At 42.7% G+C, this 117,132-nt stretch overlaps 3 protein-coding genes across 19 annotated transcripts; 1 reads left to right on the top strand and 2 right to left on the bottom strand.

Moving 5' to 3' along the window:
* Positions 1–15,911: 15,911 nt before the first annotated feature.
* Positions 15,912–35,350, bottom strand: MEIG1 (meiosis/spermiogenesis associated 1). Of its 4 annotated transcripts, none has more exons than XM_015146528.3 (3): positions 35,214–35,350; positions 22,498–22,664; positions 15,912–16,260 (listed from the first exon to the last, which is right to left on the bottom strand). In XM_015146528.3, the coding sequence occupies exons 2-3, from the start codon at positions 22,633–22,635 to the stop codon at positions 16,132–16,134; spliced, it is 267 nt and encodes an 88-aa protein (XP_015002014.1). In that variant the 5' UTR covers positions 22,636–22,664; positions 35,214–35,350; the 3' UTR covers positions 15,912–16,131. The 4 variants fall into 4 exon arrangements, with proteins under 4 accessions (XP_015002014.1, XP_015002012.1, XP_015002011.1 ...); XM_015146526.3 differs by lacking the exon at positions 35,214–35,350 and adding an exon at positions 29,847–30,191; XM_015146525.3 differs by lacking the exon at positions 35,214–35,350 and adding an exon at positions 29,980–30,149.
* A 79-nt stretch (positions 35,351–35,429) lies between these two features.
* On the top strand, positions 35,430–95,931 carry DCLRE1C (DNA cross-link repair 1C). Of its 10 annotated transcripts, none has more exons than XR_013397677.1 (16): positions 35,430–35,615; positions 40,438–40,489; positions 44,308–44,392; positions 49,992–50,051; positions 53,290–53,345; positions 54,356–54,457; positions 55,184–55,256; positions 55,439–55,579; positions 56,851–56,952; positions 61,517–61,653; positions 63,112–63,166; positions 66,576–66,664; positions 69,833–69,927; positions 81,004–81,876; positions 90,933–91,049; positions 95,780–95,931. XR_013397677.1 is itself a non-coding variant. In XM_077944996.1 (16 exons), coding segments are annotated over exons 6-16 (1,731 nt in total). In that variant the 5' UTR covers positions 35,430–35,615; positions 40,438–40,489; positions 41,921–42,000; positions 44,308–44,392; positions 49,992–50,051; positions 53,290–53,343; the 3' UTR covers positions 90,995–92,407.
* Positions 85,649–110,759, bottom strand: SUV39H2 (SUV39H2 histone lysine methyltransferase). 5 transcript variants are annotated; one of them, XM_077945816.1, is made up of 7 exons: positions 110,706–110,759; positions 107,986–108,131; positions 97,253–97,353; positions 92,739–93,410; positions 90,563–90,709; positions 88,990–89,119; positions 85,649–87,868 (listed from the first exon to the last, which is right to left on the bottom strand). In XM_077945816.1, the coding sequence occupies exons 3-7, from the start codon at positions 97,310–97,312 to the stop codon at positions 87,762–87,764; spliced, it is 1,116 nt and encodes a 371-aa protein (XP_077801942.1). In that variant the 5' UTR covers positions 97,313–97,353; positions 107,986–108,131; positions 110,706–110,759; the 3' UTR covers positions 85,649–87,761. The 5 variants fall into 5 exon arrangements, with proteins under 5 accessions (XP_077801942.1, XP_015002010.1, XP_002805605.1 ...); XM_015146524.3 differs by lacking the exon at positions 97,253–97,353 and having other exon boundaries at positions 110,125–110,759; XM_002805559.4 differs by lacking the exon at positions 97,253–97,353.
* Between the last annotated feature and the right edge of the window lie 6,373 nt (positions 110,760–117,132).

Raw genomic sequence — 117,132 nt, 5'->3', positions numbered from 1 at the left:
CAGGAGATTGAGACAAGCCTGGCCAACATGGTAAAACTCCATCTCTACTAAAAATACAAAAATTAGCCCAGCATAGTGGCATACACCTGTAATCCTCGCTACTCAGGAGGCTGAGGCAGGAGAATCACTTGACCCTGGGAGGCAGAGGTTGCAGTGGCCAAGACTGCACCACTGTATTCCAGCCTGGGCAACAGAGCAAGACTCTCAAAAAAAAAAAAATTCTTTTGAGAGAGTAGACTTGGGACATTTTTATATATTGCGTGTAATATGGATGTGACCTCAGAACGGGGGTGCCAACAGCCTACAAAGGTGAAACTGACTCTGAACTTTCCACTTTCCATGTACACAGGTGTTGTCTAGATTTGCAAGGCTGAGGAACTGACATTATGGACAAAAAACTATTCAGAACTTTCTTATAGGCAGTCCTTCTGCAATCAAGGACCCAACCAATTATTTGCGCTGGACTGGGTACCCTGGGACCAATGGGAAGCCACGTTGCACATGCTGGAAAAGACACCAGATTAAAAAAAACTGCACTAAGCCTTGATAGAGAAGAGCTTATTGGGGACTTTTTAGGAGCTGGCACAGCAGCAGCATTCCAAGGGGCTGAGTCTTTTTTTTTTTTTCCTTTTTTAAGACACAGGGTCTTTTTCTGCCACCCAGGCTGGAGTGTAGTAGTGCAATCATAGTTCACTGCAGCCTCCGACTCCTAGGCTGAAGGGATCCTCCTGCTTCAGCCTTCTTAGTAGCTAGGACTACAGGTGTACACCACTATGCCCAGTTAGTTTTTATATTTTTTGTAGAGACAGTCTCACTATGTTGCCCAGGCTGGCCTTGAGCTCCTGGCCTCAAGCAATCCTCCCGCCTTGGCCTCCCAAAATGCTGGAATTATAGGCATGAGACACCACACATGGTCCCCAAGGGATTGAGTCTTAAATTCACGTTTCCTGATTTTAAAAAATATACATCGTCAGGCATGTTGGCTCATGCCTGTAATCCCTGCACTTTGGGTGGCTGAAGCGGGTGGATCATTTGAGGTCAGGAGTTCATGACCAGCCTGGCCAACATGGAGCAACCCTGTCTCTACTAAAAATACAAAAATTGGCAGGGCATGCTGGTGCCTGCCTGTAGTTCCAGCTACTCAGGAGGTTGAGGCATGAAATCACTTGAATCCAGAAGGAAGAGTTTGCAGTGAGCCGAGATTGTGCCACTGCACTCCAGCCTGGGTGACAGAGTGAGACTCTGTCTCGAAAAAATAAATGAATAAAACTAAACATAAAAAATATACACCATCTTCCCCTTCCAGCATCCATCCATTTCCTGCAGGAGATCTGCAGAGAGTAGAGGAGAGTCCACCTGAGCCCCTTGCATTGAGCCAAGGCCTGCTAGTTGCAGATTGCTTCTGCCTGTGAGCCCTTAGCTGCCTTTGGCTTTCCTTTGCTCTGCTACTAATCTTGCTTATGATTGTACTTTGATGCACTCTAGTGACCAACTCATTATGCTCTGCACATCTGGGGTCCCCAAGATGAGCCCCGGATTTGATAGTTTAAGAGGAGGGCTCACTGGACTTGTGGCTATGGCTATGAAGTATTACAGTGAAAACACCCAAAGCGGATAAGCAAAAGGAGAAGGAACATAGCATGAACTCCAGAGGAAACAAGGTTCAAGGTTCCAAGAGTCCTGTCCCAGTGGATTCAGACAGGCCATGCTCAGTTCCTTCTGAAGCAAGTTGTGACAACATGTGAAATGTTGTCTACCAGGAAAGCTTGTTAGAGACTCAGTGGTCAGGGTTTTTATTTGGGGCTGGTTACATAGGTACCCTCTGCCTAGCATGTACCAAAATTTCAGGCTCTCAGGAGAGTGACACAAATCAGATTGTTTGTACACATATGTTAAGCGCTGTGAGCCACTCTTATCAGGAATGGTGGCAACACTCCTGAGATCTCAGGTGCCCCCTGCCAGCCCGCCTTTCTAAAGACAGCAATCTCGGCTTTACCCTGTTAATTCTTTCCTTTACCCTTGATATGCTTTGGCTGTGTCCTCACCCAAATCTCATCTTGAATTGTAGCTCCCATAATTCCGTTGTGTTGTGGGAGGGACCTGGTGGGAGATAATTGAATCATGGGGGCAGCTTCCGCCATACTGTTCTTGTGATAGTGAATAAGTCTCTCAAGATCTGATGGTTTGATTAGGGGCTTCCACTTTTGCTTGGGTTTCATTCGATCTTGTCTGCTGCCATGCAAGATGTGCCTTTTGCCTTTCACCATGATTGTGAGGCCTCCCTAGCCATGTGAAACTGAGTCCATTAAACTTTTACTTTATAAATTATCCCGTCTCAGGTAGCTCTTTATTAGCAGCATGAAAATGGACTAATGGAAAGCTCTTTTTGTTTTTGACAACCCATGTCTTCTGCCACTTGAGAAAGAACAAAATTACCTTCTGCTTGTTCTAAGACTCTATCTATTGCTAGTGCTCTAAATTTAACTAACTAGGCTGGGCATGGTGGCTCACACCTGTAATCCCAGCACTTTGGGAGGCCAAGGCGGGTGGATCAACTGAGGTTAGGAGTTTGAGACCAGCCTGGTCAACATGGTGAAACCCCATCTCTACTAAAAATACAAAATTAGCTAGGCGTGGTGGTGCACACCTGTAATCCCAGCTACCCTGGAGGCTGAGGCAGGAGAATTGCTTGAATCTAGGAGGCAGAGGTTGCAGTGAGCCAAGATTGTGCCATTAAACTCCAGCCTGGGTGACAAGAGTGAAACTCCATCTCAAAAATAAATAAATAAATTTAACTGATTAGTGGAGCTACTATTACTTACCTGGTGCAACCAGTAAAAATTTGATAGTTGTTTTAAATAGGTTAGAAAATAGATTTCCTTCTACAGGTCCCTTCTGGCCCTGACATTTCATGCATATCATTAATCTCAATATTTGATCTTGTAAAAACTGGACTTTGATCTCAGGTTTACAAAATTTTTCTACTGAGGATGTTATAATCCTATTATCAAAACCCAGCCTATCACGGGTGGACACTAAAATCAGGGTTGTCTTTACTGCAATAAAATAATCAGTTTGCCAGGCCGGGCGCGGTGGCTCAAGCCTGTAATCCCAGCACTTTGGGAGGCCGAGACGGGTGGATCACGAGGTCAGGAGATCGAGACCATCCTGGTGAACACAGTGAAACCCCGTCTCTACTAAAACTACAAAAAACTAGCCGGGCGAGGTGGCAGGCGCCTGTAGTCCCAGCTACTCGGGAGGCTGAGGCAGGAGAATGGCGGGAACCCGGGAGGCGGAGCTTGCAGTGAGCTGAGATCCGGCCACTGCACTCCAGCCTGGGCGGCAGAGCGAGACTCCGTCTCAAAAAAAAAAAAAAAAAAAAAAAAAAAATCAGTTTGCCAACAGTCCTATAAGGGAATTATCATTATTATTTCAGTTTTAAAAATAAAATGCTGAGGTTTAGATAAGTTAAGCAACTTGCCCAAGGCCAGTCAAGCTTAAGTGGTGGTGCTGGCTTCACATTCAAACTCTTTTTTTTTTTTTTTTTTTGAGACAGTCTCATTCTGCTACCTAGACTGGACTGCCTGGGTGGTATGATCATGGCTCATGCAGCCTTAACCTCCTAGGCTCAAGCAATCCTCCTGCCTCAGCCTCCTGAGTAGCTGGGACCACAGGCGTGCACCACCACACCCAGCTAATTTTTGTATCTTTCATAGAGACAGGGTTTTGCCATGTTGTTCAGGCTGGCCTCAAACTCCTGGGCTCAAGCAATCCACCTGCCTCAATCTGTCAAGGTGTTGGGATTACAGGCATGTGTTGGGATTACAGGCATGAGCAACCATGCCCATTTCTAAACTCTTCATCTCTCTCTGGCCTCTACCACTCTGGTAGGCTATGGGGTCTCCACGAATCCACAAAAAGGAAGGTCATTAAATACTGGAAAATGGGGCTTTGAAGCCATTTGACATAATATGCAAATGGTTCTATGACAGACTTCCTGGGGCACCTTCCTAGACAAGATGGTAGATGTCCTAGCGTGTCCAGAATTGGTGGGTTCTTCGTCTTGCCGACTTAAAGAATGAAGCCACAGACCCTCGCAGTGAGTGTTACAGTTCTTAAAGATGGTGTGTCCGGAGTTTGTTCCTTTAGATGTTCAAATGTGTCTGGAGTTTCTTCTTTCTGGTGGGTTCAAGGTCTCGCTGACTTCAAGAGTGAAGCTGCAGACCTTCGCAGTGAATGGTACAGCTCTTAAAGGTGGTGTATCTGGAGTTGTTCGTCCCTCCCAATGGGTTTGTGATTTTGCTGCCTTCAGGAGTGAAGCTGCAGACCTTTGTGGTGAGTGTTGAAGCTCAAAAAGGTGGCACGGACCCAAAGAGGGAACAATGGCAAGATTTATTACGAAGAGCCAAAAAACAAAGCTTCCACAGCTGGGAAGACGACTCAAGTTGGTTGCTGCTGTTGGCCCTTGCTGGGTTGGGCAGCCTGCTTTTATTCTCTTATCTGACCCCACCCACATCCTGCTGATTGGTCCATTTTACAAAGAGCTGATTGGTCCGTTTTGACAGAGTGCTGATTGGTGCATTTACAAACCTTTAACTAGACCCAGAGTGGTAGACAGAAAAGTTCTCCAAGTCCCCACTAGATTAGCTAGACACAGAGCACTGATTGGTGCATTTACAAACCTTGAGCTAGACACAGAGCACTGATTGGTGCGTTTACAAACCTTGCGCTAGACACAGAGTGCTGATTGGTGCATTTACCAAACTTGAACTAGACACAGAGTGCTGATTGGTGCATATATAATCCTCCAGCTAGACATAAAAGTTCTCCAAGTCCCCACCCGACTCAGGAGCCCAGCTGGCTTCGCATAATGGCTCCTGTGCCAGGGCCATGGGGCAGACCTGCTAGGCAGAGCTGCCTGCCAGTCCCGTGCCATGTGCCTGCACCGCTCAGCCCTTGGGCAGTCCATGGGATCGGGTGTCACGGAGCAGGTAGCTGTGCCCATCGGAGAGGCTCAGGCCGCGTGGGAGCCCGCCAGGGGTTGGTTGTGCTCGGGCATGGCAGGCTGCAGGTCCTGAGCCCTTCCCTACGGGAAGGCGGCTAAGGCCTGACGAGAATTCAAGTGTGGCGGTAGCGGGCGGCCGTGCTGGGGGACCTGGCTCACCTTGCGCAGCTACTGGTCCAGGTGCTAAGCCCGTCACTGCCCAGGGCCAGCGGCGCCGGCCCGCTGCAGCGAGTGCAGGGCCTGCCTAGGGCGCGCCCGCCTGGAACTTGCACTGGCCCACAAGGGCGGTGCGCAGCCCGGGTTCTCGCCAGCGCCTCTCCCTCCACACTTCCCTGCAAGCAGAGGGAGCCGGCTTCGGCATCAGCCAGCCCAGAGAGGGACTCCCACAGTGTAGCAGCGGGCTGAAGGGCTCCTCAAGCGCAGCCAGAGTGGACTCGGAGGCCAAGGAGGCACAGAGAGCCTGGGAGGGCTGCTAGCACATTGTCACCTCTCACTAGTTTCATAAAGTCTTGTGTCCTGAGGAGGCTGATCTAGTTCAGGCATTGCTGAAAGTAGTAGAGGTCTCAAATTTGTCAACACTTTGGTGATCTTCATAGAAGAAAAACTCAATCATTTTGCTTTATGGAAATGAGCCAGTGAACCTGATAAGTCCTACTGCAATTTATCCTTAATGTGCTGGCCAAGAGCCTCAACCACAGGCACTCATGATATATGCTTGGGGCAATAAGATGTTGCTGAAGATGAATTGCCCAGCCACTCTTTGAGAGAAGCTTCCCCACAGGCGTGCCTTAAAATATTACTGTGTGTGGGGCCGGGCGCGGTGGCTCATGCCTGTAATCCCAGCACTCTGGGAGGCCGAGGTGCGTGGATCACAAAGTCAGGAAATCGAGACCATCCTGGCTAACACGGTGAAACCCCGTCTCTACTAAAAATACAAAAAATTAGCTGGGCCCGGTGGCGAGCGCCTGTAGTCCCACCTACTCGGGAGGTAGAGGCAGGAGATTGGCGTGAACCCGGAAGGCGGAGCTTGCAGTGAGCGGATATCAGCCACTGCCCTCCAGCCTGGGCAACAGAGTGAGACTCCGTCTCAAAAAAAAAAAAAAAAAAAAAAAAAGTTTTTGTGTGTTCCATGTACTTATCTGGGATCTAGGCCCATGGGTGGCAGCCAGGGGATGGCTGGATTTGGGCTCACCACTCTATAGAAAGCAGGAATCTAGGGTAATAGTTTTCAATCTCGATTGTTGTTTTTTAACCATTTATATAACCTGGGGGAGATTTTGCTTTTGTTTTTTAAAAATAAAACCAATGCCTGTGTCCCACCCGCAGATATTGTGGTTTAACTGTAACGGGATGGAGCCTAGCGTTTGTATTTTTTAAAAAGTTCCTTGTTAGAGTCCAGTGTGCAACCAGGTTTGAGAACCACTGATCTTTGGGGAATGTGTGGTTAAAGAGCAATTGCTAGCTTCTTGACGTGTGTCACCATGTGCAGTTTAAGGGCAGAAAACCCACTGGTTTCTGATGCCGGAGCAAAAATTCTTCAGGAATGTTCATTCATTCCTAGTTTTGGACCAAAGCTTGACACTCTGGCCCTGTTGCTGCCTCGATCTGCAGTCTGAAACTGGCAACTGTGTGTGCCATTGGGAGTAAGAAAACCCATGACTGAAGCTGGGCACCAGCATCTGGTATGAAGCAGGATGGGGCTGTTTTCTTGGTAGGGAGGCTGTTGCCATTATGGACCACAGGCTGTGGGCCAAGTCCTACACCATAGCACAAACTGTCTACTAAGCCGAGCCCCACACCACAGCACAAATACAACTACTACAAGCAGCTGGCAGTGGGTGTAGCTGTTCCTCTCAGTAACATCATGAGCTGTAGTTATTAGAGAAAAGCACTTTTATAAAAGGTGGTCACAAAGGCGCCAAGAAGAAAGTTTTTCTTCTGAGAATGGTTGCCATGATGTGAAAATACCAGCTATGCCCATCATACCACACATTGGGAAAACCCTGGTCACAAGGACCCCATATGGCATACGATGGTGCTAAGGGTCATGTTTTTTTTTTTTTTTTTTTTTGAGATGGAGTCTTGCTCTGTCGCCCAGGCTGGGGTGCAGTGGCCGGATCTCAGCTCACTGCAAGCTCCACCTCCCGGGTTTACGCCATTCTTCTGCCTCAGCCTCCTGAGTAGCTGGGATTACAGGCGCCCGCCACCTCGCCCGGCTAGTTTTTTGTATTTTTTAGTAGAGATGGGGTTTCACCGTGTTAGCCAGGATGGTCTCGATCTCCTGACCTCGTGATCCACCCGTCTCGGCCTCCCAAAGTGCTGGGATTACAGGCTTGAGCCACCGCGCCCGGCCGGGTCATGTTTTTGAAGTAGGACTTGCTGCAGAAAGATGATGTGGCATTTAAAAACTTCAAGCTAATTACTGGGAACTGTTCCAGGAAAAAACTGCCTGACCAGCTTCCTTGGAATGGATCTTATCTGTAACCAAAATGTGGTTCATGGCCAAAAAATGGAAGCCTGTGATTGAAGCTGTGTTGAATTCAAGACTAAGAATAGTTATTTGCCCCATCTGATCTGTGTAGGTGTCCTTCTTACTGCTGCTTTAATAAATGAGCACAAACCAAGTAGTGGAAAATGACATTAGTTTATTCTGTTAGAGTTCCGGAGGCCAGAAGTCTGAAATGGGTCTTATTCGGTAAAAACAAGGTGTGGTTTCTTCTGGAGAGTCTAGGCAGAGAATCTGTTATCCTGTCCTTTCCAGATTCAAGAGGATTTCTGCTTTCTCCAGCATGGCTCCTTCCTCACATCACTCAGATATCGGCTTTCATGATCACATCACTTTCTCTAACTCTGTCTCACCCAGTGCCCTCTTAGGAGAACCCTTATGATTACAGTGAACCCACCCTGAAAATTCAGTATAATCTCTGCATCTCAAGATATTTAACCTAATTACATCTGTAAAGTTTCTTTTGTCACACAAGGTAACATATTCACAGGTTCCAGGGATGAGGACGTGGACATCTTTGGGGGGCAATTATTCTGTCTATCACAGTGGGTTTAGTATCATCAGATTTAGAAGACCTCTTATGATCAGCACCTACAGGTCTGCTGTCTTAGTCTGTTACTTAGTTTGTCGCTATGACAGAATACCTGAGACGGGATAATGTATAAACAATAGAATTTTATTTGGCTCATGCTTCTGGAGGCTGGGAAGTCCAAGAGCATGGCACTGGAATCTGGTGAGGGCTTTTGTGCTACATCTGATCCCATGAAGGAAGGCAGGGGTCAAGAGAGCACAATAGCATGAGCAAGAAGGGACTGAAGTCTTTTTTTTTTTTTTTTTTTTTTGAGATGGAGTCTTGCTCTGTCACCCAGGCTGGAGTGCAGTGGCATAATCTCAGCTCACCGCAACCTCCACCTTCTGGGTTCAATCAATTATCCTGCCTCAGGCTCCTGAGAAACTGGAATTATAGTCACTCACTACCATGTCTGGCTAATTTTTGTATTTTCAGTAGAAACAGGGTTTCACTATGTTTGCCAGGCTGGTCTCGTGATCCTCCCACCTCGGGCTCCCAAAGTGCTGGGATGACAGGCGTGAGCCACCATGCCTAGCCTGAACTCCCTTTTTTTTTTTTTTTGAGACGAAGTCTTGCTCTTGTCCCCCATGCTGGAGTGCAATGGTGCAATCTCGGCTCACTGCAACCTCCGCCTCCCGAGTTCAAGTGATTCTCCTGCCTCAGCCTCCCAAGTAGCTGGGATTACAGGTGTCTTCTACCATGCTGGGCTAATTTTTGTATTTTTAGTAGAGACGGGTTTCACCATATTGGCCAGGCTGATCTTGAACTCCTGACCTCAGGTGATCCGCCCACCTCGGCCTCCCAAAATGCTGGGATTATAGGTGTGAGCCACTGCTCCCCGGCCTCAACTCACTTTTATAACAAGCTCACTCCTATGATAACAAACCCACTCTCATAATAATGACATTTATTGCCTCCTATTAGTCTCTTCCTCTCAACACTGTTACCCTGGGGGTTAAGTTTCCAATATATGAACTTTGGGGGACACATTTAAAACATAACATCTGCCAAATCAGGAAGAAGATGATAAAAATCACGACCAGAGAGACTTGAGAGAAGTGGTAAATAAGGTAATTCCAGACTGTATTGGGAAGGGCATAAAAGCAGCTTGCCAATCTACATACCCTTTCTAAGATGTGTTCAGGCAGTTGAAGAGGCATGAGTTTGATTTGAGAGAACTAATGGAGTTTCAGGGTGAAGACAGTGGTTCTGGAAAATGGGAGCTAAAGTTGAATGAATTGACAGATATGAGGCCCTACCCAAAAATCTATTTAGGCCAGGTGCAGCGGCTCATGCTGTAATCGCAGCACTTTGGGAGGCCAGGGTGAGTAGATCGCTTGAGTTCATAGCAGAACCCCGTAGTTACAAAAAATACAAAAGAAATTAGCCGGGCATGATGGCATGTGCCTTTAGTCCCAGCTCCTTGGGAGGCTGAGGTGAGAGGGTAGTGGGACAATCAGAGACGGGAGAGACCGAGCAGAGTTCAGGAGAGCCCTTCATTATTAAGGTGATCACTGGCTCAGTAGGACTAGGGTCCAGAAAGTCTGAGCACCAAAGAAAGCAGCCACCTTTTAAGCAGTCGGTGGCCAGGAGCTACGTGATACAGGAAGCGTACTTACAGAAGCCAGAACAAAGGCAGTTGATCAGTCTTTTACATTTATTTATACTACATGTTCTACATCCCTGGGAAACCACGTTTCTGTATCAACTTTGTAACTTTGCAGCTATGCTAGGGACATAAAGCAGGAACTCAGCCTTAAGGAATGTGAAACTAGTGAGAACAGATAAGGCTCCCTGAGCACAGAAGGAAAAACAGGAAGTTAGTATTATTCTCTAATTTAGACTATGGGGCACTACATTATACTAAGCCCTGAGGGGAAAGTTAATTTTCTGGCTTTACATATTGTAAAAGTCATTAATTTCCTCTTCATTCACCCACTTTGGTGCGCGCCATAAATGTAGATTAATAAAGAGCATCACAATCGTTTATCTCGTCCGGTGTTGGCACATATTCTTCCTGGGGGACTGGTTGGTATTTTTGTAGCGCCATCATTTTGGTTGTTGTTCGGTCTATTATTGTTTTAATAGTAGACTGGAGGCTTCGGATGAGAAGAGGTAAAAGACAAGGCAGTATTCGACATTCTCCAATTATAGCTACAAAACCAATTATCAAGGTTTTAAAGCCTCCAAACCATGAGAACCATCCTCCAAAAAGTGAGTTTAGGTTCCACCTGTGCTAAGTTTGGACTGGTACATGGGCTAACTTCTGCATTCTGGCAGTAACTTCCATAACAGCTCTTTCATTATAATCGATCTGTAAGCAACAGTTGGTCAAATTAAGCTTGCACCAAACTCCTTCTTCTGAGGCTAGAAGATAGTTTAATGCTAGCCTGTTTTAGTATATAGCATCTCTCATTTGAGTGGCTTGTATGGCTAATAGATCCAAGGCTTGGGCTGTCTCATTGACTATGATTTCTAGTACTGGTTGCAATCTTATAGTTCGGTTTAACATGTAAATAGGGGTGTAGTAGGCTGGGCGCGGTGACTCACTACTGTAATCCCAGCACTTTGGGGGGCCGAGGCAGGCGGATCACAAGGTCAGGAGATCGAGACCCTTCTGGCTAACACGGTGAAACCCCGTCTGTACTAAAAATACAACAAATTAGCTGGGCGCGGCGGTGAGCGCCTGTAGTCCCAGCTACTTGGGAGGCTGAAGCAGGAGAATGATGTGAACCCGGGAGGCCGAGCTTGCAGTGAGCCAAGATGGCGCCACTGCACTCCAGCCTGGGCGACAGTGAGACTCAGTCTCAAAAAAAAAAAAAAAAAAAAAAAAAATTGGGGGTGTGGTATCCTTATGACCCATCTTGGGCTCATGCAGCAGGCCTATAGTATTTGATAATTCTTTTAGGAGGCCATTCATTATATTTCCAGTTATCTCTTTTAATGTCCTTCTTTATGTTTGTGTTTATCTGTTTTAAAGTACTTATCTGAGTAAAGATGTTTCTTCTGGTCCTTTTTCTTTTCTCATTATAGAACCGGTAACTTAAATCTTCCTCGTTTCAGTGGGAGCAAGAAGAAGGACCGTCTTATTGTTCCTAACACACAGGCTCCGGTCCACGTCTCCGGCAATAGTTGACAGGGTTTGTCCTACAGATTCAGTATAACCTTGCTGGTGCTCTCCAAACATTGGGAGCGTCTAGTTGATACCACCATTGATCTAGCGCTGGAAACTGAGAGAGAGGGTTAAAATCTGGCACAGAGGAATTGTCTATGAAGCTTCTCCACTGTGTCTTGTTCTTAGACTCTTGAAAATATTGTTGACCTAGACAGATTCTATCTCTTACTGGAGTCTGAAAGTCTTTTCCCTATAGTGCTTTGCAGTATCTTCCAATGACAGGGGTTTTTAATAGCCAGACACTAGGGTTTGCATTGAACTTTGCAACAAATTCTGGTATGATAAAATTATCTTGTGGTATTAGTTTTCTAGCCACCCAGGGCTATTGGTCACCTATACTGGTACCTCCACATACATAAAATGAAGTGACTTCAAAATTAGTAGCAATACTTTTAGCTAGTTGAGCGAATAGGGCTTCAGTGACATTGGTGGAATTTGAACTTTTGGCTCCTTGGGGTTCAAATGTTTATTGAGGGACTTGAAAAATCTGAACTGTGACATTGGACTGACTTGAATTTTAGCTTGTTAAGTCTTTTTAATAATGATCAATGAACACCTAGGTCTGCTCTTTCTCAATTAAAGCTTAGCCTTCCTTGATGTCCTTTAGTCCAAAAAGGCATGTTTGGCTTTAACATGGTCAGATTAAGGGGGGGTTGCATGTTTTAATCGCACAACCAAGTTTTGCTTCTTGACTGGCAAGCAGAGCCACTTTCCTTCTATATAGGTGTTGGTGGAACTCATGTGTGGTCTATGGAATGTTACAATCAGGACATTCTTTTTCTGGTTCTCCTATTATGATCTTAGCAGCCTTACTGCTGACTCTTTTGTGTCTTAAGTTCTGGCAGACTTCTCCTAGATTGTTCAGATTGCTGAGGTGTGCAGCCTGACAGGCATCAAAATATATAGAAACAGGTCCTTTATGTGAATAAGGGAATACCTGTGTTTTGCTTGTGAGTTTCCTAGTTCTAACGTCTTTAGGATTGGCATATGAGGGTTACAAAGGTTTCCTTTTTTGAATTTCATACCAGAAGTTATAGAGCAGGAGGCCTGGATCATAACAGGCTTGAGGTTGCCTATTTCCTGGGTCACAGACAGAGGAAGCTGGTTTGATTACAAACACATGTCCTCAGGGGAGCTTCTCTACACTCATAATAAGTTGATATAACAGAGTCTTAGTTATATTTTCCCTAGACTAAGCTTCTATCATGCAGTGATGGCAACTATCTTGGTTTCCTTGGATAGCTGTTAGCATTTTTACTGCTAGTACAATCAGGTTTAGACTATGCACAGGCATCCTCTTGGGCAGCAGGTTTGACAGCAATTGCAAAGGTAACATGACAGTAAGACAATTATTACAAGCAAAAGAATAACTACCCTGGCAAATTATATCCACATGTACTTATCTGGCACCAGCTTCCTCAGGCTTCGGCCATGCATAGACTAGTCGGCTTCTGGTTGTGTGACTAGGGCACGGCTTGGTGTTTCCTCAAACTTCAGCCATGCGTGGACCAAGCAGCCTCCCGCATGGTCGGAGCAGGGCAGTCATCCTTTTCTGATGCACTTTGGTCTTTCTGCAAGATCAGTCAAGTTGGATTTTCTGCATCTTGCTGACTTGTCCATCTGTTTTGGACTGAGGCTGCAGGTTTCAGGCAGCTGTGACGGATCCAAGGTGTAATAATACCTGCAACTTTAACAGCTGTAGGAAAAGAATTGATCAAAAATATGGGTGCCATTTCTTTTTTTTTTTTAAATTTATTTATTTTTTATTATTACTATACTTTAAGTTCTAGGGTACATGTGCATAACGTGCAGGTTTGTTACATATGTATACTTGTGCCATGTTGCTGTCCTGCTTCATAAGGGCCCCAGGGTGGTAGGATTCCAGCGTTTAACTTATACGGAGTCCCTAGGTTGAAAGGGATGTATTGTATCTGTAAGGCTAACAGGTATTTTTTCTTTTACCCACCTTTGTACTTCTTGCATTACCTCACCTAATGCTTGCATTTGTGTTTAGGATCAATTCTTCAATTTCTTTAAATTTCCTTTTACCTAAGATAAAAGTGGGGGTGGGTGGCCATATACTATTTCATAGGGTGAATACCTGGTTAATTTAGTAGGGGTACACCTGACTCGGAGAAGGACCATGGGCAATACCTGATGCTACCGCAAATGAGTCTCTTGGCAAAACTTCTTCAACAGTTGTTTCAGTGTCCGATATGTCTTTTCAACTTTTCCAGAACTTTGTGGGTGATAGACTGTATGCAGTTTCTATTTAATGTTTAACATATGTGTTAGTTGCTATATTACTTCTGCCACAAAAGCTAGTCCTTTGTCCGAGTCTAAAGTTAGAGGCAGTCCAAATCTAGGAATAATGTTTTTAAATAATATCCTGGTTACTTCTCGTGCCTTTTCTGTCCTGGTCGGGAATGCCTCCACCTATCCTGAAAAGATGCAGACAAACACTAACATGTACCCATAGCCTCCAGCCTGAGGCAATTCGGTCAAGTCTACAAATAGGTTTTCACGTGGCACTGCTCCTGTTTCCTGAATTCCTGGGGGCCCGAGTAGGCCCTTGCCTTAGGTTATTCTGGGTATAAGTAACACATGCTCGCAGCCGGCTCGAGGCACTTAGGTGTGGCAGACAGAAATACCGCCCTACGAGAATTTCTAACGTTGTCTTCCCCATGTGTGTTCCTTGGTGACACTGCTTTATAAATCGGGGGCAATGGCTTCTGGAATGGCAAGCCTCCTATCTGAAAACTTCCACCAGCCTCCTTTTTGATGACTCCCGTTTCCCTGCGTGAACCACGCTTTCTCATTGGATGAGTAGTTAGGAGTCTCTGCAAGGGGAGGTTCTAATATGGGCATAGCATAAATCTCTTCCTTCTTTGTTATTTGTGCCCTTGCAGCCCTTTTTGCTTCCTTGTCTGCTTTTCTGTTTCCTGTAGCCTCATCACTTTCTCCCGTTTGATGTCCCTTACAGTGGATGATTGCTGCTTCCTTTGGCACCTATACAGCCTCTAGGAGCGGCTCTATTTCCTTTTTGTTCTTTATTTCTTTTTCTTCAGTAGTTAACAGTCCTCTTTCTTTGCAAATAGCTTCATGAGCATGCAAGGTGGCAAAAGCATATCCTGAGTCAGTATAGATATCCACTGACTTTCCCTTTGCTAGAAGTAGCACTGTTGTGAGAGTTGTTAGTTCTGACTTCTGCGCTGAGGTTCCTACCGGCAGGGGGCGGGCCTTGGCCACTGAGCTGAATTTGACTGCTGCATATCCGGCCTTTCTGATACCTTAGGATATGAAACTACTTCCATCAGTGAAATACTCTATGTCCAGGTCCTTTAGGGGCTGCTCTTTTAGGTCTCGCCAGCTTGAAAGTACTTCATCTACTGTTTCTACATGACAATGATACCATGGGGCACTCAACAGGGGCTTCCCATGCTCTGCATATTCTATGGGCAGCAGTGTGGCCGGATTTAGGGTGTTGGCAGTCTCTAAGGTGATGTGTGGATTTTCACATAGGAGCCCTTGGTATCTCAGCATTCTAGGGTTAGAGAGCCAATGGTGTTCTCTCTGTTCCATCAAGGTGACAACTGTATGGGGCACCCGAATTATTAACTTCTGTCCAAAAGTGAGCTTGTTAGCATTCTCACCTAACAGAGCAGTGGCAGCCAACGCCTTGAAACAGGGCAGCCATCCTGCGGCCACCAAGTCCAGTTGTTGGGACAGATATGTTACAGGTCGCTACCATGACACTAGCATTTGCACCAAGACTCCTGTGGCCATCCTCTTTCTTTCATGAACATACAGGTCAAAGGGCTTTGTCATGTCTGGCAGCCCTAGTGCTGGCGCCTGGATTAAGGCCTTCTTGCTTTTCTTGAAAGCCATATCCTGTTCTTTTTCCCAGAGGAGGAGCTCCTTTTCCCCTGCTTTCGAGGCCGCATATAAAGGTTTTGCTAGGAGCCAGTACTTGGGGATCCAGATGCGGCAGAAACCAGCAGACCATAGGAATTCCTAGACTTGCCGCCCTGTGTCTGGCAGAGGAATGCTACAGACAGTCTCTTTTCACTCCTGCCTAAGCTCACCCGCCCTTGGGAGATGTAAAAGCCAAGATACCAGACTCCTTGGCTACAGATCTGTGCCTTTTCCTTAGATACTCTATAGCCAGCTTTCCACAGCCCTCAAAGGAGGCTCTTCATTCCTTGGATACATTCTTTTCTGATGGGTGTGGATAGCAATGAATTATCTATGAATTGCATTAAGACACATCGGTCACTAGGTGGCGTGAAAGCCTTTAAGTCTGAGGCTAGTGCTTCTTCAAAGATAGTTGGGGAGTTTTTAAATCCTTGGGGAAGTCTTAGTCCAGGTATACTGAGATGGGCCTCAGAGGCAAATGTCTCGGCTTACAGGGGCTAATCTGATGCAGAAGAATGCATCTTTAATGTCCAAGCATGTGAACCAAGCAGCACTAGCAGGTATTTGTCCCACCAGCAGCACTAGCAGGAATTTGTTTTATTGTTTGGTTTTTTTTTTTTCCTCATGCGCTTGAACCCGGGAGGCAAAGGTTGCAGTTAACCGAGATTGCACCCCTGCATTCCAGCCTGGGCAACAGAGCGAGACTCTGTCTCAAAACAAAACAAAATGGACAAAAAGAGCAGGACCAAGAAAGTACAACTTTAATGCATTTAAAGCCAGTTCTTAGAACAGGACAAGGTGATTAACACATGCTAATTCTCATGGCTTTTGTGTTTCACAAAATAATAAACTGAAGATTGCATTTTGAATTATTTCGTAAAATGACAAACATTTACACGATGTAGAAGGAAATGATGAATTCTTAAAGTATAATTGACAAGTAATACAAAGAAGACAGGCTAGTAAGCATAAATTTTCACTTTGTGCACTTCCTTGTCATCACATTCCCTCTGTTTGTTGTAGTAATAGAACGTATTGTCCCTTCTCTGAAGTTTCTTCACATATCCTGTCTCTGGCCAACGATCTACCTGCACACCAAGAACCAGAGTGCAAATGTTACAGTGCAGGGCTGATTTTTATCTCATATTTTACTGTCAAATAGTTAAAAAGTATGACTTACACCAACAAAGTATAAGATTAGATTTTAAAATGCTTCAGCTTTTAAAGTATTATACTCACAAGACACATCTTACATTGCAGCCTTATGCTGTAAGATAACTAATTCAGGCCCAGTGCAGTAGCTCATGCCTGTAATCCCAGCACTTTGGGAGGCTGAGGCAGGTAGATCAATTGAGGTCAGGAGTTCAAGACCAATCTGGCCAACATGGTGAAACCTGTCTCTACTAAAAATACAAAAATTAGCCAGGCATGTTGGTAGGTGCCTACAATCCCAGCTACTCAGGGGGCTGAGGCAGGAGAATCGTTTGGACTCTGGAGGCAGAGGTTGCAGTGACCCTAGATGGTGCCACTGCACTCCAGCCTGGGCGACCCTGTCTCAAAAAACAACAACAAAAAAAAGATGACTAATCCAGTGCTTTTCTCTAGAGCCCAATTTCTAGGTTTATTTCATTTTACTTTATTTTGGAGACAGAGTCTTCCTACATTGCCCAGGCTGGCCTTGAACTGCTGGAGTCAAGTGATCCTCCAAGCTCGGCCTCCCAAGTGCTGGAATTATAGGCCTGAGCCACTGCACCCAGCTTCAATTTATAGATTTAAATTTCAATACTGTGGCCAAGATAAGAGAAAACATTCAAAGTAATTGAAGGTTCATTTATCTTATGTTTACAGAAGATTTCAAACATTCTAACTTCTAAAATTAATACCACAGGAAGAAATTAGGGGTAAGCCCAGGCTCCATTTTGAAAGCAGTGCCTGCTGATTGTTGATGACTACACAGTGAATAAAGCAAGCAAGTCAAGAACTATCCAAAGTTGTATATGCATTTCCTTCTGCCCCAATTTCAAGTTCACCTTGAAATCCATTTTTTTTTTTTTTTGGAAACAGGGTCTCACTCTTGTCTCCCAGGCTGGAGTGCAGTGGTGCAATCATAGCTAACTACAGCCTCAACCTCCTGGGCTCAGGGGATCCTCCAGCCTCTGCCTCCTGAGTAGTTAGAACTACAGCTTTGCACTATTATGCCCAGATAAGTTTTCTATTTTTTTTTTTGTAGAGACAGGGTGTCACTATGTTGCCCAGGCTGGTCTCAAACTCCTAGCCTCAAGCAATCCTCCCACCTTGGCCTCCCAAAGTGTCAAAAATCTTTTTAAATTTCTCCTACCATTCTTTACTATTATTATTATTATTATTATTATATGTTGCCCAGGTTGGTCTCAAACTCCTGGGCTCAAGTGATCCTCCTGTCTCAGCTTTCCAAAGTGTTGGGATTACAGGTGTGAGCCACTGTCCCCAGCCATCTCCTACCATTCCTTCTTGTATACCATATTGGATTGCGTACTCTATCATTTGGCTTGGTCTAATTTGGAGATCTGTCTCCCCACTTCCTCTTCAATGTCATCCTTTCCTGGGGAGGTTAATGTATTTTGTTACTGTCAAATATGTTCCTTTCAGATTTCGTGAGATGCACTTGATCATGACCAAAACCTCATTATCTGGGTTGTAGAAAACCAAATCCCGCTCTTCAACACCGTCTATACAGGCAGCCCTGCACCTTCACTCCAAATCCCGCTCTTCAACACCGTCTATACAGGCAGCCCTGCACCTTCACTCCAAATCCCGCTCTTCAACACCGTCTATACAGGCAGCCCTGCACCTTCACTCCCAATCCCGCTCTTCAACACCGTCTGTGCAGGCAGCCCTGCACCTTCACTCCAAATCCCGCTCTTCAACACCGTCTGTGCAGGCAGCCCTGCACCTTCACTCCAAATCCCGCTCTTCAACACCGTCTGTGCAGGCAGCCCTGCACCTTCACTCCAAATCCCGCTCTTCAACACCGTCTGTGCAGGCAGCCCTGCACCTGCACTCCAAATCCCGCTCTTCAACACCGTCTGTGCAGGCAGCCCTGCACCTTCACTCCAAATCCCGCTCTTCAACACCGTCTATGCAGGCAGCCCTGCACCTTTTCTGTTCCCCATGAATAAATCTCAGCTTTCAGTAGGAAGAGGAGATGAATATACCATCTGTGTCCACAAGTCTTTTATTTTCTAATAACACATCTTCATGTTTTGTGTCATCTCATTTACTTATGAATTACCGAGAATAGGTAACAGCGTATCTGAGAAGCCTTGGCAGGCCCTCTGACATACATTACAGAACACCAGCAGTCCTTTTCACCACTGAGGCCAGGCCTGCCTGTGTGGCTTCCAATACCTTTGGCAGGGAAAGGAGGTGTTCTCAAGACTCCATTACAGCCCTCTTCCCCCCGGTGCCAGGAGCAGATTCTCTGAAAACCGTCTGATCCAGTGAGAAAACAATACAACCATTGCCTCTTCTGAACATCTGGAGCTAAGCTACTTTATATGAGATAATCCTTAGGACAGCTAGGTTGGTCCTATGCTTGTTGACTTCTAGACATTTTTCCTTTTGATGCCCCTTGGCATCTCTGAACTTTTTCTTCTTCTTGACTTTCAACTTGATCATTTTCATTTGATCTGGGAAACCTTCTTAACTGTGGTGAAATGGAATGAGATCCTCAAGTTCAAGGACTTTCTCCTCAGGAGGGAAGGTCAGCAAGCACTTTACCACCAGGCAACAAAAAACTTCTCTCAAACCCTCAAACCACTGCACACTAGGAGAAACATCCCACCCAAAGCAAGCCTTCAGCCACCATCCTATCAATCCCTAAAGACCCACTGCAAATATCTCTGGGGACATGAAGCCCTCTCTGAGGATTGTCCCTGGAAGGAAGTGATTTTGCTTTCCTCTAAACCCCTGTGCTTCTTTTTGTTAAGGCACATATACTTTGATTTGTGTAAGGTTTTATTGTTCTTGTTACTTATTTCAGACTCTAAGATGATGAGATTAGTAAAAGTTATAATTTACTAACACTTGTTCCTTCAGTCAACAATTTTTTTTGTGGGGGAGTCTCACTCTGTCGCCCAGGCTGGAGTGCGGTGGCATGATCTCAGCTTACTGCAACCTCTGCCTCCCAGGTTCAAGTGATTCTCCTGTCTCAGCCTCCCTAGTAGCTGGGATTACAGGTGTGCACCACTATGCCCGGCTAATTTTTTGTATTTTTTAGTAGAGACAGGGTTTCATCATGTTGGCCAGGCTGGTCTCTAACTCCTGACTGCAGGTGATCTGCCCGCCTCCGCCTCCCAAAGTGCTGGGATTACAGGCGTGAGCCACTGTGCCCGGCCCAACAAATTATGAGCACTATAACGTCAGGCACTTCAAACATGTGATTACATTTAATTCTTGTGACAATTTTCTTTTCTTTCTTTCTTTTTTTTTTTTTTTTTGAGACAGGGTCCTGCTCTCTCACCCAGACTGGTGGGCTGTTGTGCAGTGATGTGATCACAGCTCACTGCAGCCTCCATCTCCTGCACTCAAGCAGTCCTCCTGCCTGAGCCTCCCAGTAGCTGGGACTACAGAGACACTCCACCATGCCTGGCTAATTAAAAAATTTTTTTGTAGAGATGGGGTCTGTGTTGCCCAGGTTGGTCTCGAAATCCTGGCCTCAAGCAGTCCTTCAGCCTCAGCCTCCCAAAGCACTGGGCTTAGAGGCGTAAGCCACCAAACCTGGCCACCTATGAGTCTGAGGCCTGTATATCTTTAGGGGCATCCCAATCTTAAGGCAGGGTATGAAGCTTATTTATTTATTTATTTATTTATTTATTTATTTATTGAGACAGAGTTTCACTCTTGTTGCCCAGGCTGGAGTGCAATGGTGTGATCTCAGCTCACTACAACCTCCACCTCCTGGTTTCAAGCAATTCTCCTGCCTCAGCCTCCCGAGTAGCTAGGATTACAGGCATGCACCACCACGCCTCGCTAATTTTGTATTTTTAGTAGAGATAGGGTTTCTCCATGTTGGTCAGGTTGGTCTAAAACTCCCAACCCCAGATGATCCACCTGCCTCGGCCTCCCAAAGTGCTGGGATTACAGGTGTGAGCCACCATGCCCGGCCCAAAGCTTATTTTAAACAGCATAACAATGATGATGCTTCTGTTTTATCTATTTAAAGGTCTTAGATGATACAGTAATGAAAATTATCGTTGGCAATGGGGATAGAGTATAATGGTTGAGAAGACAGATATATGGAAGGCACAGTAATCAATCTTCACTTGATCAGTATTTTGAATTTTATTGTTAACCCCAATAATGTCTGCTAAATTAATGTCTATTAAAGAGGCAATAACATTTTAATTCTGTATTGCCTCCATTATTTTTCCTATGTACTTTTTAATTTTTAATTTAATTAATTAATTAATTTATTTGAGATGGAATCTCGCTTTGTTGCCCAGGCTGGAGTGCAATGGTGTGATCTTGGCTCACTGCAACCTCCACCTCCCAGGCTGAAGTGATTCTCCTGCCTCAGCCTCCTGAGTAGCTGGGACTACACGTGCCTGCCACCATGCCCAGCTAATTTTTGCATTTTTAGTAGAGATGGGGTTTTACCATGTTGACCAGGCTGGTCTCGAACTCCTGACCTCAAGTGATCTGCCTACCTCAGCCTCCCAAAGTGCTGGGATTTCAGGTGTGAGCCACCGTTCCCAGCTTCCTATGTACTTTTAAAGGAATTTTTAAGTACAGGTCAAAGAATAGAATAAAAGAAAAAGAAACAAGAGCTTATAGTGATTTGCAAAACCTACACACTAGTCTCTGAAAAATGATGAGTTAGTAAAAAATAATGAAAAATAAACTAAGTTAATAAACACTGTTATAATCCCAAATCTAAAAATTAAAATATATTTATTAATACTATGTCATATTTTACAATACAGTTGACCCTTGACCAACGCAAGTTTGAACTTGGGGAGTCCATTTATACATGGATTTTTTCAAAAAATGTTGAAATTTTTTTTGAGATTTGCAATGATTAGAAAAATTTTGCAAACCACACAGACTAGAAATATGAAAAAAAAATTAAGAAAAAGGTTTGTCATTAATGCATAAAATATATTAAGATATCAGCGCATTTCTGGGTTGATCAATTGTTTACCATATGGGCAAGTCCTTCTGTTAACACTAGGTTACTAGTAGTTGTTCTGGGGAGTCAAAACTTATACACACATTTTTGACAGCATGAAGCACTGAACCCCCTAGTCCCTGTGTTGTTCAGGGGTGAACTGAATTTGTAAACAACATGTCTCTTAAGAGTCACTTGAACCCGGGAGGCGGAGGTTGCCGTGAGCCGAGATTGCGCCAGTGCACTCCAGCCTGGGAGACAAAAAAAAAGTGTCTTAGTAGTCAACAGAATAAAGAAGAAGAACCAGACAGTAGAAACGGGAGCCAAATCTAGACTTTGGTCTAGCCTTCGCAAAGGAAAGCTAGATCTCTACTCTCTCAGAAAAGTCTGGGACATACTACCAAAGTCACCAGTTGTTTCAACACTTTTGTTTATAAGGTATAATCGCCACAAACAAACAAACAAACAAAACAATTTTAATCTCTTTCTAATTCATGGTTAAAATAAAAAGTAAAAGGAGGGAAATAATAGTTATCCCACAAACTGATTATCTGATAATAAAATCACCTGAGTGAGGAAAAAAGATTCTTTTTTTGTGGTCTACCATAAAAGATTCATTTAGCAGAGCACAGTTGCTCAATAAAACATAGAAAATTCTGAATGTGCCCAGCTGAATGACCACCTCTTCCCTCACTCTGCCTGCAAATCATTCTTCTGGGCCTCTCCCCCTCAATAAGATGAGAAAGTCTGGCTGGGTGTCATGGCTATTGCCTGTAATCCCAGCACTCTGGGAGGCTGAAGCGTGTGGATCACTTGAAGTCAGGAGTTCAAGACTAGCCTGGCCAACATGGCAAAATCCTGTCTCTACAAAAATACAAAAATTAGCCAGGCGTAATGGTGCACACCTGTGATCCCAGCTACTTGGCTGAGGCAGGAGAATCCCTTGAACCTCAGAGGTGGAGTGAGTGGAGATTGCGTCACTGCACTCCAGCCTGGGTGACAGAATGAGGCTCTGTCTCAAAAAATAGAATAAAAGAAAATAAAAGAAAATAAAAATAAATAAAACGAGAGAGTTGGAGTAGAATTCCCTTCAGTTATTCTCTGGTTGTTCATAAAATACTTTTCAGCATCTGAGAAACGCACTTCTAGTTGAGGTTTGTAGAGGCATAAATCTTACCACAGAAACTTGTTTCACTTGTTTATATTCGGTTTCATCCCGATATCCCGCTTGTTGAAATCTGTACAGATTTTCTATCTCTTCTGACCATTTTTTGGCACGACTTATTGATTTTGGTTTTACGTCAGAACTAGCCATGGTTACAGAGGCCTTATTACCAAGAATATCTGAAAGATGTTAAAACAACATTAATAGATAATGTAATAATGACAATTTTGAAATTCCCTTTAAGAATACACAAAACTACCACTTAAAAATTATACTTAGAGTTGAGAATCCCATTAAATATATTAGTTTTTAAACACACAATTCCAAGATTAAGAAGAATTCATGTTCTATTTTGTGGGGATAAATCTGTAACAAACAAACAAAAAACCCCAAGTACCTGAAAGATACATAAAAGTCTATTTATTTCTTTATCAATAAAATTACAGTCAGAGTTAGAGTTACGGAGTGATGTTTTAAAAGCTGTATACAAATATTGGAGTTCCAGGTAATAGTTTGCACATTTCTGAAAACATGCTCAATAGATTGTCAAAATATCCACCACCATTCCATTTACCTATGTTCAAAACTGCATCTCTCTCTCTCTCTCTCTCTCTTAATACGGGAATGTAAGATCCATCTTCTCACTCTCTTCCCTTTCTTGTTTCGGGGAGGGAATGGCTTATTCTTTTTATTTATTTATTTTTTTTTTGAGACGGAGTCTCGCGGCTCACTGCAAGCTCCGCCTCCCGGGTTCACACCATTCTCCTGCCTCAGCCTCCCAAGTAGCTAGGACTACAAGCATCCGCCACCGTGCCCGGGTAATTTTTTGTATTTTTAGTAAAGACAGGGTTTCACCGTGTTAGCCAGGTTGGTCTCGATCTCCTGACCTTGTGACCTGCTCCGCCTCAGCCTCCCAAAGTGCTCGGATTACAGGCGTGAGCCACCGAGCCCTGCCATACCTGATTTTTTGATGAACCAATGTGAGAAGATGGACTAACACAGATTCCATGCACACTGTGTGGCTGTCGTGGTACTGAGATCATGGATTTAAAAACAGTGTAGGAGGTCACTAATAGTCTTGGAAAGTCAGATATATGATTTTAGTTCATGTAATCATCTATTCACCAAATTTCCATAGCAAGTTTTTCAAAGGCATAATCTTGTACTTGTCTTCTCAGCTACTTATTTTATTAACAAAATATATCAGTCATTTAACTGAAATAAAGTGTCCAGAATTTTCACTATGATTCCTTGAATCCATTCTTCTATTAAAATATATTTCTATTGGCTGAAACACTAAAATTAAAGTCAGATCCTGTAAATAAATTAATATTTTTTGAATTTTTTTCAGTCACAATGACAAATGCTCATTATGTTAAAAAGGTCAAGAAATACATTAAAGTATAACAAGGAAAGTCTGGACATGGTGGCTCAGGCCTGTAATCCTAGCACTTTGGGAGACTGAGGTCAGGAGACCTGAGGTCAGGAGTTCAAGACCAGCCTGGCCAACATGGTGAAACCCTGTCTCTACTAAAAATGCAAAATTAGCCAGGCGTGGTGGCACATGCCTGTAATCTCAGCTACTTGGGAGGCTGAGTCAGGAGAATCGCTTGAACCTGGGAGGTGGAGGTTGCAGTGAGCTGAGATCATACCATTGCACTCCAGCCTGGGCAACATGAGCGAAACTCCTTCTCAAAAAAGAAAAAAAAATTAACTGGGCGTAGTGGAAGCTGCCTGCAATCCTTGCTACTTGGGAGGCTAAGGTTTGAGAATTGCTTGAAACCCAGGAGGTGGAGGTTGCAGGGAGCCAATACTGCTCCATTGCACTCCAGCCTGGGTAACAGACTGAGACTCTGGCTCAAAAAAAAAAAAAAGCATATATATATATAAAGGAAAAGTCAAAATAAGCATCACATCAGTTAGAAATATCCATCCTTCATACTGGGTAAAAATTATGCTAAATATATGATGAATTAACATAGACTTGAAAGTTTTATTTAAAAAGATCTTATAATAAATGCTTTTACAGGACATAAATTTAGCTTTACTTGGATTTAATAGGTGAAAAACAGGGAATGGAAATAAAATGGACAGACTTGCTGAATTTCAGACATATATTTCTTCAGTATGAAAGATGTAGCCTAAATGTTCCCTTAGTGGTTAGTAAAAAAAAGATAATGAAGACTGTTAGGAGGCTAAGTCACAAGTACAAATGGACTCTTTTCTATGAAAAATAAGAAAGTTGGTCTAATGCTCTTCCTATTTAGATTTGTGTTGAATTACTTAACATTCTAAAGATTATAGTGTTTACGTTGTTTTTTGTTTTTGTTTTTGTTTTTGTTTTTTTGAGACATAGTCTCGCTCTGTCACCAGGCTATAGTGCAGTGGCGTGAACTCTGTTCACTGCATCCTTCGCCTCCCAGGTTCAAGTGATTCTCCTGCCTTAGCCTCCTGAGTAGCTGGGACTACAGGCACGCACCACCATGCCCAGCTGATTTTTGTATTTTTATTAGATGAGGTTTCACCCTTTTGGCCAGGATGGTCTCGATCTCTTGACCTCGTGATCCACCCACCTCGGCCTCCCAAAATGCTGGGATTACAGGCATGAGCCACCGCGCTGGGCCCACTGCATTCTGAAATCATAATTCCCAGAGTTGTTTGAACTTAGCTCCAGATTTAAATGAATCTAAATGAAGGCATGAGTCACACAGTTCTTACCCTGATAAAAGAAATTATTTCAGTAGCATTAGTATTGCTGTTTGCATTTTTTCCAATGTGCATACCAACATGTACATTGATCAGATCAAAGAAAATCAGAGTTTTGTCAGTGTGTTGACTTCTTAAAAACTTTTGATCTTTAGTTATTGACTTAGGCTCAGACCCATGTTGCATTTTAAGGCAATTCTTTTTTTTTTTTTTTTGAAATGGGGTCTCACTGCATTGCCCAGGCTGGAGTACAGTGGTGTCATCTTGGCTCACTGTGGCCTCCTGAGTTCAAGCAATTCTCCTGCCTCAGCCTCCTGAGTAGCTGGGACTACAGATGCGTACCACCCCACCCAGCTAATTTATATATATTTTTTTTTTCTTTTTTCTTTTTCTTTTCTTTTTTTTTTTCTTTTGAGATGTTATCTTGCTCTGTTGCCCAGGCTGGAGTGCAGTGGTGTGATTTTGGCTCACTGCAAGTTCCACCTCCCGGGTTCACACCATTCTCCTGCCTCAGCCTCCCGAGTAGCTGGAACTACAGGTGCCCACTACCATGCCTGGCTAATTTTTTGTATTTTTAGTAGAGATGGGGTTTCACCGTCTTAACCAGGATGGTCTTGATCTCCTGACTTCATGATCCGCCCACCTTGGCCTCTCAAAGTGCTGGGATTACAGGCATGAGCCATCACACCTGGCCACATTTTTATATTTTTAGTAGAGATGCGTTTCACCATGTTTTGCAGGCTGGTCTCGAACTCCTGGCTTCAAGTGATTCGTGTACCTCGGCCTCCCACAGTGCTGCGATTACAGGCGTAAGCCACCACACCGGGTTCAGTTTTATAGTATTATACGAATTTATGTAAAATTTGGAACACTTGGCAAAACAATAAATAAGCCATGCTTCAGTGAAACCTTTGTCCTTTAACGCCATTCATTCTAGTGGGAAGTTTGCTACTCCACTGTTGCACAATATACTAGCAATACACCAGCTATGACAAAGAGGTGAGTTGGACATGTGATACAGCCCAAGAATCCATTCATATATATAATATGATATATTACACAGCAATATAGATATGTTACACAGGAAAAAGGTTCTAAGAAATATTAAAGAAAAAAGTTAGGCCAGGCATGGTGGCTCACCCCTGTAATCCTAGCGTTTTGGGAGGCTGAGGTGGGTGCATCACCTGAGGTCGGAAGTTCGAGACCACCTTGACCAACATGGAGAAACCCCATCTCTACGAAAAATACAAAATTAGCTGGGTGTGGTAGCGCATGCCTGTAATCCCAGCTAATCAGGAGGCTGAGGTAGGAGAATTGCTTGAACCTGGGAGGCAGAGGTTGCAGAGAGCCCAGATCGTGCCATTGCACTCCAGCCTGGGCAACAAAAGTGAAACTCTATCTAAAAAAACTCTGTCTAAAAAAAAAAAAAGTTAGTGAACTCACTGTATTACAATACTTTCAGGACAGGAACAGACTGGCTCACGCCTGTAATCCCAGCACTCTGGGAGGCCGAGGTGGGTGGATCACAAGGTCAGGAGTTCAAGACCAGCCTCGCCAATATGGTGAAACCCCGTGTCTACTAAAAATAATTAGCTGAGCATGGTAGGTAGCGGGCATCTGTAGTACCAGCTACTGGGGAGGCTGAGGCAGAAAACTGCTTGAACCCAGGAGGTGGAGGTTGCAGTGAGCCGAGATGGTGCCACTGCACTCCAGCCTGGGTGACAAAGCGAGACTCTGTCTGAAAAACAAATAAATAAATAAAAACAAAAACCCTTTCAAAATTAGTCATATTTTTATATGAATTTAGTGACTGTATTACTTACAGGACTTTTACAGATGAAGCACATGCAGTGATACAATCTGAATCTTTGTCTTATCCAGGCCCTTTTTGCTTTAGGCTTGACTTTTTGCTCATATTCATTCAAAACATATTTTCTTGAATGCCATCTATGTAACCTTTTGTCACTTTCAGCTCAGAAAATTACAGCAACTATACATAAAAATGCTACATTTAATAGATGAGCAGAAAATATGCTGTATTCAATTGGACTGTGGGGAAAATCACCACTTTTCTCAGTAGAAATAGACATCTTCCAGTTATTATTAAGCATTTCAAAATTTTATTTTCCCAAAATACTTAAAGAGAATATGAATGTAAATTTCACCATAATAGGAACTCTAGTGACTACCGTAACTATGCTATATAAGTGGTGGTGGTGGAAATTCTTCTTTTTTTTCTTTTTGGCCTTTCATTTTATTAAAAACACAAAATGAAACTAAAATTAGGAAAGATCAACTTACAATTCCTTGATAGATTTTTCAGTAATTCTATAGGAAATTCAGTGGCGGTACTAATTCTGCTGGCACTCAGCACCTGCAGACTGAGTGGTTTCTTTACTGGCAGTTGTGCCAAAAAAAAGAATTGATAAAAAATACATTCAATGGCTGGATGCAGTGGCTCACACCTGTAACCCCAGCTCTTTCTGAGACCGAGGAGGGAGAATCATTTGAGTCCAAGAGTTCAAGACCAGCCTGGGCAACATAGGGAGACCCTGTCTCTACAAAAAATAAAATTAGCTGGGTGTGGTGTCCCATGCCTGTAGTCTCAGCTGTTGGGGACGCTAAGGTGGGTGGATTGTTTGAGCCCCCAAGGTTGAGGCCACAGTCAGCTGTGATGGAGTCACTGCACTTCAGCCTGGGAGACGAGTGAGACCCTGCCTCAAGAAAAAAATAATTTAAAATTAAATAAAAATAAACATTTGGGCCAGGCGCGGAGGCTCACGCCTGTAATCCCAGCATTTTGGGAAGCCGAGGCAGCTGGATCACCTGAGGTCAGGAGTTCGAGACCAGCCTGGCCAACGTGGTGAAACCCCGTCTCGGGGCTGGACACGGTGGCTGACGCCTGTAATCCCAACACTTTGGGAGGCCGAGGTGGGCGGATCATGAGGTCAGGAGATCGAGTCCATCCTGGCTAACATGGTGAAACCCCGTCTCTACTAAAAAAAAAAAAAAAAAAAATTAGCGGGGCATGGTGGCGGTCCCCTGTAGTCCCAGCTACTCCAGAGGCTGAGGCAGGAGAATGATGTGAACCTGGGAGATGGAGCTTGCAGTGAGCCGAGATCACGCCACGGCACTCCAGCCTGGGCAACAGAGCAAGGCTCCATCTCAAATAAATAAATAAAATACAAATACATTTGATGTCTAAAATACCAAGTTGTATCTCCACAAAAAGGAAACAGCAATGCCTGAGTTTCTGGTTTGTAAAACTGAATTACATGAAACAGAGTTTATATGCATATGGATGGTCCCACAGAAAGGTTCAATTCGCATCTCCACTTTACCATGGTGCACAAGCAATATGCATTCAGTAGAAAGTGTAATTCGAGTACCCATACAACCATTCTGTTTTCCATTTAGAATGCAGTATTCAGTAAGTTACATGACATAGTCAACACTTTATTATAAAATAGCCTTTGTGTTAGACGATGTTGCCCAACTGCAGGCAAGGTAAGTGTTCTGAGGACGTTTAAGTTTGGCTAGGTGCATTAAATGCATTTTCGACCTACCATGGGTTTACTGGGACATAACCCCATGGTTCAATAGAGGAGCATGTTATGTTCTTTATTATTTTTTTGAGACTGAGTTTTGCTCTTGTTGCCCAGGCTGGAGTGCAATGGGGCAATCTTGGCTCAATGCAACCTCTGCCTCCCGAGTTAAAGCGATTCTCCTGCCTCAGCCTCCCCTCTAGCTGAGATTTCAGGTATGCGCCACCACGCCCGTCTAATTTTTTTGTATTTTTAGTAGAGACGGGGTTTTTCCATGTTGGTCAGGCTAGTCTCGAACTCCTGACCTTAGGTGACCCGCCTGCGTCAGCCTCCCAAAGTGCTGGGATTACAGGCGTGAGCCACCACGCCCGGCCTCGAGCTTGTTATTTTAAAAACCCACCATCTGAAATCCCTGACAATCTAAAGTTGTAACAGAAGCTTCTGATGTAGCCAGCTACCCAAATTCCTTTTTCACTTCCCTTCCACTCTGAAAAGTGCGTTTACTTTTAGTAGTATTAAAACTTCAAGAGCATCAGCCTCCCTTATAGTCCGTTTTTTTTTCTCCTGTTAGGTTTCTGTTTCTAAAAGGCAGCAGGAGTAGCCCTGTAATCAGCACGTAACCTTAGGCAAGGCCATGAACACGCCTCGGCCTGTTTCCTTAACTGAAAGAGAAGCACTAGACGGTCTCTAAGGTCCTGGAACTCCCGTCCGCTGTCGCTGGGCGTTCATTTGAAAGACAAAAGCGGTTCCCAAAGCACGCCTGGCGGTCCCTGCTCCGGGAGTGCAACCTGCATATGCGCAGCACAAAGCCGCTCCCTTCCGGCCCCCACAGCTAACCTGCAGTCCCCATCCCTCCAACTTCCTTTCTGCCATAAATTACTCAATGTGTGGGAGGTGAAATCTGCCTGAAGAAGGCTAGGATGGACAAAGCACAGTATTCCAAAATTTAGGGTCCAAATCAGAACCCTCGGAGTCGCGGCTCCTAAAGCCAATGGGGTCCGGGGCAGCCCAGAAACTTCCGGGAGAACCGGACTCTGAGATTCTGGAACGGCCAAATAGTGACCCGCTTCCCTGAAAAACACGGAAGACACATGAAAACCACGGGATCACCTGGGTAAACCTCAAGAGACACTAGAGAACTGCGGGGCGGAGAAGGCGAAGCAAGGACTTCCGGGGTGGGGCTACGGCCGGGGCGCAGGGGTTGGCGGGCATGGTCCCCGCCTCCAGCGACGCATCCACCCACCCCTGGGTCCGGCTCTCCGGTTATCCTCGCTCCGCCGAGCTGGAGAGGCCGGGGGCGCCCGGGAACTCACAGGCGGGCGTGGCGGTGCTCGCGTTCTCTATTCGGGATCCTAGGGCAGGGCCAGCGAGAGGCCAAGTGTTGTGGCCTCTGTGACCCTCGCGTCTCTTAGTAACGTGGTGGAGCTGCAGGAGTTCCCGGCTCCTTCAGGCCCCGCCCAGCTCGCTCAGGCCCCGCCCCCGGGAATAGGCTTTTATGCGCACGCGCGAGGACTGGAGCGGGTGCAGGCCTAGCTCACTGTGCCAACGTAGGTCTCACGTAGGATCGCTGCCAGGGGTTACCCCTGAGCAGATACGGAGGGCGAAATGCGTTACTTTCTGCTCCTTGAATCCCAGATACAATTCCCTATGAAAGCTAATCACAGCATGGAGACTACTGCCGTTTGTGGTTCCTGATAGTAGATATCTCCTATCCATTTGCCGGGAATGAACCAATCCAGAGAGTGGCCATAGTGCCTGACAATCAGTAAACCTACAATAAATGGTATCTATGGCTTTAATTATTTTTTCTAGCATTACCTATTACTATATTACAGTACTATTTTAGCGAAAAGTAATCAGATTCAAGATACATGTTTTTGTTTTTGTTTTGAGACGAGTCTCGCTCTGTCCCCCAGGCTGGAGTGCAGTGGCGCGATCTCGGCTCATTGCAAGCTCCACCTCCCGAGTTTACGCCATTCTCCTGCCTCAGCCTCCCGAGTAGCTGGGACTACAGGCACCTGCCACCACGCCCGGCTAATTTTTTGTATTTTTAGTAGAGACGGGGTTTCACCGTGTTAGCCAGGATGGTCTCCATCTCCTGACCTCGTGATCCGCCCGCCTTGGCCTCCCAAAGTGCTGGGATTACAGGCCTGAGCCACAGCGCCCCGCCAAGATACATGTTTTGAAGGTAGAGCCATCAGGACTTGTAAAATTGCTGAATGAAAGAAAGGAGCAGCTGTGTGCTGGAGCCAGCTCATTAGAGCTCTGGAGACTCAGTAAGTACATTTTTAGGAATTTTTTTTGAGCCAGTTGTTAAATACAAGCCATGAGCTGGAATCAGTGAAGATGACAAGGGCCTCGGGCACCTGCCCAAAACAAAACAAAAACAAAAACACAAGCCATATTACAAATTAAATTATGTAAACTTCTAAATAAATGAGTCATACTAAGACAAAGGCAATACTTAGTAAAACTAAAAAAACTACTTACAACTACCAAATTTATCTCTTCAGCCTGTCCTTCTCTGAACTTTAGATCTGCATATCAATGTATATTCAACATCCACTTGGTTGTCCAAAACAACCTCTCCAGACACCTCCCTGTCAAAACAAAAGCCCTGCTCCTTCTCCATGTCTTTCAGTAGATGAGGCCTAGAGCCCTCTCTTTCCATATCCATCAGTGCAACCTGCTGGCTTTATAGCTTCTACTCAAGACATCATCATTTTTCTCTTTTCTGGTAATTACAACCATTCCCAACAGCTCTCTGTGCCCCCTCTATAGTCTGTTGTCAACACAACAGTCAATGCAGTCCATTTAAAACCTAAGTCAAGGCCGGGCGCGGTGGCTCACGCCTGTAATCCCAGCACTTTGGAAGGCTGAGGTGGGTGGATCACAAGGTCAGGCGTTTGAGACCAGCCTGGCCAATATGGTGCAACCCCGCCTCTACTAAAAATACAAAAGAACTAGCTGGGAGTGGTGTCGCGTGCCTGTAGTCCCAGCAACTTGGGAGGCCGAGGCAGGAGAATCGCTTGAACCCAGAAGGTGGAGGTGGCAGTGAGCAGAGACTACATCACTGCACTCCAGGCTGGGCATAGAGGGAGACTCCATCTCAAACAAAACAAAACAAAACAAAAAAACCTAAGTCAAATTATGTCAGTCCTCTGCTCACAGCCTTGCAATGGCTTCCCGTCTTATGGAGAGTGAAAACCAGAGGCTATACAGGGTGAGCAAAGTCCTGCAAGATTTGCTGCCAACAACCTCCCTCCTTCCTCTGTAGCCCTGGATCATTCTGCTGCAGCCACACTGGCCTAACAGTGCCTAGCACACAGTAGGTGCTAAAGGGATATATTTTGAAGGAGTATATTTCATCACTGCCCCTCCAATGGTGTGGAGGCAGCATGGCATGGCGGCTAGCAGTGTGTTGTCAGAGACCACAGTGTCTAAACGTGTGGTGGCCTTCTTGGATTTAAATCTGAGCTCTACTTACTAGCAACATGACCCTGGACGAGCTACTTAACCTCCGTTTCCTCAACTGGCAAATGAGGACAGAAAGTGTACCTGCCTGATGGACAGGTAGAATATGAGGATGAAATAATAAGTATAAAACACTGATAACATCTGGAACTACACAAATGGTAGACAGTAAATACTTCCATTAGAATGTACACTCCCACGTCCACAGGAATTTTTGTCTGCTTTTTTATTTATTTATTTTGAGACCTGTCTCTTTTGTCATCCAGGCTGGAGTGCAGTGGCGCCATCTTGGTTCACTGCAACCTCTGCCTCCGGGTTCAAGTGATTTTTGTGCCTCAGCTCCCAAGTAGCTGTTATTGTAGGCACACCACCACACCCGCCTACATTTTTTTGCATCTTTAGTAGAGATGGGGTTTTGTCATGTTGGTCTTGAACTCCTGGCCTCAAGTGATCCGCCTGCCTTGGCCTCCCAAAGTGCTGAGATTACAGGCAGGAGCCACCAGGATGGGCCACATTGTTTGTCTACTTTGCTCACTACTGTATCTTTAGTGTCTAGAACAGTGTCTGATACACAGTATATGGTCAGTGAATGATTTGCTGAATGAATTAAGCCTCACCATCATCACATTTCCTGCAGTATTGCAGCAGCTTCCTACCTGAATTCCTGCCTCAGACTTTCTGAGTGTTGTGGTTTTTTAAATTTATTTTTTATTTTTATTTTTTAATTTTAATTTTTTTTAGATGGAGTTTCGCTCTTGTTGTCCAGGCTGGAGTGCAATGGTGCAATCTTGGCTCACTGCAACCTCCGCCTCCTGGGTGCAAGCGATTCTCCTGCGTCAGCCTCCTGAGTAGCTGGAATTACAGGCCCCCGCCACCTGTAATTAGCCTGGCTAATTTTTTTATTTTTAGTAGAGACGGGGGTTTTCCCATGTTGGTCAGGCTGGTCTCGAACTCCTGACCTCGGGTGATCCGCTTGCGTTGGTCTCCCAAAGTGTTGGGATTACAGGCATGAGCCACCACGCCAGCCCTGAGTTTATTTTTAGACTTGAATCCAGTGGTTCTCAAACTTTAGGATCCACTAGAATCACCTAGAGGGTGTGTTAAACTGTAAACTGCCAGGCCCCACTCTCCAAGAGTTTCTGATTCGCTAGGTATGGTCTGGGCTATGCTTACCTATCTTGCTTATTTTCTATCCTGTCTTTCCCTTTGTCGTGACTCTATTTCCCTTTGTTTGTACTGTATCCATTGTGGAAAGAGGAGGAGATAAATAAGTGAGCAGATAAATAAGATCACGAGCATTATCTTAACCTGCCTTTCCTGGAGCTCCACCACGAGATTCTTCAGACACTAGACTCAGCAGAATTTGTTGTTAGGTCTCCATAACCCTGCCAGGGCAGTTGTTCCCATGTGTTCTAAGACAAACCATCAAAGTTGTTGCCAGTAGTATACTAGCAGGATATTTTACCTAAATTAGTGATTATGTTGTATATACCTTTCCATGTCACCCCTCCTCCCCCTCCTCAAGATTTCATGGGAATCCGTTTTTGAATAGAACTCTGAGTATCATGACTACAGGAACAAACTGACATTAAGGATGTCATTCTGTTTTGTTTTTTGAGAGAGAGTCTCTGTTGCCCAGGCTGGAGTGCACTGCCGTGATCTAGCCTTACTGCAAACTCCGCCTCCCAGGTTCAAGTGATTATCCTGCCTTGGCCTCCCGAGTAGCTGGAATTACAGACATGTGCCACCATGCCTGGCCGATTTTTTTTCTTTTTAGTAGAGATGGGGTTTCACCATGTTGTCCAGGCTGGTCTTGAACTACTGACTTTGGTGATCTGCCCACCTCAGCTTTCCAAAGTGCTGGGATTACAGGCATGAGCCACTGTGCTGGGCTGGAATGGCATTCTGATTCCTGACTTCCCTGATCAGAAATCTTTGTTCCTGGATTTATTCTCATGTTACTTTGCATCTCTGTGGAAGCATTTATTTGCCGTATTCTGCAAACATGTTGTCCCCAGATAGATTCAATGCTACCCGAAGGTTTGTCACCATGCTGTGCACAAAGCGGGACTTCAAGTGTTATGGAGGCCCGGAAGGCCGGGTACAGTGGCTGACGCCTGTAACCCAGCACTTTGGGAGGCCGACGTGAGCGGATCGCATGAGGCCAGGAACTCGAGACCGGCCTGGTCAACGTGGTGAAACGCTGTCTCTGCTAAAAATACAAAAATGAGCCAGGCGTGGTGGCGCATGCCTGTAGTCCCAGCTACTCTGGAGGCTGAGGCAGAAGAATCGCCTGAACCCAGGAAGCAGAGGTTGCAGTGAGCCGAGATGGCACCACTGCACTCCAGCCTGGGCGATAGAACTAGACCCCAACTCAATAAATACATAAAATAAAGTAAAAGTGTTCTGGGTTGTTTGTGTTTAATTATACTAAGGAGATTTGATAGGAAGGAGCATAATAAATGTCATGGTGATTATTTGGTGAATTTTAATACAGTACTTTAACAAACATTTTCATAAAGTTGCTTTGGTTGTTAAAAAATTTTAGACCTTTCCTCCCATCTTTTTTTTTTTTTTTTAATACATCATTCTAACTTCCTAAAAGTATAGCTCAAAAAGGTGGGGGACCAGGGCAGAGGCCAGCAGCGAAGACATTATTCGGATCTTATTTGCCCCAAGACCACACAGAGATGACTTCCTCAGTTTGTAGATTATAAAAACGGAAGAGGGAATCAATAGTTACTGAATCTACCATGAGTCAGTTACAAACTTTTTCATACAATCCTCAAGGTTATCCCACAAGGTTAGAAATTGGGAACAGAAAAGAGAGGGGAACTGAGTTCGGATTTCAGGCCAGCAGTAGACAAGCAGGAAGCGGAAGGAAGAATGATTTCTAAGCGCAGCTCCGCAGCCTACTCGCCTAGTCGGCTGGGGCTACCTGCGCTGGGAGTTTCGATTTCCCTTCCCGCGACTGCACCTGCACAGACACGGGCAACGCCTTACCAGAGCAACACCTGTGTTTCTTTGGCAGGAATAAGCCTTGCACTGGGCGGGGTCACGGCCCACCGCATGCTGCGTAGCGCGGGTGATTTAAAACCCGGCAGCCGGCGCCTGGGACCCGACCGGATGCTCCTTGGCGTCGCCCCGGGTCTCCGGACTCCTCTGATTGGACGTGGCTGCGTTCGGCCGCCCAATGGCGAGGCGGCGCGCGGCTTCCCGGAAGTGGCAGCGCGGTCTGGGCTGGCCTGGGTTTCAGCTGCAGTTTTGGGGTCTGGGACGTTGGGATCGGCGGCGATATGAGTTCCTTCGAGGGGCAGATGGCCGAGTATCCAACTATCTCCATAGACCGTTTCGACAGGGAGAACCTTAGGGCCCGCGCCTACTTCCTGTCCCACTGCCACAAGGGTGAGTGAGCGCTGCGCGTCGCCTGTTCCTGGGGCGCTGGGGGCTGGAGAGAGGACAGGAGGGGGCCGGTCCTGGAGCAAGGAGCTGCAGCCTGTGGGAGACCAGCGAGGGGGCGGCCAGCACACACCTTGTCCCAGTCGGGCTCTTCAGCCTCTCAGAGGCTTCATCTATTTTTGGATCTGGTCAACGAGGCGTAACGGCGCCTGCCAGTTGCGCCCCGGGCCGGCTTGGTCAAGCGCTGCTAGTAGGTTCTCTTGGTAGCTCTGCTGGTGGCCGATGGTCAGAGATTGGCGAGGGTTAGTTCTTCCCCCAGAGCCTCGCTACCGTGTATGAAGAAAACAAGTTTCAGATCCATTTGAGCACACCCTCAAACATTGGTCAGCAAGCGGGCTGACTCACACACACACACAACTGTGAAACAATCCGCCTGATAGCTCCACGAAGTGCAAACTCCCTGGCCTTTGGATGTTCTGTCCGCATCCACTACGAACGCTTCGTCCTGGGTTAGGAAGGAGGGATGTTTCCCTTCTAAATGGTATCAGGCAACCAGAAAAGCTACTATGATTTCACAGCTGGATCCTTTCACAGCTGGACCGATTTAGGGATTAAGGTTAGAGTGTCGCTGTTAATGATATAAGCTCGAGGCTAGATACGCCAGGCAGAGATTGGAGCTAATTTCCAGAGTTTAAATACGCTAATTTCACAACCATTGTTCATTTTCACTTCTGTTGCTCTAATAAGTGACTTACCAGTGAAAACAGTTTTAATACTTATTGTGCCAATTAGCTCAGCCATTAGTGTTAATTGGAGAAAATGATAAACGGAATCATTGGAGTTGCTGCCTTCTGCTGTGTGGCCTTGCAGAGTGCTGGAGCAGGAAGCTCCCACGACCCTGTGGAGTCGATCAGTGTAACAAACCTATCTACACATGCGCAGTGGGAAAGGGTTTTAAAGTAAATTACAGGTATCCAAGTACAGCCTTTCCTCACAGGGTTGGTGGGAAGGCCAGCTATATTGTCTTGGGTGTGGAATCAATCACTTGGACTATAAATTGTTGAAGTTACTGCTTCTGGGAAATGTCTCTGCTTTTTTTCCCACAAAGCCACTAGTGATTTCTGCTTAATGAGGAAAATCTGGACCTTTTCTCATGCGTTGCCATATTAGCATCATGCACCTCTTCGAGCGTCTCTTTCTTCTTCCTTTTTTTTTTTTGAGACAGGGTCTCCCTTTGTCGCCCAGGCTGGAGGACAGTGGCACATGCTCTCTGCTCAAGTAGCTGGAACTACTGGAGTGAGCCACCATGCCTGGCTAATGTTTGTATTTTTATTATTATTACTTTGAGATGGAGTCTCTGTCGCCAGGCTGGAGTGCAGTGGCGTCATCTCCGTTCACTGCAACCTCTGCCTCCTGGGTTCAAGTGATTCTTGTGCCTCAGCCTCCCAAGTAGCTGGAATTACAGGCACGCACCACGACACCCAGCTAATTTTTGTATTTTTAGTAGAGATGGCGTTTCACCATGTTGGCCTGGCTGGTCTCGAACTTCTGGCCTCAGGTAGATCCACCCACCTCAGCCTCCCAAAGTGTTATGATTACAGGTGTGAGCCACTGTGCCTGACACATTTCTGGTTTTGTTTTTCATTGAGAATCTACTGCTGGACGAGGATGTGCCTATTTCTGCTTTTTGTATAGAGTCGCACTGGAGTCTCTGAACTCAAAATGGGCTAGCCAGGATTAAAGTATACTTCAGAAACTTGCACTTTGTGTTTAGGACTACTGAGTTTGGAGAAATAATGCATCTAAAGGAATTTGTGAAATCATCACTCTAAGTTTGTGCATTAAGGAAGAAATGGACTCTTCCCTACAGTTGAACAGTCTATAACAACTTTTTCTGTTCTGTAACCACATGTGGATCTGCTTACTCAACCAGGACATACACTCATCAAGGGCAAAAACTCAACTTCCGCTTTTGGAGGTTTCTCACGTTGCCTTCTGTTGGCTTTTAACCTTTTTGAGACACAGGCTTCTTTGATTGATATGGACTATCTCCACAAAATTCCTGTGTTGAAGCCCTAACACCCAAAGTGACTGTATTTGGGGCTGGCTTTTAGGAGGAAAATAAATTTAAGTGAGGTCATACCGTGGTGTCCTACTCTGATAGGATTAGTGCCCTTACAAGAGGAGGAAGAGAGAGGGCGCTCTGTCCTCATACATCCATGCCAAGGAAAGCCATGTGAGTGCACAGTGAGAAGGCAGCTGTCTGTAAGTTTGGAAAAGTGCCCTCCCCAGAAACCAAATTGCCCCGCACCTTGATCTTGGACTTCCCAGCTTCCTGAACTGTGAGAAATACCTTTCTGGTGTTTAAGGCAACCAAAACACTGCCTTTCCTGACAGGGTTGGTATGAAGGCCAACTATGGTATCTATGGTATCTTGTGATAGCAGCTCAAGCATGAGAAACTGTATGGACTCTTTTACTAGAAAAAAAGCAGGGAAACCCATCCACATCATTTTTTTTTTTTTAGACAGGGTTTCACTCTGTCGCCCAGGCTGGAGTACAGTGGTACCATCTTGGCTCACAGCAGCCTTCACCTCCTGGACTCAAGCAATCCCCTCACCTCAGCAAGTACTCCCACCTGAGTAGCTGGGATTACAGGCATGTACCATCATGCTTGACTAATTTTTGTGTTCTTTATAGAGACGGGGTTTCCCCATGTTGCCCAGGCTGGTATCAAACTCCTGGGCGGAGGTGAACCACCCGCCTCAGCCTCCCAAAGTGCTGGGATGACAGGTGTGAGCTACCACACCCAGCCCCATATCACACTTTGATATCATTCGGAGTAGGCTATGGACCCACCTGATGCTTATTTGTGCGCCATCTGGAAGCCAATGCTGTGTGCAGGGTGGGCTTTACTAAGCATCAGTAAGTTCTGGAAGATGAGAGGACACCTGAGACCTGAGACCTGAGGTAATGGCCCAGGGTTGGGGAAATCCCCATGAGGTGGCACCTTAAGATAATTGATTGTGGCCAAGGAAAAGGAAAACCTCGCTGGAGAAGCAGACCTGGGTGCAGCTGCAGCAGCACAAAGCAAACCCACCCAGTTCTTCTGACCACCAGTTGGAAGGGGCCTCAGGGTGGTGAGGATGGGGGACTATGATGCCCCATGCAGGGTGCTGCCTGCTTAGTCAGTGTGGGAGCAGGAAGCAGAGTCTGGATTGAGCCTCCTCTTTGCCATGGCACAAACTCTTTGGAAACTCCAATTATGGAGAGTCCTGCCCAGAGATATACCCATAAGGCCCTTAAAGACTGGACCAGGTATCCCTTGAGGGAATTTACCCACTGGGAGACAGGTGGGCTCTCCCGGAGGCAGGTGTACAATCTAGGGCTGCCAAGTGAGGTGAAGTGACTGCTCTGCTTTCATTGGGTCTAATGATGGCCACATATACATTGAGGGTGTGCTTGTGTGTGTGTGTGGTGGTGCTCGTGGTAATTAGAAGTGGTTTGGTTTAGCTAAACAATTTATTGTTTTTTTTTGTTGTTGGTTTTTGTTATTTATTTATTTATTTATTTATTTTTGAGATGGAGTTTCACTCTTGTTGCCCAGGCTGGAGTGCAATGGTGCAATCTCGGCCCACCGCAACCTCTGCCTTCCAGGTTCAAGCGATTCTCCTATCTCAGCCTCCCAAGTAGCTGGGATTACAGTCATGCACCAGCATGCCCGGCTAATTTTGTATTTTTAGTAGAGACAGGGTATCTCCATATTGGTCATGCTGGTCTCGAACTCATGACCTCAGGTGATCCGCCTGCCTCGGCCTCCCAAAGTGCTGGGGTTACAGGCGTGAGCCACCGCACCTGTCTGTCTGTTTTTGAGATGAAGTCTCACTCTGTTGCCCAGGCTGAAGTGCAGTGGTATGATCTTGGCTCACTGCAACCTCCACCTCCCATATTCAAGTGATTCTCCTGCCTCAGCCTCCCAAGTAGCTGGGATTATAGGTGTGTGCTACTATGCATGGCTAGTTTTTGTATTTTTAGTAGAGATGGGGTTTCACCATGTTGGCCAGGTTGGTCTCGAACTTCTGACCTCAGGTGATCCACCTGTCTTGGCCTCCCAAAGTGCTGGGATTACAGGTGTGAGCTACCGTGTCCAGCTGGTTTAGCTAAACAATTTAGAGCTGTTTGATGATTGTTGTCTAGGCCTTTACTTGCTAAAGATTCAGAATATACTGGAATGCATGATATGCTGAATGTAATGGTCTAATTGCTACCTTTCTGTTGTCTGTGTCTGTTAATGTGGAGGGCTGTGGAGCAAGTCTTCGTGGATAGTAATACTCTCCTTTGAATCCATCACAGTAGGATGAGAAGATGACAATACACTTATTCTGAGCCTGAGTGATTTCTTAGCAGATTCCATGGACAGGAGCTTGAATGTCTAGATAGACTGATTTAAGTGGCAGGAAGTGAATGGGTTACATAGAGCGTGGCTCGAAGGATGGTTGGATTGAAATGACGTAAAAGAGTGGAGGGCTAGAAGCAGTTCTCATTCTTCTGTGGCTTCCCAGAGTGATTTAAAGTCTGGCCTATGATGCAGGGAATCACTCTCCTTTTAAATAGATTTGGATGGCTCAGAAATGGGCAGCCCGTCCTGTTCTGAAAAGGATTCTTCACTTGCAGAAGAAAGAGTCCATAGCCCATGTGATTCAATTCTTATAAAAGCAAACCTCGTGGGTTTTCTCTTGAAGCTGAAACAGAAGACAACTGTTTCCCTTGGGCTAAGGAATCCTCTGGAAAAAGAACATATTGATGAGTGTTGGTTCTTTTGTTTTTAGATCACATGAAAGGATTAAGAGCCCCTACCTTGAAAAGAAGGTTGGAGTGCAGGTAATTTATTTTGCTACTTATTTGTGTGTGTGTGTATGTTTTTAAGCAAACATTTTAATTGAGAGATAACAACTGTACAGAAAAGTACATACATCCAAGCATATAGTCATTTACAAAGTGAACGCATCTGTGTAGCTTCACTCAGATTAAGAAACAGGACAGTACCAATATCCCAGACCCCTCCTACCTCCTCCCAAAGGTAACCTCTATTCTGACTTGTCATCATGGGTTAGCTTTGGCTGTTTGTGAACTTGAGATATAGATATGTATATATATATATATTCCTACCAAATACACTGCTTAAAAAAAAAACCAGAGAGGGAGTTTTGCTATGTCGCCCAGGCTGGTCTTGAACTCCTGGCCTCAAGTGATCCTCCTGCCTCAGTCTCCCAAAGGGCTGGCATTATAGATGTGAGCCACTGGCACCTGGTCCCAAATAGACCCTTTTATAATTGTTTTACTTTACTTAACATTGTATTTGTGTGATTTATCTATGCCGCTGGGTACAGCAATAACTCATTCCGTGTTATTTCTGTAAGAGTATATGAGAGAGAATGGCTGTTCCATTGTAAAGGATCATATAATACTGGATTTTTTTCTTAAAGCTGAACTATTAGATGCTTTTCTTGCAGCCATTGCCTATATCTAAATTCCCAATTCTCAAGATACATATTTGAAAAGGGCCAGTGGATGTCAGACTTTTCTGCTCATTGATAGCAATAGTCTGTCTTCTTGATAATGATAGCCAATATTTACTGAATACTTACTGTATCTGGGGACTGTGTATTTCTCAGTTCAACAATTTTTTTTTTTTTTTTTGTAGAGACAGAGTTTTACCATGTTGCCCAGGCTGGTCGTTAACTCCTGGCTTCAAGTGATCCTCCCATCTTGGCATCCCAAAGCACTGGGATTATAGGCATGAGCCTTTGCGCCTGGCCAATAATTTTTTATTATTTTATTTCTATTTATTTATTGACTTTTGCGACAGGGTCTCGCTCTTGTCGCCCAGGCTGGAGTGCAGTGGCACGATCTTAGCTCACTGCAACTTCTGCCTCCTGGATTCAAGTGATTCTTTTGCCTCAGCTACCCGAGTAGCTGGGATTAAAGGCACCCGCCACCACACCCGGCTACTTTCTGTATTTTTGGTAGAGAGGGGTTTTACCGTGTTGGCCAGGCTGGTCTTGAACTCCTGATCTCAAGTGATCTGCCTGCCTTAGCCTCCCAAAGTGTTGGGATTACAGGCATGAGCCACCACTCCTGGCCTCAATAATTTTTTCTGGTTGCCTGTGACGTGTCGGGCATTGTACTGGAGGTGGAGAATGCATTAGCGAGCCACACGGATGCAAGGCTCTGCCCTCTTGCACTTGACATTTTCATTAGAGCTTCTTGATAACCTTTTGAATAGATACTACTATTATTTCTATTTTACAGGAGACTGAGGAACCAGAGAGGTTAAATTAGTTGCCCAATGTCACACAGCCAGTAAGTGGCAGGACCAGGATTCCAGCCAGGTCTGTCTGATTGTAGAGCCTATGTATCAGTCATCTGCTGCTGTGTAACAAATTACTTCAAGATGGGGTGACTTAGCACTGATCATGTCTTACTGCTCAGTTTCTGTGGGTCAGGGATTGACAGGGTAGAGCAGGGATGGTTTCCCAGCCCAGGTATCAAACATCAGTGAGCAGAGTCTTCAGATAATGTCAGCCCCATAAGATCTGAAGATTCCCTTATCCATGTCTTTTGATACCTGGGCTGGGAAGACTCACATAGCTAGGGACTAGAACTGTTTGGCATGTCTTTTTTGTTTTTTGAAACAGAGCCTCACTTTGTTGCCCAGGTTGGAGTACAGTGGCATGATGTTGGCTCACTGCAATCTCTGCCTCCCAGGTTCAAGCAGTTCTCCTGCCTCAGCCTCCCAAGCAGCTAGAAGTACAGACACGTGCCGTCAAGCCCAAATAATTTTTGTATTTTTAGTAGAGATGAGGTTTCACCATGTTGGTCAGGCTGGTCTCGAACTCCTGACTTGAAGTGATCTGTCCGCCTTGGCCTCCCAAAGTGCTGGGATTACAGGTGTGAGGCATCTCTATCTCTAAAAGTCTCTTTAGGCCAGGCATGGTGGTTTAGGCTTATAATCCCAGCACTTTGGGAAGCCGAGGTGGGAGGATGACCTGAGCCTAGGAGTTTGAAACCATCCTGGGCAACATAGGGAGATCTTTTCTCTACAGAAAATATGAAAAATTAGCCAGGTGTGGTGGCGTGTGCTGTAGTCCCAGGTGCTCAGGCTGCTGAGGTGGGCGGATTGCTTGCATTGCAGCCTGGGTGACAGTAAGCTCCCCTCCCCCTAAAAAAATCTCTTTAGTGTGAGTCCATCAGGATAGCCAGACGTGTTAAATGGAGACTCAGGGTTTAAAAGTGTATGTCCTACGAGAGAGCCTGGAGGAAGTCATATTGTTTGGCGATCTAACCTCAAAACCCATGAGATTACTTCCACCACATTCTGTGGTGAAGGTAATTACAGAAAATTGCCCAGGTTCAAGGGGAGGGAACATAGACCTCTCTGGTCAGTGGAGGAATTTTAATATCTATTTTGTAAGGAGAGCATGTACGGATGGGGTATATCGTTGTGTGGCCATCTTTGGAAAATACAATCTACCTTCGACTATATTCCTAACCTCTAAATGATAGCGTTAAGTTTTAAAAGTTTATTATGGGCTGGGCGCGGTGGCTCATGCCCGTAATCCCATCACTTTGGGAGGCTGAGGTGGGTGGATCAGTAGAGGTCAGGGTATCGAGACCAGCTTGGCCAACGCGGTGAAACCCCGTTTCTATTAAAAATACAAAAAGTTAGCTGGGCGTAGTGGCGTGCATGTCGTCCTAGCTACTCAGGAGGCTAAGGCAGGAGAATCGCTCGAACCCAGGAGGCAGAAGGTTGCAGTGAGCCGAAATCGCGCCACTGCACTCTAGCCTGGGTGACAGATCAAGACTCCGTCTCAAAAAAAAAAAAAAAAAAAAAGAAAAAAGTTTATTATGAAATTAATTTCTGTTCATTACAAAAAAAAGAATAGGCTGGGTGCAGTGGCTCTCCCTGTAATCCCATCATGTTGGGAGACCGAGGTGGGCGGATCACCCGAGGTGAGGAGTTCGAGACCAGCCTGGCCAATATGGTGAAACCCCATCTCTACAAAAAAAATTAGTCGGGCATCATGGCGCGTGCCTGTAATCCCATCTATTGTGGAGGCTGAGGCAGGAGAATCGCTTGAACCTGGGAGGTGGAGGTTGCAGTGAGCCGAGATGACGCCATTGCAGTTGCACTCCAGCCTGGGTGACAGAGCGAGACTCCGTCTCAAAAAATAAATAAATAAATAAACTTATACAGTAAAAAGCAGAAGTTTCTGTTCCCAACACACCTTTTCCAGAGGTAGTGTAACGTGTGGCAGTATCTTTCCAGACACACCTGATCATATACAAGTGTGTATTTCCAAGTAACAGTGGTGAGGGACCGCTGTTGGAGGTAGTCCAGGGACACCGTATTTCCACCCCCACCTTGTGCTCTCGATGGCACTGAAATGGTGGGCATAGGTATGTTGGAGTGACTCTAACAGATTCTGTGCCAGCGTAATTTCTGAACTATTAGATGTATGATGAAATAGATTTCATCACCATGCCTGGCTAATATTTGTGTTTTTAGTAGGAATGGGGTTTCACCATGTTGGTCAGGCTGGTCTGAAATGAAACTATTAGATGTATGATGAAATAGATTAGTCACCAAGATGGCTCATATTGGATTGTACTGAAAGTTTTTTCTTTTTTCCTTTCAGCTTGAAGGTTTATCTCTACTGTTCACCTGTGACTAAGGAGTTGTTGTTAACTAGCCCGAAATACAGATTTTGGGAGAAACGAATTGTAAGTTTTATTTTTTGAATAACTTAATTTTTTTTAAGTGGGAAGTATTTTTAGAGGTAGATTGACAAAAACATTGCCTCAGTTTATCACATACTACAGTTACCCACATTAATTAGAATATTGAGTCTCTGGCCGGACATGGTGGCTTACACCTGTAATCCCAGCACTTTGGGAGGCCTTGGCGGGCGGATCACTTGAGGTCAGGAGTTCATGATCAGCCTGGCCAACATGGTGAAACCCTGTCTCTACTAAAAATAAAAAATTTGGCGAGGTGTGGTAGCACACACCTGTAGTCCCAGCTACTCAGGAGGCCAAGGCAGGGTAATTGCTTGAACCCAGGAAGCAATGGTTGCGTTGAGCCGAGATTACACCACTGCACTGCAGCCTGGGCGATAGAGTGAGACTCCATCTTTAAAAAAAAAAAAAAAAATTAAGTCTGTTGGCATTGAGCAGTATGGTAGAAGTCAACATTTGGTGGTTGTTGATATGTTTTCTTTGTTCCTCAAGAGTGAGATCTAGGTCTTTAGTTTTGTTTCTTTAATCTCATTGACCTTCTTGCTAAGATGCATTTTAATATTTTCTTTTCTTTTTTTTTTTTTTTTGAGATGGAGTCTCACTCTATTGCCCAGGCTGGAGTGCAGTGGCTCAAACTCGGCTCACTGCAACCTCCGCCTCCTGGGTTCAGGCAATTCTCCTGCCTCAGCCTCCCGAGTAGCTGGGATTGCAGAATTCCGCCACTATGCCCGGCTAATATTTGTGTTTTTAGTAGGGACGGGGTTTCACCATGTTGGTCAGGCTGCTCTCAAACTCCTGACTTCAAGTGATCCACCCACCTTAGCCTCCCAAAGTTTTGGAATTACAGGTGTGAGCCACCACACCTGGCCACATTTTAATATTTTAGAGTATAAAGTGTTCATTAACATAGTTGCTAAATCCTTTTATTTAAATTGTGGGATAGAACAAGAAAAATAAACATAAATTACAGGCTATAATAAGGAAGGGATGACAGCTAGAAGAATACAGATAGAATGGGTAACTTTCGGTCTGGCAGAATAGAACGCATCTGTCCAAGTAGTCAAGGGGAATCAAGGGGAGAAAAAAGTCTAGTGCACAGAAAATGCAAAGAAGGCAGAAAAAGTCTGATTGTAACAGTGATTACTATATATAGGAGAGAATTTAATTCTATCTTTGATCAAAAGACAAATTCTCAGTTTAAGTTAAAAAAAATTAGACAAATCCGGCTGAACCCAGTGGCTCATGCTTGTAATCCCAGCACTTTGGGAGGCCGAAGTAGGCGGATCACCTGAGGTCAGTTGGAGACCAGCCTGGCCAACAGGGCAAAACCCCATGTCTACTAAAAATACAAAAAATTGGGCGTGGTGGGGACTGTGCCTGTAATCCCAGCTCCTTGGGATGCTGAAGCAGGAGAATTGCTTGAACCCAGGAGGCGGAAGTTGCAGTGAGCCGAGATCATGCCCCTGCACTCCAGCCTGGGTGGCAGAGCGAGACTCCATCTTCAAAAACAAAAAAATTAGACAAATTCGTCAGTATTAGTCTACAAGAGACGTAGATAAAACAGAAGGATAAATACGGGTTGAAATTTGAAATTTGGGGGGAAGAAAAAGGGAAAAAATTACTAACCAATTAGAAGACAAAAATGTCAGAGTGGCAGTTTTTAATACCAGAAAGTAGACTGGAAGGCAAAGAAAGATAAGGTTTGAAGAGGGTGTTACTGTTAAAAGGAACCGTGGGTCATATGGACGTATGTGCAGTTGACAAAATAACCTCCAACTGAAGTAGAAAGTGCGAGAATCTGTCACCCAGTGCTTGATCTGAGGAGAGCCACAATGAGTTAACAGAATGTGGGTTCGTTATGTGGATTAGGTCTTAAATCGTTGTGGGAGTTGGCAGAGCAGTTTGTCCCAGTGTCACGAAGAGTCTGTTTACTCTTTTTTTTTTTTTTTTTTTTTTTTTGAGATAGTCACACTCTGTTCCCCAGGCTGGAGTGCAGTGGTGTGATCTCAGCTCACTGCAAACTCCGCCTAATGAGTTCAAGCAATTCTCGCTGCCTCAGCCTCCCTAGTAGCTGGGATTCCAGGCCTGAACCACCATGCCTGGCTAATTTTTGTATTTTTTTTAGAAGAGACGGGGTTTCGCCATGTTGTCGAGACTGGTCTTGAACTCCTGACCTCAGGTAATTCTCCCACCTCGGCCTCCCAAAGTTCTGGGATTACAGGTGTGAGCCACTGTGCCAGGCCTCTGTTTGCTCTTAAACTGCTTACAGCCAGTGCCTCCCTCCTGCCCACATTTGGGCAAGCTGACAAAAAGGCCATGCCTGCCTCAGCACCGAGGTGAAGTTCAAACCAGGCAAGTCCAGGCCCACCCCACGCCACAGTGGAAACCAGGGCTAATTGCTCCTACTTTCTCTCAAGCCACAGGAAACATTTCTGTCCCCAGCTCAGGGACTGCGCTGCCCTCCCCGAAAGTCCTGCGATGTGACTGAAGTTTTCTTCTTATTCTCTGCCGTGTGTGTGCTCGCGTGTGTGTATGTGCATGCGTGTGTGAGTATGCACACACACAGTGTGTGCACGTGTGTTTGTGTGCATGGTATCATCCACCTCAACGTCTGACCTTTGATTGGGAAGGGGATTTGTCCTCCCTCTGCAGAGCAGTCACAACAGCAAGGCTGTTCCTGTTGTCTCTGGCATTCAGCTTGCAGTTGCTACAGGTCAGCCTGGCCAGCAGTCAGGAAGGAAAGCTGGAAGAGAAGCGGAGGGGAGCAGAGACAAACTGGAAGGCAGAATGGCCCACTAGAGCCCGGCAGGACAGACCAAAACCCACTTCTGTCTCTCACTTCCTCCGGCCTCAACAGTGCTGGTCTCCCGCTTTGGCTCTGAGGCACACGCACCTTCCCCAGGACTCGGAGGAGCTGCACACGGGTACCCAGCAGAAGCTGGTGTTGCTGCGGCGCCGCCCCAGTCTCTGAGTTAAGTCAGAAGGTCAACAACGTTCATGAGCTGTTACCATTTCTGGTGCCCTTCAGAGCATGAAAAAAAGCCTGCTAGTTCACATCTGCCTTCCGAATGTTTACTGTGGGCAACAACATGGATAGGGGTTCTAGGAAATAGTTCCAGCTTAGATGAGTTGACATAGTACAAACAAGGCCATCGCAGAATCAGGGCGAGAAATAGGAAATCAACAGTTGTCACTAGAGAGCTTAACATGTCCCTCCCAGATGCTGAAAGGAGGAGGAGACAGGAAATAAGATGCAGAAAATTTGTAAATGTGGACTAACAGAACTTTAAAGGCAAGGAAGAAAATCGTATTTTTTGGGGGTGCTCATGACATTTACAAAAACTAACCATGTACTGTGTCACGAAAGAATACAATGATGTTGGAGATCAGAAACAAAGGGACAGCTAAAATCTTCCCATACACGTGGAAACTAAATGCATACAATAACTGACCGTTTGGTTAAAAAGGAAATTGTACAATAAAGAAAACATACAATATGTAGAACTGGCCAGGCGTGGTGGTTCACGCCTGTAATCCCAGCACTTTGGGAGGCCGAGGTGGGCAGATCACGAAGTCAGGAGATTGAGACCATCCTGGCTAACACAGTGAAACCCCTTCTCCACTAAAAATACAAAAAATTAGCCTGGCCTGTTGGCGGGCTCCTGTAGTCCCAGCTACTCTGGAGGCTGAGGCAGGAGAATGGCGTGAACCTGGGAGGCAGAACTTGCAAGTGAGCCAAGATCGCGCCACTGCACTCCAGCCTTGGCGACAGAGACTCTGTCTCAAAAAACAAAACAAAACAAAACAAAAAAAAACACCATACAATGTGTAGAACTGATATAGTTAGGCTTGGGAGCTCACGTGTGTAGTCCTAGCACTTCAGGAGGCCAAGGTTTGACAATTGTGTGAGTCCAGGAGTTCGAAACCAGCCTGGGCAATACCACAAAATCGCATGTCTAAAAAAAAAAAAAAAAAACCCTTAAAAATTAGCCTGGTATAGTACCGCGTGCCTGCAGTCCCAGCCACTCAGAAGGCTGAGGCAGAAAAATCACTTGAGCCCCGAAGTTTGAGGCTATAGTGAGTTGTGATTGTGCCATTGCACTCCAGACTGGCTAACACAGCGAGAGCCTGTCTCAAAAATAAATAAAGGAGCTGATGGACAATGGAAACGTGGTATGTCAGAATGTGTGGAACACAGTTAAATTTGTCCTTGAAGAGAAATTGATAGCATTAAATAGATATATTAGAAAAGAGGCTGGGCGCAGTGGCTCACACCTGTAATCCCAGTGCTTTGGGAGGTTAAGGCGGGGGGATCACTTGAAGTCAGGAGTTTCAGACCACTCTGGCCAATATGGTGAAACCCCATCTCTACTACAAAACATTAGCCAGGCATGGTGGTGGGTGCCTGTAGTCCCAGCTGCTCAGGAGGGTGAAGCTGGAGAACTGCTTGAACCTGGGAGGCAGAGGTTGCAGCGAGCTAAGGTCATGCCACTGCACCCCAGCCTGGGTGACAGAGCGAGACCCTATCTCAAAAGGAATAAATGGGGAAAAAGCCATTTCATATATGGAAATGTAGGAATCCTCATAAAGATGGTAACTGAATCTGGCAGTATTAAATAGCATATCCAATAAGATGTTTTATTCCAGAAATGCAAAAATATTTTAACACCCAAACCTTAGACACTAAGTTTTAGGACATTAGTGGACTAAGAAGATGAAAAATCACATTCATCTATTCATCAGATACTTACTGAATGCCTCTTATGTGCTAGTAGTCTCTGTTCTGATGACAGGGGAAATGTATCAGGGAGCATTCTGTAGCACTTAGAACCAGTGCATGAGGCTGGGTGCAGTGGCTCACGCCTGTAATCCCAGTACTACGGAAAGCTGAGGCGGGTGATCCTGAGGTCAGGAACTCAATCCTCAGGTGATCCTGAGGTCAGGAGTTCGAGACCAGCCTGGCCAACATGGCAAAACCCTGTCTCTACTAAAAATACAAAAAATCAGCCTTGCGTAGTAGCGGGTGCCTGTCATCCAAGCTACCTGGGAGACTGAGGCAGGAGAATCGCATGAGCCTGGGAGGCGGTGGTTGCACTGAGCTGTGACCACACCACTGCACTCCAGCCTGGGTGACAGAATGAGACTCCGCCTGAGAAACAACAACAAAAAACAGTGTATGAAGTGTCCATGTCATGGACTCACGCAGACTGTGTTCTGAGGCACAAAACCTAGCACACATGACCACGTTTTTACAAAGACTCAAAATTCAGAGGGAGAGGGGAATGGGAGTGGTAGGGATGGGAAGATGGAGGAAAAAATGAATTCATGGAAATAGAATTGTGTCAGAGGATTATATGCATTTACAAGGCATTTACTACATATTGCCAAATCTGCCTCAAGACAGGTATTATTTTGGCTTTACAATTTTTTTGTAACTGTTAAAATGTTTATTACAGTGTAATCAGAATTGTTTATATAGAGAGTCTGAAAGTTCTCTTTGCCCCGTTTCTGTGTTTCAGATAGCAAAGGCATATAAAGCCATGAAAAACTGGTATATACATGGTCTCTTATTTTATTTTTATAGATATCTATTGAAATTGAGACTCCTACCCAGATATCTTTAGTGGATGAAGCATCAGGAGAGGTAACTAAATATTAAATATTGATCAAAAAAATAGTGCTAAAATGATTGTTTATCTTTCTCTTTGATTTTGTAGTCAGATGCTCTCCCCCTCAGCTATGCCCTCAATCTTTCTCTTTGATTTTGAATGCTTATGTAACCATAAATAAAAATCTAATAATTGAGTGGGGTTTTAGGGGCAAAAAAATCCATTTGAGATTGTGTCACTCCATTTGGGCTGGACTCACAAAACTACCATAGACCGAGTGGCTTATACAATAGACACTTGTCGCTGAAGGTTCTAGAGACTGGAAATCCAAGATCCAGTCTCCAGCAGATTTCGTGTCTGGTGTGAGGGCTCATTTCCTGGTTCTTTTTTTTTTTTTTTTTTTTTTTGAGACAGAGTCTCACTGTCACACAGGCTGGAATGCAGTGGCGTGATCTTGGCTCACTGCAACCTCCACCTCCTGGGTTCAAGCGATTCTCCTGCCTCAGCTTCTCTAGTAGCTGGGATTACAGGCGCCTGCCACCACGACCAGAGCCCAGCTAATTATTATATTTTTAGTAGAGAGGGGGTTTCACCATGTTGGCCAGACTCGTCTTGAACTCCTGACCTCAAGTGATCCACCCGCATTGGCCTCCCAAAGTGCTGGGATGACAGGCATGAGTCACTGTGCCTGGTCACTTCCTGGTTCTTAGATGCTGTCTTTTCCCTGTGTCCTTCCAAGGTAAAGGGGCAAACGAGCTTCCTGGGCGTCTTTTATAAAGGCACTGATGTCATTCACAAGGCTTATATGCGCAACAACTAATCACCTCCCAGAGGCCTGCTAATAAAACCACTTTGGGGGTTAGGATTTCAACATAGGACTTTTGGGGAGGGACATGAACATTCAGTCCTTAACAGTGATGTATTTATTTCCCATGTTGTAAAGGATTGGGCATGGCTTATTTTTTGTCACATTTATTCCTTATTACATGCTAATGATGGGAACCCTGGTGTTGATATTACTACATGATGTTATTGTCACATTTACTGAGTTTTATAATGTTCAGAATTTAAAATGGTGATTAATATTTTTGCAGCAAATTCATGTATATTGTACTTTTTTTCTGACTCCTTATTCAGAAAAGGGGCACTGCCAAGTGGGAAAACTTTATTTTTCATCATTAAATTTTGAAGCAGTACTTTTGTGAATGTATGGTTTGAATAAGTAGGACTATAGACATACCCCCCCACCCCTTTTTTTTTTAAAACCTTACAGCTGGTAGGTATTTTCCGATTTTGGTTAATACTGGTTTTGTAGCTTGATTATAGCACACTGCTTTGCCATGTTTAACTTAGAGGGTGTCTTGTGTTGTTTGAGTGTGATCTGAACAGAAACTGACTTTTTCAGGTATTTCTTCTTTGGAGAAGATCAGACAGTTGAAGTTGAGGTATTCCTCCCATCAAATTATCCTGAGGGAGGACCACAGAGCCACTTTAGGGAGGATTAAAAAGGAAAAAACAAGAAATAAAGGATAGGTGAACCTTTGTAAATGCCATCCTGGACTCTGCAAACTGCTTTTCCGAGGAATACTGTGATTGGTTTGTGGCCTTGTCACAATCAGGGATATTGGTGAAAGGCATTCCCTAAAGCTGGGGGCCGACAGCAGGCAGACTTTTGAGCAGTCTTGCCCCCACTTTGATTTTTTATGTTTCTTTGTGTGTGCCATGACTTTTGTGCATTGTTTATCCAGCTCCAACCAGGGGGAGACCCATTTGAAAGGGTCTTCGAGAATGAATGGAGACTTCTGTGAGGAGTCACTGTCACCGAGCAGTGACCTGGTGTGTGCAGAGCTCTCCCCACTTACTGATGGCTGGAGAGGCAGTAGTGCCCACAGGTCTTGCCCTTGCCAAACAGTGTGACGTGCAGTGTGAATCAGGACCAGGCCTCATCCAGGCTTTTAAAGATTTTTTTTTTTTTTTTTTTTTTTTTTGAGACTGAGCCTCACTCTGTCGTCCAGGCTGGAGTGCAGTAGGGCCATCTTGGCTCACTGTAACCTCCACCTCCTGGGTTCAAGTGATTTCTCTTGCCTCAGCCTCCTGAGTAGCTGGGATTACAGGTGCCCACCACCACGCCCAGCTAATTTTTGTATTTTTAGTAGACACAGGGTTTCACTGTGTTGGCCAGACTGGTCTTGAACTCCTGACCTCAAGGGATTTGCTCACCTCAGCCTCCCAAAGTATTGGAATTACAGGCGTGAGCCACCGCACCTGGCTCAGGCTTTAAAAGTTGTTCAAAAGTGGCCGGGTGTGGTGGCTCTCACCTGTAATCCCAGCACTTTGGGAGGCCAAGGCGGACATATCACTTGAGGTCAAGAGTTTAAGACTAGCCTGACGAATATGGTGAAACACCATCTCTACTAAAAATACAAAAAATTAGCCAGGCGTGATGGCAGGCGCCTATAATCCCAGCCACTGGGGAGGCTGAGGCAGGAGAATTGCTTGAACCCAGAAGGCGGAGGTTGCAGTGAGCCAGGATCATGCTATTGGACTCCAGCCTGGGTGACAGAGTGAGACTCCATCTCAAAAAAAAAAAAAAAAAAAAAAATTAAATAGCTTTATTCAGATAGAAGTCAAAGTCACAGAATTGTGTATCCATCACCACAGTCAATTTCAGAATATTTTCAGCACCCCAAGGGAGAAAGCCTGTACCGATTGCAATCCCTCCCTATTCTTCCCCAAACCCCTGGCAACCACTACTGTATTCAACTCTCTGTCTCCATGGGTTCACCTAATCTGAATATTTCATATGAGTGGAATCATACAACATGTGTTCATTTCATATCTGACTTCTTTTCACCAACGATGTTTTCAAGGGTCATCCATGTTGTAGCATGTGTCAGTTCTTTTTATGGCCAAATAATACTTCATTGTCTGACTAGACCACATTTTTCTGATTCATTCATCAGTTGATAGACATTTGAACTGGTTCCACCTTTTGACTAGTATGAAGAATGCTGCTCTGAACAGCCAGGCACACATTTTTGTGTGGCCATCGGTTTTCACTTATGTTGCTTCTATAACTAGTGGTGAAATTGCTCAGTCCCATGGCAACTCTGTTGAGTGGACAAGGATTCCACTTGTTTCTAGGATTTGGAGAGTGAGGAAATTGGGAGAAAAGAGACGTTGTTAAATGTGTTCTACGAAGGAGGGCTTTGTTGAGCTAAGTCCTAATGATAACTGCTTTCCATTACTTTTTTTTCTTTATTTTCTTTTTAGAAGGAAGAGATTGTCGTGACTCTCTTACCAGCTGGTCACTGCCCGGGATCAGTTATGTAAGGGGGCTCATTTATTTTGTCATTTTATTATATGTAGATACATATTGTATTTGTAGAAACACATTTTTAGGGTCTAAAATTAATAGGGGGCTGGGCGCATTGGCACATGTCTGTAATCCCAGTGCTTTGGGAGGCTGAGGCGGGAGGATTGCTTGAGTTTGGGATTGGAGGCTGCAGTGAGCCTGATCGCTTCAGTGTACTGCAGCCGGCGTGGCAGAGTGAGAGCCCGTCTTTTTTTTTTTTTAAAACAAAGAAACAAACAAAAAAGAAAGAAAGAAATAACACATATAGGGAGATTTGATTATTTTTCTAGCCATTTAAAACACATTTGTTCCCAGATTGAACTAGGGGGACAGAGGTGAGATCAGATTTGAAACATTTCTTATAAAATGGAAGTCTTCATGGCCAGGTGTGGTGGCTCACACCTGTAATCCCAGCACTTTGGGAGGCTGTGGCAGGTCAAACCCTGTCTCTACAAAAACTATAAACATTAGCCAGGTGTGGTGGCACACCCCTGTAGTCCCAGCTACTGGGGAGGCTGAGGCAGAGAATTGCTTGAGCCCAGGAGGCGGAGGTTGCAGTGAGCCAAGATTGCGCCACTGCATTCCAGCCTGGGGTCAGAGCAAGACTCTTGTCTCAAAATAAAAATAAAAATAAAAATAAATAAATGGAAGTCTTCAGCAGCTGTTTCCCCAGTGACCTTGTATTTTATCATCACATGTATTTCTCCATGAGCAAGAATGATCTCAACTTATAATTGAAAGTGCTAACATATCACAGGGAACATCTATTACAAACTGGGTAGCATCTCCACTCTGTTATTTTCTACCCGAGGGAAGAGGTAACAGCTAAGTGCCTGGTGTGGTTCTAATTACCATGAGATTCCATTACCATTGTATTATAAAGGATATGTTTGCAGGAAGCATTTACTATGCATCTCACATGTATTTGCTTTATTGGGATTTTACATGAGACTCAGAAGTCACTGGGATATATTTCTTTTTCAGGTTTTTATTTCAGGGCAATAATGGAACTGTCTTGTACACGGGAGACTTCAGATTGGCACAAGGAGAAGTTGCTAGAATGGAGCTTCTGCACTCGGGGGGCAGGTACTGGGCCTTGTATAGGCCTTTTTTTTTTTTTTTTTTGGTGAGACAGAGTCTTGCTCTGTCGCCCAGGCTGGAGGGTAGTAGTGCAATCCTGGCTTACTGCAGCCTCTGCCTCCAGAGTTCAAGTGATTTTCCTGTCTCAGCCTCCCAAGTAGCTGAGATAACAGGAGTGCGCCACCATGCCCAGCTAATTTTGTATTTTTAATAGAGATGGAGTTTTGCCATGTTGGCCAGGCTGGTCTTGAACTCCTGACCTCAGGTGATCTGCCCACCTTGGCCTCCCAAAGTGCTGGGATTACAGGCATGAGCCACTGTGCCTGGCCCCTTGTACAGTTCTTGTGTGTGTGACTGAATAAAGTTTTGTTCTGGCCAGGTGTGGTGGCTCACGCCTGTAATCCCAGCACTTTGGGAGGCTGAGGTGGGTGGATCACTTGAGACCAGAAGTTCAAGACCAGTCTGGTCAACATGGTGAAACCCCATCTCTACTAAAAAATATAAATATTAGCCAGGTGTGGTGGCGCACACCCGTGATCCCAGATACTTGGGAGGCTGAGGTGGGAGAATTGCTTGAACCCAGCAGGTGGAGGAGGTGGCAGTGAGCAGACCTGGTGCCACTGCACTTCAGCCTGGGCAACAGAGCGAGACTCCATCTCAAAACACAAAAAAAGTTACACATAATTTATATCACATTGGATGGCTAACATCAATTTTTTTTCTTCTTTTCAGAGTCAAAGACATCCAAAGTGTATATTTAGATACTACTTTCTGCGATCCGAGATTTTACCAAATTCCAAGTCGGGTAAGTCTGCCTGGAGGAACAGGGTTCTCATCTGGGTGTACTAGTGTTTTTAGTAGGCAGTTTGTGGGGTGACAGGTCAGATCCTAACTGTCCCCGTAGGCATGAGTACCTGGGAATGTCGGGAAGGAAAAGGCTCTGTGAGGCTCTCCCCCTGTCAAATGTCTCTTTAAAATTCTGTCTAGGAGGAGTGTTTAAGTGGAATCTTAGAGCTGGTTCGAAGCTGGATCACTCGGAGCCCGTACCATGTTGTGTGGCTGAACTGCAAAGCGGCTTATGGCTATGAATATTTGTTCACCAACCTTAGTGAAGAATTAGGAGTCCAGGTATGGCGACTGTTCATTCTTTTTTTTTTTTTTTGAGAGGGAATCTTGCTATGTCACCCAGGCTAGAGTGCAGTGACGTGATCTCAGCTCACTGCAACCTGTACCTCCTGGGTTCAAGCGATTCTACTGGCTCAGCCTCCTGAGTAGCTGGGACTATAGGCATGAGCCACCAAGCCTGGCTAATTTTTGTATTTTTAATAGAGATGGGGTTTTGCCATGTTGGCCAGGCTGGTCTTGAACTCCTGACCTCAAGTGATCCGCCTGCTTCGGCCTCCCAAAGTGCTGGGATTATAGGCATGAGCCACTGCTCCCAGCCTGTTCATTCTTTTCTGTTGCTCCCTTCCATCCTCCCAGCTCACCTTTCCTCCTCCTCCTCGCCCCCAAATAACTGCAAACAGTGACAGATGGAAGCCGAGATCACGCCACTGCATTCCAGCCTGGGCGACAGAGCAAGACTCCGTCTCAAAAAAAATAAATAAATTTGAACGAGGAGATACGGGAGTGGATTGTTTGCAGTACATGCTCATCTGTTGCATGTCATGTATATGCCTTTAAGGATAGATGATCCTTGATTTTTTTTTTTTTTTTTTTTTTTGAGACTGTCTTGCTCTGTTGCCCAGGCTGGAGTGCAGTGGCATGGTCTCAGTTCACTGCTACCTCCACCTCCTTCAAGTGATTCTCTTGCCTCAGCCTCCCGAGTAGCTTGGATTACAGGCCTGTGCCACCACACCTGGCTAATTTTTGTATTTTTAATAGAGATGGGGCTTCACCATGTTGGCCAGGCTGGTCTTGAACAACTGACCTCAAGTGATCCACCGACCTCCACCTCCCAAAGTGCTGGGAATACAGGCATGAGCCATGGCGCCTGGCCAAGGGTAGATGATTCTTGATTGTTTTTGTCTGTGTGGATTACTGCTTTATTCCCAGTATTTAGAATAAAGCTCGACACACAGTAGGTGTACAAGGAGTATTAATTGAATTTCTCTTGAAGGACTGAAGAACAGTATTAACATCATTAAATGACATCCCTGAGCAGAGTCTCCATAATTTTTCATTGCCATCAGTGATGGCAGTGATCCTGGCCAGTTGGCCTTGTGCCTGTTGACATTCTGGCAGAATACCAGAGCGTACTGAAATAGCCAAAAACGGCTTTTCAAGAAAGAAGAGAGGGTTAATTCACTAACTGGGTGTTTTGCCCTGAATGATTAACCTTGAACAATTTATAGGAAATACATTTCAAATAATTTGCATGTACATATTATTTGCCTTAGGTTCATGTGAATAAGCTAGACATGTTTAGGAACATGCCTGACATCCTTCATCACCTCACAACGGACCGCAACACTCAGATCCATGCATGCCGGCATCCCAAGGTACGTGTGTAAGTGGTTCCTCTCGTATTGTTTGCGTAATCTGTGAGAAAGAAGAAAGGTCAGGACCTCCATTTATAGGCTCTTCGCTTTACAAATGTAAAACCTGAGGCTGCAATCCTAAGTTGTTAGCTCAAGGTCATGTAACTGTACATTACCATATTCCATGACCTTGTCATCATTAGTAAATAGCCACAGATCTTTATAGTTTTCTTTTTTTTTTTTTTTTTTTTTTTTTTTTTGAGACGGAGTCTCCCCCTGTCGCCCAGGCTGGAGTGCAGTGGTGTGATCTCGGTTCACTGCACGCTCTGCCTCCCGAGTTCACACCATCCTCCTGCCTCAGCTTCCTGGGTAGCTGGGACTACAGGTGCCCGCCACCATGCCCAGCTAATTTTTTGTTATTTTTAGTAGAGACAGGGTTTCACCGTGTTAGTCAGGATGGTCTCGATCTCCTGACCTCGTGATCCGCCCGCCTCGGCCTCCCAAAGTGCTGGGATCTTTATAGTTTTCTAATGAAATCTATTCATACACATTTGATAATTCAAATTTATTTGTAATGAAATCAGTAATATGTTATAGCTTATAACTTAAACATTTGTGCTATTTATGTATGTATTTATATATTTTGAGACATTCTCACTCTGTTGCCCAGACTGGAGTGCAGTGGCTCACTCTTGGCTCACTGCAGCCTCCGCCTCCTAGGTTTAAGTGATTCTCCTGCCTCAGCCTCCTATGTAGCTGGGATTACAGGCATGCACCAGTAAGCTTGGCTAATTTTTGTATTTTTAGTAGAGACGGGGTTTTGCCATGTTGGCCGGGCTGGTCTTGAACTCCTGATCTCAAGTGATCTGCTCTCCTTGGCCTTCTAGAGTGTGGGGATTACAGGCGTGAGCCACTGTGCCCATCCTGTGCTGCTTATTTTTGAGACTCATGACATGAGCATGTTTATAAATTTTTTCTTCTACTTGTTTCAGATAAATATCTAGACATAACTTTTTTCACACTTTAAAATAGTTTCATGTCTTGATGGTCCTATTTCAAATGGATGTTTCCAGTGTCTTTGCAAGTCACATGTCATTTGTTGTCTTTTTTGTTTTTTCTTTTTTTTTTTTGAGATAAGAGTCTCACTCTGTCACCCAGGGTGGAGTGCAGTGGCGCCATCTTGGCTCACTGCAACCTCCGCCTCCCAGATTCAAGCAATTCTCTTGCCTCAGCCTCCCGAGTCCCGAGTAGCTGAGATTAGAGGCTCCCGCCACCACACCCAGCTAATTTTTGTACTTTTAGTAGAGACGGAGTTTCACCATGTTGGCCAGGCTGTTCTCAAACTCCTAACCTCGTGACTACCCACCTTAGCCTCCCAAAGTGCGGGATTACAGGCATGAGCCACCACGCCTGGCCTCATTTGTTTTCTAATGCCAACACAAAACATCCTTCTCTTGTCAAACGCTGAGTACAAGACTTTCATTTTGAATTTGCTTTAAAAAATGTTGTTTCAATTACAATTATTGAGGCTAATTAGTGATCTTTGAATGTAGTGGTTTGAGTGATCATTATTTTTCTCTAAATTTTAAAATACCTTAGCATTAAATCCTGTGTAATTTAAGTAAACATTGCATTTATTCATTTGGATCACTATGGTGGTAGTACTAATGGCTCCATCAGCCAAAAGCCTAAAGTTGCTTAGCCCTTATGATAAAGCATAATTTCAAACGAGAGAATTCTGATCCACAGCCTGGAATGTTTTCCTTTAGGCCACTGTGAAAGCTGCAGTGTAAATTATTTTTGCTGATTGATAAGCTGCATATTCTGTGTTGCATTCAGTGATTTATTTCTTCATTTTGTGTGCGTATGCTCATATAAATACACATAAATGTTCACATATACACACACGTCCCATGGATTCTTAGATGGATAAAAATGCATACATAAAACAAACCGGCCGGGTGCAGTGGCTCAGCTCATGCCTGTAATCCTAGCACTTTTTGAGAGGCTGAGACGAGTGGATCACTTGAGGTCAGGAGTTTGAAACCAGCCTGGCCAGCGTGGCAAAACCCCATCTCTACTAAAAATACAAAAATTAGCTGGGCATGGTGGCACGTGCCTGTAGCCCTAGCTACTAGGGAGGCTGAGACATGAGAATCACTTGAACCTGGGAGTTGGAGGTTGCAGTGAGCCAAGATGGCACCACTGCCCTCCAGCCTGGGTGACCGAGCAAGACTCTGCCTCAAAAAAACTAACAACCAACCAAAAAAAAAAAAAAAAACCCATAAACTTAGGCAGAGCATAGTGGCTCACACCTGTAATCCCAGCACTTTGGGAGGCCAACGCAGGCAGATCACTTGAGTCTAGGAGTTCGAGACCAGCCTGAGCAATGTGGTGAAACCCCGTCTCTACAAAAAATACCAAAAAAAAAAAAAAAAAAAGAAAAAAGAAAAGCTGGGTTGGTGGTGCACGCCTGTATCCAGATACTTAGGAAGCTGAGGTGGGAGAATTGCTTGAGTCTGGGAGGTGGAGGTTGCAGTGAGCCAAGATTGTGCCACTGCACCCCAGCCTAGGTGACAGAGTGAAACCCCATCTCAAGTAAATAAATAAAACATAAACTTTTTTGTCCCTTTTACTGTTGGACTCATAGTATTGGGCCCATTGCCCCATAAATCTTTTAATTGGCAAATTTCGTTTTGCTGTGAATTTTCTCATATCCCAGAAAGTAGCTTAATTAGTAATTCCTTTGCTGTCAGGGCTACTTTCTTTAAGATGCTATTTCTATCTGCTTAAAAGATTGTTTTAGGTCACACACCCTTTAAGAATACTAACAGGTAAGTCCAGAGCTCGTAGAGTCCAGTCTTAACTCTCATGTGCAGCTTCCTAAGAAACAGTACCAAAGGCACCCCAAAGAAATTTGAGTGAGATGGAATGTTAATGGTTTGGAAGGTTCTGGATTTAAAAATAATGCCTTTGGAAAAGTTGTCCCATTATTTTTCAACCTTTTGAAAACACATGAATTTGTTAGTTTTTTCCCTCCAAATTTATTTTGAAAACTTTTTAATTTGAATTAATGAATTTATTTTAGACAGAGTTACTCTGTCACCCAGGCTGAAGTGCAGTTGTGCAATCATGGCTCACTGTAGCCTCGATCCCCCAGGCTCAAGTGGTCTTCCTGCCTCAGCCTCCTGAATAGCTGGGACTGCGGGCGTGTACCACCCACCTGGCTAATTTTTAAATTTTTTTGTAGAGACAGAATCCCACTATATTGCCCAGGCTGGAATCTTTTTATTATTACAATTTTTTTTTTTTTTTTTTTTTTTTGAGATGGAGTTTCACTCTGTTGCCAGGCGCAACAGAGTGCAACGGAGTGCAGTGATGCAATGTGGGCTCACTGCAACCTCCACCTCCCGGGTTCAAGTGATTCTCCTGCCTCAGCCTCCCAAGTAGCTGGGATTACAGGCATGTGCCACCATGCCTGGTTAATTTTGTATTTTTAGTAGAGATGGGGTTTCACCATGTTGGTCAGGCTGTTCTCAAACTCCTGACCTCAAGTGATCTACCTGCCTCAGCCTCCCAAAGTGCTGGGATTATAGGCATGAGCCACTGCACCCAGCCCTGAAAACTTTTTAAACAGTAAAGTTGTAAGCCTGGTACAAGGGTCTGGGCCCAGTGTCTCTCGCCTGTAATTCCAGCAGTTTAGGAGGCCAAGGCGGTCAGATCTCTTGAGGTCAGGAGTTCGAGACCAGCCCAGCCAACATGGTGAAACCCTGTAACTAAAAATAGAAAATTTAGCTGGGTATGGTGGTGTGTGCCTATAATTTCAGCTACTTGGGAGGATGAGCCATGAGAATTGCTTAAACCCAGGAGGCAGAGGTTTTAGTGAGCTGAGATGGCACCATCACCCTCCAGCCTGAGGGACAAAGCGAGACTCTGTCTTAAAAAAAAACAAAAAGACTGATACAAGGAACACCATACATCCTTAGTTTGGATTTACTGGGTTGTCAACACTTTGCACCTCTCTTCCTCTGTCTCTATATGTATAACCAGCTCCCCACTCCAAACCACTTGAGAGTAAAGTTACAGACTCCATGGTACGTCACCTCGAATCCTTCAGCCTGTGGCTCTTGAGAAGAAGAACATTCTCCTGTATAACCACAATACAGTTCCCTTCCTCAGGACATTTCGTGTTGATACGGTACTATTAGCTATTACACAGTCCATGTTTAGATGTCCCAGTTCTTCCCATAGTGTCCTTTATAGCTTGTGGAAATAGGAGAACACGGGCATCCAGGATTTATCTGAGGGTCATGCATTGTGTTCAGTCAGGCCTAAAGGGTGTCCTTTGATATAGATGGTTTGTCCAGCCTTTTGCTTCTTTGTCTTCACATTGGTGGTTTTGAAGAGTCCAGCCCAGTTGTTTTGCAGAATATTCCCCCATTTGGAATTATCTGATTGTTTCTTCATGTCTACTTTTTTTTTTTTTGTAATGTCTGGAAACTTTTCTACTTTTGTTTTTGAGACTGCCTACAACAGATTTGTAGAAAATGCAGAACTGTTTTTCAATGCTTTTTATCTTTTTTAGGCAGAGGAATATTTTGAGTGGAGCAAATTACCCTGTGGAATTACTTCCAGAAACAGAATTCCACTCCACATAATCAGTATTAAGCCATCCACCATGTGGTTTGGAGAAAGAAGCAGAAAAACAAATGTAATTGTGAGGTAAGAAAGCAATGTCATAGGTCTTCTGAGAGACACTTTGAGTAAATTGTCTGATTTAATTTAAGTGCAGTCTAGCCTAAGCCCAAGAATATAATTACATATTATAATTAATTTCTTAAATTTAAACTTTATTTAAACAGAGGGGATGCTGCTTCCAAACCAGTTACACACCCATCAGCTAGTGTATCCTGAGGTTCCCTCTGGGTAGGTTGGTGAGATGGTTGGAGACTGAAGGCATCTGAGTGCTTGGCTGAGAGTAAGAAACTGATGTCATACAGAACAGAACCCTTGGTGGAGTAGTGACCATAATGATCACAATATTTTAGCAACATTTCCTTAACTTTGGTTGTTTAGAATATCTGCAACAGGTCCTTCTCCCTCCTTCCCCTCCTCCCTCCTCCCCCTCCTCCCCTCCCTCCCTTTCTCCCCTTCCTCCCTTTCTCCCCTCCCTCCCTTTCTCTCTTCCCTCCCCTCCCTCCCTCCTTCCCTCCCATCTGAGTGCTTGGCTAAGAGGAAGAAACGGATGTCATAGAGAACAGAACCCTTGGTGGAGTAGAGGAGTAACTGTAATGATCTTAATATTTTAGCAACATTTCTTTAACTTTGGCTGTTCAGAATATCTGCAACAGGTTCCTTCCTCCCTCCCTCCCTTCTCTCTCTCTTTTTTTTTGGAGACAGAATCTCACTCTGTCATCCAGGCTGGAGTGAAGTGGTGTGATCTCAGCTCACTGCAGCCGCTGCCTCCCTGTTCAAGTGATTCTCCTGCCTCAACCTCACTAGTAGCTGGGATTACAGTCATGTGCTACCAGCATGCCCAGCTAACTTTTTGTATTTTCGGTAGAGACAAGAGTTTCGGCCGGGCGCGGTGGCTCACGCCTGTAATCCCAGCACTTTGGGAGGCCGAGGCGGGCGGATCACAAGGTCAGGAGATCGAGACCACGGTGAAACCCCGTCTCTACTAAAAATACAAAAAAATTAGCCGGGCGCGGTTGTGGGCGCCTGTAGTCCCAGCTACTCAGGAGGCTGAGGCAGGAGAATGGCGTGAACCCGGGAGGCGGAGCTTGCAGTGAGCCGAGATCGCGCCACTGCACTCCAGCCTGGGTGACAGAGCGAGACTCCGTCTCAAAAAAAAAAAAAAAAAAAAGAGTTTCACCATGTTGGCTAGGCTGGTCTCGAACTCCTGAGCTCAGGCAATCTGCGTGCCTCGGCCTCCCAAAGTGCTGGGATTATAGGCGTGAGCCACCACACGCAGTCTACAACAGGTTTCCACTTCTGGAAAAAGTTCCCTGCTATCCCAAGAAGAAATTCCTGATTTAGGGTGATTTCAGGACACGTGCTGCTGAAGCAAGCCCGTTAGGGTAGTTTCATGCTAGAACAGCCTAAATGAGAAGGGCCAGCTTCACTTAGTTCTAGTTTTGCTCAGTGATCTTTTTATTTTGTGTTTTCATTTCCCTTTAGGACTGGAGAGAGTTCATACAGAGCTTGTTTTTCTTTTCACTCCTCCTACAGTGAGGTAAGAGGATCCCATGTACTCATAACCCTTATTGCTCAGTGTTCTGCAGCCGTGGTAGTTGACAGTAGTCCCCTGACTCTCAGAAGCATCTCTGTTTCTACCTAAGTTTCATTTCCTTTTAGTTTTTTTTTTTCCTAAATGCATTTGATCCTCATTATTCACGGATCTTTTTTTTCTTTTTTGGTTGAGACAGTGTTTTACTCTGTTGCCCAGGTTGGGGTGCAGTGGTGTGTTCTTGGCTCACTGCAACCTCTGCCTCCTGGGTTCAGGTGATTCTCCTGCCTCAGCCTCCTGAGTAGCTGGGACTACAGGTGCCCACCACTATGCCCAGCTAAAATTTTCGTATTTTTAGCAGAGACAGGGTTTTATCATGTTGACCAGGCTGGTTTTGAACTCCTGATGTCAGGTAACCTGCCTGCCTTGGCCTCGCAAAGTGCTGGGTTACATGTGTAAGCCACTGTGCCTGGCCTCATGGGTTCTATTTTTATGTGTTGGCCTACTCACTGAAACTGACCTGTAACTGCAGTATCAATATTTACAGTGCTTTTGTGATCATTCGTGGACTTGTGGAGAGTGGTGAAAAATTTGAGTCACCTGATGTGCACATTCTCAGCTCAGGTAGAACAAGGAAACGCTCTGCCTTCTTTCAGCTCTTACTCTGTCAACAAGTGTATCAGTCTGTTCTCCTGCTGCTCTAAGGACATGCCCGAGACTGGGTAATTTATAAAGGAAAGAGGTTTAATTGACTCACAGTTCTGCAGGGCCGGGGAGGCCTCAGGAAATTTACAATCATAGTAAACACATCCTTCTTCACTTGGTGGCAGCAAGAAGTGCAGAGTGAAGGTGGGGGAAAGCCCCTTATAAAACCATCCGATCTCATGAGAACTATGATTAGAACAGTATGGAGGTAGCCGCCCCCATGATTCAATTGCCTCCCACTGGTCCGTCCCACAACACATGGGGATGGAAACTACAGTTCGAGATGAGATTTGGATAGGTACACGGCCAAACCATATCAAAAGTGTCCTTTTTGCCATCTATTCAGTGCCATGTTTTTCATGTTTTGGTGCTTTTTGTTGGTGATCTTATTTAAAGTGGTGACCAATCATAGTACTGAAGTCCTATCCAGTGTTCCTAAGCACGGGAAGACTGTAACATGGCTTCTAGAGAAAATATGTATGTTAGATAGGAATGAGTTATAGGGCTATTGGCCATGAGTTCAGTGTTAATGAATCAAAGTATCTATTAAATGAGGTGTCTTTCAACAGAAACACACATAAAACAAGCTTATATATTAACTGGCTGATGAAAACGATGTCACCAAAGGATGGCAGGAACCCCTAGCAGCAGTGGTTCAGTATTTGCTAATTCAGCATTTATGGTGACTTTATAGAATATAACTACTGCAAAGAAAGAGAATTGGCTGTATTGATGCCTTATTTTAAGGCAGGCATTTGATAAAAGGGAGTCAACTTGTATAAGTGAGAGGGGGTGCTCCTTTATTGGGTGTCTCTTATCTCCTTGGGGCCACTTCATCTCTGAGAATTAGTAGTGAACCATTTCTGGTAAAGGCTTGACTTTAATTTTTTTTTTTTTAAATCCTTTATTCCCTTCAAAAGTCTCTGATTTCTACCAGCCTCAACTTCGTGCAAATCAAATAGGTGTTGGGCGGGCAGGTAATGCTTTCTATTTGCATGCCTACTGTGAAGGTACAAAAGATACTGTTTGTGAAAAATATCTAAAGAACAGATCTTCCTGCCTTTCCCCTGTCTTAAAGTAGCCCTTTTATTTTTATGTGGAGTTATTGGCAGTTCTTGGGTTCCTGCCTCTTTCAATTTGGTGGTATACTAATAATTACATTGGGTTCTAGTCTGTCCATTTGTAGAAGGGCATAAAAGTCTTTGTGTTGTCATTATCAACTTAGTAATGGATGATTTTATTTTTTTCACCAGGTACCAAGCTAAGCACTTTACATGCATAATCTCATTTATACTTTTAAATGAAGAATCTAAAATTAGAACCATTAGGTAACTTGACCGAGATCACAAGCTCACCAAGGTCTAATAAGAGACAAAGCTGAAGTTCCTCTAGGTTGTAGAGATGTTTTGAGGAATAGTGACAGAGTTCCTCTGTTTAGCATTCTGAACTTTGCAAAAAATCAAGGTATTCATGAAGTTTTTGCATGTAATTGTTTGTTTAGAATTAATCATTGGGACAGGCAGTCTATGTGCACAGTCTTTCAACCCTCACTGGCCACATAAGAATGGATCACTTCCTTATTGAGAAAGGGGGAGAGGGAGAGAGGAGCGCTCCTGACAGCGTGAGCACACAGCCTGTGGCAGCTCAGTGCCTTGTGTGGAAACATCTTTCTCTGCTTTGTACTTGATGTGTGTCCCTTTGTTCTACTTAAGCCTGTGTGTCAATGGCCTTTAGGCACACCCCAGCTGTCCTTATTTCAGACAGCATGATGGGGGTTCCTTCCTGTGTGGCAGGAGAGGGTTACATGTAGGCAGGTAGCCCTGTGTTGGCTGCAGGGAGAGACATGCTGGTCACTGGGGACCAGTGGACATTGTTGGACTTGATCTTGCTTGGTCTGTTCTCAGTAAGTGAAGCATTGCTCCATCCAGTGCTTGACTGCATTGTGTTTTCCTTGGTGACTCTGACACCAAGATACAATAGGCAGTGTTTGGTTCCTTCCCTGGAATCAGTGACCAGTGCATGGTGTTCTGCCCAATGAGAATGAACCATTTGAACAAATCAAGTAACCTCAAAGGTGTAATACTCTTGGCATCGTTAATGATTATTTGTAGAAGTAAATAAGTGCAATTCTTTTGTTGTTCGTTTTTAGAGGTGGGGTCTCTCTGTGTTGCCCAGGCTGGCCTCAAATCCCCAGGCTTAAGCAATCCTCCTGCCTCAGCCTTGAGTAGCTGGTACCACAGACATGTACCGCTGTGCCCAGCTAAGAAATGCAATTCTAAGACCTTGTTTTTTTTGTGTGTGTATATTATACTTAATGCCCAGATAAATTCTCATTTGAAAGGGGATTTGTTAAACATAAGCAACTGACCTTCTTGGACAAGGAAAGCAATATATTAAAAAAAAAAAAAAATCTTTGAGTCCCATTAGTGATTCTCAGCTCTTACTGTGGATCAAAATGACCTGGGGAACATTTAAATGTACTGATTTCTAGGCCCACTAGTACTCAGTGTTCAGGAGATGTTTGGGAGTGAGGCCTGGGTATTGGATATTTTTTTCCCCAAGAGGTCCCTGGTGATCCCCACGTGCAGCCAGCATTGAGAACCACAACCATAAGAGAGTTCTGCTTCTCCTTCCCCAGCTTCCCTTTATCTCCCCTAACAACCTGTTTTATTGTAGAGGTCGTTGATCCATGTGATTTTCCTTTTTCTAGATTAAAGATTTCTTGAGCTACGTCTGTCCTGTGAACGCATATCCAAATGTCATTCCAGTTGGCACAACTATGGATAAAGTTGTCGAAATGTGAGTAGTCATTGGTTGTGGGACTTGGTGTCTGTCTCCCTTTGTGGCTCTTGGCTAGGACACAAAGGAGAGTTTGTCTGAATGTTTACAAATCTAGAATCTGTTTCTGTTGTGACATTTCTGAACTGATACTCATTTCCATTTCTTCCTATGGTGTTTCCTTTAGTTCAACAATGTGGCAGAAGGTATAGGTAGTGTTGTCGGCTTCTCCTGGGTTGCAACCCAGCTCCACCATTAATTAACAGTGCAGTGTCAGCTTGGCCAGATCACTTCTCCGAGCTAGTCATTCTGAATCAGCAAAATGGGAATATTGATTGCCTACTTGTTGGGCTTCTCAAAAAAGAAAGAGATAATATAGGGAGATAGTATAAGAAAAGCACCTAGCACCATGCCAGGTAGGTCGTCAAGTGTCTACTGAATGGATAACTGAAGCCAAAGGAGAGGTGCAATAGTATTCACGGATGTCTTTTACTACAGTATTACCATTTTCTTACCTCTTCTTTGGGTTTCATTTATGCATTCATTAATGATTTATTTATTTAATTTTTTTTTTTTGAGACAGGGTCTCACGCTGTCACCAAGGCTGGAGTGCAGTGGCGTGACCTCGGCTCACTGCAACCTCCACCTCCTGGGTTCAAGCGATTCTCCTGCCTCAGCCTCCCGAGTAGCTGGGACTACAGGTGCACACCACCACACCTGGCTAATTTTTGTATTTTTAGTAGAGACGGGGTTTTGCCATGTTGACCAGGCTGGTCTTGAACTCCCGAGCTCAAGTGATCTACCTGTCTCAGCCTCCCAAAGTGTTGGGATTACAGGCATGAGCCATTGCACCCGGCCCATGAAATGATTTCTTTAGTGCCAGCCATATGGTGGGAATGGAGCTTGGGTTCCAGGTTGCCTAAGACACCCCCTGTCCTAGCAGAGCTCCAGTCTCATGGAGAGGCCAGGTGCAAAGGCAGCACACAAGCTCGATGGGTGCAGAAGGAACGAGGCCCCTTGTCAGGGAATCTGCCTCGCAGACCCCGATGAGGACATAACAGGACCAGGCTTGCAGATGTCGATGGAGAGGAGGATGGACAATCTCTGGAGAGAGGTCTGGGTTGGAGACACAGATTTGGAGTTGGCAGTGCAGGTGGGAACTGAAACCATGAGGACAGAAGTCACCAGGAGTGGGAGGAGGGATCACAGAGCTGAGGCCAGAACCCTGGGCAGCACATTTAAGGGAGAAGTGGAGGAGGAGGAGCTGGGCTGAGATGGAGAGAGTGGCCCAGACAGCAGGATGAGAGCAAAGGGAAGGGTAAGCAGAGGGTGCCCATGGAGTGTCTTGAGAAGTTAAATAATATGGTGACTACCAGGTGTCCTGTTTCCTTGGTAATTAGGTCATTTGTGTGTGCTCAGTGAGAGCAATTTCAGTGGACTTGTGAGTTACAAGCCAGATTTTAGTTGAGAAATGGGTAAAAAGTGAGGAAATGGATAATACTGAGGACAGACTGTATAAAAAGTTTGACAGTGAAGGGAAAGTTAGAGACAAGATGGCAACAGGAGGCAACAATCAGAAGGCTTGATCTTAAAACAGCTGAGACTTCAATATGTCTGTAGAACTAAACTTGAATACATATGTACTTGGACGTGTTCAGGAATCACTTAAGGTGCTTGTTTTTGTTGTTTTTTGTTTTTTTTTTTTTTGAGACGGAGTCTTGGCTCTGTCGCTCAGGCTGGAGTACAGTGGCGCGATCTCAGCTCACTGCAAGCTCCGCCTCCTGGGTTCACGCCATTCTCCTGCCTCAGCCTCCCGAGTAGCTGGGACTACAGGTGCCCGTCACCACGCCAGCCTAATTTTGTGTATTTTTAGTAGACAGGGTTTCACTGTGTTAGCCAGGATGGTCTCAATCTCCTGACCTCGTGATCCGCCTGCCCTGGCCTCCCAAAGTGCTGGGATTACACGTGTGAGCCACCGCGCCCGGCCGAGGTGCTTGTTAAAATGCATATTCCTCACCCTGCCTTTTTTTTTTTTTTGAGACAGATTCTGGCTCTGTCACCCAGGTTGGAGTGCAGTGGTGCAACCTCGGCTCACTGCAAACTCCGCCTCCTGGGTTCAAGCGATTCTCCTGCCTCAGCCTTGTGAGTAGCTGGGATTATAGGCGCCCACCACCAGGCCTGGCTAATTTTTGTATTTGTAGTAGAGATAGGGTCTCACCATGTTGGCCAGACTGGTCTTGAATTCCTGACCTCAAATGATCCACTCACCTCGGCCTCCCAAAGTGCCGGGACTCCAGGCGTGAGCCACCGTGCCCAGCCCCAATCCTCCATTTCTAGCAGACAATTCTGTTGTAGGTAGGTGGGGGAAGACGACCTTACTTTGAAAAGTTAACCCAGAAGAATAGCTGAAATTACTGTAAAGAGACACAGTAATGGATGAGAACTCCTGGAAAGGTTGAAGGGGATGGATCCAGAGAACAGCTGTGGAAACAGGGGCAAGGATGTAAAATGGGGGTGGCTGTAAATAAGTTTCAGGTTGGGCACTTCATGGCCCTGTTCAAATGGTATGTTGTAGATCATCCTAAAGGCTTCCCAGAATCTGCCAGGAGGCAGCAGTTGGCAGTGAGGCCTTCAAAAGGGGCAGGACATCTTCAAATCTTATTTTTCTGCCTTTTTGTATCTTATCTCCACTTTGCCTTAGCTTTCAGCCTAAGGACCTAGAATGACAAGATAAATTTGCGGAGATTCCTGTGAGAAATAAGTAAAACCCTACGGGAAGCAGCTAGTTATACTGTATCCTGAATGCCAGAGGATGCCACTGTATTAATGGTTTTCAGGATAGGGACCTGCTCTTTTTGCATCTTTTTTTTGCATTAGATCTTCAGTTTTGCCTTAGTCTACTGATGTAATAATAAGATACACACCTACCAGGTTGCATTTAAGTGCTTATATTTACCACTTATTACATCGAAGTTATTTTTAACTACGAAATCAGTTTAGAACTGCTTTTCAATCCTCCAGAGTAGTTGTGTGATTTCCCTTATGGTCAAGATTTTGTTAAAAACACAGGGATCCAAGAAATAAAAAAACAAAAAAATAAAAACAAAAAAAATTTGTAACACTATCAATGATGCCTACCTTCTAACAACTTCCCCAAAAGGAAAAATCAAATATTCTGATTCATTTCAGCTTAAAGCCTTTATGCCGGTCTTCCCAAAGTATGGAGCCAAAGTATAAACCACTGGGAAAACTGAAGAGAGCTAGAACAATCCACCGAGACTCAGGTAAGAAAAATGGTCCTGGGTTCAGAGGGGTGGGCTCCCCGCAAACACTGCTTTCCAAGCAGCTTGGGTCTGGGGGAAGTCGCCTTGGGCAGAGTGGACCTGGGAACCACCACAGGTCAGACTTGTCACATGGTCTCAGGAAGTACTTTGCCCTCCTGTCTTCAGCCTGTAAAATCAAGAGTCTGAGTCTGCTCTCCTTCCCTGGGTTAAAACAAGTGGTGAAAACTGTGCCATCGTGTGTGGTGTTCTCAGCTTTCTGGAAATACACCCCAAGATCAGTAGAGGTCATAAAGAGAGGCTGGTTTGTTATCCTTGGACATTTTCTTAAGATACTAGTAAATGCTGATAATGGAGACTTTTCTTATCATTTCTGATCAAATTGATCAGTAGTGTTTATACAGAAGGATTTTCCCCTATACCTTGTACCTTCTTTCATTGCTATATTGATTTTTCTAGTGAAGGACAGAGGTAGGCTCTGTAGTGGAAATCAGAATGTTAGATTCTGAGCAAAGCTCGGGCTTTCCAGCAGCCCTATTTCATGGTTAGGATTCTTGATTTTCATTCCTTTGGTGGAAAGTCAGTTACTCTGCCGTGCAGTAAATACTTGACCAAAACTCACGAGATAAAGATGATACTATTTTTTGAACACCTATTAATAGCAGGTATTGTGCTAGGTCCTTTACCTATGCTATAGCTAAGCCTCTAAACCAACTTACAAGGGGTACCATCCCAGTTCTAATTATGATGAAACTGAAGTTTAGAGACTTAAGTCCCTAAGGACTAGCAAGAAGTAAGTGATGGGCCTGGGATTCTAATCTAGGGCGGTCTCTCATCTCTTGCTTCTACATTTCTGCTCGTGGAGAATCTAATTTTAAAACATTTAGATGACAATTCCGAGACTGATAAAGTAAGTCTATTACTGGTGCCTGAAGAAAAGCACATTTGTTTTTGTTTCAACAATTAAAAGGTTTTAGAAAAACAGTTCCATGAATTTCAAATGTTAGCTCTATTATGTAATGCATCCTCTAATCCTCAGAAATTTACTTAGTTTTTTTTTTTAAAAAAAACAGCTTTCCTGAGGCATAACTGATAAAAACTGCACATTTAAGGTGCACAATTTGATAAATTTTTTTGCATATGCATACACTTGAGAAACCATGACTACAATTAAGATAGTGAGATTATCACCAAGTTTTCTTATGCCCCTTTGTCATTCCCTCCTGTTCTCACCCATGCCAAGGCAGCCACTGATCTGCCTTCTGTCATAGTTTGCATGTTCTAGAGTTTCATATAAATAGAATCATATAGTATGTCTGGGTTATTTTACTTAGCACATGAGAGATTCATTCATGTTGTTGCGTGTATCAGTAGTTCACTCTCTTTTGATGAGTAGTAGTCCACCTCAAGGATATACTACAAGTTGCTGATCCATTCACCTGTTGATGTACTTTTGGGTTGTTTCCAGTGTCTTTCTTATTATAAAGAAAGCTGCTATGAACATTCATGTACAAACTTTTGTATGGACATAGGTTTTCACACCTAAGAATGGGTCATATGGTAGCTCTATCTTTAAGAAACTGCCAAAATGTTTTCCAAAGTGGTTTGACCATTTTGTGTTCCCAGCAGAAGTGTATGAGAGTTCTGGTTGCTCCACATCATTGCCAATACTTGGTATGGTTAGACTTTTTAATTTTAAATATCCTAATAGGTGTGCAGTGATAGCTCTTTGTGGTTTTAATGTGCATTTCTCTAATGACTAGCAAGGTTGTGTATCTTTTAAGGTGCCTATTTGCCATCCATGTATCTTCACTGGTCAAGTGTCTATTCAAATCTTGACTCATTTTTAAATTGTTGGGTTTTGTTTTGAGACAGAGTCTTGCTGTCACCCAGGCTGGCACTATCACAGCTCACTGCAACCTCAACCTCCCAAGCTCAAGTGAGCCTCCCACCTCAGCCTCCCAAGTAGTACAGGCATATGCCACCATGCCTGGCTAATTTTTATATTTTTTGTAGAGATGGGGTTACACTATGTTGCCCAGGCTGGTCTCAGACTCCTGAGCTCAAGCAATCTGCATACCTTGGCCTCCTAAAGTGCTGGAATTACATGCGTGAGCCACTGCACTCATCGTGTTACCAAGTTTGCCTACGTTTCTGGATACAAGTTTTTAAAAAAAATATATGAGGTGTATAGAAATATTTTCTTCTACTCTGTAGGTAATCTTTTCAATCTTTTTAGCAGAGTATTTTGAAGAGCAGAAATTTTAAATTTTGATCAAGTGAATTTATTAAGTTTTACTTTTTTCTGTATCATATCTAAGAAATCTTTGATCCAAAGGCATAAAGATTTTCTCCTGTGTTTTCTGCTAGAAGTTGTCACAGTTTTAGGTTGTACATTTAGATCTGTGATTCATTTTTGTTTTTAAAAATATGGTTCAAATGTAGATCCAAGGTAATTTTGTGTGTGTGTGTGTGTGTGTGTGTCTGTGTATGGATATCCAAATGTTCTTAAACCATTTGTTGGAAACACTATCTTTATTCACTGAATTGCTTCAGCACTTTTGTTGAGTCAGTTTACAAATGTGGAGGTTTATTTCTGGATTCTCTGTTACGTTCCATAATCTCTATCTTGAAAACAATATCGCCTATCTCGATTACTGTAGCTTTGTAAATCTTGAAGTCAGATGATTTAAGTTCTCCAACTTTGTTCCTTTTTCCTTTTTTTTTTTTTTTTTTGTTTTTTTTGAAATGGAGTCTCTCTCTGTTGCCAGGCTGGAGTGCAGTGGCACGATCTCGGCTCACTGCAACCTCTGCCTCCCACTTTCAAGTGATTCTCCAGCCTCAGCCTCCCGAGTAGCTGGGACTACAGGTGTGTGCCACCATGCCCAGCTGATTTTTGTATTTTTAGTAGAGACGTGGTTTCACCATGCTGGCCAGGCTGGCCTCGGTCTCTTGACCTCGTGATCTGCCCACCTCAGCCTCCTAAAGTGCTGTGATTACAGGCGTGAGCCACCGTGCCCAGCCAGCTTTGTTCATTTTCAAAGTTGTTTTCGTTATCCTAGGTCCTCTGCATTTCCATATGAATTTTAGAATCATATGCCAATTTGTACAGAAATGTCCCTCCTGAGGTTTTGATGAGGATTGTTTTAAATCTGTTGATCAATTTGGGAAGAATTGGCATCTTAACAATATCGAATTTTTCAGATCCATGAACATGATATACCTCTCAATTTATTTAAGTCTTCTCTAATTTCTCTCAGCAGTGTTTTATGATTTTCAGTGTACAGGTCTGTGTAAATGAATCCCCAAGTATTTCATTTTTGGGGATACTGTTGCACATGGTATTATTTTTTAAGTTTCAATTCCTGATTGATTGTTGTTAGTATATAGAAATATAGGCTGAGTCTCCCTTAGTCAAAATGCTTGGGATCAGAAGTGTTTTGGATTTTGGACTTTTTTGAATTTTGGAACATTTGCATTTGCCTTTGATGGTTGGGCCTCTTTAATCAGAAAATCTAAAATGCTGCAATAAGGATTTCCTTTGTAGTTCAGGTGTCAGACTTTTGGATTAGGGATATGCAACCTGTGCAACTGATTTTTGTATTTTGATCTTGTATCCTGCAACCTTGCTAATCTCACATATCGTTCTAGTGCTTTTTGTAGATTCCATTGCATTTTCTACATAGATTATCAATGTTATTTGTGTATATAGACAATTTTGCTTCTTCCTTTTCAGCCAGGATGTTTTTCTCTTTTTTGTCTAGACTACCACTACAATGTGAAACAAGTGGCAAGAGCGGGTGTCCCTGCCTTGTTCCCCATCTCAAGGGGAAAGCATTCATTCTTTCACCATTAAGTATAATGATAAGTATAGGCTTTGTGTCAGGCAGAATTACTTCCTTTTTGTTCTTGGTAGGTGGATGGATATCAACAATGGATAAGGGGTTTTGTCTAACACTTTTTCTGTATTTATTGAGATGATCCTATTGTTTTTCTTTATACTCTGTTAGTATGGTGACACACATTGATTTTTGAGTATTAAACCAAACTTGCAGTTCTCTAATCCCTCTTAGTCTTGACATATTATCCTTAAGTATTATGGTAACAGTTTTCTCATTTACGTTCAGAAGGGCTGTTGGTCTGGAGTATTGTCTTTTCTTTTCCTTGTAATTGTGTGGTTTTGGTATCAGGATACTGCTGGCCTCATTGTTGTGAGGTTTCTTTATTCTCAGTCTCTGGAAAAATTTTTCAAGGATTGGCATTTTCTCTTTCTTCAATGACTGGTAGAATTTACCAGTGAAGCCATCTGGGTGGGACAGGAGTTTTCTTTGTGGGAAGGTTTTTTTTAAAAACTACAAATGTGATTTAATAGGCATAGGACTATTCAGGTTATTTTTTTTCTTGAGTAAACTTTGGTAACTTGAATTTGTCGAAGAATCTGTCTTATCCATGTTGCTTAATTTTTTGGCATAAACTTTTTAATATTATTTTAGTATCTGTAGAATCTACTGATATTAACCCTCTTACTCCTGATATTACTTTGTGTCTTCTCTCATTTTTTTCTTGATTAGTCTAGCTAGAAGTTTACCAGTTTTACTGATCTTCTCAAATAAGAAGTTTTTGGTTTTATTTTCCTTTTTTTTTTTTTTTTGGCAGGGTGTAGTTTCCCATTTCACTGAATTCCACTCTGATCTTTATTTCATCTGCTTATTTGGAATGTTATTTGCTCTTTAAGTTTCTTAATACAGAAGCTGAGTTCGTTGAGACCTTATTTTCTAATGTAGGCATTTAGTGCTATACTTTTCCCTCTTTAGCAGCATCCCACAAATTTGTCTTTTCATTTTCATTCAAAACATTTTCTAATTTTTCTTTTGACACATGGGTTACTTAGAAATTTGTTACTAGTTTCTGAATTTTGGAGAACTTTCCAGAGATCATTCTGTTGTTATCTAATTTAATGTTATTGTGGTCAGAGAACATACTTTGTATGACTTTTTTTCTGAGACAGATTCTCACTGTCGCCCAGGCTGGAATGCAGTGGCACGATCTTGGCTCATTCCAACCTCAGCCTCCCAGGTTCAAGTGATTCTCCTGTGTCAGCCTCCAAATAGCTGGATTTACAGGCCCGTGGTACCATACCTGGCTAATGTTTTGTATTTTTAGTAGAGATGGGGTTTTGTCATGTTGGCCAGGCTGGTCTTGAACTCCTGACCTCAGGTGATCCATCTGCCTCCCAAAGTGTTGGGATTATAGGCGTGAGCCACCACGCCTGGCTTTGTACTTTTATTGAGATTTATGGTCCAGAATATTTATGGACCATCAATTGTGGAGCAATTTACACATTAAACCTGGTAAATGTTTAATGTGTACTTTAAAAAAATATATGTACTACTGTTGTTCGATGAAGTGTTCTATAAATGTCAATTAGGTTCACAGTGTTGTTCAGATCTTCTACATTCTTGTTCTATCAATTATTGCCAGAGAGGGGTGTTGAAATTTCCAGTTGTAATTGTGGACTTGCCTATTTTGCCTTGATTAGTTCTACTGGCATTTGCTTCATCTGTTTGAGGCACTATTAATAGGTATACATAAGTTTAACATTGTTATATCCTCTTGAGGGATACCTTTATCTTTAGGAAATGAGTCTATTCCCTGGTAATATTCTTAAGTTCTACAATCTAATTTACCAGAGCCATTTGAATTTCTTCTCATTAGTATTGGCTTGATGTATCTTTTTCCAACTCTGCACTTTTAACTTGTCTTTATATTTAAAGTGGGTTTCTCGTAAGCAGTATGTTGTTTGATCTTGTTTTTATGGCCAATCTGGTAATTTCTGGCCTTTAACTGCAGTGCTTAGACCACTTAGTTTTATTGTACCCACTGATATGGTCAGGTTTAAATTTATCCTCTTAGCTATTTGTTCTTTATTCTTTGGCCTTCTTTCGGATCAAGTAATTACTGATTGATTGTATTTAATCTGTTGTTGGCTTATTGGCTGTGTAACTCATTGATTTCTTATTTGAGTGGCTTCTAATGCAGTCATCCCTTAGTATCCTTGGGGGATTGGTTCCAGGACCCCCTCGCCAAAGAGTACCAAAATCTGCGTATGTTCAAGTCATATTAAATGGTGTTACATTTGCATATAACCTACACATATCCTCCCATATATTTGAAATCATCTCTAGAATACTTAATACTTTAAATACAGTGTAAATGCTTGGTAAATAGTTGTTATACTGTAACAATTTTTGTGTTTTGTATTTTAATTTTTGCTTTTTTCCAAATATGTTTGATCTGTGGTCAGTCAAATCCAGAGATGTGGAACCTGTGGATACAAAGGACTGACTGTATACATCTTTAACATATCAGAGTGAAAAGATAAATGATATATTATTCCAAGTATGGCATAGGAATGTTACAGCAGTATATTTCCATTCCTCTTCTCCCAGTCTGTGCTGTTATCATCATACATTCTCCATCTATTATAAACTCCACAATACAAAATTATCTTTTAAGCTTTATTGAAGTATAATTGATATACCATAAATTCATCCTGTATAGGTGAACAATTCCATGACTGTTAGTATAACGGAATTGTACAATCATCTCCACTATCTAATTTTGGAACATTTTTATTACCCAAAAAAGAAACTTTCCAGTCACTCCCCATTACTATTAGGCCACCAGCCTTAGGCCACCACTAATCTAGAGTTTGTCTCTATAGATTTGTGTTTTCTGGACATTTCATATAAGATAACTCATACGGCTGGGCACAGTGGCTCACGCCTGTAATCACAGCACTTTGGGAGGCCGAGGAGGGTGGATCATGAGGTCAGAGAGATCGAGACCATCCTGGGTAACACGGTGAAACCCCGTCTCTACTAAAAACACAAAAAATTAGCCCGGTGTGGTGGCAGGCGCCTGTAGTCCCAGCTACTCAGGAGGCTGAGGCAGAATGGTGTGAACCCAGGAGGTGGACCTCGCAGTGAGATCACGCCACTGCACTCCAGTGTGGCTGACAGAGCTAGACTCCATCTCAAAAAAAAAAAAAAAAAAGCATACACCATGTGCTATTTTGTGCCTGGCTTTTACTTAGCATGTTTTCAAGGTACATCTATACTGTGGCATGTATCAGTACTTCATACTTTTTATTGCCAACCAGTATTCAATTGTACAGGCACATGACATTTTGTTTATCCACTCACCAGTTGATGGACATCTGGGTTGCTTCCCCTTTTTAAATAATAATGCTATGAAAATTTGTGTACAAGTCTTTACGTATCTTTCTCTCGGGTTTTATTTCTTGTAGGGGGTAGAATTTTGGAGTCATAGTTTGCTTGGGCTGCCCTAACAAAATAACACATACTAGGTAGCTTAAGCAGGCCAGGCATGGTGGCTCACGCCTATAATCCCAGCACTTGGAGAGGCCATGGCAGATGGATCACCTGAGATCAGGAGTTCAAGACCAGCCTGGCCAACATGGTGAAAACCTGTCTCTGCTTAAAAAAATAAAAAATAAAAAATAAAAAAATTAAAAAAATAAGTTAGGCCAGGCACAGTGGCTCACGCCTATAATCCCAGCACTTTGGGAGGCTGAGGTGGGCAGATCATGAGGTCAGGAGTTTGAGACCAGCCTGGCCACTATGTTGAAACCCCATCTCTACCAAAATTACAAAACTTAGGCATGGTGGCACGCACCTGTAGTCCCAGCTACTCAGGAGGCTGAGGCAGAAGAATCGCTTGAACCCTGGAGGTGGAGGTTACAGTGAGCAGAGATTGCGCCACAGCACTCCAGCCTGGGCAACAGAGCAAGACTCTGTCTCAAAAAAAAAAAAAAAAAAAAAAAATTAGCTGTTCATGATACTGAGTGCCTGTAATCCCGGCTACTTGGGAGGCTCAGGCAGGAGAATTGCTTGAACCCAGGAGGCAGAGGTTACAGTGAGCCAAGACTGCACCACTGCACTGCAGCCTGGGTGACAAGAGTGAAACTCCATGAGAGAAAACCACAGGTAGTATTTCTCACAGTTCTGAAGGCTGGAAGATGAAGGTGTTGGCAAGGCAGGTTTCATTCTGAGGCCTCTTCTCTTGGATTACAGGTGGCTGCCATCTCTTTTATGCTCACATGGCCTTTTTGCAGTGCATGCCCGTAGGGTGGCCGGGAGAGCATACATGCGAGCTGAAGTATCTTTTAAGGATACTAATCTTATCAGATCAAAGCTCCAGCCTTATGAAGGTTTAACCTTAATGATTTCCTTAGAGGTCCATCTCCAGGTAACAGCCACACTGGCTTTAGGGCTTCCACATATGAATTTTGACAGGAAACATTCAGTTCATAACATATGTCAATCTGTTTTAACACTTCAAGGAACTGACAAACAGTTCCAAACTGAATACATTTTACATTCCCTCCAGCAATATGTAAAGATTCCAGTTTCTTCATACTAGCTAAGACTTGTTTTTGAGTATAGCTGTCCTAGTGTGTGTACGGTGGTACCCTGCAGTTTTGATTTGCATTTCTCTAATGACTAATGTCGAGCTATTTTTCATGTGCTTATAGGCCATTTATGTAACTTTTGGTGAAATGTCTATTCCTATCTTTTGCCCCTATTTCAACTGGATTATTGACCTTCATATTGAGTTTTAAGAGTTAAATAGTCTGGTATCAGTCCTTTATCTAATATGATTAGGAAATATTTTCTCTCAGACTTGTCTTTTCACCTTCTTGATGGTGTCTTGAAGTGTAAAGGTTTTAAGTCGAATTTGCCTTTTTTTTCTTTTATTGCTTGTGCTTTGGTATCATATCTTTAAGAAACTATTGTTTGATCCAAGATCATGAAAATTGACTCCCATGGTATGTAATTTCACGGTCAGTTTTGATTGTATTTTCCTGCTTCTCGAATTTCTGATAATTTGTTTTTGAATGCCGTACATTCTGAATTTTACCTTTTTAGGTCCTGCATAATTTTGGATTTCTAAAATCATTCTTGAGCTTTGTTCTGGCATGTGGTTAGCATGTTTATAGTTTGATCTTTTCATGTCTTTTACCTTTGTTATGCAGGACCAGAGTAGCATTTAGTGTATAGTTAATTTTCCCCACTACTGAGGCAAGGCTCTTCTTGGTTCTTTTACAAATGCCCATGGATCATGAGGTTTTCCACTCTGGCTGTTGGGACCAGGACCAGGCACTGTTCCTGGCACAGTGAGTTCTGGGCACTTTCTTTTTGTTTGAGTGATTTGTTGCCTGTCTTCTGGTAGTTTCCTGACAAGCACATGCTGCTCAGTACACTGAACACTTGGTAGGGACTCCTCTGCAGCTTTTCAGAGTTTCTGTGCAGCACTCTCCTCTCTGGTCTTCTGCTCTTTAAATTCCAGGTACCTTGATTTCTTCAACGTTCAGGTTCCATCTCAATTCAGGGATGTCCATGGGCTCTAACCAGATGTTCCCTCCCTGACTGGAATCTGTTACGAAGCAGTGATTCAGGCAATCAAAGGACTCATCTGTGTCTTGTTTCTCACATGTCATTGTCCTTAATTGCTCAATGTCCATTTTGAGAGGTAGTCTGATTTTTAGTTATTTCAAGTGGGAGGTTAAATCTAGTCTCTGTTACTCTATCTTACCTGGAAGCAAAAGTCCTTTCTTCCTTTAATCTTTTGTGCCTTTTATGCATCTACCCAATCCACACTTGTTTTTGATAAATGTTTTTTGGGATCAGGCACAGTCACTGATTTGGAATGCAGAACAGTTCAACTTAGAGATCATACAAAAATATTTCATAAAAAGGTAATTTGGGGCCAGGCAAAGTGGCTCATGCCTCTAATTCCAGCACTTTGGGAGGCCAAGGTGGATTTCTTCAGTGAATGCAGGAGTTCAAGACTAGCCTGGGCAACAAGGGGAAACAGTGTCTCTAAAAAAAAATTAGCTGGGCATGGGGGTGGATCTCCTGAGCCTGGGAGGTCAAGGTTGAACTGTGATTGTGTGAAACATAAAAAACAACTTTGGCATAGTAGTGAGGGACCTAAAACATACATTTAATCTTTGGCTTAAAATCTATATCCTGTAGTCTCGGATGATTCCAAATATAGTCATTAGATACCTTAGTGACCTTAAGCCCTAAGATCAGTTACAAGTCATAACATTGGACTTTAAGAATGAGGTTGGGTCCTATGTATTGGCACACCCTTTTCTCTGGGCCTAGCTTTACACTGGGAAGGTGTGAGCTGGATGATGGTCTCTATGGTCCATTATATTAGTGTCTTAAAAATGCAGTGTTTAGCCACATCATTTAAGTGGATTATTATAAAACCAGATTCAGCAGTAGAACACGAAGTTGCCATACACAGTAGTTTCAGATGCATTTAATTTCCTTCCTAGGCTAGATACCGTTAGAGGACGGAAAACATTTGTTTTTCCAAGTAAGGCTTTTTTCATTTTAAGAACATTTGTTGACACAGCATGCTTAATTTTGAATTTTAAGTTCTTGACACATGTTGATTATTCAGTATTTTGCTTTAAAGTTGATTTAACCTGTCGCAACTTTGTGCATAAAGCATGTCAGTAAGATGCTCATAAAAGAGAAAAACCTTAATAAAAAGCCATTTAATTTTCCCATGACTATCTCTTTAATGATCCTCTGCCAATACCTTTAAGGCACAACCCACTGAGCATCTACTATCTGCAGAGCACACAGGCTTTGCAAACCTGGCTGATGAACAGAAATCAGCTGTAGAACTTAACACAAAAATCAAATTATTTGGTCCTGTCTTTTAGGGATTCAGTAGGTCTGGAATGAGATACAGAAACCTGTGTGGTTTTTATTTTTTAAAGTTTTGCATATGATTGTAATGATCAGCCAGGCTTATATATAGAGCAGAGTGACTGCTCTATATTCTCCACTGATAGTCTGGCATTATAAAAAATTGAAGGATGGTAATTAAATTATTCAGTGTATCCCAAGAATATCTTTTCCCTTTGAAGAAGAGTGGCCTCCCTATTCCTTGCAACTCCAAGAATTAAAAGTGTAGGTACAAATTGGCTCCCTTTGCCTTGTTTCCTATAAACCTGTTTTGTTTGTCCCACAGAGGAAGAAGATGACTATCTCTTTGATGATCCTCTGCCAATACCTTTAAGGCACAAACTTCCATACCAGGAAACTCTTCAACCTGAGGTATTTTCAATGACTGCAGTATCAGAAAAGCAGCCCGAAAAACTGAGACAAACTCCAGGATGCTGCAGAACAGAGAGTACGCAGAGCTCTCGTTTCACAAACTTTGTAGATTGTGAAGAATCCAACAGTGAAAGTGAAGAAGAATTAGGAATCCCAGCTTCACTGCAAGGAGATCTGGGCTCTGTACTTCACCAGCAAAAGGCTGATGGGGATGTACCCCAGTGGGAAGTATTCTTTAAAAGAAATGACGAAATCACAGATGAGAACTTGGAAAACTTCCCTTCCTCCATAGAGGCAGGGGTATCTCAGTCACCGAAGCTTTTCAGTGACTCTGATGGAGAATCAACTCACATCTCTTCCCAGAATTCTTCCCAGTCAACACACATAACAGAACACGGAAGTCAAGGCTGGGACAGCCAATCTGATACTGTTTTGTTATCCTCCCAAGAGAGAAACAGTGGGGATATTACTTCCTTGGGCAAAGGTGACTACAGACCAACAATCAAAGAGAATATTCCTGCCTCTCTAATGGAACAAAATGTAATTTGCCCAAAGGATACTTGTTCTGATTTGAAAAGCAGAGTTCAAGATGTAACAACAGTTCCTAGTACTGGAGAACCAATTACTCTAAGCAGTGAGAAACATATACCTGAGGAAAAAAGTTTGCTAAATCTTAGCACAAATGTGGATTCCCAGAGCTCTTCTGATTTTGAAGTTCCCTCAACTCCAGAAGCTGAGTTACCTAAACGAGAGGATTTACAATATTTATATGAGAAGCTGGCAACTGGTGAGAGTATAGCAGTCAAAAAAAGAAAATGCTCACTCTTAGATATCTAAGAATTCAAAGCGCTTCAACCTAGAGCAACCACTAAAAAAACCTGCAGAGAGATGATAGTCAATATTACAGTAGAGAAAATATAATACTTAAAAATGTTCAAATAATCTGGTTTGGTGTGGTGGCTCACACCTGTAATCCCAGCACTTTGAGGTGGGCAATCGCTTGAGCTCAGGAGTTCGAGACCAGCCTGGCCAACAGTGAGATGTGTCTCTACTTACAAAAAAAAAAAAAAAGCCAGGCGTGATGGTGGGCTACTCTGGAGGCTGAGGTGAGAGGATCACTTGAGCCCAGGAGATTGAGGCTGCAGTGAACCGTGACTGTGCCACTGTACCTCCAGTAGACTGGGTGACAGAGCAAGACCCTGTTGAAAAAAAAAAAAAGGCAAGGCACAGTGGCTCATGCCTATAATCCCAGCTTCTCAGGAGGCTCAGGCAGGAGAATCACTTGAACACAGGAGGTGGTGGTTCAGTGAGCTGAGATTGTGCCATTGCACTCCAGGCTAGGCAACAAGAGCAAAACTCTATCTCAAAAAAAAAAAAAAAAAAAAAAAAAAAGGTAGAACTAAACCTATACATCTCAATGATTATACTAAATGTAAATGGTCTAAGCACATCAATGACAAGAGACATGGGGGAAAAAAAACCAACATAACCCGATGATCTGCTGTCTATAAAGAAACTCAATTCAAGTGATGGAAAAAAAAACCACGTACATGATTAAAGATGGAGTGGTTATACAGACAGTTTCCTAATGATAAAAGGTCTAGTTCACCAAGAAGACAAAATAATCCTAAATGTATATGCACCTAACAGCTCCAAAAATTTATGAAGCTAAAACAGCTGAAAAGAGATAAACTAATGCACAATTACAGTTAGGGATTAACATCCCTCCTTAGAACTAGTATATATACATTAATCAGTAAGAATATAGAACTGAAAATCATAAGCTGACTGGATTAAATTGACATTTATAGAACACTCCACCCCAAAACAGCAGAATATATCTCCTGAAGTACACATGGAACATTCAGCATGATAGATCATATCTTTGATCATAAACGTGCTTGATTTAAATTGACAAACTTGGATCTATTACGATAAACTGATGGCTGTAGACAAAATCAGCACCTTATTTATCCCCAAAGATATTAAACCACTTAACCTTGATGTGACTATGGTGGCAAAATTAGAAGTGGACAATTAGGATGTAAAAGAAAATGCTCAAGAATTAAATGGCAGTCAGGCACAGTAACTCATACCTGCAATCCCAGTACTTTGGGAGGATCAGGGCAATCGCTTGAGCTCAGGGTTTTGAGTCCAGCCTGGGCAACACAGGGAGACCCTGTCTCTGCAAAATGTTAGCCAGGCATGGTGGCAAGCAACTGTAGTCCTAGCCATTTGAAAGGCTTAGGTGGCAGCATAGATTGAGCCCAGGAGGTTGAAACTGCAGTGAGCTGATTGTGCCCAGCCCGGGCAACCCCAGAAAAATAAATAAAAAAACCTCTGTGTTATTCATTCTCAAAATTCATCAATGTGTTAGGCCTTTATGTTATGTATGAGGATTTTTAACAAGTTTTAACAAATATTCATGAACACTTTGTTATTCTGACATTTCACAGATTATGGAAGCAAAAGCAGACATCACTTAAAACAATTTGCAGGCCAGTTAAACACTTGATATGCATTATCATGATGCTGCATGGCAATCAGACCAAAAAGTATTGGATCCACCAGACTAATTAGGGTAACAAGACACAGAGTATCGATGTAACCATACACATTTGTATATATTCGCTGATAACTAAAACAGTTTTAACAGTGTACCTTGTGATCCAAAGTGGGTGTTCAAAAAATGCCTATAAACATTCCTCTGAGTATATTCCTGGTATTTTATAATCACATTATATTACATACTGTTACATTTGTTTTATGTGAGAGTCTGCCATTATAAATGCTGGCTGAATGAATTGGGCTAAGGGCTAAGACAACTACAAGACACGTGATCAAGAAACAGAGTGATTACCAGAAATTGTATTTGGTGCTCACTCTGATCATGCTCATAAGTTTTTTACAGACTATATATGAACTCCTTTAATTTTCACAACCTCCCTTTGAGGTAGATACATTTCTAATCCCCATGTACAAATGAGGAGACAAAGGCACAGAGGTTAGGTCATATAGCTATGAGGCACAGGCAGAATTCAAACACAGGCAGTTTGGCTTCAGAGACCATGCTCTTAACTGCTATGTTCTGATGTCTCTCCAAAAGAGTATAAACATGGGCAGGGTTAATTGTAGCAGCTACTTGGTTTTTACTTCAAGAATCATAAATTACAAGAGGAAACATGAAGTTTTTATTTTTTGAGATGGAGTCTCGCTCTGTCACTCAGGCTGGAGTGCAGTGGCCCTATCAGCTCACTGCAACCTCCGCCTCCCAGGTTCAAGTGATTTTCCTGCCTCAGCCTCCCAAGTAGCGGGGATTACAGATGCGTGCCACCACACCTGGCTAATTTTTGTATTTTCAGTAGAGACAGGGTTTTACCATATTGGTCAGATTGGTCTTGAACTCCTGACCTCTGGTGATCCACCCGCCTCGGCCTCCCGAAGTGCTGGGATTACAGGCATGAGCTACCGTGTCCAGCTGAAACATGAAGTTTCAAAATGCCAAGATACATCAGAGAAGACACTCAGCAGTCAGCCACATTTATCTTGGAGAGGAGTTCCAGGACTTAAATGTTTAAAGAGTATAAACTAATTTTTTTAAAAGACTGCCTGAAGCTGAAGATTAAATACTTTAAAAAGTTCACTGGGTGATCTTGGCATGTTGACATTATCTTACCAGTCTAAGTTTGTTACCTTACACCAACCTGACAGGTTCATTAGAAGCACATGAATACATATAAAAGGCATAAAAGACTTGGTTAACGAATATCAGCTCTGAGTTCCAAAATTCCTTTGCATTTCCAGGCAGTACTTACCGTAGTATGTTTACGCACCTGGGAGTGATAATGCTAAAAAACTTCTGAAGTATTCATCCACATTATGCTAGTGAAATGTCAAATTGTCCTTTAATATTCAAATGCATGAACCATAACTCCTTGGCCTTTTGGCCAAGATCAAGTGTAGTATCAAATCCTGATAAGCTATCTTAAAAGGAAAGTAACATTTCAAGGAATTGAATATAAATCTTTGGTTAATCTTGTTAGCACATAGTGAGGAATACATCAGTATTTTTCTGCCCCTTTTATAGTCTTACTGGAAATGACTAAAACAGAAACAAAGCTAAGCCATGGTAAATAGAACATTAAATGCCCAACCTAATTTATTTTGCTAAGAGAAATTGATGAACTAAAAGAGAAACAAGTATTGTCTACATTTTAGATATGGGGGAAAAAACCCTGAGATTATTAATTATGTATCACAGTACTCTTATGTAGATCCTGAAAATGATGGTATCAATATAATATGTACGGTGGATTTCTGTTTTAAACTGGATTACCTTTGATAGTTGTCTTACACTGAAAAATTCTGACGTCTTCAGGAAACCAATGATGAATAGCTAAATGTTGAATTAAAATAGTTAAACCCCTTAATAACATCCTTTAGTTTCTATTATTTCACTGCTTAAGTTCAGCATCTGAATAAAAAAGGTAACGTAAGTAGTACTTAAGATCCCAAAGGCCCATTACATTCTATTAATAAAGACAAAACAAAACTACATGTTTACTGAAAATAGTCTTTTTTTCTTTGCTTTCCAGTTTTACACTTTTGTTAAACACAAAAAAGTGGACAAGATCAAATAACTAGATGGTAAAACACTGATTTTTTAAAAATCACATCTTTAAACCCGTGAGAATCACAATTCAAAGTATGGCCACTGGGGGCAACCTGTAAACCTGTGACCCTTTCTTAACACTGACACTAACACTATGTGACTGATTTTTCATAAAACACAAATGCCATTAAGAAAGTATTTTGTCTTGACACATTCTGCAAAAAAAACCAAAAAAAAAACAAAAAAATTTTTTTTTTTTTTTTTTTGAGACGGAGTCTCACTGTGTCACCCAGGCTGGAGTGCAGTGGTGTGATCTTGGCTCACTGCAACCTCTGCCTCCTGGGTTCAAGTGATTCTCCTGCCTCAGCCTCCTGAGTAGTTGGGACTACAGGCGTGTGCCACCACGCCCGGCTAATTTTTGTATTTTCAGTAGAGACAGGGTTTCACCACGATGGCCAGGCTGGTCTTGAACTCCTGACCTCAGGTGATCCTCCTACCTCAGCTTCCCAAAGTGCTGGGATCACAGGTGTGAGCCACCACGCACGCCTGGCCCCCCATTCTGCAATTTTGGTTAACAGATTCTGAGGGTCCAAACATGTAAACAATTTATCCTATATATTATGAAAGAGTGAAGTTGTCATAGCAATATAATGAATAAAGTCTAGCTTCTCCCAAGAAAGAGCTAAAGATTAAGAAGTGCTGCATTCTTGAAGTTGGTTCAATTTTACCCAAGCTTATTTTAGGTAATTAAAGCCTGGAGCAATGAGCTTAGGTAAAATTAGGAATACTGAAAGCTAGATTTGCTGCATTTATCATTTTCGACAACACGATGAGAAATCTCAGAATCAGACATGAAAGCATAGTTTTTCCTGATTGAGATTCGATACTATGCTGGAACCCTCCCACCCCCTTACAAACTAATATATTCTATTTTAGTCTTTGTAGGTTGACTAATAAAAAGGTCTAATAATTCAGGCACACACTTTGGCCAAGTTTAGCTTTATCACATCTAAAAAAAATTCATGTATAAAACAAGTATCAGTTCAAAAATATAGATTACTTTTTAAGAAGAACCTGCTGGAAATATAAAAATAATTAAATCTGGTGGAAAGGAACTGTTACACCTGCCTGAAATTGAGAGGCTGTAATGTTAATGTACATTACAGTATCATTAGGTACAGGTGCTCTCCAGGCAGCTTGTTTTACTGTTTAGACTGTTTAGACCGGAGGTACTGGACACAAATTTCCAATTCATGTTACTAAGAGGCGCCCTTAAAGTGCTCCATTCCCCTTGCTTGGTACTCCAAAAAACGGTCCTGGTCCCATTATCCTGTCCTTTCAAAGAAGCATAATGGCCAGCCATTCTGGACTTCTAGAGAGAGCTCTTCAGAGATTTTTCTTCTAGAAGATTAAGAAGTCTTTTAAGAATTACAGGTTCAGACATACACTCATCACAACAGTCTTGATTGCTTCAAAATATGAAATGAAGCTGAAATTAATTTTTACATTTAATTTTATACCTTAAATTTCTATATCATTGAGATGCCAATGTTTTAATGAAAAAGTAGAAAACAGTATAAAATTCAGTATCACCTATTTGTCTCAAATACAAGTACAGTGAATATTAAACAGGAATGACAACAGAGTAGCAAAAACAGAACTGGTAGATTTGCCCAAATTAACTGTTTCTCCAAATTTGAGGTTTATGGCAAGCTGAATGTTTGATCTCTCAGCAATTGTTAATTACATTATCAGCTTAACACTTTCAAACACTACGGGAGGCATTTCTCTGTTCACATAGACTTAAGTACACATATACTAAGCTGTAAATAGTCTGCCTTCCATTAGTTTGGTCTCTAAGCACTATAGATATGTAGACTTCAAATCAATCTATGAGACCCAGTGACCCTCTCTTCAGAGGCATTTGGCAAATGTCTTGAAACATGAATTGTAAATTAACATAGGTACAATCTTGATAATAAGAGTCCCAAATATGTATTTTTAAAAATGTTAACATTGGGGAAAAAATTATAATCATCAGCTCTATTTCCTGAAAAAGTTCAGTTGAGGTAACCTCTGCAAGTCACAGCTCCACATTTACATACTGTTCTGACCCTCTTTTTGGCTGGGCTGTGGTCAATAGAATCTGAAGATATATCTCCAGAACCTGAAGACACAGAAAAAGAAATACAGAAAGAGAGTTAAGACAATTTAGAATAAATTTCAAATTTTCTATTATATTAGCTTTATTATCAGTGTTAGAGGGTACTTACATGGTCAAGACCCTTAGAGTAAGTTAACTCCCAAGGAAATGCAGTTAGTTCCCTTTGAAATATTTACAAATAAATGTTAATATTCATATTCAAATCATAATGAATTGTCTTGAAAGGATGGTGCGGGTTAATAATAGGTAAAGTTTATGTTATTAGCCCATATTTGTGAGAAAGGATTTCTGAAATGATGAAACTTACTGGGAATATCTAATACACACTCATTTCACACAGTATGTAAGAGGTTAAGTAATGATAATATGTAAAGGCCGTCATTCTTAAAGAAAACATTTATATTGTCACAATAAAGCAAATAGAATTAAATGTTCTTTTTAAAAGCCAGGTTTAAGTAGGAGTAGAATAAATCTGTATGTGATTTAAATCATATTTTCTATCTTTTGAATATACATCTCTTAGTAAAAATTCAAAACTGTAGGCTTATATTTTTTTTTCCAGAGTCTCTGTCGTCCAGGCTGGAGTGCCGTGGTGCTATTCACGTCTCAACTGTAGCTTCAACCTCCCTGTCTTAAGCCATCCTCCCACCTCAGCCTCCTGAGTAGCTGGGACTACAGGCACATGCTACCACACCCGGCTAGTTTTTTCATATTTTGTAGAGACAGGGTTTCGCCATGTTACCCAGGCTGGTCTTGAATTCCTGGGCTCAAGCCTAATGCGGTGGGATTATAGGCAGGAGCCACCATGCTTAGCCCACAGTTAAAAAAAAAAAAAAATACAAGTAGTACAGTATTAAGAAAAGATTCTATAATAAATAAATCAGTTTCCAAAATGGAAGTTCTGAGAAAACACGACGTAGAACCATTCCTCAGCTGAAGGTCAGGTAGACCTGGGTTGTAGTATTAGCTGTCGGATTAGCTTTGGACCTTAGGATGACCAACTTAGTGCTTCAACTTTTCATCTTTAGTATTAGTTTGGTTCAGATATCTAAGGTCTCTTCCTAGTCGGATTTGATTCTTCATATTGAAACTGACAACAAATAAACTGTACTTGAAAAGCATACCTTTCATTTGATAATCAAAAGTCAGCTCTTCTCCAGCATTTATCGTTCTCGTGGAAAACAATGCTATTCGGGGAAGACGAGTATCGAGGTTATCAATGAAAACATTGAACACCTGAAGATTTGGGTCACACTAAAAAGGAACATTAGAACCCATTTAAGTAAAAACGGTGTGAACAAGCCCTTCTACATGCCATATAAAATGTTTACTTTCCAAGAGATTTAAGTTCCACTGGAAATTAAGTTGCTTATTGCTTAGAGGTCTTTGAGGCATGCACATTTAAAAAGATTGTTTTCCCTTATAAAAATTTCAGACAAGTATAAAATAGAGAAAATAAGAAATCCCTATGTATCCACTATTCAGCTTCAACAATTAGTAACATGCTTGCCAATCTTAGTCATCTAGTCCCAAGTTTCTTTTTTTCCTGGAGAATTTCAATGCAAATCCCAGATTACATTATTATTTCACCTGTAACTATTTCAGTAAGGCATATACTTTAAAGAACTAGAATAACTGTGTTTAAAAAATCAAATCTGCACTACAGAAATCAAATGTTACACTGTATGGAGTTTCACTGCTTAAACTTTTGATCCAAACTCTTCAATGTTTTGAGAATACGACAGTAACTTAGGGAATATGCAAGAAAAAAGATGTAGTGAGTCATACTAAGGAATCAAAACTGTGTAATGGTCTTTGGATAGAATATCTCTATTTTGAGACTATCTTGAATTTATCATTAAGAAAAAAATTCTTCAATGTTAATCAACAAACAAGGGACCAGAAGGTGTCTGCTAATCATACACTAATTTCTTACTATGAAATCCATCAAAAGTTTAACATGGTCTACCTTCCTTTATATGTTCAGCTATATAACTTTGTGAGACACAGTATCCTTATTATCTACAAAATGAAGATAATGTCAACCTAACAAGCCTAATGTTATCCACTTAGTACTTAGTAGGTAACCCAAAATTATTAACTTCCCTAATTTTTGGAAATAGTTTTTATAGAGTCCAGAATTCTGCAGTTAAGTTCCAGCTATATTCTAAGTGTTTTCAGACATTAAAAGGCAAGGAAAAATACTAATTTATAATTTAGAAAAATAGCCCTACATAAATACTATACAAATCTTTAAATTTTATAAAAAGTTGTAACATGTTTACATTTTAAGAAAATACATTTACCTTAGTTTGTACATCCTAAAATTTAGTCGTGTTAACTTCCATTAAGACACAGTTCTGTGTAATTCTTGGACACTTTACCTCTTAATTGCTCTGCTCATTGTAATATGAAAATAATACCTACCGTACAAAGTTACTAGAAAGTTTAAATGAAGTAACATATGTAAAGACTCTTGCAAAATACATGCTATTAATACTCGGTAGGCACCTCAATGTTTACTTTTCCTAGTACAGCAATAATACCATAACTTAACAGAAGCTGCCCTCATTATAAAATACGTATTTTGGAAATGTTAAAAGGATATGTAGTTTAAAGAGAATTATTTTTTAGCTATGGAAACTAGTACTAGGTTGAATTGTTAGTCGTGTCTAAAGTTTACGTATGTCTTCTTACGCTGTGATTCACAAAATGAGACACATTGCCGTATCGAGCCGCATCCACTGTGAATTCATCAGATTCATAGTCCAGATCAAAGAGATACGTGATTCCCTTGTTGTCATAGAACTGTCCCCGTCTTTCAGCTTCTTCACTTGTGATTACCTAAACAGAAAAAAACTACAGTATATTACGTAGCTACTGAACTAAAGAAGCATTCATCTACATGTCTATTAATAAGCAAATACCTACAAATATTTAAAAAGTAAGAAATTCGAGTGTCATCAAAGCAAACATTCACACTAGGAGTCAGATGGAAAGAGGTGGGAAAATGAGGGGAAGAAAACTGATAATGCAAAAGATTGATGACTTTTTTTTTTTTAAACAGGGTCTCACTCTGTCACTCAGGCTAGAATGCAGTGGTGCCATCATGACTCCCTGCATCCTTGAACTCCTGGGATCAAGTGATCTTCCTGCCTCAGCCTCCTGAATAGCTGGATCACAGGTACATACCACCAGGCCCAACTAATGATTTAGTTTTTGTAGAGATGTGGGGTCTCACTCTGTTGCCCACACTGGTCTGGAACTCCTGGGCTCAAGTGAACCTCCAGCCTTGACCTCCCAAAGTGCTGGGATTAACTGTACCCAGTTGATTTATGACTTTTTAAACAGGATTTGAGCAGTAAGTTGAAACACTGCATTACTTTCATTATAATTAGGATGTTCAAAAAGCTATACAACCATAGCTCTCTACAGGACAAAATTGAAAGTTAAAGACTAAATCTGCAAGTATATGCTCTAAATTATGATCCAGACACATTTTTCCTGTAACTTATCTATATGCAGTTACAAATGGAAAATTGTTAAAAATACAGGGGAGAAGCTATGTTAACTTTGGAATGGAAGGTTTCGTTTTTGTAGAATACATTATTTTCATGCAATTCTGTAAGTCTAAGATCGTCATCCACAGTTCAGCTCTTAAGAACAGTTTTATGACATGCTCAGCTTAAGAAACTGAAAGTGTCTAAAGTGCTTTATGTTACCAACCAAATTTGGCTGCTGCACTCATTAAGAATGCAACTTAAAAACTTCTGGTTAACAAAAAGAATAATTTGATTATGTAAGATCTTGTATACTGAATAATTTATAATAACCTACCACTGTCTAAAAGTATAAGAATCAAAACAGACACCTAATTTAGTTTCAGAATTCTAGATGAACACAGATAATTATAGGTGACCCAATTCCAACTAAAAAATCCAGAGTTGACAACTCCGGATATGTAGCCATGCTCCTGTCTTTCTAGTCACAGCTCAACCTACCCTTCAGTTTGAAGCAGTGTGGTGTCATGGTGAAGACGACTGATTTTGGAGCTCTGAATGTTGGTTCTTATTACTATGTGACTTGTGTGACCTCGGGCAAGGTGTTCAATTTCTCTATAATAATGGACATAACAGTACTACCTCTCAAAAAAAAAAAGAAAAAACAAAAAAGAAATAGTACTACCTCACTGAGTTTTGGAGAGGATTAGTGAATTAATACATCAAGTGCTTAGAATAGTATGTGACACATGGCAAATACTTTTTACATTCATATATATATACACATAGATATATGATTTGTATAAAAATAAATTTGCTAGTATTTGTATGGTAGTTTTGAGAATGGTCTTCACAATTCAAAAGTAAGTTACAGATGCACAGAGCCTAATTTCTTACGGATGCAACAAATGCTTGTGTATACTTTACAATACTTACAAATATAGTATCTTTCATGTTGATCCAAAATAGAGTTCTGCCAACTACATTTAACCATATTTGGTCAAACAGATGAAGTAAATTAAAACTTTCAAGTTTCAAAGCAGCATGTGTTACATCTGAGTTTCTTCTTAGGACTTTTGGATAAAAACATTTGTCATATTTTAAATTTTACAAATGCTAGGTTTGACTACTAGGAATGTGTATTTGTTGAAAGATGACTGTATCGATTTAACATATTGTTTTGTTCACATAAAAGTTTTTTATTTCTAAACATGCCAGTGAACTCTTCTCCTAAATCAGAAAATAAATTTCTACATATCTGCAAATGAAAATTTCAAAATGTACCAAGTATCTGTTACAGAGATAAAAAGGCAATTTTCCAAAAGTATAAACCTTACATGCTCATCATTTACTACGTGGCAAATTATACATACCTCTCCAACATATTCCATGACAAAACTCATTCTTTTAATCTTCACAAGGGTCTTCACACCCCAGCCACGTCCATTGCTAGTTCGAAAAATGCAAAGCGAATACTGTGTGCCTTTTTGTACAATCCTATTGGGACAATCAGGTCCACATTGACACCTTGAGTTGCATTCATAGATGGGAGTACCAGGTGGGATTTTAATTTGTTGGTTTTTATTATAAGCCAAAAGAACTCCAGCTTCAGCAGGACAACATTTTTGAAAGAAGCAATCTGTGCACGAACAACCAAAGGTAGCTTCATTGACTAAGCTGATTCCAGGAGCTGGTTTGTATTCGTTAATGTAATAGAAGTCTGAAGGTGGGCCCTCTAAATCAACAGTATTTTCAACAAATATCATTCCTTTATGATTCTTCCTTCTGTTGAGTTCATCTTGCCATCTCTGCAGAGCTATCCTTTGTTTAGCCTTCTTCACAATGTACTCAGCGATGGCAGGTTTCAAAGTTTTGTTATTGTTTTTCGGAGTTATTGCTTTGCCTTTCTTTACCTGAGATAAATAGTTATGCTTGTCATTAGAGAATTGCTGAAGCAGTAACGGGCACTTCAGATTTTGCAAAGGTTCCCAAGTATTTGTAGAATCTGGCCATCCTTTCCATTTTACAAGATAATATTCCATATCCTTAAAATACAAAAGAAAATAAAATGCAAATCAGATGGCTATTTCCCAGTTTTACCGAAAATAATTAAAAATCTTCAAGAGTAAGGTATCCATTACCATTTTTATTACTAACAGTTCAGAACATGTAGTCACAGGTTCCTAACACATGAAGTATAAATCATACAAATAAAAATATTTTTCCTTATATTACATAAAATATGGAATTTAGATGTGGCATAACATATTTGATAAGAGGCTATAGAGTTTTACCTGGAAAAAGATGAAACTTATGACTATGTTACTAAATGGTGATGTAGGTTAAACCCAGATGTATTTATTTTGATCATGGAAATAGATGGTCTCAAAGCTAACTCTTTATGACCTAGGTTAGTGGCTTACTTGGCCAGCAATAGATTCAGGCATTCTTAATGTCCATAACTTAATATCATACACCAGACACGAGGGAACTCATTTCTCAACATCATGGGCACACGTTCTCTAGATGTTCTAGAGATGAACTGTCCAATACAGTTATAACTAGCCACATGTAGCTACTGAAAACTTGAAATGTGGCCAATCCGAATTGAGATATGCTTAAAATATAATACACACTAAGGCTGGGCACGGTGGCTCATGCCTGTAATCCTAGCACTTTGGGAGGCCAAGGTGGATGGATCGCTTGAGCCCAGGAGTTCGAGACCAGCCTGGGCAACATGGGAAAACCCCATCTTTACTAAAAACACAAAAATTAGCTGGGTGTGGTGGTGCGTGCCTGTTATCCCAGTACTAGGAAGGCTGAGGCACGAGAATCGCTTGAACCTGCGAGGCAGAGGTTGTAGTGAGCTGAGATTGCACCACTGCACTCCAGCCTGGGCGACAGAGTGCAAGACTCCATCTCAAACAAACAAAAAACAAAGCAAAAAAAACCACACTGAATTTTAAAGACTTAGTATTATACCAAAAAAAAAAAAAAAAAAAAAAAAAAGAACATTAAGTATCTCAACTTAAAATATTGATTACAGGTTTAAATAATATTTTGGATATATTGGATCAAATATATTCTTGAAAGCAATTTCAGCTGTTTCTTTTTACTTTGTTCAATGTGGTTGGTAGATGCTGAATGGCGTCTGTAGCTCGCATTACATTTCTATCGGACAGCTCTCTTCTAGAGAATGCTGATTTAGACTCACCCATGACTGGATGAGGTAGCAGGCACTTATGCCACCTAATAGCAACTATTCTAATTTATCCCTCACACTGTTGTTGGCCACAATGCCTTGGCAACAAGGCACCACGGTATCTTGTCTTTTCACTCCAGTGACTCTGTTTTCCTCCCTTAAGGTAAGGAAATGCCATGTTTAAGTTTCTTTTTAAAAAGGCAGTTAAGGCTTGACGCAGTGGCTCATGCCTGTAATACCAGCACTTTGGGAGGCCGAGGCGGGTGAATCACTTGAGGCCCGGAGTGTGAGACCAGCCTGGCCAACATGGCGAAACCCTCTCTACTAAAAATACAAAAAATTAGCCAGGTGTGGTGGCAGGCACCTGTAATCCCAGCTACTTGGGAGGCTGCGGCAGGAGAATCGCCTGAACCCAGGAGGAGGAGGTTGCAGTGAGCCAAGACTGTGAGTGAGCCACTGCGCTCCAACCTGGGCAGAAGAGCGAGACTCCATGTTAAAAAAAAAAAAAAAAAAAAAAGGTAAAAAATAAAAGATAAAAAACACACTTGTGTGTCTAATAAATTTTGAAGTGGTCTCAGTAATTTTTTTTTTCTTCTGGAATAATATATAGCCACATGCCCAAGGGGTAACATTAGATCATAAAATGTCTTCTGAAATAAAAAGGGGATTAAACTGCATTGGACAGTTACATTATCATTTTAAGTCATAGATACTGAAAAATCTTGTTGAGATAACTGCTTTTCCCTGAGAATTTTAAGAAAGTTTTTATATAAAGTACAGATGTCCATGACAGTTGTTTTAACAGTTATAATGCATTAATGACTAAAGGTCTAAGCCATGTGATATCTGCCATGTTGCTGAGGCACAAATTGGGCTGAGGGACACCATGAGGCAGCTGTGCAGGAACCAGGCGCCCACCCAGGAGTGTGCTTATTTTATCCCCACTATCTGCATCTTAATGTTTTGTTTCATTATATTCTATTCAACAAGCAGTAATCCTTGTGAATTAAAAGAACTTTGCTTTCTTTTGAAAATTGGTCAAAAGTTTTTTTCTCTTAAAAAATGTGATTAAATAGTGTGCGGATGTGCACAAAAACTGCATTCTGTGGAAATACATATTATGGTTCCAGGAAAAAAAAAAGCTTTGATGTACATTTTAGTATTTGTCAAATTGAGCCCCATTAAGGCCTAAGGATTTCTTCCTCCTTTCAGGTGACCGCTACAATTCAGGACTGCTGTTGGCGGGTATCTGTTCACACTGTAGTAGATACGAGATCCAACTGGCAGCATGTAACTTTTCTACTCCCCTTAATTCTAAACATTTTAAATTTTTCAGATGCTAGAATAAAGCAATGCAACCCTAGTCCTCTTTTTGGCTACAGTTTTTCCTACCATAGCCCGGGTTATGCCAAATATTCCCAGTAAACAATGAAAGAAACAGAAATGGTGGCTTTAAGTCAATGGTTAAATCATCCAGGAACATTAAAAACACTGGCCACTGACGTTATTTCCAAAATAATTAATTGTATTTAATCTTACATGAATCACTTGCATTTTAAATGAACAAGTTTTATATGCTAATCACATTGGTACCTACTTGAATTTATGAACAGGAAATATGCTTATAAAACATGAATACTTATAGCAGACTAGTATAGAAATATTAGTAAGATTCTGTGTCAACTTGGTAGACTTATATTTTATAAGTATATTTTATTAAGATATTTCCACTTTGAAAAATAATTTTACACAGAAAACCACTTTAAGAAACAAATTCAATAAGCTAAAATGCCAAATAAAGGCCAAAACGTTCATAAGCTTATTATATCAGTATCTTATTCTGACATGTAATCAACTCTTGATTACCTATAGAAATGGAATCCCAGTGGCAAAAATGATCCATAAATCACTCCTATGTAATTTGGAATACATCATATGAATTTTTTCTTAATCACATTACCCAGCCGAGGCGGGTGAATCATGAGGTCAGGAGTTCAAGAACAGCCTGGCCAACATGGTGAAACCCCATTTCTAGTAAAAATACAAAAAATTAGCTGGGCATGGTGGCGGGCAGGTGCCTGTAATCCCAGCTACTTGGGAGGCTGAGGCAGGAGAATTGCTTGAACCTGGGAGGCGGAGGTTGCAGTAAGCCAAGATCACACCACTGCACTCCAGCCCAGCCCGAGTGACAGTGCGAGATCCTGTATCCAAAAAAAATAAAAGACATCTCCCCCAACTATCTTTTATGTCAGTTAGCCATTCCAGTATTTTAGTATCTATAATAAGTATATGAAAGTTTGGTCACTAGGGGGTATGGGGAAATATATTACTAGCCTTTAGGAGTAAAATCTCATAGGGAAAAGGCAGCAATAACGTGAAATAAGTAGCAACGTAAGACATTATCACCAGAATATAGAGGGAAATCAATACAGCTCAGACAATAAGAAAAGGGAAGACAGAAAGCAGTACACACTACACTCTGAAGGAGTGAGAGCAGTGATTGAGTAGGGAACATGGCAGGGAAGATGAAAAACATGGGCAAAAGCTGAAAGCTAAGATTTGCATGAAGTATCAAAAAAATAGTGAAGAGATGGATCTGTCTAGCTTTAAGGTTCAGAATGTTGAAACAAGCTAAAACTTGTAATGGTAAGGCAAGAGCAAATTTTAGACAACCGTAACACTTACTTTGCTGAGACACTTGAACTTTACTGTAGGCCAGTGGTTCTTAAAGTTCTCAGAAACCATGGTGCCTCTGGGCGAGCTTCATGAAGTACATTTAACTCCATCTTGTTAGTTAGGAACAATTTTACAAATCTATTAATTGCCAAACCCATGGACTCTTCAACCCCCTCTTATTTGGCCTCTCTAAGGTAAGAGCCACCACCTAACCATTTCTCAGACTTCCTTCTTGCTCCTCTGTATTTTCCTTGCTGAGACTGCTTCCCCTGCCCATCACTTACACAATGGAGACACTCAGGACCCTGTCTGGCACCCCTTTTCACATGAACATGTTTATCCCTTTGGAGAATCTGATGAAAGCAATGGACCTTTCTCTAACAAAAACCACATATAAAACATTTTGGGTAATTTCAGGATATTCAGATTCCAGGTTTAGAGAATTCCTACTATAAACGATCTCTTTGGACAACCTCATCACCCCATGGTTTTAACTATTAATTATATGCTGATGACTCTCCAAGTTTTATCTGTAGCCCAATATATCCAATAGCCTACCGGATGCTTCTTAAAGCAATCTAACCACACAGAACTCACCACTGTCCTTCCACATCAGATTATTTCTGTATTCCTCATCATGGTGAATCTTACCTGTCCACCTACTCACACAAGCCAGAAACCAGGTTATCTCAATTCCTTCTTCTCCTCAATCCAATCATCACCAAGTTTCTTTAGAGATGGACTTCTTCCTGTCGATCTCTATTTCTATAGCGTTAGTCACACCAGGCCCTCAATTCTTGCCTGCATTCTTACATTAATCTTCCAACTGGTTTCCCTATTCCAGACTTACAGCTTCAAACACTCTATCCTTCTTTACTATAGTTTTTTTGTAAAAACAAAAAATCCACAGAAGCAGTTACTGTTGTTTTTTTTTTTTTGCTTAAAAACTGTTAATGGTTTCCACCCTGCCTAGGGAATGAAGTTCAAAGTTCCTCTTTTCAGAAAGCAAGTCACTCTGGAACTGTTTCCTGATGCCCCTCTGGCTCCATCTTTCATGATGGCCCCATTCACACAACACACACTAGCCACAATGAACAACATGCCAGGCCTTTTGATGCCTCTGCTGCTTTGTTCACAAACTTCTCCCTAATTAGGAGGGCCTTTCCCATTGGCATAATGAATGCTTGTCTCATCTTTTAAAACAGCGTAAATATCACCTCTTCTATGAAGTCTTTCCTGTCCCCATACCCAAGAACTGATCACCACCAACTCCTTTTTGTTCCAATTTCCAATTTAAACTCTAAGGTATTTGTGGGAAGGGATGGAATCTTATTCTTTATAGCCCCCAAATAGCACAACTGCCCACCATATTTTAGGCTGTGACTAAATGTTTCTGAACGTGTAACAAAAAAATACGAATACCAAAGGGTATGCAATATACAAATCACAACACTAACTGTATGAATTCTTAAAGGAAATACAAGCTGATAAACTTGGAGGTAGCAATTCATGGTTTCTCAGTATTTGTCACCTGCTGTCTATAGCCAACAAGTGGCAGCAAACACCAAAACTTTAAAAGAAACATATGGGAAGACAAAGAACAAAAAAAAGTGTCTTTCCACTAGCTAATTTTTTCTACCAATTTTGAAATAATCATCATACTCAATATCAGTGTTAAAATAACCTGAATCTGGCTGGGCACAGTGGCTCACTTTGGGAGGCTGAGGCAGGAGGATTGCTTGAGCCCAGGAGTTGGAGACCAGCCTGGACAATATAGTGAGACCTTGTCTCTACAAATTAGCAACATGTGGTGGCACATGCCTGTGGTGGCACATTGCCTGTGGTTTCAGCTGCTCAGGAGGCCAAGATGGGAGGATCGCTTGAGCCTGGGATGTCAAGGCTGCAGTGAGCCAAGAACAGCCGCTACTACTCTCCAGCTTGGGCAACAGAGTGAGACCTTGTTTCTAAATAAATAACTGGAATTTGATTATGAAAACACACGGTTCCACAGGAGCATAGTCTGAGAACTATTATAGTCACGGAAAATCACTGAATTTTCATGCCAGTAAGAGTAGGAATTGTGACAGCCGGGTTAGAGACACAGAATTGAAAAAAGTGAGCCGCATGACATTGTTAAAGTATTTTCTTAGAGCTCTGTTTTCCTGATCTCTCAAATACAGGTTGTAGTATAATGATTTCTATGTTATTCTAGTTCTTAACCACCCTAGGTTCAATCAGTGTTTTAGGAATATCAATCTACTGTCAGATGTGGACTAGTATTATTTTGTGCCATGCCGCACAGGGGTGGTTCTCGAAACACAAAAGTACCTTGTATACTTTAAGAAACCAAAGCTATAGGCAATATTTATTGCTTAGCTTACTAAGCTATGTGCATGTCCATCAATGTGTACAGAGGATCTTGTTCTTCACTGAACTATCTTACATACTCATAGTTTTGTCAGAAATTATTCTGTGTGAAGGGGTGATGTAGTAACAATAATGCTGCAGAAAAATCGCCTTGCATTGAGACTAAGTACTACTACAACTAACACCCTTTAAGTTCAACTTGACCCTTCACATGAATTTATAATAGTAACAACCTTTTGCCTCCCCCCACAGAATTCTTTCCATTTCTCAAGTTGGCTATTTCAGACCTCCTCCACTTTGTTCAAGGTTCCCATCCCTACATCCTGTGTTATTTTCAGTGATGTATGACCTGTGTTCCTAATGCAAAGAGAAAATGGAAACCACCAGGCATTAACTGCCTTAACTTCCAGCCTTCCATGGCCATGGAGCTAGAGAGAAGGTGGATGCAGACATGAAAAGACAGACGCACTTCCTTGGTCAATTCTTCTTGTCTCTTCAGTATCTCTGCTGGTTCTCACAAGCATTTAAACAGGCTCCATTTTTAAAAAGCAAAATAAAACTAAACCTCCTCTGAGATATAAACGCTTGTATATGTGGGGAATTTCTAAAAGACATATTAAGTTGCTAAGAATGAGAGACTGAAACTAGGTCACGGCGTAGATGTCAGTATCTGACCTTTTATAACATTCACTTTTTAAAACTACATGCATAGTATTTCCTCAAAATTAAAAAAAAACTACTATCACAATGGTCTTTTCAAAAAAACTTGAAAAAAATTATAAACACCCTTATACCCATGTAGCCCTCTCGTTTTTTTGAAAGCTACGATTCATGGAAGAATTGTCCATCCTACTTAACTCTACTTTCTCACCTCCAGTTAATTTTTTTTTTTTTTTTGAGATGGAGTTTCACTCTTGTAGCCAGGCTGGAGTGCAATGGCGCGATCTCAGCTCACTGCAACCTCCACCTCCCAGATTAAAGCGATTCTCCTGCCTCAGCCTCCCGAGTAGCTGGGATTACAGACATGCACCACGTCCGGCTAATTTTGTAATTTTAGTAGAGACAGGGTTTCTCCATGTTGGTCAGGCTGAATCAAACTCCAGACCTCAGGTGATCCACCTGCCTCAGCCTCCCAAAGTGCTGGGATTACAGGCGTAAGCCACCGCATCCGGTCTGGTTCATTCTTTAATTCATTCCTTTGGCTCTTCTCAGAGGTGCTCTAAGGGAATGAGTGACCCTCCATTACTAAATCCAGTGGATTCTTTCCAGTTCTTTGACCTACTGTTTAATACTCTCCTGCTGACATCATCTTTTCCTCTGGTTCCCATGATTTACTCTTCCCATTTTCCTTCTTTCCTTTTTTTTTTTTTTTTTTTTTTGAGACTGAGTCTTGCTCTGTCATCAGGTTGGAGTGCAGTGGCACGAACTCGGCTCACTGCAACCTCCACCTCCTGGGTTCAAGTGATTCTCATGCCTCAGCTTCCCGAGCAGCTGGGATTACAGGCAAGCACCACCACACCAAGCTAATTTTTATATTTTTAGTAGAGATGGGGTTTCACCATGTTGGCCAGGATGATCTCAATCTCCTGACCTCATGATCCGCCTGCCTCGGCCTCCCAAAGTGCTGGGATTACAGGCGTGAGCCACTGCGCCCGGCCAACTCTTCCTATTTTCTGACTACCTCTCTTGCCAGTGTGTCTCAGTCTCTGACAGTCCTTCCTACGAGTGTCCCCACCTACTTCTCAGAGCTCATCCTCAGTCCTTGTTCTCTGTTCATATTTGCTTTGCTTGGGCTACTGCAATCGCCTCTTGCCACCCTCAACCCATTCAGGGCACAACAGCCAGAGTCATGTTTTCAACACATACATCTCAGCACACCGCTCCCCTGCTTAAAACTACTAAATGGTACTCTACGCCCTTAAGAGGAAGTCCAAAATCCTGTCCTCGGCCTATGAGGAACAGCACTCTCTGGGGCCTGCCCATCCCGCCAGCCTCATCGCGCTCCCTCCTACTTGCTCTGTTCCACCCATATCCTCTATTCCTTGAAGGCCCTCTTTCTACTCCTTGAAGTCAGGCTGTCTTCTGCCTCGAAATCCCTCCCACGTATCCCTTTCTTCCTTTAGTACTAAGTTGAAACATCAGTTCCTCAGGGATACCTGCCCAGTCTCTCCAGGATAAGTGAGATCCTTCTGTCACATCAACACTTACCTCAACTACAATAAGTACTTTGTCCAACTGCATTTAAGGTATTTCTACCCTCACTGAAAAATAAACTCCAAAGTATCAGGGACCATACCCTCATATCACTCATTGCTCAGATTCCCAATTCCTAGTGCAGGACATGGTAGATGGCCAGTAAATATTAGCTGAGTTAATGAATAGGAAACTGCATCCACTCCCAAGGCTTCCCTCTCTATCTTTTTGCCAATTACTTTAGGATCTATGTTTCTAGTTAGATCTCACTATTGATTTGAGCCCCACTTCCAGTTGGTTTAAGTCCCACTTAAAATGTCCTTAAGAAAGTACATTTTGAAAGTACTCAAGAAAGTTGAGTACATTTTAAGTAGAACTTAAACCCACCAGAAATGGGTCCCCAAGCCCAATCTAGTTCCTACTCCTGTATTCCTGGGGAACAGTAACATTGTCTAAACCACTGCCCAAGTCAGAAACCTGTATTTTCCCTAGACCTGGCACCCTCACTGCCATACCCCCACCCAACCCTGTGACCACAAGCCACAGACATACATTTTACATCCTTATTTTTTAAAAAAGAACAGAAGAACCGCACACCTACTTTTCCTTAACATCATTAATACTTTAGTCCAAGCACCACTGTTTCTGGCCTGGTTACTATGACAGCCATTCAGAACATGCAGCCGTGCACGTGTTATCCCCCTATCAATCCCCTTTCTTTTTTGCAGAGAGAAAATTCTCTCAATTACAAACCTGATGTGTCACTCTCTTTAGAACCTGCCAACTAACTCCCCATTGCCTTAGGATGGCTGAAAAATCCTTCACTCACCTCTCATTCTTTCCCACGTCCATCTACTATCACCTCATTCTCCAGACAGAAGCCACAGACAATTACAATGCTCACCTTTGGACAGGCTCCAATTGGACATCACTTCTGGGAAGCTTTCTGTGACCTATCCAAGGTGCACCTCCCACAGATCTTGTAATGATGTGTGCCACAGCACTTTTTATACATCTACACTGCAACGGGCTATTTGTCAAACTTTCTCACTAGGCTGTGAGTTCTTTATAGTGAGGGAGTTTCTTATTAATCTTTTGATTCCCAGTGCCTAACACAATGCCTGGCACACAGAAGAAACTCAAATAATTGTTGAGTAAGTCTACGAGAAAAACAAACAGGAGACACGAGTCAACAGAATGCTGCTATCATCTAAGCATGAAGCCAGGAAGGCCTACTCTAATAGTGAATGTACGCCCTAGAAACATGACCGAAGCAAAAGACAATTCAATTCAATGACCACGGACTAAACACCCGTTCTGTACCGGGACTACAATGAGACAGTCCTGGCCCTCAAATGGTGGATGATTTAGCAGGGAAGATCTGATACAAACAAGACCATAAAGTGTTACAAGTTCTAGAATAATGGCAAGAATGGTGCTTTGTAAATCCTGAACATAAATCAACTAATTTTGCTGGAGGTGAGAAATGGCAGGTGGTTCTACAATAGGTGGTGACCTTTGCACTGAACTGTGCAGGCTGTGTAGGATTTTGCGAAGCAGGGAAGAGAAATGGTAGTATTCTGAAGAGGGAATTAGATAAGGAAAGGGGACACAAAAGTGCATGATATGTTCAAGGCATTAGAATGCAAGCTGTGTCTGTTTTTGAGCTATGTTTCCAATGCTTAGAACAGTACCTAGCTCATAACAGGTGCTCAGTACATCTTAGCTAAATGAAATAATCTATAAATATTTCCATTTCAGAAAACAGGATAGATGACAAGAGATGAGGCTGGAAAGGTGGCGGGTAGCCAGATGACAAAAAACCTTGGTCCTATGCTAACGTGTCTCAGATGAGACTGGTAAACAGGGAACCATGAAAAGGTCTAAAGCAAGGCTTGAATGCAATCAGAGCTAGGTTTAAGGAACAACTATAATGGCATGGTGGAATATGGTACTGAGACAGTGTCTTTCATGAGCTAAGTGGAGATGGCCACACAAGAAAAGGACAAGGTCATAAGATCCTTCACCTACTCTGAATTTGTAAAAGAAAAAGAGAAAGAGAAGAAAAAAGGCAGAGGTATGCTGAACTAATGCTGGCTTAGAGATTCAATATCTATGCCAGGCAGAAGAAATGGGGGATGTATGTGGGGTACTGAGGACATAAGCGAGCAAAGGAAGGTCACTTATTCCGAAGCAAGAAAAGAGATGAACTGATGAGAAAGACTAAGGAGAAACTAAACAGCAAAAGTGATCTGAAACTGAACTATGAAACTCAGGATTCTGTACAAGAATCTTGGTAGCTCTCTTAATGTAAGCACAGACCCGTAAGTAACTATTACTAATTCTCTCTGTGAAAGTACAGCAGGAATGAACAGGAAAGGACAAAGAGACAGAGATAACATAATATGATAACCCATTAGATTTAGAGGGTAAAAAGAAATGAAGAATTAAAGATATATGCAATCATTAGGTTAGGTAAGTGGGAGAATTACGTTTCCATTAACCAAGATAGGGAACACTAGTGCAAAACGCAGGTATGAAGGAGGAAAACAGGTGCCGTTTTGAATGTGAACTTGGATACCTGTAGGGTATCCAGTTCGAAATGAAGCCCAGAAAGGGTTCAAGGCCTCAGAAAGATTGAATGATGAGCCAAACACATACAAGTAGAAACCACTGGGAAAGAGGCTGCCTACAGAGCAACTACAAGGTGAGCAGAGGGCCAAGAACAGAGCCTTTAAGACTATCAACGTTTCAGAGGGAGGGATAAGAGATAGTAAAGAAGGTTCATAAAGAATAGTAAGAAAAACAGGTGGAAAAGAAGTAGGAATAGAGGTAACAATAATCACAGTAAACGCTCATATAGTATAATTACTATGCCGGCCTTTGTTCCACGCATTCTATCTATATTAACTCATTTAATGCTAGTAATACCCTGTGAGAACGGTACAATAATGATCCTTGTTTCAAAGATGAAGAAAATGAAAGAAAGGCTAAGTAACTTGCTGAAGATCACACAACTTGTAAAAGAGGCAAATTTTAAACCTAGACAATCTCTCCAAAGATGAGAGTTTCAAAGAGGAAAAGGTAGCCAATGGTGTTAAAAGGGGAAAAGTTGAATAAGATGCAAGGTCTTCAAATCTGACATCTAAAAGGTTACTGAGGGGCAAAAATCAGAATAAGGTGGGTTAAAAAGCTAATGGGAAGTGGACAGACACCTCACAGAATGGGAGAAAATTTTTGCAAATCACATACTAGTAAGAGATTTGTATCCAGACTATGTGAAGAATGATTACAAGAATGTTTTAAACAGACAATCCACTTTTTAAAATGCACAAAGGATCTGAACAGACATTTCTCCAAAGGTATACAAATGGCCAATAAGCACAGGAGAAGATGCTCAGTATCATTAGTCAGAGAAATACAAATCAAAACCACAATGAGATACCACTTCAAACCCACTAGGACAACTATCATCAAAAAGTCAGATAACATCATGTATTCGCCAGGATGTGAAGAACTGAAACTCTCATACACTGCTGGTGGAAACGTAAAATGCAGTGCTTTGGAAAAGTCTGGCAGTTCCTCAAACAGTTAAACACAGAGTCACCATATGACCCAGCAATTCTACTCCTTGGTATATACCCAAGAACCATGAAAACTTATGTCCACACAGAACCCTGTAGACGAATGTTCATAACAGCATTATTTATAATAGTCCCAAAATGGAAACAACTCAGATGTCCACGAAGTGATGAATAAATTACATGTGCTATATCCATACAATGAAATATTACTTGGCAATAAGATGGAATGAAATACTGATATATTTTACAACATGGATGAACCTTGAAAACATGCTGAAAGGGGCCAATCACAAAGGACCACATATGGTATGACTCCTTTTATATGAAATGTCCAAATACGCAAATGGACAGACAGATGTAGTGGTTGCCTAGGGCTGGAGGTAGAAGAGTAATTGAGGAAATCTGGGGTAAGGGGTGGTAGCTAAGGGGTTTAGTGTTTCTTTTTGGGATAACGAAAAGTGTTCTAAAACTGACTCCTAAAGTACACTAGAAAATTTGTGGGTTTTTTTTTTTTTTTTTTTTTTTTGAGACTGAGTCTTGCTCTGTCGCCCACCCTGGAGTGCAGTGGCATGATCTCAACTCACTGCAACATCCACCTCTGGAGTTCAAGCAATTCTCCTGCCTCAGCCTCCTGAGTAGCTGGGATTACAGGGGCCCGCCACCATACCTGGCTAATTTTTGTATTTTTAGTAGAGACAGGGTTTTACTATGTTGGCCAGGCTGGTTTCGAACTCCTGACCTCGAGTGATCTGCCTGCCTTGGCCTCCCAAAGTGCTAGGATTACAGGCATGAGTCACTGTGCCCGGTTTAAAAAATTTGAATTGTACACTTTAAATAGGTGAGTTGTATAACAGCATGTGAATTATATCTCAACAAAGCTGTTAAAAAAGTCAATGGGACATGCAGTAGTAGAAAAAGACAAACACTTGCATGAGTGGAGAGGCAAGGCCAAAGAAGATTCTTTGAAGGTTAGGGAAGATCTGAATATGTTTACTAACTGAGATATATCTGTAAAAAAAGAGAGCTTGATATAAACAAGACACCAGAGAAGAAAAAAAAAATCCAGCAGGGTGCAGTGGCTCACACCTGTAATACCAGCACTTTGGAAGGCCAAGGTGGGCAAATCATGAGGTCACGAGTTTGAGACCAGCCTGGTCAACATGGTGAAACCCCAACTCTACTAAAAAGTACAAAAATTAGCCGGGCATGGTGGCAAGTACCTGTGGTCCCAGCTACTCAGGAGGCTGAGACAGGAGAATCGCTGGAACCCAGGAGGTGGAGGTTGCAGTGAGCCGAGATCACACCACTGCACTCCAGCTTGGGCGACAAGAGCGAGACTCCGGGTCTTTAAAAAAAAAAAAAAAAGTCCTAGAAGGGGTAGATAGGAAGAAAAAAGAAAAATGGTGGCACCTCTGGAAGTAAGAATAAGTGAACAGCTGGCGGTGAAGGTAAGTTGAGAGTTTACACATGAAGGATCCTATTTTTCATTGAGGTAGGAGGTCTTCAGCAGAAAACAAGAAATGGGTAGAGTAAGAAACCCAGAAAAGTAACACAAGTTGGAAAACCTGCTGACAAGAATGGGAAAAGCAAGCAAGATTAAAAGCTCGTCAGGTAGAACTGAGCAGTGTGAGAACAGAAATAAGTTATAATGGGGCTGATATGCATGATTGTATAATATGCTCAGCTGGATTGGTCAGTCCATAGGTTGTAAACTGAGATGGCAGATGACTGGGGCTGTTTCAGGGGCTGAAGGATGCTGAGAGTGCCGGTGAAATGCACGAGCATAAGATCCCACTGAGCGGGGAAGGCAGTGATACTAAAGGAACTTGAAAGAATGGGATTTAGTGACTGATTCAATATAGAAGATGAAGGAGGAAAACAAAGACTTAAACAGGATTCCCGATTCACTTATCAATAGAATTGGTAGATTAATGACCAAAACAGTTCTTGGAAAGAGAGGTAGGCTATAGACAGATGAATTACTCAAAAATATAAAGTTTAGATCAAAATATCTTTAGAGAACAACTCTGCCATTTTTTAAGAGCAATAAAGGCAGGCTTAGAGAAGTGAAACGAGTTTGCTTAAGTTCTAAGGCACTAAACAAAAGCTGGAAATGACTTCGTAATCCAGGCCATTCTGTTATAACCTAGAACCTGACTAAATCTGGAGTTTGACAGGATGGCAGGAAATGCAAATGGTGATGTTCTTGAGATTCAATAACACTAAAATTGGTTTGAAACGGTAGGTTCATTTCAGGTGATAGTGGGGAAATATGATCCAGGAACAAAACGAAAGACAATTGGAGATCAAACATTTGCTCTGGTAACCCACATGGAGATAATCAAGAGTTGGATGTAGAGTGATATGAGCACTAATACGAGCACTAAAATATTCTAATGCAAGAACATTGTAAGCTTCAAAATCCTCTCAATGCTATTTGGCAACACAGATGACAGGACACATAAATTTATTATGGCTTAGAATTTTTTAAACATTAAGAAGAGCTTTTCTTACTTTTAAGGTTCTTTTTTTGTTACAGAAATATGAAATACTGAAGTCTGATTAGGTCTCTTGTAAGGGGCTAGACATTTGCCTTACCTTTACTACCTTGTAGTCACACAAGTATTCCACCTCATAATTGTTTAGATTCCTTTTGGTGATTCCAATCGATTTACATGTGAGCTTTTCTTTTCTACATAATTCCTGAAGAGTATCAAGTGAAACTAGGCAAGGCACACACCAAGCTACAATAAGAAAATAGAATTCTTTACTAATGAAATAGCTATTCAATTAAAATAAAAAAGAGAAAAACCCTCTATTCCCCAACTTTCAACTGGCAATTTTAGACTAAAAATTCCTATGACAAGAAACCAATTATGCGTCTTCAAGAAAAAGTTAAACATTAAGGAACTATTTCGTTAAATTGGTGTTCTTGGATTTTCTCATGGATTTCTACTCCACTATGTTTAACTGACATCAGTTGATTTCCATTAAGTCACTCGAAAATGTTTCATGTCTGTAAGCTTTTTAAAAATTATATGCAGATGCAGGTCAACAGAGGTAGTGTTTCTTACTTTCATTGTATTCTACATAGACTATAATCACTATTTTAATAAAATGTAAATCTCTAGGACACTTATTCTTAAAAACACATCTAAAATATACTTTAAAACAACATTATAATTCGTTAACACATAACTCATTTTTTTTTAACTGGACAAAACTGAAATCTAATAAAAATATATTTCTACGTTACAAACTCATATGTTAGTTTTCTCTTTGAAATGTTGCATGAAGCTTTAATTCCACTTATTATTTTACCCATACTGCAATATATTATCACCAAGGTGAATAAACTCGAGTTATTAAAAAAATGGAGAGTATATTGATATTTTGTAATACTTATTGACTGTATTGTTTTTAAAGCCAAACTTTTAAAACGGTGTTCAATTTACATAAGCCATGTACTAAACTCAAAGAAAATTAGACATACTTATCATCAACCCTCCAGAAGCCAGAAACTAATTGTGTTCCAGAAGATTTGACCCTCAAATTTCTGTAAGTAGCATGTTACCACACTGAATTTAAAGTGTAAATTAACAAACACGTTTAGGAAAATGGAACAAACTTGGTGTTAGCGCTAGTGTCATGGTAAGCACTAGACAGGATCAAAAGTCCTCTGCCCTACCCATCGCTCAGCCACCGAGCTATGTGACTTTAGTGAGGTCTCAATCTGTCTGGCTGTCACATTCACTGGAAAAAAATGGAGAAAACTGGTGTTACCAAACAAAATCTATCAGTAAACTCAAGCTTTACTTGGTAGCTCTCCAAGGTAGTTGCGATCACCTTTTATGTTTTGAGGTAATTTCAGGAAAGGGAGAACACTTGTTAGCAGCAATAACTTTTCCTGCACCCTTTCCTCATCCTCCCCACCTCACACAGAGACTACTTCATTGTCAGAAACCCTTAAGCATAATTTCCACCATCTCACTGGCTGCAAACGACTCCATCCTAAAGCAGTAAAGAGAAAGGTATTTTCCTCCAGAAAACGTGGGGGAAGAGGCCGATTGCTTTGGAGTGGTCGTTTGGGGGTAGGACAGTGATAGGAGAGAAATGACCCCGTAAGTCCCTTCCATCTAAAAAAACTAGAGGACGTTTTGTGTTAAGCTGACCTCACTAAGGGGATCACGTATAAAGGTGGTTCCTCTTGAGTATCTACCCAAGGTGTGTTTGTGTGCTTTTCCTAAACATTTTTATCTAGTTGAGGATTCAAAACACAACCCGCAAAGGAAATGCTCTTCGAGAATTTAAAGGAAAAAAAAAAGTGAACATGAAAAACTGCAAACACGTGGTTAAAAAAAAGCAAAACGACAATCTCTCAAGTCTCCAGTAATGTAGAAAAATATTTCACTGACAAAATTAAATAGTTCATGACCACCACAAACACCTTCCGCTAGCTTAGTTCACAGTAACCCCTGACATTCTCCAAGGAAGAAAAACTCGGGGATAATGAGGTCATAATCCAAGTGGAGAGGAGGCGAGCTTGAAAACACCTTTACATTCCAGAACGCACGGAAAAGTTCCAGGCTCTCAAAGCGTGCGCGACACCAACACCCCCCGACGCCCACACCCACGCACGCTCGGTGCCCAATTCCCCAGCGTCCACAGAAATAACACCAAGCTCCCGGTGGGTGGAAGAGTTACCGTAAGCCAGAGGCTGCAACCTCAAATACCCACTTTCTGGGCGACTCTCCAACGAGGCACTCAACCTCCTAGCGTGTCCGCCTTGTGGGGGGGGGGTTCCTCGGTTATCCCCTTAGCACACAGGAGCCCCGATTTCCTCTCCCCCTCTGATATTAAGGTCATGTTCACGCCGGCGGGCGTCGCTTCCCGCCTCCCACTTCAAAGGCCCGGGCGCATGCCGCACGCCGCGCTCGAACCACCACAAAGGAGCCAGTCGCAGCCGGGCCCCCGGGACCTCCAGCCGGGGACCGCCGGGGAGCGGCCCCGACCCCCGAAGCCACCACGGGAGACGCCAAGGGGGCCGGGCCGAGCGGGCGGAGAGGCCACGCTCCGCAGCCGAAGCGCCCCAGGCTCGCGCAGTGCCCACCTCCGCGGCGGGAGCCGGCCGGGCAGGGAGGCGGGTCAGCGGCCTGGGGGAGGGTAGGCGCCCGCAGCGTGCGTCCCGGAGTCGGGGGCGCGGCGGCCGGGGAACCGCCACGTCGCCGTCTGGCTGGCCCGCGGGACGGCCCCGCCGCCCGGGCCTTGGGAGCTTGCCTGGGAACGGGGAGGGCGAGGGGGCCGCGCTCCAGCCTCACCTCCTCGCGCCTCGGCCCCGACCGCCGCCATCTTGTGGAGCTTTCATTCAAACTGGCGCGGTCTGACGGGATAGCTCAGCTGGCCCGACGCCCCGCCCCTGGCCGGCCCGCGCGGGACTTGGGGGCCGGGGCTTGTAGGGGGGATGGAACCCGCACGGCGTCCTGACGTCACTGGCGGCCGACCCCCCGCCGCGGCGGTCAGCGCGCCTGCGCCCCAAGGGTAGGCCCGGCCCCAAAAGCGAGGAGCCGAGCGGGGCGGAGCGAGCGCGCGCGCGTGCTTTGGGATGCTCTGCGGTGTCCGGCGCCCATACCCTGCGCCAGGCCCGTTTGGCGCATTCACTCGGGAGGACGTCGGCCAGGGACGGTGCCTTTCGGGTCCGGTTCCGCAGCCACCGCAGCTCGGCGGGCCATGGTTAGGCTCCCCCCGACCCCACTTCCCTAGAGCACCGGGCCTCGGAAGCGGCCGCACATGGGCACGGCTGGAGAGGTTCCGCTGGCTTGGTGCAGTCGCCGGGATTCCGACTGGTTGGTGTGGGGTGTGGCCTGTGCTGCCCAGCTCCCAGCTGATCCTAATGTGCGGCACAGCTGAAACCGCCAGTCTCCATCAGTGCTTCTCACACTTAAAAGGGGTTTACGAATCGTCGTGGGGGGGAGGTGCGGACTTGGAATTTTTTGAGAGATGGGGTCTCACTCTGTCACCAAGCTCAAGTGCAGTGGCGCGATTACGGCTCACTGCAGTCTCGACCTCCTGGGCTCAACTTTTAATGTAAATTGGGACTGGGTAGGTCTGTAAGGAGACCCGAGCCCCCCTCCCGTGTTGTTGACAAGCTCCTGAGCTCGGCCTGCTGACGGGTGGGGGCCGGGAGGAAGAGGACTTGTTGGTAAGGAGGCTGCAGGGCGACTCCGGGGGCCTCCCACCTGGTCTCCACCCCCTCCCCCCAGCCATTCTTGACGCCGCATCCATATGACTGTTTTAAACAACCTAAAGCAGAAATCTTAGAGCAAATAACGAAAACTGGCAGAAAGCCATTTGATGTCTACTAAGGACTTAAACGCAGACCATTAAAGGACTGGTTATTTGATTCCATTATGAAATACTGTCTAGCCGTCTTAAAAAGATGTTCATGAAGCTTTTAGTGTTAAGCAAAAACAAAACAAATCCCCCTGAAATATAGTTTTAACTAGGAAAAAAATGTATAGGAAAATAACGAAATACAGCCTTTCGAAGTGATTTTAACTTCTCGTTTTTACATATTTAATCATTTTCTACGATGAGCATCTCACTACCTTGATATAAGGAATAAAAGGCCCTACCCAACCCTATCACCTGGAAGAGCATCCAGGCCCTTTAAGGCGTAGTCTATCTAGGATTATGCCTTCAGGCCCTTGAAGATACAGCCTCCCGTCCTAACCGACCCCAAGCACTCATTGCCTCTCCTGTATGTTTTCAGAGCCCTCCAAGGAGCGGCCTTCGCTACTCACTGGTCATTCCTGAATCCCTTTTTGGCTCCTTTTCCTCAGTCCAGCCTGGGTTCCTCAGGGAAGGGACTGTAGCCCTGGGACTGCATTTCTCATCCGCCCTCTCCCTATGTGACTGCCCCGATTCCCATGGATTTAAATTGCATCTTGACACAAGATTCCTAACTTTTTGTCTCCAACCCTGGCCTCTGCCCTGAATTCCAGGCTAGAATATCCACAGTGCCTAATGGACATATGCCCTTAGGTGTTGCACAAACATCTCCAATTGAACATATCCAGAAAAATACACTTCTGGACCTTAGTCCAGGCCATCATTGCTCGACTGAAGTCCTACAACAGCTGAACTGTTTTCACTTCCACCACTGCTCCCATTCAATCCATTTTCTAGGCAGCTGAAAAAATGACCCTAAAATATAAAGAGGAACAGGCCTTTCCCCCCGCTTTAAGTACTTCCCAGCACATTCAGAATAAAACTCAAACCTCCAGTGATTGGAATCCTGTCTCTAACCTCACTTTGTGCCACTCCCCTTTACTCATTATTCTCCAGGCCTTTCCTCGGCCCCACTCACCCAGAAATCTTTTACTGTGCATCTCCTATGTGCCAGGCACCTGATAGGTGCTGGGAATATAGCAGCGGATGAGAAAGACAAAAGACCCAGTCCTCAGGGAGCTGACTTCCCAGTGAGAGGAGCAGCGGATAAAGCAAATCACTGAAGGCAGCTGTAAATTACTTTCCGGTTCAGAGGACAGGCTCCTTCCCCTCCTTACATGGCTACCTTCAGATCACTTGGGTCTCAGCTTAAACGCCACCTATTGACAGAGGCCTCGCATGTTACCTAATTCTTTAGCCCTACTTGGAATCCTTAAAAAGCACTTATCAAAATTTGCAATTATCTTGTCTAGTTTTTGTTCTTTGGTCTTGATTAGTTTCAGTAAAAACTTACGTAATGAATGTATGGCACCATTTTGTAAATTCAGTGTTTCCTTTGTTTCTCGTCTTGAACCTCATCCATTCCAGCGCATAGATGAGGTCCTGTCTGTCCAACGTTCAGCACCGTGTTTACTATCTAGAGCAGGAATTCTCCAGGTATGGTAATGGGGACCCCAAGACCCTTCAGAGGGTTCATGAGCACAGAACTATTTTCAGACCAACATGTTCCCTGCCTGCCTTGGCTCATGAGTACACAGTGGAATTTTCCAGAGGTTACACAATTTGAATATTGCAACACGTTGAACGAAGAAGCAGATACCAGAACATAGCTATCTTCTATTAAGCCAGACATTAAAGAGACTTGAAAAAATACAAAATACTGCTTTTGGCTAGGCAGAGTGGCTCGCACGTATAATGTTAGCACTTTGGGAGGCTGAGGCAGGAGAACTGCTTGAGACTAGCCAGGGCAACCCTAATAAAAAATTAGCTGGGCGTGTTGGCAGGTGCCTGTGGTCCCAGCTACTCAGGAAGCTGAGATGGGAGGATCGCTTGAGCCCAGGAGTTTGAGGCTGTAGTAAGCTATGATCAAACCACTACATTCCAGGCTGGGCAACGGAGCAAGACCCTGTCTCAAGACAAAAAACAAAAAATAAAACCCTAGATATCACCCTTGCCACTAAATTTTTGTCTTAGAAAAGTTATTTCTCATAAAAATGTTATTCATATTAACTTTTATGTTACTTAGAAATAATTTTTAAAATTGGTTTTAATTTCCATATGGTAACTACTTATATAGTTATATAATTACATTTTATGTATATGTAACAAGCAAAAACTCTTTGGGTTCTCCAAATGTTATTTTTAAGACTGTAAGGGGGTCCTGGGACTGAAATATTTGAGGGTCTTGGTAAATCCTGGCTATAAATGGAGAGAGAAATAAAAAGCCACTGAGAGACACACACCAGAGTCCTCAAGGGAAAAGTAGAGAGTCATGACCCTTTCCCAGTATTTTTTTCACAAAAACCACATGATTTCTGGAGTGTCTCCTCTTCTACTGAAATAAACGTTCTCTTCTGAGAGGCAAAGAATCGTAGAATGAACACTAGATTAAGAATGTGAATTTAAATGAAATAATGCATGTAATGTGCTTAGAATAGTAAGCAATCAAGAAAAATTAAGTTTACAAAATAAGCATCTGAATGTTAGTTCGAAATCCACCATTTATTTACTGTGAGACCTTGGATAACTTACTTAACTGCTCTCAATCTATTATCTGGAAAACAGAAATAACACATGCCATATTACTCTCTACACAGTACAACTATTCATGGAATTGTGATGAGATCAAAATTTTAAAATGAGATAATGAATTCAAGCAAATATCAGTATTATATTACATGGTCACTCATCATTTTAGATATCGTGATTTTTCTCATAGAACTTTTATGCTCTGGTACTTTTAAGAATTCTTATACATATAAAAGCTTTCAGTTTATGATGAATATTTTGTGGCCTCCTGTTAAGGACTGAACATTTGCATCTCTGAAAAATTCCAGTGTTGAAATCCTCACCCCCAAGGTGATGGTATTGGGAGGCAGGGCCTTTGGGAGGTGATTAGATCATGAAGGTGGAGCCTGCATGCATGGGATTAGCACCCTTATAAAAGGGACCCTTCAGAGCTCTCTCGCCCTCTATCCTTCGTGTGAGGTTATAAAGATAGCTGGCAACCCAAAAGGGAGCCCTCATCAAAACCCAGCCAGGTCCAGCACCTGATCTGACTTCCAGCCTCCAGAACTGTAATACATTTCTGATGTTTACAAGCCACCCCCAGACTATGGTACTTTATTATAGCAGTCCAAACTAAGACACGTTCTAAGACTTTCACATCAGGTATTTCTTCCTATTTTTATATTTGGCTCTGTTCTTCAGACAATGTCAGATGTAAATAGGCAAAACTATAATTTGACATAACCTTTTGGTGGTAAAAGTGTTTAAGTTTAAATATGTATAAATTTACTATCTGGCCTTTTATATAAAAAATTTGACCCCTGAAGTAGATTATTGAAACTTCTAACATAAAATGACTTCTTCAAAAATTTTCTTCCATATTTATGTAATACTTCACTTACTTGACTTCCCCACATTATTTAAATATATACATATTTAAATTTCATGAAATATATTTGCATTTCATGAATATATTTAAATTTCATATATCTTATGTACTTCCTAATTATCTTTGCTATGACATACATATGATGTAACAAAGATAACTGGGAAGTACATGAAAAGATTATCAAGGTACTCACCAAAAATTTTTACAGTTACTATTCTGGATGGTAGAATAAACAATGTTTTATATTTTTTTCTTTTGGAATTTGAATTTTATATTGACTATGTATCATTCTTATAAACAGAAAAAAATTAAAGCTATTTTCACCTTGAAAAATAAAAAAAAAAAACTAGAAAAATTTGTTGGCAAATCTTTCAAAAATTCACAAGGAAAAAGCTTGTCACCTGAGGGTACGAGAAAATGTGGAAGAATTTCATTAGGCAGTAGAGGACTTATTGATGACAATTTCAAATTGGGTAAGTCTAGGGGAAAACAACCAAACAAACATGCAAAGCTGACCAATAAGGTCAGCAGTGCTATTCCTTTCCTTCCTTATGTTTCTAAACAAACCATAAAATATACAAAAGATGTACTCACTGGCCATTGTCCTGTAGCATACAAAGATGACATTATTTTTTCTTCCATATAATTCATTTATTTGATAAGCACTTATGAACACCCACTATGCTCATGTACTATTGTAGGGGCCGAGGCAAAATGGTGATTAAGACTCAGAGTCTCTGCTCTCACAAATGCTTAATAATCTAGTGGGGAAAGGAGCCAAGTAAGTAAAGGATTAAATAAATATGGAAGAAAACTTTAGAATAAGTTATTTTATTCTATAAGTTTCAATAATCTACTTCAGGTGTCAAATTTTTTATACAGAAGGCCAGACAGTAAATATTTTAAGCTTTGTGGGCCATACAGCCTTTGTGCAACTATTCATCTCTGCCACTGTAATGTGAAAACCGCCACAGCCAGCACATATACAATTAGAGTGTGACTGTGTTCTAATAAAATTTTATCTACGAAAACAGGGGTGAGATAGATCTGAATCACTGGACATAGTTTGGCATCCCAGATCTATTTTAAAAGCTAACAATAACCACAAAATAAGATCCTAAAACAGTTTTTCAAAGCATAATTGAAAGCATGTAGACTTAGCAGTAAAACTAGTTCAGTTGGTGTTTTCCTATGTTCTGAAGCCACTGAATTGCTTATACCAAAATCACTTTTATTTCAAATTTTCTATAACTTTGGAAAAAGATCCTAAGAAATAACTACTAACTTAGGACAAAGAGTACACCTTTAAAGCTGCTTCTGTATTTAAAGACTCTGTGGACTTAAAATCATACCTGAATTCTCTTCATAGTTCTGTCAATAATTTGATGTAAAATAATGATGAAAAAATTTAAGTTTTGTTTCTGGATCTTTAAAAACTTTTAGAAGAGTACTACCAACTAACTCCATAGCAGCCAACATGAATAAGTTTTCATTGGAACCCACTGAGGATCTCAGGGCTCTAGTGAATATTCTCTGGTAGACAGAATGTGGCTAGCCTTCTCTTCAAACTAAAGAGGTTTTTTTTCTCTCTCTTTTTCTCTTTTTTCTCTCTTTTTGAGATGGAGTCTCACTCTGTCGCCCAGGCTGGAGTGCAGTGGCATGATTTTGGCTCACTGCAACCTCTGACTCCTGGGTTCAAGGGATTCAGCCTCCGGAGTTGCTGGGACTACAGGCGCACACCACCACACCCAAATAATTTTTTGTATTTTTAGTAGAGATGGGGTTTCACCACATTGGCCAGGCTGGTCTGGAACTCCTGGCCTCAAGTGATCCACCTGTCTCTGCCTCCCAAAGTGTTGGAATTACAGGTGTGAGCCACCGTGCCCTGCCCTAAAGAGATC

The sequence above is a fragment of the Macaca mulatta genome, chromosome 9, assembly GCF_049350105.2.
Source record: "Macaca mulatta isolate MMU2019108-1 chromosome 9, T2T-MMU8v2.0, whole genome shotgun sequence".
Taxonomy (NCBI): domain Eukaryota; kingdom Metazoa; phylum Chordata; class Mammalia; order Primates; family Cercopithecidae; genus Macaca; species Macaca mulatta.
Note: the sequence above shows the minus strand (reverse complement) of the source record. Positions and strands in the feature narration are given on the sequence as shown.

Excerpts from the sequence above, each read along its gene's own strand:
- MEIG1 (XM_015146528.3), bottom strand. The coding sequence starts at position 22,635 with ATGGCTAGTTCTGACGTAAAACCAAAATCAATAAGTCGTGCCAAAAAA. Across the intron at positions 16,261-22,497 it reads AAGTGAAACAAGTTTCTGTG|GTAGATCGTTGGCCAGAGAC; the intron begins GTAAGATTTATG and ends CTTGGTGTGCAG.
- SUV39H2 (XM_002805559.4), bottom strand. The coding sequence starts at position 110,736 with ATGGCGGCGGTCGGGGCCGAGGCGCGAGGAG. Across the intron at positions 108,132-110,705 it reads CGGGGCCGAGGCGCGAGGAG|CTTGGTGTGTGCCTTGCCTA; the intron begins GTGAGGCTGGAG and ends TTCTTATTGTAG. Across the intron at positions 93,411-107,985 it reads GTGACTACAAGGTAGTAAAG|GATATGGAATATTATCTTGT; the intron begins GTAAGGCAAATG and ends TTGTATTTTAAG.
- DCLRE1C (XM_077944993.1), top strand. The coding sequence starts at position 35,507 with ATGAGTTCCTTCGAGGGGCAGATGGCCGAGTATCCAACTATCTCCATA. Across the intron at positions 55,580-56,850 it reads GTGAAGAATTAGGAGTCCAG|GTTCATGTGAATAAGCTAGA; the intron begins GTATGGCGACTG and ends TATTTGCCTTAG. Across the intron at positions 61,654-63,111 it reads AAAACAAATGTAATTGTGAG|GACTGGAGAGAGTTCATACA; the intron begins GTAAGAAAGCAA and ends ATTTCCCTTTAG.